At 40.4% G+C, this 142,407-nt stretch overlaps 2 protein-coding genes across 2 annotated transcripts; one reads left to right on the top strand and one right to left on the bottom strand.

Annotated features, from left to right (window-relative positions):
• Window positions 1–15,740: 15,740 nt before the first annotated feature.
• On the top strand, window positions 15,741–19,960 carry GPHB5 (glycoprotein hormone subunit beta 5). The gene is made up of 2 exons (XM_019733298.2): window positions 15,741–16,108; window positions 19,662–19,960. Exons 1-2 carry the CDS (start codon window positions 15,905–15,907, stop codon window positions 19,848–19,850), a joined length of 393 nt encoding a protein of 130 aa, XP_019588857.2. The 5' UTR covers window positions 15,741–15,904; the 3' UTR covers window positions 19,851–19,960.
• Window positions 19,961–32,122: 12,162 nt separating this feature from the next.
• Window positions 32,123–111,629, bottom strand: RHOJ (ras homolog family member J). The gene is made up of 5 exons (XM_019733690.2): window positions 110,998–111,629; window positions 53,962–54,020; window positions 44,210–44,374; window positions 42,270–42,365; window positions 32,123–34,747 (listed from the first exon to the last, which is right to left on the bottom strand). The coding sequence occupies exons 1-5, from the start codon at window positions 111,242–111,244 to the stop codon at window positions 34,601–34,603; spliced, it is 714 nt and encodes a 237-aa protein (XP_019589249.1). The 5' UTR covers window positions 111,245–111,629; the 3' UTR covers window positions 32,123–34,600.
• Between the last annotated feature and the right edge of the window lie 30,778 nt (window positions 111,630–142,407).

Raw genomic sequence — 142,407 nt, forward strand, 5'->3', positions numbered from 1 at the left:
ACAATACATTGTCATCTTGTGACCATGAGGGCCGCCTTCATAGGAGAACAAAGCTGACATGCTAAACAGGAAGAACAGAAGGAACTGCAGAGAAAGAAAAAAGCTTTCTTTTCTCTGGAGCGTGTCCCACCTCGGGGATTTAGCTGTGTGACATAATAAATCTCTTAAGTGTTGTAATCTGTGTGAGTCAGATTTTCTCTGGCTTCCACAACATATTTCACCTTGATCTTCTGACCAGCTACCATGAGCAGGCACTGGCCTGGGCACTGCTGTGCAGCAGTGAGCAATATGTCAGTGTCTCCCCTCATGAAACATTCTTTCTGGTAGCAAGGAAAACAACACACGTATGAATACATAATATGATGTCAGGGAATCAAGCAGGGTCAGGAGGTAGGGGGTGTTAGTGGGGGGATCCGATGTCTGAGAGGCATGCTATTTGAAACAATGTGGTCAGGGAAGTGAATAGAGTGAGGGAGTGCGCCATTAAGACGGTCGAGGAAAGAACTTTTCTGGCAGGGGAACAGCAGTTTCAAGGTCCCGAGGCAGGAATGTGCTTGGTGGGTTTTAGAAAAAACTAGGAGGCTGGTAAAGCTGAGTGAAATGGAGATGGGTGGTGAGAGGGAGGCAGAGGTGAGACGAGTGGGGTCCTAGAGGCTACATAAGGGTTTGAAATTGCCTGGCTCCATGGGATGAGTTATTATGGGAGAATACTGAGAATGGGAGTTATTTGCAGCTCAAAGCATCCTAATGGGTGCAGAGGTAAAGTAACATGGACCTGAAGACACAATCTGCAAAGACCAGGACTCTGATAGCTGGGCTGCCTTTGAGCCTTTGAATGGTTATTACATTCATTTAGTCTTCAAACAACTCATCAGATCAATTAACTGTTGCTTCATTTTTATAGTTTTGAATAACCAAAATTCAGTAGAACTACATACATACAAAGTCAGATAATTAAGTTTGCGAACTCATCCTAGGAAAAGTGCTACCTCATTGCTGAATATCCCTACGGTCACCTTCGAAGTACTTCCCTTGGAAGCTAAGCACCGATACCAGCACCTAGTCCACCCTTCAAAGCAGTTTTGGAACTCTTTTTCTGGAATGGCCATCAGAGCTGTCGTTGTATTATCCTTGATGTCCTGAATGTCATCAAAATGTCTTCCTTTCAGTATTTCCTTTATCTTCGGGTAAAGAAAGAAGTCATTGGGGACCAGATCAGGTGAGTAGGGAGGGTGTTCCAATACAGTTATTTGTTTACTAGCTAAAAACTCCCTCACAAATAGTGCCCTGTGAGCTGGTGCATTGTCGTGATGCAAGAGCCATGAATTGTTGGCGAAAAGTTCAGGTCATCTAACTTTTTCACACAACCTTTTCAGCACTTTCAAATAGTAAACTTGGTTAATTGTTTGTCCAGCTGGTACAAATTCATAATGAATAATCCCTTTGATATATAAAAAAAAAGGTTAGCAACATTGTTGCAACAAGTTCGCAAACTTAATTGTCCGACCTCATATATATATATACACACACACACACATATATATGTATATATATATATATATATGTATATATATATATATGTATGGATATACATATGATATTGAGAAAGTACCTATTTTTTCTGTTTTACTAAGAATTTAAATATTATTCTAAATAAAAAATAACTTGTATTTCTTTAATCACATGCTTTGTTCAGGGTTTAGTCTTTGTAAACAGAATTGGGGTGTTTTATTCTGTGTCTGGGATTATTTAAATAGTGGTAGAATTTTCTTTTCTTGGAGATTGAAACAATTCAATTTTTATGGTTAACACAAGCTACTCACCTTAAAAGAACAATTACATTTCATATGACTTTCCACTTTTTGTCCATATGCTTGCATAATTGTTAAACAGATGTATGCAGGTTTACCATTTATTATGGATAATTCACATTCTAATTTTTTCCTTTAAACTTATTTCAAATGCTTTTGTGCATGCTACGCCTTTATAATAATTTAAATTTATAAATACTACCCCAGTGTGTGGATGGACCGTAATTTAATAAATTCCTACCCTTGAATAGTTAGGATGTTTACTGTTGCTATTTTTGTAAAGTAATGCTACAATAAATGCAGTTTGCATAAGTTGTATTCTCATTTTAGATATTTCTGCTTTAGGATAAATTCCCAGGCAATGGGAAGGTAGAAACCTTTCTATGACTTACTTTTGAGCTGTGTGGGCAAATTATTTCCCAAAAGGAAAATTTATGAGGTCTCCAAAATTTGGGTACCTTATTTGCACAACATCTGTCAGTATTAGGTGTTATTTATATATTTTTTTCTGTTATTAGGTATGAAATGGCATCACAAACATCTAGTCTTCAGTCTTAGGGGTCGGGAATGAGGAGATAACTTTCCATTAAGCACTGACCATCTCACTGACTCCATAATTGATTTAGTTGCTGTCATTTTTCAGGTGTAGTAAGTGTTGGTCCTGAGCTCTGACTGGGACCCCAGCCCCAGCTCTTGGCTGCATTGTACTAACTGAAGTCAAAACTCAGATCTCAGATGTTGTCATCTTTTCGTTTTTATTTATTTTGCTTTTTAGTCAATGTTGAGTAAGCTCTTTCTATATGAGCACATCTTAACTGCATTTGCTTAGTTATTAGGTTGGTGCACAAATAATTGTGGTTTAAAAAGTTAAAAATAATTGCAAAAACTGCAATTACTTTTGCACCAACCTAGGAAGTTACCGAGCAGGACACAATGGTTAGGAACGTGAAGACTTGTACAGGTAGACGGAGTAAGAGCCTGCATCTGGTGGCCTCCTTTCAAAGACAAAAACGCCTTCCATTTTTACTTCTTCTTGGACTCTCTGATTTGGTGACTATAAACACAATTCACTATCTTCTAAGTAGACTGGTAGCTGGCTTATGGATGGAAGAAAAAATCTTGGCTTTTTGATATTGAACTGTGGTTCTTACCTAGTTAATTGAAAACAAAAAACAAAAAAACACCACTTGCCACCTCATCAGAGAAGACATCTTGTTTTTGTGAAATCAAAGTACTTTGTAACCATGACGAATTTCCAATGTCAGTAAACTGTCCCCAGGGAGAGGTTCTGATTACAAAAGCCTCATGTAGAATAACCATGCTCACTTTTCCTGGAGCTGGAATTGTCACTCACGTGATTTCTCCAGGAGGGAGCCTGATCTCACCCCACCTCTGAGGGGCTCAGAGAAGGATTAACTGGAGAGCAGAAGCCAATCAAGACAATTTCTATGGTTTAAAATTTTAGTTTTAAAAGTAAGCCAAGGCAATCCAGAAAAATAAAATACTCCTGTTTTCATGGTGGTAAAAGGAAGCAAATAGTGGAATCTAGAAATAAGACTACTGCTCTTAAGTGAGTAAAGAGAATAATGGGGCAGAGAGAAGAGGCATGTTCTCAGATTAAAATTTATCATCCATGACATGCTAAAGCCTGGTGTTTTCCTGAATTTGAAACACATCAGACTTGCTAATTTTTTTGCCTCTTCCATAAACTATATGAGTATCAATCATTGCTTAGTAAACATTTATTGAACATGTAGAATATTCTTAGTTGTGTTTTTGATCCCAGGAATACTAAATTAAATAAGATTTTGTCTCTACCTTCAAGTTAATTGTATCTAGTGAAGGAAAAAGTAAAGGACATGGACATAAAAATGATGGATGTTAGGTCAAGGTGCTGTGGGAACGCTGAGGAGATAAAGGCTTTGGTCCAGATAAACTGGGTACTCATCTATGAGGCTCCTCATGGTCTTCTTGCCCTTCTCATTCACTATACGTCTTTCCTGGGGGGTGGTGTTCATCCTCAAGGGCTCCTACCACCCCTGTGTGCAGGTGACTCAATTGCCTTCTTTGTTGCCCCGACATTTCTCTGGCCTGCAGACCCACGTGTCTACCTGCCAGATCTACTCAAGTGATCTGGCAGATATTTCAAAGTCAACACAAACTAAGCACACCTGCCTCTAAACTTATTCCCACAGACACCCCTTCTGGCCAGTGGGAGCACCACCTCCTGAGTCAGCAAAGCCAGACACTTGGGCCATCAGAGATGCCTCCCCTCCTTCATCCTTTACAACTAGATCCTGTTGAGTTAACCTGCCAAATAGATTTCCGTTGCTCCTTCTTCTCTATTAGCCACACTTCCATTATCTTAGTCTACACTCTCAGGATTTCTCCCCTTGTTACCTCAATGGTCTTATGTCTGGTCACAGAGTCCCCTTTCTCTACTACACACACATTTCAGTTCTTTGGATCAGAGGGAAACTGGCCCTTGCTCCCATCTGGAGGTGTCCTCCATCTCCCTGTCATTCCCTCCTATATCCAATCAATGTTAGATTCCCTGACTCTTCTGAGTTCCCTCTCACTTGTGAGCATTTTCATGCTCTCTTTCCTCCACCAAGAACGTCCTTTTCCTTTCTCTTTACATGTTTACTCCTAAGTCCTTCACATGCTCAGAGGACATCTCACTCCAGGAAGCCTTCTCTCCGTCCTCCAGGCTGCGTTAAGTGTCTCTCCTAACCTAGAGCTTCCTGTGCATATCTCTATCACAGCCCTTATCACTGTTGAAATTACTGACTTATTTTTCAGTCTGTTCCTCTAGACTAAGAGCTCCTATAGGGCAAGAACTATCAATATGTTTTTCTTCTCTATCCCTAATATCTAAAACGGTGCTGCAAGGATGACTGCAGGATAAATGTTGAAAAGGCAACTGAAAACCCCCATTAGAAAATGTATGGTCAAGTATTTAGGACCCAGTAAATGACATTCTAATAGATCTTACAGAACTGACAGTAAAAGCATTGCTAGTGAACTTTTGGAAGCATGGAGGGCAACAAGAGAGCTAAGATACCAGCAAAATATTGCCTAAATTAACCAACAACAAAAGGTGAATTATTGAAAGTAGACAGGTAAGACTGATAGGTGCATGTATACTTAGGAAGGCAATACTTATTAGCGATCAACATGAGCTCACAAAAATGTCACGCCAAACTCAAAATAAATTTTTGAGAGGTTTATGAAGCCACTAGATAAGGCGGATACTGAGCATATGGATTTTAGAAAAATGCCTACAATGGCTTAGTTTTTGGACAAGATGGAAGAGAGACCCAACATCAGTGGTGGTCACTACTGATATCCTGGGGGCTCTATTCATGGCTCCACCTGCTGTGCCCAGGCTTTTCCCTTCTCCCCTGGAAATTATTCAGGAAGAGGAAGCCATTGACCAGTATTTAAAAAAAGAATTGGATGAAAGAGAAAATCCTCTGCTTTGGGTTCAAAGAAGGTGTCATATTTGTGCACATTTGCCCTGTGCCATTCATCCCTCCTTAACATTTTGAGGCCATTATGAAGTCCTTAGTGGGAACTTTGAGTAGGACAAAGGAAAAGATTGTAAAAACTTCTTTCTTTCTCTCTCCTCTTTATTGAAAAAATATGTCTGAACATTTCTTTATTCTGCTCTCATGCTTGATTAAAAATTTGTCTGGGTATAGAATTTCCTAAAATGAAAATAATTTTCATTAGAATTTTAAAGACATTGTTCCATATTCCTGTGAAGCAGCTATGCTGGAAACAATACTATATATTCACCAAATTTAGTTCATCTTCTTCTTGAGTTCCTTCTTTAGTTCCTCAGCCTTATTTGCAGTGAGGTCAGGGTCATAAGACTGAGTTATATCTAATGGGCTGTGATGAGAAGTGATGTACCCACTTCAGGCTTGCACAGTCCTCCAGGCTCTCTCTTCCCCTTCCACAGTGGTCTCGATAGGCCACACCTATTGCAGATGGTGGCACCTCAAGATGGATATTCTGTCCCTTAATGATTGCAGAGCCCTGCCCTCTGCTTCTGCTGACTGTGAGTGATTTTATTGTGTTAAGCGATTGAAATTTGGGGGTCACTGTTAGCTGTCCCTGACTAATAAGCAAATCCTATGCCATTCTGATTATAATTCCTTCTTATGTGACGTGTTTTCCATGTGACCTATTTTTCTCTCTGAAGATGGATGGGAAGGACACATCAAGGATATAATATCTGAGCACATTTCTGAAGGAGGCGTAGGTGTCTCCTGGGCAGAAGCAACAGTATAAGCTAGGGTACGGTGATGTACTAGAGTATGCTTGAAGAACAGTGAAAAGTGTGCACAGGAAATCATTCATTCATTCATTCATTCATTCATTCAGTATTTATTAAGTGTGTATTATCTGTCAGATACAATATTAGGGGATGGAGAAAAAAATGGTCCTTATGGATTAGTAATAGAAATAGAAATGTAAACAAAAATTTATAAAATAATATTTAAATACTGTCAGAGAAATATAACATAGTGGTTAAGGTCATGGGCTCTGGACACAGACTTTCTATGTTCAAATTCTGGCTCCACCACCTTTAGATGTTTGACTTTGGGCAAGTTACTTAACTTCAGTTCTTCAAGGTAAAATGGAGATAATAGCATTGTAACAATATTTTTGTTGTCAGGGTTAAAATATGAAATGGAAAGTGCTTCATATGTATTGAACACAGAGAAAGACTAAAAATATCAGCTGCTATTATTATTATTATTATTATTATTATTTATTGTTGAATATATGTAGGTGTAGGCTGATGCTTGGCTGGGAAGGACCTTTCATAAGCTATGTCAAGGTGTTTGAACTGTACCCTGTAGACATTAGAGATTATTTTAACACAGAGATGAAGGAGAGGTCCATGTGCAGTGCCTTGTCATTCTACTTGCCTTACAGAAGTCAATTTCAAGGGAGCAGCAATTCTCCTAAAGTCTTGTAAGCCCATTACCTGGCTACCCTCAATAGCATGCCTGGGGCACAGTCACAAGTTCTTATTTTTATTAAACTAACACTGGCTTCACAGTTCATCATTATTTCATCATATACTAGTTCATCATATACTAGTCATGATTTCCCAAGGCCAATGTGAGTCAAATTTCTTCCTTTCATAACATTTCTTAGGCTACTGTGATTTGATTCACTGCTTAGAGACATTTGAATGCACCCTCACAGAGCCGCAGACTGTCAGGGCTGGAAGGAGGCTTTGGAAAGGCTCTCATCTCTTGCTTTCCAGAGAAAGAAACTGAGGTCCAAAGGGGTGGTAGTGATTGATTTTCCTACAGTCAACAGTGCTCCTGGCAGTAATTGTTAGTGTTTGGGGGGTAATAGGTAATCACAACCCTTGCCTTGCTCTGAGCTTGGAAGTAAGAGAAAAATAAGACACAGGAATCTGACAGGAGGAGGCAAAAATGTTGGTTTTCTTACTGAATGAAGTTAAATTAGAGAGCACAACTTGATACATAGTGAAATGGCCTTTGCTCTAAATTTACCAACACATTCGACAGGCACTGGTGGCTGCCCACCCTACAGACAGTCCTTGCCTTCCTCGCTTGCCAGCAGAGCTGGTCTTCCACTGCAGAGGCTGAAAATGCGCCCCTTCCCAGCCTTCCTTACAGCTAGGATATGATCATGTGTCCTCATTGTGGCCAATGTGAGTAAAGAGAAAATGGTCAGGAAACTTCTATAAGAACTTTCCTCTCTTTCCTTTCACAAGATAAATGCTTGTCACAAGGGACTTTCCTCTCCTCTTCTCTCTCTCTCTCTCTCTGCTTTTGGACACTGTTGCTTATGGACTAAGTTTGGGGCAGGGGCAGGTCATGAAGGGAGGCACGCCAACATGTGACCAGAAAACTGGGAAACACCTGGGTGCTTGAGGGCACTGGAGCATCTGCACCAACGCCAGGTCTCCCTCACTCCGGGCTTCCCGGTGCTTACGATTAAGTACATTATGCCACCGTCGTGGTTCACACTTGTTATTTACAGCGCAAACCATCCAAACTGATAAATCTACCTGAACTCTCATGCTCCAGGATATTGATTCATCATGTTTATTTTCCAATCTTATCAAGCAATCAGATAAGACAGTCAGGGAGGGGGTGTGGAGTAGACAGAGAGAGGCCTGAGTGTTCTACCATACTTGTCCATCTTGCCCACTACGGAAACGTCAACATGGGAGAAAAACACCCCTTCTCCCCAACCAACCCTGCTCATAACATTGGAAGGAGAAGATTAGACTAGAGTCTAAAACTAAAAGGATCTTGTAATTTTTTAAATTGAGGAATTAAACCCATAATTTTATGTGATGAACAGAGTTGAATTGAGTGTGTGTGTGTGTGTGTGTGTGTGTGTGTTCTCATTGCACTTTTAAAGCTTCACGCCTTTGGCTCTGTCTGCTGGAGGCCTCATCAATCTTCACGGCAGTTCAGAGAACAGAACAGCAACAAGAGCGTTAGGCAGGCCCGAAATACGCATCTTGTTTCCGAATCCTGGACATGAACAATGCAAAATGGATGAATGTAGCGACTACATCTTTGAGGCACAGTAATTTCATTATGAAGTTTCCTTCTTTACTTTGAGACCCTGAGGGGAGAGGATTATTAAAATTATGTCATTACCCATCAGGCTGTCAGAAAAGCCCAAATTCGTTTTTCCAAAGAGAGCTACAGAATAGCAAAAGTGATTGAAGTGAATAACTGGCTGCCAATCAAACCTAATTTCCACACCCCACATTTCTTTGATGAGATATTTCAAGCCACGAAGAGGGAAAAACGTTTTTTCCCCTCCAAGTAATTGAAGTTAGTCATAAAACCCAACCGGACCAAGGTACCAGGGAGTGCCAAGCTTGTGTGCCCAGCCCAACCACTCACAAGGAGGAATCTCCTCTAATTGGTGGGGAGTGGAAGCCGTCGGGTTTAGTGTCCTGTGCTGGGAAAGACGATACTGAGGAAGTGGGCACTGACCCTGCTCCCTGGGCCTCATGCATCCGGGGTCGCTAGTTGCCCGGGTTAGTCCACACCCCCACACATGGGCCCCATGGCACTAACTTGAAGCTCGAGGCATTTCATGATGATGCCTGCACTGGTCCACTGAGTTCTCACATCGATATGGAAAGGCAGGTCTTAGTGAAAGGACTGTTTGCTTTTCTGGATATATTTGCTAAACTTTAATGGAGACTGGTAAAGTTTTGAGTTGGGAGAAAATGGAAATAGGTGCTATTTGGTGTTCTCCACAATCATTCAGTTGATTACTCACTTACTTCAGTATTTGTTGCCTACAATGTGCAGGCACAGGGGAACAGGAAAGTCACTTGGTGCTGACCTCTAGCAGGGGTTGGAGACAAGTGCGCTGTGACAACATGGACAGAGCTGCAATGGGGGAGGCATGAGGCACGATGAAAGCACGTGTCTTGGGCACCCATCGCGGATCAGAGAAGGCTTCCTGAAGGAAGCAGTAGCTAAACCAAGTCTTAAAGGACGAGTAGGGGGTAAGCGGAGGTAGTGGTTGGGGAGGGGAAAGGGCAAGTGCAAAGATCTGATAGGAGAGAGAATCGTGCTTGGCTCAGGCTGCAAGTACTGAGCTTGGACTGAGAATGGGGTGGGGCAGGAGGAGAGGCAGTGGGGCTAAGAAGGGTGCTTAGTTAAGGAGTTTGGTCTGTGTCTGGGTTCTGGGGGAGCAGTGAGGAGTTTCCATTAGAATGTATAAATCAGGATTAGACTGACATTTACCTTTCCAGGTATAGTGAACAGAGAGGAAGGAGTCAGAGGCATTAGTAGGAAGGGTCTTCAAGGGCTCTGAAGTAGGAAACTGAGTCACAAGGTATTTGGGAGATAAAACTGACAGATTTGTTTGGGGGGGCATGGGATGTGGGACAGGGAGGTGCCTAGAATGAATCTCAAGAGGTTTCATTTACAAAGATGGGAAATGCCAGGTGAAGGGTGGTGGGAAAGAGCCTGGAGATAAAGATAATAAACTTTGTTTGGGACATAATGAGGTTGGGGTGTTTCTGTGACATCCAAATAGAGAGGTCATGTAGATAGTGAGGAAATCACTAAATGGCATTAGATGTTTATCTACTTAATATCACATTGTTTCAGCTTTATGTTCTGGGCCTCGTTTACTTTCTACCCAAGGCTTGTTAACTAAGAATCGTGGGTTTGAGAATTTTGCTTTACTCAGTTCTTAAGTCTCAAACTACCTCTCTCATCCTTGGCCAGCATTTTGCAAGGGTGGGTCACGGGTTCCAAGAAACCCTGGGTTCTCAGAGATACCTACAAGGACCCAGGGACCACAGCTACAGAGAGAAATGCATCACGTGTACTTCATGTGTATCTGACATATGGTAACACTCAAAGAAATATAGAAGGAGAAACAGATGGAAGGAAGAAGAGATAAAGAAAAGAAACGGAAGGAGGAAGGAAATTTATCATTACCATCAGTTGCTAGTTATTCTACCCCCACGTCTCCCAACATCATCTTTTAATTTTTTTTAATGAACCCGGCGACTCCAGTGCTCGGCAGTGTAGCTGCTTAATGAATGTGTGTTAAATTATGGAATGAATCTTCTGGAGAGTAGAACAGTTCTCTGCTTCCCCTCTCCACCCTCCCATCCCTTGCTCCTTCCACTCAAGCACCAGCGCAGGCACACACAGACACACACACGGACTCTGGGCCCATCATCCCAGGCATCTTCTTCTGGAACAAAGCCAATAGCTAACAAATGAGGTGCTGTTGCTTCACAGCTTATCTAACAACGACCTTGGCCTCGTCTGTGTGATGGCCTGGAATGAAGGATTTGGGGACCCAGCAGCTCTGTGGACTCATTCCAATGAGAATACAGGATGCACTTGAAGTAAAGAATGCTTCTTTGTGACTCAGTAAGCTTGTCTCCGTTCCTCTCTGTTAGGCATGTGTTTGCCGTGCCCTGCAAAGTGATGACATGCAAAAGTGGAAGAGTCAGGCGGAAATAAAAACATTCCGCTTCAGCGCTGAAACCATGTGCTCCTTAATCTGAAATAAATCTGTGACAATTGACAGATGCTTCTTTCAGACAGTAGTGGAGAAAGGGCTGGACTTGTCCTAGTACATGAGACACAGGGTTCATTAGTTTTAGTCTCGTTAAAAAAAGTTACCATAGCAACTATACTATCATCTAGGGCAAATGTTCTCTCTTTAAGTCAATAAAATGAGGAGCTGTCCCGCAGAAACCCAGGGCTTCAAAAGGAAGAAATGGCTTTTTAATCAAATTAATTTCTTCCAAGACTTCACCATTCAGCTTCATTCGTAATCCTGTCATGTTCCCCTCTGTAAATAAGGGATACTAAAAGCAACAGACAACTTTGTAAAATCGAAGGCTGACTTTTCTTGTTATCTGCCTGTTTGCAGAAAATCATTAATTCTGTTACTTCCTTGAAACACATGGCTTCATATGTGGCTTTTGCATTCATCCACAGGCGGCGCAATGCTAATTCATTTGACCCTTGGACAGAGCATTGTGTATTCTGAGAGGACAATGGGGAAAAACCCCTGGGAACAGGCACACCTTTTTCTCAGCTCTCCAGAGCATTGTCAGTGTGATGCAGCAAACAGCTTAGCTCTACCAGCCCTCACTCAGTGCCTGTGGAATGGAGTGGGTACTCAGTGCGTGTTGGTTGGCTCAGTTAGCTTGACTCCATTCTTTGTCAGACTGAAATAATTCGGGAGTATTCATGACGATGTATTAAAATATTGAATTTTGGAACTAAGCTAAAGTTTATACCTGCAAAGTATAAAATTCGGAACTTAAAAATTAAATGTGATACCTCAGACATTTTTTTCCTGCTGCCAACTGTGTTGATAGGTTCCATGTCACCTCAAAGCCCCAGAGGCTGGCAGGGGCAGCACGGTTAGTGCCCACCCATGTCTCCTGGTTTCAGAATGCTGCTAGGCTCTCATAGCCCCCAAAGACTTTGCTTCTTCTTTTCTCAGACTCACATTTCCCCCCTACAGTTGATACCTTTGAAACTAGGATATGCCTAATAATTAATGGTATCACATTTTTATTGGCAGCTTTTTATTTCTTAGGGGTACACACACCCTAAGAAAAGAAAAGAAAAAATTATAGCCGCTATCATGTATCAAGCACTGAGATAAGCAATTTATAGACATTATTTTGTAGAATCCACACACAAACACTGTGAAGGAGCCGGTTTCAGTTTTGCGGGAAGCTGAGACTCAGGGGGTATGAGACTTGTCCAAAATCACAAGTTGGCAAGAGTCAGAGATTTGAACACAATTCTGGATGACTTTGTTATAACATGAACCTTCAGATTCTCCATTTGAATTGCCTTTAGCTTGTTCTGTTCATAACATAGTTTGCAAACCTTTAAATGCTGGTGTTAGGAAGGATCTTATGAGTCATAGGGCCCAACCCCATTATGTTACAGATGAAGAAACTGAGGCTGAGAGAAGACTGCCACACCACTGAGAGCCAGCATGGGGGAGCCAGGGAGGAGAGCTTCCAGGCTCTTGCAACGTCTTTATCTCCTGCATACAGGGTGCACTCCCAGGCCCTCCCTGCCTGGGGCTGCCCTTCCTCGGCCAGGCTTCATTTGCTCAGTCACCTCTTTGAGGCACTGACACTACCCCCCCTCCTCTGCTGTCATGCTCCCCCAGACCTCAAGGTGACTGGTCACCTACCTCCCCTCTCCTTACCCCTAGGGAACCTATATCTTGTGACTCATCCTCCAAGGTGACAAGGAAGCCATCTGAAGATGATAATGAAACAAGAGGACAGAAGATTCTCCAGGGCCTATGCTTGGAGACATTGCCCACATTGTCTTTGTTACCTTAAGAGACTGACTTGAATAGTAGGAATGTCGGAGGAGATGGAAGGGAAGGTGACAGATGCACAGGCTACGGGGCTGAGGTACTCTGCACAGATCAGGGCCTTATGTAGCCTTGGAAAGCACACAGCAACCTGTCACTCCACCTACAGAGAGGCGAGTGGCATGGTGTAGTGCAAGGTCTACAAAAAGGGGCATCTACTCCCCATTTGCCCACGATGAAACTAACGGGCCACTGCCCTCTGCATTGGGAATGGATCTAGAGGTCTTCTTAACAGTGTGCCAGGCAGCACCTTCCAAATGGCTGCAGTTGGTTACAGGGATGAAACAAACCTAATTTCCATCCGTAGTGTCGTCAAAGGCATTAGAGGCAGGCGGATTACAAAATAACTGAGCCTCCACTTCTCCCAGTGATAAAAGGAACGAATAATTATTGATTTACAGAATTGTTATAAAATTTAGAGACAACATATATAAGGGCACAGCACATTCCATGGAGCCTGGCATTTAGTAGGTGCTCAATGACTATACATTGTCATTGTCATAAGGTGACTGCTGATGCGGGGAGGCATGATGTCACCGCTCTGCATTATAAGAAAGTTAGATATTATGAAAGAAAGGTACTCTTGGCCTCCCTTTGTTGTCTTTCTTCACCTTATGATATTGTGGACACAAGTATGTATATTTTAAGCCTAATCTGAAAGGATTGAACCGTCCTCTTCAGAAAACACAGCTCAGGATGGCCGCTTACTAATGACTGGCTAGCTTAAGACCCAGCAAGTTTGGAAGATCACACCAGGTAAGCAGGCTGTCCCATAGCACCCCAATTCTGGTTATGCTACTCACAGGCTGAAGGGCTGAAGAAAGTCCTTTATTCCAAGTCTAGTTCAATTTTCTATGAAAACCTGTAAGAATCTGACTCTAGAAATAGGTCTATTGATGGTATAGTGATGGATTCACTCAGGGTTGTTATATGTTTTGAAAAAAAATCATATCCTTAATGAGTAGCATGTTTATGTAATACCTTTTTTTCTTCAGAGAATGGAAATGCTTTAACTTCTTTATTTAGTATCTGTTATCTATTTAATGTGCATCTTAAATGTCTCTGGCTATGTCATTATTTGCTCTGATATATAAACTCCTAAGGTCAAGGATGATACCTGCTTCATTTAGTTTTTGGAGCAACCAGAATAATGCCCTGAGCGTGAGGTTTTTAACCCATTTGTATGCTGTTGTTAAAGCTTGGAATATAAACCATACCCCACACTCAAGAAGAGTACAATTTCATTCGTAGTTTAGACTTTTAAGAACCAGAAATCTAATGAAACATTTCCATTAGAACAGCATTGAATACAATCACGTGCAGCATAAGTGTGCATTTACTGGTTTATTTTAATTTTTAAAGTATCAATATTAATTGACGTTCTAGTATAAAAACCTGCCCAATGTAGAAAATGCGAAAAATCTGCAAACTACATAGAAGACATGAAAAGTTATTTTTAATGTCTTCCATGATGGAAGATAATCACTTTGAACATCCCAGTTTTTTCTTTTTCCTATATGATTCATTTTGAAGTGTTATTAGTATTATCTAATCCTTAACTAATTTTAAGACTTCCAAAATGCTTGTTCTCACTGTGATTTCCATCCTTTCAGTTAGTGAACCCACGTTCTTCCAGGAAGAATTATTGTTTTGTTATTTTTCAATGTATTGAAATGTATTGTGGGTTAAGGGAAAGAGTTTGCCATGAGTTACTTGTGACTAACTCCTGTTTTGAAGGAAAATTGTGGTTACCACGAAGGAAAATTTAATCCATCTTGCCCCAGTGCATTTGTTCTCTTGAGAGCTAGGAGAACTACTTTTGACTGTTTCCCTAGGATTAGGTCACCCACCAAGGTAACTTTCTGTTTCAGTAGGTGATGTTAAGAAACAAAACAACACCCTTTAAGTTAATCAGTTTTGGAAAATAGAGACCTGCTTTATATCCCAAGTCTTTGATGTGTTTAGTGGTTCCTGTAAGGATCTGCCTCTCTTTTGTTTTGATTGACAAGACCTTTCCTATATATTTGGGCAGTCAGGCAGCCCAGTAACACAGGGTAGAGACATTTACCCAGAGCCAACTTCTGCCATTCATTGTGACTTTCAGAAATCTTGGGTGCAAGTGTGAGCTCCAAGAGCAGCATTCGCTCCAACCAGATCAGGTAAGTGCTTCTCCATATTTGTAACTCCATTCTTCCTGAGGGGAAGTCCAAAGGGCCCCTGCTAAGGTGACAGTGCAGAACTAGGAGCTGGGAGATCAGATTAGGAAATAAATAACCTTCCAGTCTGTTTGAAGTGATGATGAACTGGGCGCATTCCATAAACGCAATGTCTGCCCTCACTTCAGCACTCAGGTATGTTCTGTCTAGTGGGCCGAGCACGAAGGGAGAGATTCCTCGTTCCTGAAAAGCACAGGAAATGACCAAGAACCAGAGAGGACAGACATGAGGGTAGGCTAGGATTATGTTTTCAACACCTCATGTGCTTTCCATCATTTGAATGTAAATTGACTCACAGCTAGGTGCCTATTACAGTGGAGGGATAGAGCAGAAGCAATTTGTAGCGAGTAGGACACATTTTTATGAAAGGCCACAGGGTCAGATGCCAAGTTTCACATCTCGTGCAGATGCATCTTTTGAGGAAGGTTGGGGTAGTAACAATACATATGAGCATACAGTTATAACTTATCCATCTCCCCCCTCAATTCCCCATGCACGACACTGGAAATATAATTTTGAACTAACATGTAACAAGGCACCAAACACACTGGATCTGAATAACAGTAAGTAGTGTGTATTCATGTATGATGGTAGGATATGCATTACTTTTCCTATGACTCAGTTTTTGTGTTCATTTTGAAGAGACCATCAGAACAAACATTTTAACATACAAATCAAGTCCAGCAGTCGGGTGACAACAAGGAGAAGCCTGAGGATGCCCTTGGAGGGTGGGGTGTCCAGTGAGCACAGTGGGCCCACAGAATCCATACTAGAGTCAGTCAGAGGAAACTTTGGGCATCTGTGTTGGAGTTTGTGGACATCTGCGATGACTTGGCTCATTTCTTCTGAAATGCTAAGAGTAAGGTCCCTTTGATAGCCACCCACACATTGTTGGCTGCCCCATGGAGGGCAGCTGGATCTGTTAATGAACTCTTTCCTTTCCCTCTTTGGCAGAACAGCATGAAACTGGCATACCTTTTCCTCGGCCCCATGGCCCTCCTCCTCCTGGCTGGCTGCTGCTGTGTTCTCAGCACCTCCGGTGGGAACCTGGGCACCTTTGTAGGCTGTGCTGTGCGGGAGTTCACGTTCGTGGCCAAGAAGCCAGGCTGCAGGGGCCTTCGGATCACCACGGATGCCTGTTGGGGCCGCTGTGAAACCTGGGAGGTGAGTCCCAAGACAGGCCCAGGGGGCAATGCCTTCAGGGCCAGGCCACTTGGCCTGATTCCTAAGTGTGCACTTTTTTTTTTTTTTATGAAATGAGGTAGAGCTGAGGCATTTCCCCTTTTCTGTGGATTTTCTTTTCTTTTTAACAACAATGATTTAGCATGCTCCAAATTATCTAAAAGAAACATGCTCTTGCCCCTCTAACAAAGCATTGATAAATTTAATAATTTTACTTGGATGGTATCTATGTATTTGGGAATAATCTCTGGGAGGTCAAGATGTCCCATTATATGACCCATTTTACAGATGACATGGAGGAATTCAAGGGGTGAGTGACTGCAAAGTCACGTAGAGAGACAGTAGAAAGTTGGGAATAAATTATTGTTTCAAAGGATGGAACCAGAACTCTTCCCTGTATTCCTCCACCTGTGATAAAGCCAATCCTTAACCGAGAGAGGCCTTAAGCTGTATAACAGGTGCAGGTGGGTTCTCAGCTCCTTCAGTGAGTGCCTCTCCCATGGCCCTGCCCTCGCCCCCACCGGAAATTCCTGGGACCCTCATGGATTATCACTCAAAGATCCATTAAGTCCCTTTATATTTAATTATATCCTGCCTTTTTAGACACATTGCTTTTAAAATGGGGATACAAATCTCAAACAAAGTTAGAACCCTGTTGGACTGAGATGAGGAAACGTTTGCTCAAGGTGGGAAGAAAGGGCATTTAGCCCCCATCAAATCACATCACAGAGTGACTGCTGACTCTTCCCACTGGGGCCTGAATTGGCTACTAATGAAGTACCAGCTCTAATCTTGCCGTCCCAGCTCAAAAACCTTTAATGACCACTCACTACTGCAAATTCAATAACCAGTTTTCAAGGTCCTTAGCAATAGGACGTCTGCGTGTTTCCACAGGGACTATCCATATTCTGAGTTCTAGCCTTGTCAGATTGATTTTAAGGCTTTGTTAAATGCCCTTCATAAAATCTCACTTTTGGTTCTTTTCTCATATCCCTTCTCATTTCCATCTGTCATTATCAAATTTATTGTTCCATGCCTGTCTCCATCCCCAAGGGTTTTCTGACTCTCCGGTCAGGCCGTGACTCTAGCCTACCTTTTGTCTTACTTCTCACCCACTGCACAACACGAGATGAGGGCAGATATTCATTCTCCTGCCTTTCACAGCTCTTGTCAAAGTAGTGTATGAAGAAGGCGTTCAATAAATACTTGGTGAGTTGTGCAGGATTGACCTCTACCTGGAGTTACAAAGTACGTCCTCTGGCAAAATTGATGCCAACTTAGAAGCCCTTGAGCACCATGCGAGGACACTGCCGTCAGGAAAAACACCCTTCTGTTCAGGGATGCAGAGAGCAACCTGGTATCACTTAGATAAAATGATGGCCCCACGAATGGAATTGGGTTATGGTGATGTAATCTCCAATTACATGAAACTACTCCACCCAATTAGGTTTTTTTTTTTTTTTTTCATCATTCAGAGGCCAAATGAACATTCAGTTGCTAAGGATACCATGGCTGTGACTTGACATCAAACATACTCCATTCGGCACCTGCTCATATTCAGGGCATGGCCTGGTGGTGCCTCCCTCTGCTCTAAGTTCATTTGGGGGCTATTTGGAGTACTTTCTGGGCCCCAGTCTCAAACCAGCCCATCTTCTGTTATGAATTGATGAACGTCGTTAACTGGATCATGGTCACCCACAGGAGGTGAACACAGGGACTGTGTTCTCACTGGAGAAATGGAAGCAGCAAGATGATTAGAAAGCAAGATTCTCCTCACTGTTAGCCAGCTTTTATTTATGCCTTTACTATACTAAGGAAGGGAGGTTACTGATACCAAAAAAAAAAAAAAAAAAAAAGGAAATAAATGAGGTTTATTTTCCCAGCAATCTGAAAATTTCTGAGATATAAATCAGTTATTTTTGGTAACTGAACTGGGGAGCACATGTGAAGATAAGGACGTTTACAGTGACAAAGTGGTTGCATTTTACTTTGAAGGTGGAACTGCTGCTGTAACTAGCCTTTGCTCATGGCCTGGGTTTAGGGTTGCCAGATTTCACAAAAAGCAAAACCAAACCAAAGCATGATGCCAGTGAAACTTGAATGTTAAATGACCATTTTTTAAAATGTCTGTTCCATGCATATACTTACACTAAAAAAAATGTGTTATTTATTTGAAATTCAAATATTACTGGAAATTCAAAAATACAGGACTGGGTGTCTGTATTTTATCTGGCAACTCTGCCTGGGATTCCAGATTACTGGGGGTAACAGGCTATAAAGCAAACCTTACCTCCACAGTGATGCTGGGAGGTGGGTATTTTGTTGTCTAGAGGAGGGAACTGAAGCATCAAGAGGTTTAGTGGGTTTCCGAAGGTCTCCAGCGAGTGGCAGAACAGGGTCTCAAGCTCAATGGGTCTGACTGCAGGATTTGAAATTTCACCTGTTACTTTGTGCTGATTTCCTGATCGAGATGCTCTGTTTATCAAAATTAATTTTGAATTCAACATTTATAAAAGGTGAAGGGAGGACGTGAATCCTTTGATTATCTGAACAGTATATAGGGCATTCTGGAAACTGCCTTCCTCTGTTGCCTTTCATTAACTCCACAAATAGTTACTGAGAACCTCTGGGGTGCCAGGTAGTCATCTAGGCAGCAGAAGCACAGCAGGGAAAATGGGCAAAAATCCCTGTCCTAATGGAGCCGACTTTCTAGAGTGGGAAAAATACAGCACAGTTAAATGAAATGTATAATATGTCACATGGTACTGATAAGTGCTATCGAGGAAAAGCAAGAAGGAAGAAAGAGGGAGAGGAAATGGAAAGGTGTGGAAAGGCTTAAATATCATGGTCAGGAAAGGCTTCCCTGAAAAGGTGCCGTTTGAACAAAAACCTAATGTTGGTGAAGGAATGAATCTTAAGGGAGAAGAGCATTCTGGCAGCACGAAGAGCAAGCGCCAGAGCCCTGGGGTGGACTGGTCCTGGGTTTGAGGACAGTCAGGAGACTTGTGCCTGGAGCAGAGTGAGGAAGCCCGCAAGACAGGGTCGCGGGAGACACATCAGGAGGTGAAGGAAGGAGTGTGGAAGATGGCAGAGGGGTTGGGGGGTGATCATAAGGGCTTTGGCTTTTACTCTGCTGAGTGAGGTGGGAAATCACTGGGGCTTTGAGCTGAGGGGAGATTGGATCTAACAGATTTTTAAGGGCTCATTTGGGGCTGCTGTGTTCCAAACAGACTGTAGAGGGTAATGGTAGAAAAGAGGAGACCAGTTAGAAGGCTCTGCAATGATCAAGATGATTTATTTGTTAAGTGTTTACTTAGCACTTACTGGGGGCCGTGACTCTTCTGGGAGCTTGGGATATGGTAGTGAACAAAATTAGCTTCCTGCTTTTAGGAGTTTGCTTGCTATTGGGAGGAGACAGGTGAACAAGTAGACAAAAGAATAACAAGTTAATTTCTGATAGTGATAAATGGTACCGAGGAAATGTAGCAGGACGGTATGTTCTAATGGGTTCCTTATTTTCTACCTGTGGGGACAGAAGCCCATTCTGGAACCCCCCTACATCGAAGCCCATCATCACGTCTGTACCTACAATGAGACCAAACAGGTGACAGTCAAGCTGCCCAACTGTGCCGCGGGAGTCGACCCCTTCTACACCTACCCCATGGCTGTCCGCTGTGACTGCGGGCCCTGTTCCACTGCCACCACCGAATGTGACACCATCTGAAGCTGGCGTGGCCTGCAGAACATAGCTGGCAACCATGAGCCTCACAGACCCACCTGCATGGGCAGCACAAGCAGCTGTTACCCCCCTGGATTCGAGAACTGTTTAATTTTGACCACACCTGTGGAGGAGGTTGCCTGTCTCCCTTAGCTCAGGCACAAGGCCCAGAGGCAGCATACCTATGTTTAAAATGCAAAATTATATTTGTGCCTTCACTAAAATAATTTCTCCAGTTTACACATCTGCAAATTAATTTTTCTTCACCTGGAAGCTCAGACCATAATTTGTCTATCACAATCTTCCTCCTATTTGGAATTATACTATGCCAATGGTTTAAATGCCCTGGGCATAATTAGGAAATGGGGCTATAATAAAAAGTCTTATTTGCATAGAAAGTCCTCTTTAATGACTGGTCTCCAACTAGATTTATGACCAAAGGGCCAGAAATGAATAAATGCTTTGGTCCTTATGTCCCTCCATCCAACTGCAAGCTTCCTCAGAGAAAATACTCCATTCTGCTCTTAATTGTTACCTACTGCAAGAATAGAGATTGCTCAGATTTAAAAGAGGAAGGGAGATAGTAGCTCAAATTGAAAGGAGTCTGGATTTGGGTGATTTTATTACCATGCAAAATTCCTCAAGTTCCCTTAAGATCCTTAATAAAGAAGTCCTTTTTAAGCAAAAATCTCAGAAAAAAATATGTCACTAGAGCTATCTATCATTTATGCTTAAAAATTTATGAAATTAAACTCATGTGATGCTCTCCCAAAGCTATGTTCCAAATGATGACTCACAAATATTCTTTCCATTTAGTGTATTTAAAATTTAAATTGTCATTTTTTAAACTCAGAAATTTTACATGCTTGTAAGGGGTAAAACCTCACTGCTGGCTCAGAGGAAAGTCTGTGATGGTCTAGCTTTTGCCCTCTCTAAAACCTTACAGCAGCTGATTCTCTGTGACTTTTTTTTTTTTGAAAACTCTAATGCTATGCAAGTGTCTTTAATTCTGACATTTTGGGGGTTGAAATTAACCTTGTTTCTTCTTCGTAATACGCCAGGAGAATCTTATTAATGCCAATAAAGCATGTCCTCTGTCTTTTGAATTCATGAAAACTTTCAAAAAAGTCTTTTAATTCTTTCCTATTTTTGGAATTACAATAACAAGCACCCTTACAATGAATTACGAGGTTACTTTTACTTCCACATTAATTTAGGATGTCCTGTTTAGTAAGGGACACAGAGAGATGGCTGGGTATCGTGAGGCCCCAAAGTGACTTCATCTGTGTTCCTTCACCCCCCCTCACCCCCCCCCCCAACCCCGCCACGGATCACAGCTGGGAGCCTGGAGTCCTCTTTGAGAGAGGGATCTATGAGTCCCGTGAAAACAGTAAAGCAAAAGTTGGGATTGATGGTCAAGGACTGGGATGCCGAGGTGGACATCTGGGAACAAAGGACAAGAGCAAATCCACCCCAGTCTTTAGTGCAGATCTGCTTGGGTTGGTGAGAAAGTCCCTCTCGCATGAAAAATAGTTGAGTGCCCGGGGTCTCTGTGGGTGGTGATTGGGGATAATCGTGGGTGGCACCACTCAAGTAGTTTCAACCTATCCCCAAATACTTCCCTCAGGAGTTTTTGAGAGAAAGGGCTGCTTCTGGAAACTGCTTCTGGAAACGTAGGGGGAAAAGGCAGAGGCAGTAAGGGGTTGCCAGAATTTGAGAAAAGACCACAGCATCAGGAAGGGTCCTGGCAGGAAACATGATACACTGCCGTGGGATATTGAGGACAGTTTAATGAAGAGACTATTTAAAAATGTGTGTATAGATATTGGGACAGAGTCCCAGAGTCTCTGCATGACAACAGAGTTAGGAAAACGAACAAGGAAGTGAAGGTCAACCTTAGGCTAAAGGAACAAGTAGTGGAAGTGAGTATCAGACCCCAAAGAGAACTGCAGGAGAGAGATGCCTGAGAGGAGCTGCAATTTTTCATAGGAAGAGGCAGCCATCACCAAACAGAGGCCTGGTGGGGAAGGAGGTGGGGGAGCAAATACACCAACCTCACTCTGCTCCCATGCTCATTCTGCTGAATCAAATGGGGAGGCAGAGAGGGAGGGAGCCTATTGATTCAGTCCATAAATGTTGGCCCCTTGGGAAGCAGGTTACAGAAGCGTGGAGAGTGGATCTGAGGGGCCAATGGATGAAATCCAGCATAACTGTCTTTGGGGAAGCTTCGCCAGCATGCCCACGGCAGCACAGTGCGCTGCGAGACCGATAAGGCATGCTACAGCATCGCAATTTCCAAGACTTCTCTGTGATGAGCCGGGATGCGACACACATAAAAGGTAGGTCCTGGCTAATACAAAATCAACACCATTTGAGAGGCATGAGAACAATGGTAATTATCAGGGCTGTAGGATTAGTTAGTTAAGTGCGATCAAAACATTCAGGGTATGATACGAAAGCTGCATCTGAAGAGACTCTTCTGAAGCTGGAGGACAGACTACTGAAGATCAGGCTTCAGACCTAGTTGGGAGAGCAGCTGAATTATATAAAAGACTGGATCGGACACCTTAGCCGTCTCCTCTACGTATGTCCAGGGCCTCATAGGGAAGGAGGGGGACACAGAGACCTGTAATGTAGACCATTCCTGGATGAGCTTGAGCTTCCGGGACCACTCCTCCTTGCTGGAGAAGGTCATCCCCCCTCCTTGGACACCAGGCTGAAGCCCCGTCTGGGGAGGGTGCTTTACATGGTAATACTGGCCCTTCTCAAACACTCCCCACAAACCCTCGCTGGTTTAACTTTGATATTTAGGGTCAAGTCTCAGGCTGGGGAAGGACTTTCCTTGTAGTGGGAGGAAGGAGATTCTCCATCAAAGCTGCCTCACAGCAGGATTAGTATAAACAGGGATCAGTAGAATGTGCTTAGGAATAAATCTTGAGGGTGTCAGACTGGGATGACAGGGCGTGTGGCAGGATAGGAGCTTGGATAAGCTTGGGGACATTCTCCCATGACTCAGGATTTAACAGCGCCAGGACACCCAGATCTGGTCCCAATGTACTGTTGGATGGCTCTTTAAAGCCTGGGGTAAACAGCGGCTTACATTAGTGAAGAGAAGGCTAGAACTGTTCTGGAAGAGTGAGGGCAAAAGGCTCAGAAAGGTGGGCCGTCAGAACGGATTTATTACAGAAGAGCAGAGAACTCACCAGCTGGTGTTTCACCTGGCAGGTTCTGTGGACACGCCCTTCAATAAAGCAATAAGGAATGCACCGGGGCCGGGCTCCTGCATCCTAGTAAAGCTGGAGCTTGGCTGTTCTTTGTAGACTGGGGCTGATGGTGGGAGAAACTGCCATGGAACTGGGCTCCTCGGTGTCAGTGGAAGTGAGAGGGGTCTGGAAGAACAGAGACCAGGTGATGACATGTAGCTGTAAGAGGCCAGGTGAACGGAATGGCCGTAACAGGCAGCAAAGCTGCAGTGACGAGCCAGAGGGCTCTGACCTGCAGGATCGGGGTTCCTCGTCCACGGTATTCAGGAAACGTCTACAATAAATACATACTATAATCAGGAAAGTTATTAATTAAAAAGAGGAAACTATCTCTGTCAGTGCTAAACTTGACTCTTTCAAATCTCTCTCTTCCCATTTCCTTTCTCCTTCTCTGCCCTTCTCTTCCTCCTTCCATCCCTCCCTCTCTCCCTCCTTTCCATAAATATTTATTAGCTCTAATTTTGTGCAAGGCACTGTGTTTGGGAAATAAAGATATAACTATTGCTACCATTTATGGATTTCTGACTATAAGCAGGACATTTTAGAATAATTTTTTTGTAATTCTTGTGTCAACCATGCTTGTAGACATTGTTACTACCATTCTACAGATGATGAAGCCAAGCTCAGAGAGGCCAAGTAACTTGCCCACGATCAGAAAGCTGATCGGCGGCACGTGCCAGGTTTCTCCGACTCAGAACCAAACTCTCTGTTGGAGCACGATGCTTTTCTGGTGTGCTCTTTCCAAGTTATTTCTGCCTGGAGAAGTCCTTGATTTTATTGATGAAAGACTATCTCTCACCACTGAGTAGCATGCTTGTGGTTTCTTCTGGAGGTAGCTCAGTGCACGCTTGGTTATTTTATGGAGGCTGCAATTTTTCTCTAGTTTCCTGTATAGCCTCTAGGAAGATGATCCTTTGCTGTCACTCAAATCAAAGCTTACAACAAGAGAGACTGAGAAAGAAATGGAGAGGAGCCTCAATGGGAGATTCAGAGAGATTGCCATGGAGGTGAAGGTTATGTGCTCTCAAGTCGTTCCCCAGGTAATGTGAAAACTGGGTGCAGGGGAATGATGGTTCAGTGCCTTTTAGGGGAGCTCTGGATGAAACCAACTCTCTTGGAAATATGTTTATTTTGCAATTGTGGGGACAGAGCCAGGAGTGCAGTTTCCCGGGTCTCGGCCTCACGTGGAAAGGTGCTGGCTCAGGTAGTAAATGGCCATCAACTGCGATTGGATGGCCATCAGCTGTGGCTAGTTGGCCGTCAGCTGTAACCAGTGAGCCACTGGCCACTAATATAACGGCTGTGGCTACGCTAGCAGAAAATGGGGGCTAGCAAGAAGATGGTGGCTGAGCCAGCAAGAGCAGATTGCAGCTAGCACGGCGGAGTGCGGGTTGCAGATTGCAGAGAAAAGGATGGCAGGTTGCGGATAGTGTGGCTCCTGCTTCCTGTGTCTCCAACCCAGCTGCCAGCGAGAATATAATGGTATGACTCCCCTATCTATGGCTCTGTGGGTGTTCCTTTTTGGCCTCACTATATCCTGTGTTCTTATGTGGGGAGTGGGACCAGAGACCCCGCATGACACCCTGCATGACAGCAATTTCCTAGATATCCCCACTCTGTGGGAGTGTTTTTTGAATGAAGAATATAGATTCTCACAGCTTGTTCTACTTCTGGGTTTATTAGCTCCATTGATTGGAATGGTAATTCACACTTCCCTTCTTCCATTGGTTAAGAAATGAATGAGGCACCAGGAAAGTACCAAACTCTGCTACAGTTACCCAATTAACTTCTCAAGTTAATTAGATTTTTAATGTAATAAAAAGCATTTCTAAGATAACAAATGAACTGTACATGTAATTGAAAATAGCGTAGCATTGGTAAAACACATTGTATTTTATAAAGTTTTTCAAGAGGAACAGCTTGCCTTCGTCATTCAGGAGACGTTTTCTTAAAAAATAATGTGCACCTGTCCTTCCTGGTTTTCTTCAGAACATTAAAGTGAATTATTATGAAGTAACTTTTAAATCATTCTATGGCAAATTCTGTAAATATTATTTTCTGTTGAAAATTTTTACTAGTGAAACAATTTAATGGACGAGGAGAATTTTGGTCCTCCTTTGCAAGATGAATCTTCTGGCATTTCTGGCATTTCATGATCTCCTTTTGTTTTAATGAATAGGATTGTTTGGAATTGCGTACAGTGAGATCCAGAAGGATTAATGGCTGGTTGTAGTGATCCTGAAGGGGGTGCTAAAGACCTCTGAGGAGGTGATGTGTACAAGAAAGGAACAAAAAGTAGGGAAAGGACTAGAAAAAGAGGAGCAGGGGCCAAGCACCGTATTTGGTAGTGTAAGGCTGAGACTTGTCCCCAACAGTGAGGAACTTAGAGGGATTATTCTACTCTGTGTTCCACGTCCTCATTATCAGGAGTAAAGGAAACATTTCTTAAGCTTTTTTGGCTTTATATTTGCCTCGAAGTTCCTCTGGCTGTACAATTTCTTTTGCATACTGAATAATTGAGTTAACAAAAAAGGCTTCCTAATACATAGGATCATCTGCTTTGAACTTGATTGTTAAAAAATTGGGGCTTCTGGAAAGTCATTCAAACCCTAAATGCAACCACTTCCCAAAACCAACCAACCAAACAAACAACCGTCCCCAAAAGAGAAAAACACATTTTGTTTTAACAAAGAATATCAATATTACCAAGATGAGAATGGTAATTTATTTCTTTTTGTGATGTTGAAGATAGGATTACCAGCAAGGGATAAATGTAAATATCCTGGAGTCACAAATATTATACAACTTAGAATCATTTGAAAGAGCATTTATTCACTTAACAAACTATATACATACACAATAAAGGATATTGATGAATTATTAATAGTTATTATCTCAAGGAAGTATACATGCAAAATTATGCACTTAAAATAGAAATGGAATCCTGCTAGCTTGCAAGTTCTTCCTACAGTAACACAGGAACAGATCACGCTTTCTTAGCCTCACTGTGTTGCAAGTTCCAAAGATGTCTGCAATGTGGTGAGGTGTGCCATCGAAGGCAGGTGATCTGAGATTTGAGGCTGTTTTGAACCTCCATCTTCCATTTTCCTCTTGGAATCTGCATATCGAAAGGAAAATATTTGGGGGTGGGTATCAATGTTACTGAGTGGCAGGAAGACATCCAACATTTAAAAATATGTTGCAATGTATTTAGGAGGAAAATTTTGTTCAGCTTTTGGCTCCTGCTTGAGCAAGTTCAGAGCAAATGCTGAAACATTTCCCCATTGAAACATAAACACCAGTTAATGAAAAACAAAGTCCAATTGAAATCAGCTGCAAATTTCAGCATTAACAAAATCTGAGCCAACTTCAGGGCAAAGCCAAAAGTGACTAATGTACCATCATCAGTCCAGTCATGCCAATCTCTACGCTGTAAGCGCCAGGCAGGTGGAGGAAGAGAAGCAAGTGGGCTCTGATCAGGGGGTCTCTCTTCTTTAGCACTTGATTACTTCGAAATGCTTAATTCAGTAGAAACATTTTTTTATTCAAATGAAGAGAGGCTCTCCGATATCTTGGACTGGGATTTCAAGTTACTGTTGCAATAAAGGGACTGGGAGTCAAATATGTGAAAATTACAAGTAAATGGATTCTTGAAGGGAGATTGGTTGGTCATGCCTGTTTACTTACCCTATTAGTTTCTTATGAAGAAGATAAGATAGACTTGATTCTGGGGCCTGGGGAAGGAAGTGAACGTGTAGGTGCGGAGGACAGGCTGCAGGAGGACAGACAGTCCCTGGTGTAAGCAACACTTTTGGCAGCTTGCACCAGTGGTTATGAGCAAGCAATCAGGGATACATTTGCAATAATGAAAATAATCTTTGGTAAGACTGTTTTTGGATTTGACTAAACCCTTCCAAGAATGCTAGTCGCTTTGGATAGCCAATCGGCTCCCAAATGTAAAAGCTGCCTGAGTTTAAAAGCTTTTCAGTTTAAGGGTATCATGGGTCACAAGTGGGTTCCCGCAGCCTAGAACAGGAAGGAAGACACCTGGTTGAAAGTACCAAAGTCAGAACTCTGTCAACAGCATAAAGGGAAGCCTGCTGCAGGAAGCAATAGGTCCTTCCTGGAGCAGGTGCTCCCTTCATGACTATGTGCACAATGACATCAGGTCCTTCTGCCATTTGCCGGTACAAAGGAAGTGTTAATCCTTCTGCTCTCTTAGCTTGAAGGTAGATATGATTTGCTGTCATAATTTCTTTAGCAACAGTGGGACTTGAATAAGATGATAGGCTTCAGAGTGTGTGTGTGTGTGTGTGTGTGTGTGTGTGTACAATTTTTTAAGGGCTCTTGTACATAAGGTGGGGTGTGGGTAGGAAGGACAAAGCATGGTTCCCTGTGATATTTAATAAAAATGTGTTTAATAAGTGAATACAACTCTGGTTTGTGCTTAGGGCAATCACAATAGAAATCTGTGAAATGCCCTGTTTAGAGGACACGTTGTTTGCAGTCAATCCTTGTTCTGGCATCTAGAGCACTGTATCTTCTTAAGCAATGAAGACAGAAGCTTCACCAAAAGTGTTATGCCTCAGAGATTTGTTTTATCTTCATTTTATGACTTAATGGGCTATGAATCTTTCTTATTTCTTCATGGAAAATAATTTCAGAAGACATTTTTTCCCTCTTCCTTATAAACACCAGAAAGACGTTTTAGAACAGAAGTACTTTAGAATTAGCAGATCTTACAAACCAGATGCTGCTTTTCTCCTTTTGATTCCAAAATATACCCTTTCCTTTACTGCATCTGGGCAGCATATGACAAGAAAAATAAAGGACTTCCGAAAGCCTTTTTATTCATACAGTAAATGTGAACCACTCAAATATTAGTCTAAGGGATACCCAAAAGGTAGCATCCGAGAGACAGGCTGTCGTGCAGGGAGGCCTGCGGGGTCTCTGCTCCCGCTCCCCATACAAGAACGCAGGACATGGTGAGGCCAAAAAGGAACACCCACGGAGCCATAGGTAGGGGAGTCATACCACTATATTCTCTCTGGCGGCACTATACTCTCACTGGAGGCTGGATCCACACTGTCCCCAAACCGCCATCCACGCTTGCCAGCCCAGCCGCCATCTTCTTGCTAGCCCCCATTCTTTCTTCTCTCTCTGCTAGCATAGCCACAGCAGTTATATTAGTGGCCAATGGCTCACTGGTTACAGCTGACAGCCAACTAGCCACAGCTGATGGCCATCCAATCACAGTTGATGGCCATTTACTACCTGAGCCAGCACCTGTCTATGTGAGGCCGAGAGCCTGGAAACTTCTTTCTGGGGCTCTGCCCCCACACAGGCGAAGCTGATGGTTTCTTCATCAGGCAGCTGCATGTCTGGGTATAAAGACTGATGATAAACTTGGTGATCTCATAGATCAGTATTCGCAAATTTTAATGTGCACACAGATCACCTGGGGGTCTTATTAAAATGCAGGTTTGGATTCATTAGATCTGAATTGGGCATGAGATTCACTTCCTAGTCCTAACTAGCTCCCAGGAAATCCATGCTGTTGGTTCCTAGACCACACTTTGAATATCACAGGGCTAGATAAGGGCTGGCCTGGTGGCTCAGGTGGTTTGGAGCACCATGCTCCTAATGCCGAGGTCGCTGGTTTGATTCCCACATGAGCCAGTAAGCTGCGCCCTCTACAGCTAAGATTGTGAACAATGGCTCTCCCTGGAGCTGGGCTGCCCTGAGCAGCTGGAGGTCAGCATAAGCTGCCCCACTAGGAGAAAAAAAATCCAATTGCTTAAAAAATATTGATTGAAAAAATGGCAGGTGGTGATATTTTTAGGTGTGCATTTACAAAGCTGCCCCAAACAAACCATGCTGCCATGAGTTTTTATTACTTCTTCAAAGAATTAACATAAACTCAAAAGACTGGCTTATGCTGGGTCCCTGGGAAGCTAGGGCTGCTAGGAGGCTCCTAGGCAGGACTCAGATATGGGCTTAGGGACCCTCTTCTCAGATTGCCCCAGACATCATATCCCCTAAAACAGATGAACAGAACTTGTTCTGTTTAATGAGCAGCACTTGTTCATTAAATATTACTGCATATTCTGGGAGGCTTGGAGGATGGCTTACAATGCAACAAAATTATTCCAGCTATAGTATCATGAAGTTTTTAAGTTACCGCAGAACTCAGAACAAAATGAAATCACCAGAGTAGAACATGTTTAACACACAACATGCACAAAACGACTCTGGATTGTGATATAATATCCCCCAAGGAGAAAAAAAATAGATGGTGACCAAGATTAATCATGCATCTTTTGCTCTCATTTCCTGTAGTGGAAGTTGAAAGCCAAGAACTGTAGTTGAACTTTCATCCCACAGATTCAGAGATGAGCCAAACCCTTCTTGACTCAATCCTGCCCTAACCCAGAGAGATCTCCAAGGAGCAGGGCCGAACCTCTGACTCCTGAAGTGCCTCTGTGTAGAGCTGGGCGCTTTAATTTTCTTTCTGGCTTTTGTTGACCATGGAAGCGCCATGAATTGTTGCTTCATCTCATATTTTTGTTCTCTGTTATTGCTGTTGTGCATTTTAGTATATGTGCTGCCGAAGCGAGCATGGCTGTCATGCATTTCAAATGCAGTCTTTTTACTTAGAGATATGTCACTGACGATGATTAAATATCATTCATACAAGTAACTGTCTTTACAGATATCCCAAAGTCATCTTGTCAGGTTTTAAGTCATGTTCATTCTCAAGGAACTTTTGAAATAATTCATTCACTCACATTTCTCAGTAAGTTTCCCTTGGCTGCTTGTTTTATATTAACAGAGAAAATGCGAGGGTGATGACCCACATTGCTATTAAAGAATGCCTCCCCTACCCCCAAAGACCCAAAGAGCAGGTCCAGCATTTCATCCATTTTTCATGAATCATGAAATGGAATTATCTAGGATTATCACACAAGTAAGCCTGTTGGCTGACTCTGCTTAGATAGCGAGAAATACGGAATATTCTTCACGTTAACAGTTCTCCTTTTTTCCCTATGCCTCTAGAGACCAGGCAGAACTTAGCAATTTTCTGGGAGAGTTGTCAGGTATGTGTTTTTGTCTTGTGTTTGCTTTTCGTTTTCTCTCCATTCTCTAAATGTTTCCTTTTAAACAGTACCTGACTTCCTTTGTAAGAAACTCGATTTCCCTGACCTTCTCTTTTCTTTTCTGTTACTAATGGTCCTTGAAAGGACAATATTTTGTTGAGTGTCTTGATTTGTTCTTGGGTAGCCTACTCAGTGACTCTTAACAGAAGAGCTGGTGACTTGTGGTTTTCTCTGTTGAGAGAGAATGCACATTTTGCATCCTGGCCTCTAAAAACGGGAAGATTTAAAACCAAAGAAATACATGGTTAGAGAATCATCTCCTGCATGGTGTCAAACACTCCTTTAAAGCAAAACCTCCATTTCTAATCTTCCATCGCTTTGGTCTCACGGATAAGTTTCCCTTTATGAAGGCGATACATCGTTAAAGGCTTACCTCAAGTCAAATATTTCTTTTTGAAGACTCTCCACTTTGTGAGGTTATTGCTCACAAGAACTCTAAATAATGACATGTTTTGGCTTCAAATTCTGGGTTTAACTTTTTATTTTCTCCATTTAAGTTTTATTTCCTTCTTGGTGGGCCTATGAAAATTGTTTATGGTTATATCCACTTCATCTGGCCCTTATGGACCAGAACCTGACAATGGTTCTTTGCATATCATGATCAGACATATTGCTATTGAAGTCTCAGGACCCTTCTTGTGATATGTGTTTGACTTATTTTTTGATTTCTCAGGTTAGAGCTTCCTGGTTTAGGGTTGCTGTAGTTACTGCATTCAGTAACTGTTCTTTCTTTGAGTACAACTTTTCTTGGCAGAAATCAGCCTGGATTTCTTACTGTTGACATGGTTTTGACTTGTGTATTAGTATTTTTGTGTTTCCAAAATAGCCCAGATAGTCCATTAATTCTGACAACCAACCAAGCATCTGACTGAAAAAACATCTGTCAGACTAGTTATTTGATTGAACTATTAGATTGGGATGATATTTCCTTATATTGTGCAATTAGAGTGGGATTATATTACATTGCATGCTGTGGATTCCAGCCATATCACATGTAAATCAAATTCTTATCTCTAGGTTATTACTAGTTTGATGGATTATCTTATTTATAGTGGTCTAAATCATATGTTTGAAGTGTGTCTAGGATTTATAGGAAAACAGATACTAGTGTAGAAATGCACCTCTAAAAGTCCAACTGAATATGTGTGATAATGAATACAGTACTGAGTTGAAGGGTACTGGGTAGGAAGCAGAAAAACAGATCTGTTCTAGCTCTGTCACAAAACATCTTCTTTAACCCATCTGGGCTTAAGTTTCCTCATCTGTACACTGAGGGGATTCGACTATAGTTTCGGAGGCCTCCTCTAGCTTTGAAAAGTTAAGACTCTACCTTCAAATGGAGATCGGCTATCCCTTCTTGACTTTTGAAAATGGTGTAGACCATTAAAGGACTCTTCTTCAGATTTCTATGTCTCTTCTTATCTTTGGTTTCAGGATGTAATTGTATTTGATCTTATGGCAGAAAATACTTTTTAGTGAAATGAACCGCATCTTGCCATGAAATAGGGAATGCATGATTAATTTTGGGGAATGATATTAACTCATTTAGGTTGCTTTGTTTTTCATTATTTTATGCAATACGACCTCTAGGAGCCTGTGCTCCACCCACACACTAACAATCTCTCTCCAGGTTCTGGTTCCAGGAAAGAGAGTGATCTTCCCACTGTGAACAAATTAATTCCTTGGCCCACTAGGGAGGTGATGGCCTGAGGAACCATTTGCCTATTGAGTGTACACATCTGGAAAATTCTCCTTGGTCGAGCAAACATATTGCTTTCAATTTTTCATCCACATCAATGAGAAGTGAGGAATGGCCCTTTAACAAGATGTAACCATGCAATAATGTAACAAAACTGGCTAACAGCACTTCATTTATTACAGGGCTAAATGCTCATTATTGTTTGTAAAGGATCAATTCATAACCTCTGCAGAATTATAGTTTATACATGGTTGATTTACATTTACAAAGGCAGAAAATCCTGTTTTCTCGTCAAGCTTTGACTTACAAAACTTCCGTTTTTCTTTTAGGTTGGTGTGTGTGTGTGTGTGTATTTAAGAGAATGTTTAGCAACGGAAATAGAATTTGAAATGAGGAAGAAGGGAAAACACATTTCAGAAATTCTAAAAAAACCCAAATAAAATCCAAAACACTGAGGGGGTATCATGGAAGGTCTTAACAGAAAGGACCCACACCATATTCTTCTGTTTTTATGTGCTTCCTCCAGGAGCAGAAGAGACTAGAAAGACTAGATTTTTCCAACAAAAGGAGTGTGAATCTGGAAATTCTTAAACTAAAATTGGTGTAATTTCATGCTGCAAAGAGGCACTTTGCTTATGCAATTGAAATAAAAAATAAAGTGCCTACCTGGATGTTTCTAGGATAATTGTAAGCAAATACGACTAATTAGAAGCCTTCATAGTCTCTAATTAAAAGCTAGGAAGTAACTCGGTCTGTGATAAAAGAATCCCTGGATGTTTGGAAGAGTCATACAGAAAGGACGCAGAACCTTACTAGGGGCTTTTACTTCCCCAAGGCCAAAGTCCCTGTTCTATGCAGCACATAATTTTAGAAAGCAGGGGAGAAATGGATCCAGAGTTTGGTACTCACGGATCTAGTCCCTAAATGCATGTTTGGGACAATGAGTATGGGGAATAGGGAGAAGCAATATTTTAGTACCAGTTCTACTTGGAAAATGTCATTTAAATAGAATGGGAGCTTACATGGGGGCAAGCTGAGAAGTACAGCAGTCCCCCCTTATCTGTGGGGGAAGTTCCAAGACCCCAGTGGATGCCTAAAACCACGGATAGTACCAAATCCTATATACTATGGTTTTTTCTATACACACATACCTTTTTACTTAAAGGAAGCTCTTTACAACTTCTCTTTGGCATATCTGAATTGCCAATGTCACTACTCTTGCACTTTGGAGCCATTATTAAGTAAAATAAGGGTAACTTGAGCACAAGCTCTGCAATATCATGACAATTGATCTGATAACTGAGACAGCTACTAAGTGATTAATGGGCAGGTAACATATACAGCATGGATACAGTGGACAAAGGATGATTCACGACCTGGGTGGGATGGAGCTGGATGGCACAAGATTTCATCATGATACTCAGAATGGCGCGAAATTTAAAACTTATGAATTGTTTGTTTCTGGAATTTTCCTTTTAATATTTTCAGACTGCAGTTGACCGTGGTTAACTAAAACCATAGAAAGGGAAACCACAGATAAGAGGGACAACTGTACTTTCAGTTGAAGCAAGAGGAAAATTGAGGCACTTTGCTTAACTTTTGGGGACTTTTAAGCACTTGCTTTTTCATGCCCCAGGGCCAGACTCTTCTTTTAGATTAGGTCATCATTGGGCATGGAGAAAGTGCGAAATCAAGGGAGGAAAAGGGCATGCAATGGGGGAGGGAGGGAGTAGGGAAGTTCACTTTGCTGAAGAAAGAATATTTTAAATGATAGGTCTGCCATATTCTTTCCCCAACCAATCCGATTGAAAAGCAGAAATACTACTTTTTAAAAACACAGTTCATTTGTAATTTGCCATGACGATGTAATATGGAAAAAATAAGGCTACTTATTCATGTAAGCATTTCCAGGGCGAATCTTTGGCAAAAATGTGGACCTGCAACAATGCAGGTCGTGTTTTCTTTCAACCAGCTTCAAAGATCATGGCTCTGAATATTTCCAAAAGTTTTAACCTGTTCTTGTACCTTCTTATAGTCAGGCATTCAGAGGTACATGTTGGTTCTAACAGCATTGGTAGAAACTTGCTGAAAATAGAAATGAATATAAAATACTCTGTCTTTAGGCTAATTTGGTATGGATTTGTAAGGCCTGAGCAAACTGGTAAATTAGTAAATGTCTTAAAACAATACAAATGAACGTAAGACACATAGGTAGAATAGCAGATTCAGAAAAAGAGGTTAGTATTGTATTCCCATGTTTTGTAAAAGACATCAAGTAAGGCCACCAGTACAATGGATAGGAAACTGCAATGGTTTCCTATGAGCTTCACGTTCATGAGATGGGGGAGATGCAAGATGGCTTTGACTTTGTTTCCAACGTGGTCAGCAGTGGCACTCGCTGAAACCCGGGCTCAGCATTCTTGTAGAGTGTGCAACGTGGATGCTTCTGGCTGGTCGGGAGGACGTGGCAGCTGGCTGGCTAGTGTGCTGTGCTGGGGGGCTCACAGGGTGGAGAAGAAGCCTCTGTGTGAAGGGCTTTCCTCTCTGGTCATGCCCTCCTGATTGGCTTGAGCTTGGTCGCAGAGGTTGGCTGCCATTCTCACCCTTAGAGGGGGTGGAGGTGGGTCTCAAGCCACCTCAGATAATTGAACAGCAGCTGTGACACTCGGAGCAGCATTTCTTCTTTTTCTTAGGGTGGAAAATGGTGAGGATTGCTTCATCAAACACTGCTTTGAGACCTTTCTGAGTCAGCGCCGAGCATTCCAAGTAGCACTGTGCTCCGATCTTAAACACAAAAGAGAGAAAGGAATGAGAGGGAAAACAGAGAGAAAAGCACAGTGGTGTCAGCCCTCTGCCCGCCCAGGCCTGTGGCTTCTTGTTCCACAGACAGCCTGGGGGTGGTTTAGATTATGTTGTTTTCTGTTTGTTGCATTGCAGTTTGCATCAGCTATCCTGATTTAAAAAAAAATAAAAAAAATAAAAAAAAATATATATATATATATATATATTTATTTATTTATTTTTTTTTTTTTCACTTTCTGATATTAACAATAAATGATGTGGACCATGTTTGATAAGCAATAAATTTTGAAAGTGATTCATAACCACTTCTTCCTAATAAAAGAATATAAAAATATGAAAATTAAGAGGTGATTCAAAAGCATTGATATGATTTAAATATATTTTGTGAACAACAGGGCTACGTGATGTTGTTTTTAGTACCCTCTACTTTGTATGCAGAAAGTAAATCCGGTACAAGTGAAATCTATCTAGCTCCTCTGTATGTAGTAAGGCAAAGTGTCAGCTTAGTTGATAAAGCGTATAGAAAGAGAGTGGGTGATATGGTTTTATAGGTCATTCTTGAATAAAATGCACTTCTGATAAGGTATCTCTCAGCAAGGTAATATCCAATCGGTGTTATTGTTTGGTTTTAATATATTTTAAAAGACATATTTTTAAGCAGCTAAAAACCCCCAAAGCATATAAAACTAAAAATCATAAAATGCATTTATTGACAGAGACACCTTCCTTGTCAGTATACAGTCTATGCATATTTAAATGATAAAATATTTTGTGCTTGGTTAGGGTTTTATTTCAAAGCTTTTGGTGATTTCATACTGTGGTATATTTCATACTATGGTATAGTTGATAATCACAAAATCCCTATGAGAAATATAGAAATTCAGGCCAGAACTATAGGTTCTCATCAGAGCAGACCATGTTTGGCAGTCAACTTCATAAGATAAGTCACGAGAGGGAAACCTGGGGTTTTAATTGTTCACAAACTCAGTATGAGCCAACAGTTTGATGTGGGCCTTTTAATATTAAAGACATCTGGAGAAGTGCTTCTATTATATGCTTCATATTATTAGAATAACTTTGAAAAATTAAAGTGGATTTAGAAGAGGGAGGCTGGATGATGAGCTCCTGGAAACCACAGCAGATAAATGACTGAATCAGGGTAGCAAAACTATATGCCTATTAGGCCCAGTAGTTATGCGCTGGTGCCAGATAGTAGGGAGAGGGAGGGATAGTGGTAGGCTGTGAAGCACATACTACCTCTACAGCCGGCAGGCTTACTCAGCTTTAGACAGTTCTTGCCATTCAGGAATGTTGGTTCATTGTTGCCCAGGTTTGTATTTTTCCAGAGGAGTTGGACATTTTGATTTCTAGTTTATATTTACCAATTTTTCAAATATTCTGTGGGCCAAGCAAAACACTGGTGTAGGGTCTCTTTGGCAGCAGCCAGCCAGTTTGGAATGTGCGGACTAAATAAACTTGCTGTGGTTTAGCTTAGAATAGAGTGGGGACAGCCCCAGAAGGTAAAACAAATTATTTAAGGACATCCAAACAGAAAGTGAAAGAGCTAGATCCAGAACTGGGTGTCTTAATGTATATGTTTTTCCTTGTTCCATGACCCTTATCACTCAACCCTGCAAGAAGCTGCTCAAGTAGACAATTAATGAAATGAGGTTACCCATGCATTTGAAAGCCCAGAGATATAAAAACTAAGCATGAAGTAAAATTGTTCTGGTTGGGTCCAGATAGTATGCATTTTTGTTGTTGTTGTTGTAAAGAATGGTTACTGCATGACCCAAAGGAAAACACCCAAAGAAAAGATATTAGATGTTGGAAATCTATTTTATGACTTTCATTTTGACTACAGCTTGATCTTTGGATTAGAACATAACTTTTTTTATACATATAATTAAAAAAAGTTGGATACCAGTGAGGAATAAGAAGATAGAGAAAATTTTCCTAATAATGTCATGAAATGTCATCTGTTATATTTTGGAATTGTGTCCAATGCTTGATATGAACACATGTGAAAAACACATTACTCTAATGAATGTGTAATTGAATGACTGCTTGTAATGTGCCAGCTTTTGTCAGTCACCCTGAAAAATTTACCTGGAAAATACTGTGGGTTCATTCTATCTGGAATACCTCTCCATTAATAATCACAAGCCTCAGTTAGTTCTGGAAACTACAGGAGAACTGGGCTGAGCTTGGCTTATACATGGGTTCTGGGCCGTCTGGTCTTGCAAGATGGGCCAGTACACTCTCTCCTTGTCCTCCCTGCAGAGTGCTGCTGACAGCATGTCAGAGTTTGCCTTTCCATGATGCAGGAGGAGCCCAAACTTGTGTTTCCCAATTCTGTTGTTTCTGAATATAATGCAACAGTAGATCAAGGAATTATTGTCTAACTAGGTTAATATAACATTCACTTGTACTCATAGTTCCAGGAAAAGTAGCAAACAGATTTTGGGTGTGATTTGGGAAATATGTGTGAGAAACAGAACACAGTTATGAGGTGTGTATTATTCACTATGTATCAAGTGCTGTGAGGGTCAGAGGGAACAATTCATCCTGGCGCCGGGAACAGGCACCGCCATGATGTAGGGATTGCTAAAAACACAAACAAACAAAAAAACAAACAAATGCATTTGTGCCCTCAAAGATGTGAAATGGAAAACTGTCTCAAGGAAATACGGCTTTTCTTACAGCAGCAACTTCCTCTGCTTCTTGGAGCAAAGTGACCGACACAGCCAAAGATTTAGAACCAATCTGTAAGTGCTCAGGATTTATAGATCCCTGTTTAGGTACACATGTTAGCAATCTGGAACATACTTTACCAAAATGATTTATTTTGAAGAAAAAAATAGAGATTGAGGAATGTAAACTGAAAGAACACTTTTCTAATAACTTTATACCAGCTAAAATGTATTGTCCCAAGCTGAGAAATTTATCAGAGGTGTAGAGAACATACAGGAATCTGACAAGAAGAAATTACCAAACAAACAAACAAACAAACCTACAATGACTAATCAAGTGGAAGAAAACCTAGTACTTCTTCCGGGTTGTCCTCGTAGAGGTGGGACATGTATAGAGTAAAATAGAGTGTGACCAGAAGGAATAGAGGCAAAGAGGTCTTCCCCACTGTAGACATGGCTGAGAGGGCACACAGATTTAACAACAATAATCGTTTGCTGAGCTGGACCTCATGGGACATTAGCTCAGTAAAATGTCACAAGAACTTTGTGAGGTAAGTCTATCACCATCGTCATTTGCAGCTCAGAAAACTGATCCCAGAGAGGTTAAGTAACCTCCCTAAGGCCACACAACTAAGAAAACAGCAGAGATTTGAATTTGTCTCCAGAGCCAGAGTCTTAACTCCTCTGTTGGGCTGTCTAGCAGATGTGAAGCAATGTAGCTGGAAGAGCAAAAGTAATGAACAAAGTCGTCACGGACTTAGTGAGGGCGATGAGAGAAGAAGGGAAGGAAAAGTAAGGCATGTCCTATAAATGGAGAGAAGAGGTTTGTGGAATAAACAGGGTAAGCCGGTCTCTAAAGTAGGACTAATAGCAGAGAAGTTCTTTTTTATTTAATAATTAGGAAAGGTACACAGCAAGGACAATGTGAGAGCCAAGAAAAGGAAAAAGAACCGAATGGCTTGTGAGAGAAATCCCATCTCCACAAATCAGCATTACGATCAAATTGCTGAAAGAGGAAAAGCATTTCTAAGCTAGATGTATTTGCTGTTGAATTTTTCAAGACTATAAAGCAGAGATTGCCAACTCAAGGCTAGATAATGCAAGCACATTGCTTGAATGTAGGTTAACATAGAGTAGCGTGATTGTGGCAAACTGAGGGGTACATATCTTGTCTAAAAGACTGTTTAAAAGTTCCATTTGAAGCAGAAATGCTGGCTAGCATTGCCAGACCATCTGATTTTCTTTTTAGAAGCCAGAAATGTGTATATTTATGTAAAGTTTCCAAATTGTTCAATGTTGGCCACGGAATCACATTTAAAATACCTTTGCATGTACCAGTCTCCCTACTTGGAATTCTTGTCTACCCGACAAATATCCTTATTCTGCAAACCTGGCTCAGATGTCAACGGCTCCAAGAAATTTTTTCTGACTCCTTCACCCTTGAATGTATCTGTCACTCTGTTACTCCCTCCTCTCTGCTACGTCAGTATTTTGCACACAACATGTTGCTGTAGTTATCTTCTAGCCAATGAGCATCCTGTCTCTCCCTCCTCTCTGTGACACAGACCTCAGTGCTGAAGTGACAGGCTTTCATAATCATGCGAGAAAGAAGAAATGGTTAGCACACAAAACAAGGAGAGTATCGGTGCCTTTTGCAGTCAGGAGGAGGGTGTTAAAGACTAAAATTGGTTAACATGGTTAAACATTGATAACAGGATTTCGGCAGCAATTTTGCGATGTTAAACCCCACTGGGACCTCTTATAAACCCGTCAAGAAACAGGTGCTAGAGACAAGAGTGAGAACAGCAATAAATGAGGCCCAGGGGGAAGAAGATGGCAGAAGAGGGCAAAAGAACCCCAAGACTGAAAAAGGAAAAATGGTTAAGTGTTTCATCAAGAAATACCTTAGGAAATCTGAACTTAGGAAATCATGTTTAGGTTGTATCAAATGGAATTGAGAAAGAGAGTACACGAAGAATTATAATCTTAGAGCTAAAGTGTAGCATAACTCCTGGCACATATTGGGTGTTCAATCGATTGTTGAATAAATCTACTAGCAATATGGACATACACAGATGAGCAAAGAGTGGGAAAGGTAGGCTGAAGATTAGAAAACCACAATGATGAAAAGAAGAGGGAGGATCAAACAAGTAAAGGGATGACAATGAATATTATAAATTGATACAAAATATTTATGTAAATGTGGTTGACTTTGGAATGTAAAGAATTATAAATACCATGTTTCCCCAAAAATAAGACCTAGCCGGACCATCAGCTCTAATGCGTCTTTTGGAGCAAAAATTAATATAAGACCCGGTCTTATTTTACTATATTATTATATTAATATAATATAATATAATAACAGGTCATATTAATTTTTGCTCCAAAAGACGCATTAGAGCTGATGGTCTGGCTAGGTCTTATTTTCGGGGAAACACGGTAGGTCTGATATGAAGATGTCCTTTAAAAATAAAATGCCCTTTGAGGCCAAAAATAGATGATAGATGAAAAATACTTTGGAAATAGAAAATTACTGAACAAAAGGAATTGGGTATGAAAAATCTGAACATGCGAAATGTTTAAGTTATGGGGAGACCATGCACATTAAAATATGGACTTTAGCATGTAAAAAAAGAAGCTCCAACCTAAGGGTTTCTTTTCAGATTTATAGGCGGGGCCACAAGAGTTTGGTGGTTAAAGCCCACTTTCATATCTCAGCTCTGCCACTTGCTAGCAGTGTGACTTTAACCTCTCTGAACCTCAGTTTCCTCTAAGAAAGTGGAGATAATAATATACACACTTCAGGGGGTTGCTGTGAGGATTAATTAAGACAAAGCATGTAAAGCGCTTGGCACCAAGCCTAGCATACTGCAAACACTCCATAAATGCCAGCTGTTATTATAAACTACTTGACAGGAAAGTCAGGGAGCAGAGAAACTTAAAGCATCTCTATAATTACACGAATTGTGATGAAACAAGTTAAACTCTTGCTTGATTTTCTTCTAAATTGGATTTTGTAAGCTAAACATGATTCTCTCGGTATCTGAGCACAGTTGCTAGGAGAAACTGGCAAAAAGCAACAAAGTGGTGAACTCAGCCATTGTTCCTAAAATAAGTATGAAATGAGATGGGAGGCTTTGGAAGGACTTCTTTTCAGAGGGGAAAAAAACAACCTCCCAAATGAGAAGGCAGGCTATGATGCTGACAGGAGGATGGTGGGAGATCGGCCAGAAGCAAGTGACACAGAAACCACGCTCCTGTGAAAAGCTGCTGCTGAGCCTCTGGGACCTCCTGGTTGTGAAAAATGTGTACCTGGGAATCACCTACAATTATTTATGGAGGTATATATTTATGCACCTTAGTGAGATCATTTAAGCTGGGTATTTGAGGAAAACCTAGAAGAGACTATAGACATGTACCCATTTTACAGGAGGAAAAATAAAGGGTTGGAGGAGAGAGTTTTCACAATGGTCAGGTACATGGGGGTGATGTGCACAGGGCTGGATTAGAATTGTTTGTGTCACAACAATCAGCTGTGTGAATCAAATATGTTTATCTCCCTAAGACTCTGCTTCCTCCTCTGTAAGATGAGACAAGCACTATCTGCTTATTAGGAAGGTTATCATGAGGCTGAAATGAGACAGAGCTTGTAAAGTGCATAACATCCTAAGAACTCCATGAATAGCTTGAACCAGTGGTTCTGACATTACTATTCACAGATGTAGGAAGCATTCAGAGTATTTGTTAGATGTTCTCATGTATCGCATCCACAGAAACATGATTTTATTGAATTCATTTCTATTCAAGTGTATCATAGTTTGGGTATCTATAAGAAAGTTTTAATAAGAGGAATGTGTATGTTTTTGTTAATGAGGAATTTGTAGTTAATATTATTCTTGATCAGTTTGAAAGGGTGACTTGGGGCATGCAATTTGCAAGGTTAGTTCCTTTAGAAAGTAAAATAAATTTCTGAAGTCTCTGGCCTGTGTCGATGGATTTGTGATTAAATCAACAAGGGGGTGGATTCGGATTATGAAAATATGATTTATAAGCCTTCTCTTGCATAAAGTACTTCATCCTCTGTGTCTATTTTAGTGGCTGCTTTTGCACACATCTTGGTGGTAATCGGGAGACAAAGATTTGATGTCTGACAAATACTTTCTAAAGTATTTCCCCCCTAAAATCACTATTCGTGTTAAGCTCTCAAGAATGAAGAAAGTCTGTGAAAACAATTCCAGCTGTGAGCAAGTTGCTATTATCTGTAACTTGGATTCTCTAACTAGTTACCTTTTGGACTATGTTCCTCTTCTAGAAGCTGTTTGTGACATAAGCCAGCCTCTCTAAATGGCTATGGATTATATGGTGAGAAATACTGAACAAATATAACCCTGTCAGATGCTAACCCAAGTTTCTCCCAAGAAAATCACAAAATGCCTTTTATGGGGTCATTTAAATGAGTTATACCTATAATAAGCAGTGAGATTTACAAATATATACCTAATGACTCTCTTTATTCATACTAAATATGGCAAGTGGATATTCTAGGGGTTGCTAAATCAAATGCTAAGTGCCCCAGCTGTTTGAATTCACCAAGTTTCTTAATGAAAAACAGATAATGCTGGCTGACAAGAACGCTAACCAAATGGTCCCTTCTGGCCTGACTGGAACAGAGGGGAGGCTGTAAAGCAGAGAGAAGATTCTGAACACATCGCACTTTAAAGCAAAAGCAGACATAGCTCACCCATTCCAAAGCACACACCCAAACTCTTCGCTCAGTATACATTTAAAATTAAATTCAAATCTGACTGTACCGCTTTTGCAAGCTTCACACCATGTTCGTAAGTGAGAGGTTTCTCTTTCATATACAGCAAACGTGCCAAGGTTTTCGGGTCGTCGCGGAGATCAATCTGGCAAAAAACACATGTGCTTAACTCATTTATTTTTTTCAGGCATTACCAGGTATTTTAAACTGACGTAATAGAGACATCCCCCTCCCCCCACAGACATCTATGAAGTTGCCAAATTTTCTTTAAGGAAGCTCAGACACAGGCCCATATTATGTGTAGATATTAAAGTGATTTCTTTGGAAACGTATACATCAAGCTTTCCTTGTACTTTCTCGTTCAGAGCCGTTACCCTGGGAGCGGAGGACTTACTCCAATGATTCTGTGGCTGTCTCAGATGTTTTTTGAAATTTTCTATTTATTTCTAGAGCCCTCTGGTAGCACGTACAAGATAATGTCTTACTACCTTACAGCAATGCTCTTTTGATCCTAAATTACATTACTCATTTTTAATAGTTTATTTCCTATAAAAATAGGTAATTTTGGCTTTTCCAAACCAAATCCGCAGGGGTGAAGATTTGCCAACTATGAGGATATTTTACTGAATATGCTGCAGGCTCTGAAGGCAAGTCCTAAAGAGGAATTTCGAAAGGGTTTGCTGGAGGAATAAGCATTAATGTTGTCAGAGGTAGAACTATTTTGAAAATAGCGTGTCTGTTTGAATTAGGTTTTATAATTTAATTAAATACTTTAGTTGCTTTAAAATCTCATTGTGTATGGGAACCCATGCATATATGAATGGGTGTGAACGTGGGCACATACAGGCTTGTGTTTTAAAGAAAAACCAACTTATTCATATATTAGGGTCCCATTTATAAGCACATTGTGCAGCTTTACTAATTTGTGTAGTTTTTTTTTGTTGTTGTTTTTGTTTTTGGCCTTAATTGTTCAACTTAGTGCCCATCTGTTATACATTAGGCTCAAATCACAGAGATGATTGCATATCCCGTCACATATTTTGGCAGCAGGGATCAGGGCTCATCAATATAGTCAAACATTATCATCTGGAATTAAGGCAAAAGACTTCATTTAAACAAACAAACAATCAACTTTCAGAGCAGAAGCAGTAACTGTATTCTGATTTATGGGTGTGTTAATGATATGTCCATATCTTCTCTAGGAGATATTTTTCTTTCTTTTATGTTGTATTTTTAACTTCTCTTTGTTAAACAGAATGTAAAATGAGAAATAGAAAACAACAGAATATGAAATATAACAATAAAACCCTTCAGTATTATTCATTTCTATGTCTCTGGGATAGTAGTTGGGTTTAACATAGCAAAGGGCAAAACCTATTTAAAACTAAAAAGTTGGAACAATGTTTAACACCTTTGTGTAATTACTGTTGGAAATTCAAACTATGAAACTTTATTAGCTTTCAAAACACTTTTAAAGGCTTTTACAATCACAGGTTTGTTTATCTGGTGTGTCTCATTAGGTTTTTTCTAAGATCTGGAAGCCCGAGGGGCTTAAAGGGAATAGAGAAAATTTCTGTCTTCCTTCTCCAGGAGCATTATTAAGGAGTTCCTGTCATAATGGGCCATCCTGATTTCTGGGGTCATTTTGACATTCATACCTATTTGGTGACTTTCAAACAATCATGTAAAAAATATTGGGTAATAGGTGTAATTGACATCCCTGCCTCATTCCTCTGGCTCAGGGCTGGAGAAGGGTGTCTATTTCAAAAAATTTGTTATTTAAAAATAAAAAGCGGAGAGAGTCATTTTTAAAGGTAATTATCAGAACTTCCTCCTTCACATCAAATAGCTCTACTGTTCATAAGATTGATATATCTGAGATACTCTTCTGCAGTGTCTGGTAGAATAGGAGGTTCAAGAGATACCTAAAGGGTCTTCCCTCTTTTGCCACCCCTCTTCCCCTCTTCCCCCCCCCTCCCCCCCATGAACCTGGGTCCCTATGAGGATGTAAGGCACGTGAGGCATGCAGTCCTTCAGCTCCGGGACCCATTCCTCCTGGACATTGTGGTAAGAGGCAGGATTGACGACAGAGAAGCAGATCAAAAACACATCAGTGTTGGGGTAGGAGAGAGGCCTCAGCTGGTTGTAGTCCTCCTGTGGGAAGAGCAAAGTTTGTGCAGCCTGGGTGAGCTGGGTCCTATGTGGTTCCAGGGAGTGACAGGGGCAAGATCCCACTGCAGCGCCCTGTGACCCTGTTCCTTCCCCTGTAATCTGGCACTTCCCTATGTTACTAGAAATAAAGGAGCCATCAGTCAGGAAAACACCCTTTAGTTGTTTATGAAGATTATAAATTGCTCCTTTTTAAGATGAACTTTAAACAAAATATTTTTAACAGCTTTAGTGAGAGAATTTACATACCATAAAGTTCACCCATTAGATGTACATAATTCAATAAGGATTATTGTGATTCTCTTGTCACATTGAAACAGTGTTGTACTGAATATGGATTTAAATTAGTGGGCCATAAGCCAACACACAGAAATTCTCTCCTTATACATTTTTAAAAAACGCATTCAAATTTAATTTAGCATAAGCTAACTAAAATGCAAAGCAAAGAGTTTTTGCCAAATCAGAAACTACAGTAGTTGAGAAATGTGAGGGTTTAGAGCTCAGAATTTGGGATTTGTTCCTAAGTCTACCTAAAGGTCATAGTGTGGTCTGATAAATAAAATGCCAGCTTAATTATTTTCTCCCCAAAGACTTTTCAGAACAGAATATGCTCTGGTTGAAGAGTTCCTGGTTACATGACATTTATGTATCTGCTGTTTTAGTGGGAGATGAGAAAGACAAAGTAAAACAGTGGATCAATGTCAGCAAGTACCTTTTATTGTATGTAAAATGTTTTAGAGGGTTCCAAGGTAAAATCTGCTATTTCAATAGAAGATTTTATATATTTTCATAGAATTTAGTAACATATAAGCCAAAAGTAATTTTATGTGTATGTGTGTATACTTTTACTATAAATGTATATTCTATGTATACCTACATGCTCTTACAGACAGCAATATGACAAGTGTTCATACACACCACACATACTACATATTATACACACTATACATACCTAGGTGCAACCAGACTGAATGTTCATGCTTATCACATACATTTGTACATAGACATGGGCAGCATACGAATCCATTTATTAGGGTCCTGACGACTGTTCTTAACATTTAAAAAATTATAGCACTCATATATGCTCATTGCAAAAATTCAAACATTCCAGAAGTACAAAGAGTAGAAGTGAAACTTCATTTCCATCCCCTATGTGATCTCTAATAGTATTTCCTCTCTTCCCGGAGGGAGCCACTATTTAACAGCATCTTTCCAAATATTTTATATTCATTTACACATATAATATATATGTGTTTAGTTTAAAAAAGATAAATTGATTATATAGTTCATGTTATTGTGCCAGTTGTTTTTTAAAACTTAATATGTCATGGATATTTATGAATATCAACCTCACCATCTTTCTATTGACTCTGTTAATGTCTTTTTAGAACGGGGGTGTACACATACATGTACACATGTGACTGGAAGGAAGTCCCTTAGCATGTTAGGTGTGGTCATCTCTGGTTGGTGGGAACGCATTAACCTATCATTCAGCCACTCCAATACCCAGCACACAGGGGCTCGGTACACATACCTGCTGCTGTTCCTACTGCTAGTGCTAGTACAACCTAAGCAAAAGTTTTTAGCCATCTAAAGAAAATGCAATGCTAGAAGGCAAGGACACTGCAATACCCTAAAACCCTAAAAAACAAGCGAAAAAAAGCAGTTATTGTACTACATTTCTATTAAAGCAAATGCATGGGAGTTGGGTGCATTGCTGAAGCAACACTGGTCATACTGGGTAGCTGAGCCAGGCCTCCTGTTTGCATCTCAGCCGAGTTGTGCCCATGTCTGTCTGTGTCTGTGTGGTAGCAGTGGCAGGGACAAGGTGGGGAAGGGGATAGTTCATTACTTGCTACCACCCTCCTCTTCACATAACTAGCCCTGAAAACCAAACCTTTTCTCCTGTGGTCCCTCACCTCTCTCTGAGTAGCTGTGAGGCCCACACACTAAGAACTCTCCTTCCCAGGCCATAATGTCAAACTGTTCATGACACCACCTGCCCTCTGCCACATCATCCTCTCATCTGGGTGTCATAAATGGAGCTGGGACCATGGTGATTTTTTTTCTCATGCCCCACTTGTACTCTGTCCACAGCAAATATTCCAAAATGCTGTTGACTGATTGGATGATACCAGATCTGCAGTGACCTGCAAATGAGCACATGGCTTTTCTGTGGGTCATTTACTGCAGTAGTTTTATTAGGATCACTTGGGGGAGTTTTAAGAATATCTTGATGCCCTGTTAGCCAACTACCTGCCTCTACCCACCCTCCTACTCTGGGACCAATGAAGTCAGAATCTCTGGGGAATGGACTTGGGCATCTGGGCGTTCTGACTTCATTGGTCTGGAGCTGAGAACAACTGATTTACACCATCGTCATCTTCACTATCATCATTTTCACCACCAACCAAGGACATAGATCAAGAACTTATTGCTAAGGGCCAGGCATTGTTTCAAGCACTTACATGCATTATCCTGTTGGACAAAGATGGTACCATCTACGTCCACAGTTCATAGAACAGGAAGTTAAGCTTAAGAGAAGTTCACTAATGGACAAATGTCACAGAGCTGTTAAATACCAGGATGGATATTTAGCCTGAATCCAGCTCTAGCTCATAATTGTGACCACACTTTTTGCTTCAGCTCAGAATTTTAAGTGACAGATCAAGCACTTTCTTGAAAATTCAGTTATCCAGGAATCTTAATCTAGACTCAATGCTTTATCCAGGGATCTAAGAAAAGAAACGTTAGAACATGGTAGGGTGGGGGTTGGGGGGCGGCAGGTACAGTATCTAGTTCATGGCCTGAATCTATTAGAAATGACCACCAGATGGCAGCAGACACTATATTTAAAACCTTAAAGCCAAGAAACGAAAAACAACACAAAGGGGAGAAATGTCCCAACTAGATAAGGAGCAAGTAATGAAAGGATCATGTTTATTTTGATTCTTTACCCAGAAGCTATCAAAGCAGTTCTGCTTACATTATTAATTTAGGAAAATTTAGGACGACAATGGGTTGCTGGGCTGAACGTAGGAGGGAAGGAGAGAGGAGTTTGGTTTTTTGGTTATTTACCCTCCTGGCAGGGCAGCCAAGGTTGTCCAACTGAGTGACTCTGACAGCGCTCTTCATAGGGCTTCATCCTGCTCTGTATGCTGGGTCTCTTGTGTGTAGAAGCCTTAGGCTTACTGTGTCATTCCATTTAAAAAAACATATTAATTGCCTCCTGAACGTTTAGCATTCTTAAGGATGGTATATGAACTATGTAAGGTGAATAAGAACTGGCAATCCAGTTGGGGGGAAAGAAATGAAAATACGAGAAACAATGCGATTTATGTGGAAGAGCAACAGGTCAAGTTTCTCTTGTTCTTTGTTAGTTCTGTGATAATGACGTAGAATATTTATTTGACTGAATTGGCAAAATATAATTTTAAGGCTGGAGGAGGTCTGACAGATCAGGTAGTACAGTGGCTCCCAAAGTATGGTCCCCAACCGGCAGCGTCAGCCACGTGGGAGCTAGTTAGGCACGCCCACCCTCGGGCCCCGCCCAGGCACCCCGCCCCGCGCAGGTTCTGAGGGAGGGGCCACACCATCTCAGACAATTTTATAGTTTAAGAAACCAAAAAGTCTAGACAGATTAAGTGATTGAATTGGGACTACAGAGCAAACATACCTTTAAAGGAGGCTCACACCTGGGCCTGCGGGCTCATTTCAGCCCACCTTTGCCACTGGCTGCGGCAATGAAACATGGCAGGGGGTTTAGGATCAATAAAAGGAAGTTCCCTCCTTCCCGTGGGACTGAGAACTGAGCAGTGGGAGGTTCAGGGATTTGAATTTGTAACAGCTGATAATTTAAGTGTTTTTTTTGTTGTTGTTGTTTTTGTTTTTTGGTTTTTTTTTGGCGATGGAGCACATTTTGAACTTAGGCTGGAGGACCATTTGTTGAGATGGTGTAAAGGGGCTGTGAGGATTGGTAAGTAGGCTAGCTGGGATTTGAAATTGAAAATGGAAGACCAGTGCTTGAGTGCTTCTTGAAGAGACAATGTTTTTAATCTAAAAGAGGGACTGGACTGAGGCTGTGGAGAGTTACAGAGGAGAAAGAGGCTCAGATGGTACAGGTGGTGAGTAAGTAAAAGCATTGCCCCTTCTCAGACTTTATGTACACTTGAATCCCCTGGGATCTTGTTAACCTGCAGATTCTTATTCAGTAGCAGGTCTGGAATGAAGCCTAAGAATTTGCATTTCTAACAAGTCTCCAGGTCACGCAGACACTGCTGGTCCAGGGACCACACTTTCAGTGTCAAGGAGATTTGCACAGAACACTCCCTCCACCCCTCTCACCCCCACACCCACATTCAATTGGAACAGAATTCTGCTTCCAAGGCTTCTTGGGTTTCCTGACGTTTATACTAGATTTTCAGCGCGTCTCATTTTCATATTCTCCCATAAATACACTCATATTTGTCAGGCTTGGTTTGGAAAATCTGGACAAGCGATATGGGTGGGAATGTGGCATAGTGCTTAAGATCATGGACTAGGAAGGCAAATGCTGTGGGTTCAAATCACAGCCCTGCTGGTAACTACCCTGGGGTCTTGGGTGAGTTTTCTCTGTCTCAGTGTCCTTATTTGTACAATGAGGTTGATAGTGCTGGCCTCATAGGGTTGTTATGAGAATACAATGTGTATTTGTAGGCCACTTAGAACAAAGCAAGTTCTTTAGTGGTCAACAGTCCATCCTCCCATATTAACAACAGCTGCAATGTCTCTACCCTCATTGGATACAAGGGCTGAATCTGAAATGAACTTTTCTATAGTAGTAATGAAACCCGAATGTTTGCATACTCTGACCCTCTGAATCAATGTCCCTACAGCTCCATTTTTCATAATTTTGGGAGAAGATTGTGTCCTAAGGTTACTTTTATAACTTGTCATGTGGGCAGACTTCTTTCTAAACCCCTCCCCCCAATTTGCATACTTCTAAAACCACATTATGATGCGTATGAGCAAGAAAGGTTGAGTTGCTCATTGAGGAAAAACATTTATTTTGAGGTTTTAGGCAAACTTTCCATAGAGGTTTGATGCCAGGTTCTGTGCTCCAGATGGCCCTACCGGGTCAGCCAATGGCAAAGGGGGAAGGCTGGCGTCTTTCCATATGGATCCCGGGTTACCATTAATAAACTCCAGCTGTACTTGCCTCCCTGCTTGGTTGCATGTCTCTTTCTTCAGCCCATTGGGAAAAGAGGGCGTCAGACATCAGGGCCAGTGAAGACATGTGGTGTGCAACCCTGGCTAAGGGTTGCAGCTGATGGCCTTCCTGCTCTCACATTCCCACGGTCACTGGTGACAGCCGAGCTGCTGGGAGCTGTGGTTTCTCAGTGACAGACACCATTCTTTGCTTGGCCACATGCAGGCAGTCCCCGATCCAGTGGGGCTTGTGCACAGAGAACCCAGGGGTTTACCCTGCTGAGAAAGCAGGCTCCTGACATCAGAAGATTCTTGTTGCTCCCTGGCAGTGCCATTTACTGCCACCTTTGCAAATGTTGCCTTTGAGATATGAGTATGACTATCCTTGAATTTGGCCTGAGAGACCGCTATATAAGTAGGGCTTTACCCACACTGCTCCTGGGAGCCAGGACCCACTCAGAGAAGGAGGCAAGATGTCTTAGCACCGTAGCTGGCTCTACTCTAGGTGGCCTGTAAGGGAGTGGGAGGATGCTTGGCTCAGAGCCATGACCTGGGAAAGACCCCTCTCTCGGTCTGGCAGTTCTCAGCTGGCGAATGCCCAGGCTTTGCTGCAGCATCCCCACCCCAGCATCCTGCTCCCCACTTGGTCTCTCATGATGCACTCTAAACAAACTCGCCTGCAAGTACGTCATGGAAACGTTGGCTCTCAGACTCTTTGTAGTCAAGCCAAAGATCTGAACTCTAGAGAACCCTTCAGAGAGACTTTCAGTAATATGCATCCTGTTCAGGGCATGCGCCGAACAGGATGAGTTAGCACGACCTAAAGAGATTTAGCTTACAGGCCTGGCCTTGTTGCCTCCCCAGGGTGAGCTGAGAGATAAGATGCAGAGTCACCCTATGAGAAAGCCCTCACTTCATTGCCTCACCTAGTGTATGGAATTCTACCTAACAGATGAACCAGAGTTCTGAAGACTCTATCTTCAAAAGACTCCACTCAAAGTCCAAATATTAGTTTGTTTCAGGGGTTTGGGTTGGGAGCTAATGTTTAATAGCAGCTGCCATATGCTGGCAGTGTATGCATGCGACTTCATTATAAACTGTCTTCAGCAAATGCTTGGCTGGTTTGTAAAGGGCTGGAAACAGGTCTCAGGCAGGGCTGGTGGGGCTGCAGTTATGCCCAAGGCTGACTAAGTATGGCAAAGTGCTGGGAACCAGGTCAGACGATTTTGTTCAGGGGTGACTTTGAGGGTAGAAATAATGAGTTCATATCACTTTTCTTTTCAGAACATAAGTGCTTCTTGAGGTTGTGAAATCAACTCTGACCCCCAGTTAGCTCAAGACAAAGATGAGGGCCACTGCTCTTTGGTTTATTCATGTTAGAAATCTAATTATTCACAGCAAGATGGAACTCTTTAGCTGGGTTCAGAGACTTATTTCCTTTTCGTGGTTCAAAGATTAATCAATTGGTTTTGTGATCACCTCTATTGTCATTAGTAACTCAGGCTGAAGGAGTTTTTTGAGTTAGTTATAGATGCTCCTTAGCCAGGTGACCTCAGCAACATTTGCTAGTGTGTAACTGAGGAAGGTGGATTATTCTATCTTAGGCAAGGAATGGAAATTTTGAGATGATGCTTCTAAATTAAATTCGCTAACAAAGCCTTATTGGCAGAGTTGTAGAACCATGGGACTCAACTCGGGTAGTGGTTATGTTCCACCGCCTCCTCCTAATGTTGGGAACCTCCCAGGATAGTGCTTCTCAAATTTTAATGTGCATACGAATCACCTGGGGATCTTTTAAAAATAAATTTTCGAATTCAGTAGTCTGGGGTGGGACCTGAGATCTGCATTTCTAATAAGGTCCCTGGTGATACTGACCTTGCTGGTCATTGGGCGACCCTTCGAGCGACAAGGTTCTAGAACAGTGGTTCTCCAAGTATGGTGTACAGACGAGCAGCAGCAGCATCAGGAAACTGTTAGAAATGTAAATTCTTGGGTCTCCCCTGTAGAGTAAGAGACTCTGGGGCTGCTGGGGCACAGTGGCTGGGTTTTACCACGTTGCGTACGGATCACGAGAATTTTCACGAGGGATTTAAACCCCGCCATACGCAACGTGTTAACAAGGCCAGCAAGTGATTCTGACGTACAAGATAAATTTCATGTCATCCTTCACTGTAACAAATTCCAACATTTAATAATCCTTTACTGCTGAAAGGTCTCCCTTAGGTTTAGCCTCAAATCATTCTGCTTAATTACTCTAATTCTTTTAGGCTTCCTTGAAGTCATCTTTCAAAGGTTGTAATCATAGAATTTGAGTCCTAGAAGGAAACTTAAGATGTGTTCTGATTCCTTTTCCCCAGGTTTTATGCTCCCCTAGCAACCCTGTCTACCTCTGGGCTTTCAAAGCAGCTGCTGGAAAGCATTACAGAGAAAGTTAAAGACCTATAACCCATTTGTTATTATAGTTTATCAGTGCTCATCACTTTCTCCTGTGTCAGAGGTATGCGTCATAATGCTTTCTTCAATTTGGAATTTAAATATATTTTTACATAGCCTTAGAGCTTCAACTCCTATACTATTATTATTTTTTAAATTTTTCTAAAAAGGATAGAGCAGTAGGAAAGAAGAATTAAAGTCTACAAGGGCTTTCAAACAGTTTTACTGAGTTTGAAATTAAGTAAAGTCCTGGGGAGGTTGTTCTGGAGGCAATTAATGCACAGAAGCTAACAATTGTCTTGGATTGCTTTAGAGCAAGGGAGAACTAGATGGGCATGAGGGGCACAGAGAGCTTTTTAGAAGGCAAGGGAAACAGATGGAGGTTTCAGAGTCAGGCAATAATTCTTGTTGCATTGAACTTTTCAAACTGGATTATATTTATAAAATCTGACTATAGAGCAGAAGGATATAAACTCTTCTCTCTTTAAGGCTATGAGTTCCTGATGAATGGGGACATCACAATGATTATACGGTTGAATTAGGCAACCCCAGCCCAAAGAACAGTGTGCCCTGATTGCTGGAATGCTTTCTGGTGGAGAAACAGCCAAGTATGAGCCACACTGAGGCCCTTGTAGTTAGTTCAGAGGAGCCAAACTGATTTTCCTATTTGGGCATCTGGGGACATCCTTTCCTAGTCTTGTGTCTTGGTATTAATGTGAGTTCTCCAGTTCCTGAGCATCGCTGGCCCAAAGGCCATCTGCCAATGAGGGGCAACTGGATGATCTTAGGAGCCTTGAGGCTGGTGCTAGATTTTACAGGTTCCCCACTTCCAGGCCTGCCTGACACCAGCCTTTGATGTCCCTCAGACATTTATACAGTGGTCCTGGCAAATGCACACAGAAATCGCAAAGAAAATTCTATTTATTATTATTTTTTCTAGTATAGAGCTTTCAAATTGAGCAAAAGGACATATCTCCAGATATCTGTGAAAGAAGGCCTAAACAAATGTATAACTACAAATAACAATTACCAGGAAACTCACAGTGGGAAAGAGCATAGTCACACATTCACTTCAAAGAACTTCGGATGTATGAATGTGGACAGACTAAACAACCTGCTGATTTTGACCTAAATAAATGACCCAAGACACATGGTAACAAAAGCGCTATCAAAGAAATTGGGCCACAGCTGTCAATTGCTTACCCACTTCCCCTCTGACCCACGAAGTTGTAACATTAGAAACTTCATAATGGTGTGAGGAAGGGAAGATAAGGTGGTATTTTCACCCAAGTAGAGCATGTGCTAACTGATCAGCACGTGTTGAGAGTTCTAGTCATTGCCTCACATTATTGGTTGGGTAGGTTTCCCAACTTGAAGAAACATATCTGACTGAATGAGAATATTTCAAGAATCTTAGAGAATTTAGCATCAACCCCTAGTTATTCAGAGGTTGACCCTTATTTTGGAAAACATCTAGTCCTGGCTTTTATTCCTTCCAACACTTACTCCATCTTCTTCCAACCCCCCTGCCCCACTGCTCCATCCTCCATTTCTTTTTGGACATTTCCATAGCTGTTTGGCAATTCAAATAAAGGTTGAACAAAGAATATAACAGCAAAAAAATGGGTGAAACTCAAATTTATGAAATGGACACAGTAATCCTAGATCTGGAATTGGTAAGGCAGGAAGAAATTGAAAATCTTGACCAAATATATTATTTTGGTTATTGTTAGTCATCAATCAGTGAATGAATCATTATTTGCCTATCAACACCTTGAATCATGCATGTAATGATTTAGTTTTTTTTGTAATTATAAATATTTTTAAGATCTTAAGAATGTGCTTTTGGTTGTCATTTAGATAGACCATAAATTCACCCCAAATGATCAGAGGAGGTAATATCTATTGAATGAATGAAGATAACAAAAATGAATCAAGATAATAAATTGTACCTGTCCTGCGGTGTCATACAGTCCGAGCAAGTGTTGCTTGCCTCCCACTGTCACAGTAACTAGGGGAGAAGAGAAGAGGAGAGTCCATAAATGCAAGCTTCAGTCAGTAGGGTTCACATTTCTCCATGCCAACATTCCCTAGGCAGTGAGGATAAGCATATGCCTCATCCATGTATATTCTAAACCAAGTTGACAGCATGATTTCCAAATGAAAGACCACCTTGGGCTGCACTGAGAGTGGATGGGCTGAGCCAAGTCCAAATTTCTCAAATGAGATGAATATTATTGGTGCCACTAAGGCACTCTGTAGGCTGTTCATTGATTCTTATTAGACCCTAAAATATCAAGTTCCTGAGGGAAAAGAATGCTGGACCCTTTCTTGATTAGGTCATTTTCTTCTTTTGTTTGGTTTGATCCACCTTTTAGGATACAGAATTGGGTAAGCAATTTCTCTGTTAGAAATCTGTTTTGAATATGTCTCTGAAATGTTAATAAAACCCCAAAACAAAGAATATTAACCTACCTGCATATTTTATAATGTATAAGACAAAGCAAATACTGAAACAAGACAGGTTTAATATTTATTTTTAAAAGTTTTTTTTTTTAATTGACTATTCCTTTAGCTCAACTCATTACAATTTTGAACCTTAGTTGCAGGAGAACATGTATAGGTTCGGTTTCACGTACCTAAAAGGTGTACATAGCGTGAAAAGTGGGGAGTTTGATTTACCCAGCTGGCTTCCTGTTCTGCCAAGCAATTGTTGAAAGTGAGAAGTAATAGAGGGATACCAACTACTCTGTACATGTCTGGAAATGAAATAAAGTATTAACTTGAAACTAAACTGAGATTGAACAGATTGAATGCAAGAGTAATACAATTCTCTTGGTGAGTGGAAAGAGCAAATTAAAAAAAATTAATTTCTTTTTGGAAAAAGGAAGCAAAATCTGAAGGAGAATGTGGTCTTTCCTAATTGATTGAAAAATGTGGAAATGCAAAGTAAAGCTGACTTTTGACTCCTCCTACCATTATCTGTGCAGGAAATGAAAGATAAACTGAATAGCAACCTTTTATAACCATATCACCAACATATGCCAGCCAAATTCTCTAGTCTGCTGCTCAGAGTTGCTGATTTGGTACTGATTTTACTTTATTTTGTTTTCAGGTTCATGGGTTACCTGTATGCAAAATATTTCTTATTGGCTCATTCTTTGAAAAGCACTGTTTAAAAGCAATGCCTCCTCAGACTGGGAACAATTTTTCTGTCTCTTCAGATCAACATTTGTTCAGCTTGATAACATGGCTGCAGCCACGCAGATGAGCTTTTAAATGTGCATTTCTAAGTGGTGAACCGGGGTCTATCCAACCCTGGTAACAATGCTAGACACAGTCCTAGAGAGCAGTTTCCAGGCTCTCGGCCTCACATGGAAAGGTGCTGACTCAGGTAGTAGATGGCCATCAGCTGTGGCTAATTGACCATCAGCTGTAACCAGTTAGCCAATTAGCCACTGATATAACAGCCACAGCTGCGTTGGTTGGTCAGTTGGTTGGTTGGCAGGCAGAGAAGTGGACAGCAGGTTGAAGGTCGTGTGGATCCAGCCTCCAGTGAGGCTATAGTGCCACCAGTGAGACTATAGTGGTATGACTCTCCTATCTATGGCTCCGTGGGTGTTCCTTTTTGGCCTAGCCATATCCTGTGTTCTTATGTGGGGAGTGGGACCAGAGACCCTGCAGGCCACCTCGCATGACAAATAGTGCAGCGAGCAGGGTCTCCCCGCACGACAGGCATTTAAACATTTTTACTTCCGTTCAATGTCAGGCTAGGTAGCTAGCAATGGAAATGAAGGTGAGACTGGGAGGCCCAGAGCTCTTTGTCCTGTTTTGTTTTCCTCTTCCTGCATGCTTCTGCTTGAGTCCAGTGAAATGTTCCTGAAATCTGCCAAGTGGTTTCTTTAGTGACCAATTCACTACCTCGTAAGGGATAAGGAATGAAGGGAATAAATCCAGCCATTAAACATGGAATTTCCTGCCTCTTGTGAGCTGAGTGCAGGTTAGGGGCAGTTGTTCCGGAGACCCCCTTGGATGGAGCCACGACCTACAGGCATGGGGCCACCTGTGGAGTGATCACCAGAAGCTGGGTCACCCTCAGGGCTCCACTGGGCACTGCAAATGTTCCTAAGCAATGGTTCTGACCTTTGTCATTGGAGCCCTGAAAGTACTGCTCAGGTTTTCTCAGAGAATAACCATTCCTTCCAGCCTGTTTGTCCTTAGGCCTCACCTTTTTCTCCCTTGGAAGCTTTGACTGCAGAGAACTGCACCAGGCCAGAGGCTGGCCCAGGAAGGGTGGGGGTGTGGTCTGAGAGTCTGGGCACAGCCTTCTCTTCCCTTCATCCTTCCCTTCCTCCAGGGTTTATCGGGGTCCTGGATTGCTCAGTATTAGGAGTAGAAAGACCAGCCACACTTCCTCCTGTTGTGGAGCGTGGAGAGGAGGGGTTTATTAGCAAGGCTTGGGAAGATGCAATGTAGTAAATGCTATGCCAGGGCGGCCTGGAAGGTTGTGGGAGCTGGCACTAGGGGTATTTCTGTGTGTGCGTGAATGTGCGCACGTGTGTGTGCGTGTGCATGCAGGTGGGCTGTGGGAACACGCCGCGGGGCACTACTGCATGTGCACACATGCCCTGCGGCAGCACGGCTAGAGAAGGCTTTCTCGGCCATGTGTTTGAGCTGAGTCCCAAGGATGGTCAAAAGTTCCCCAAGGTACATTGATAGAAGGGACAGGGGTGGTTCACAAGCTGCTTGGGGTACGCTGGCGGTGGGGTAATGATGATTCAAGAGCTACCTGGGGTGGGCTGGGAACCGGACAAGGATGATTCACGAGCTGCCTAGGGCAGGACAAGACGGCTTAGGAGCTGTCTTGTGTGTGCTGGGCTTGGGACAAGGGGTGGTTCATGAGCTGCCGGTTTGCATCGGAGAGATGGGTCAGAAGAGGTGGGCATACAGGGTCGGGCTGCCCTGACTCACTAGTTTAAACTTTATTCTGAAGGCTTTGTTAAGCAATGGAAGTGCCAAATTATTCTTTTTCCCAAAGACAACTGAAAAAGAAGGAATTAAAATAACTTCCTTGGGTTAAGGCAAAATGGTGGGAGGAGGGACAATGACATTGTCGGGGTGGAAGCCATGTGGTTTGCAGCTTTGCTGGGGTAGTGGCTGTCTACTCAGTGTGTTTGCCCAGCTCTGCTGGAGGAATCCGAGAGGAAAGGGGCAGAACTTGTGCCCCTATTTCTGGAAATTACTTTTATTCTCTGCCCTTTTACTTTCCCATTTTGTTGGGAGGAGATAAATGGATCACATAGTTGATGACAGAGAACATCTAGGGACAGCTAGAGACAGACTCAAGCATTAGTCACAAACTGTGGGTTGTACAAATGTCTTTGTGAGTTCTTATCTTGGACTAGCAGTGCCAACTTATTGCTTGCCAACAAGCTGCAAGTCCTGAGTCCTCTCAATTTGGAAATGAGTCATGACAGATGGAAGGCAGGTGTGCCCTAAAGTGCTAATAGTAAATGTAGTGAGGTGGAAAGAGCTGGATCTTTTAAGTCAGATGGTTCTGCGTTTGAATCCTATCTTTTTGCTAGTCACTGTCTGAGTGACCTTGGTAAAGTCACCTAACATCTGTGAGCCCCCCTTTCATTATTTGTGAAGCACAGTACAGAGAATATAGTCAGTAATGTTGCAACAACTACGTATAGTGCCAAGTGGGCACTAGATTAATCACTGTATAAATTATATAAATGTCCAACCACTATGCACTATACCTGAAACTAATATAAAATAATATTGAATGCCAACTGTAACTGAAAAAAAAAGATAATTTAAAAAATGGGGATAACATTACCTACCAAAGTAAGTACTTGTGAGGAGGAAATTAAATTGAGGAAACACCTGGCTCACAGCCTGGCCCGCAGTAGGTGCTGAACAATTGTTACTTTCCCTCCTTCAACAAATACTTATTGAACCTCTTCTAAGGACAGGGCCATTCTGTTTTGCTCGCCACTGTATACCCAGTGCACATTAACTGGCACATAATGGGATCCTAATATTTGTAAATTACTCATCACTTTCTACCCTAAATGATAGCTATTTAGATCTGTGTCTTATATCTCCCATAGGACAGCAAGACCCTTGAGGACAGAATCTTCATATCCCATGTCCCGCAAAGTATGCAGCACAGTTCTTGGCAACCATAGTGGATGCTGAATACACAGTACAGAAATTGAGCACCAGGGGCAACTCAGGCAGAAGAACATTCTTCAAATTGTGTAGAGCTGCAGCTTGAAGTTCCCTGGCAAGACACTAGCCGCTGGGAAGTGCCTGCAGCCAGCAAATCTGCCTGGCAGACAGTGGTCAGGCTAAAATCCCAGATCACCTTCTATTCTCAGAGCTATTAGAGTTGTTTTCTGAGTTTAGAGAGGTTTTAAAGAGAGTGGGTCAAATGACCTACTAATGGCTCAGATGGTTCTCTCAATACAGTGTGAAAAGTTGTCAGTGATCTGTTAAGTATGTAAAACAGGAAGGCTTTCTTTTCCAAATCCATTAAACACTTTGCTTCCTTGTTTCTTCTTTGTGGTTAATTTTGTGAATTGGATTGAGGTGCTAACGAAATCTTCTAAGTCATTGGGTTTGATCTCTTGAAAATCGGTTAGTTTTACCCATAGAGAAAATGTCCCAAGCAGGACATGAGTGTACTCCCTTCAGCATTTCAGTCACCTCACAAAACTGTGTCATTTGCAAATTTGGATGAGAAACTGTTGGTCATTTCCTGTAAGCCAACTCAGCCTATCACTGCAGCCATTGCAGTGCCAGGAACCTGATTCAAAGCCCCTTCCTTGTTGTGTGGTGGGCTGGCCATGTCAGCTGGCAAGAGCGGCCTTTTGAAGTCAATATTATGAATAAATGATGTACCTCAAGAAGTCAAATGGTAGAAATGTTAGTTAGGTCAGTTAGAAGGAAGGCTCCAAGTGTCCTTCCGTTCCCAGCACATAGCCAGCTGTATGCATCACTCATGCCGAGTGTATTCGTACTCTGTTTGGCAGGTAGGATGAGGCAGGCATGACTAGGTGTGTGGATGTAGTACCACAAAGATTCTATTTCAGAAGAAGAAACACTAGATTATAGACATAGCAAGAAATAGAATTTTAAGAAAGTTAAAAACATGGCTCTCATGCAAATATAGGATAAGGCTATGTCAAAGATTTATTAACCAGTAAGATGATAAATCTTGTTCAAAGATCATTTTGAGGAAGTGGGCATTTATAGATACTTAAAAAGCAACATGCTAGAATATGATGGCCAGATTCAATAGAAAACTGATTATTGCCCTATGGAAAAGATAGCCTTTGGTATTTTTAAACTAAACAGCAATTATTTGCATCTCTACCCAATAAGTTTTGCAACTTCAGAAAGCCTAAGCTTTTAGTTAATAGCAGAATCAAAAAAGGTATATTCTTCTAGATTATTAGTCTTTGGGGGAGGGTGTTAAACACTGCCCCAGCATTGAAAGGACAATTGCATGCTTGCTGCCTTATATCCAAGTTTCAGATCATTTTTCTTCATGCCTGAATTCAAGTCCATACTTTGATATTCATTTGATGAGATGTTGGGCAACTCAGTATGTCTCTCTCACCTGGAAAATGAAGCTGTGTTTACCCCAATGGGACATAAAAATTCCTTTTTAAGAAGCTGTTTCAGAAGTCGGGAATAATCATTATAGCTTGCCTATGTCTAGGGGGCTGCAAAAAATGGAGGGTTTAAATAAAAATTCACAGTGCTGGCCATCATCATCCTCATTGCCTGGGTATCTTCAGCAGCATCCACTGACCTTTTCCCTCTCTGAACTGACCCTTACCCCTGCTCTTCTTTCTTTCTGGAAGATCTTGTCTGGGACAGTGACTCACCTAACTCCAATGGGCACTGTTGGGCGCTGCTTGTGTGTGTTTGTGACCTGGTTTACACCTTGCAAATATGCATGCACATTTTATAAGGAACCAACTCAGAAGCATCGGGATGAGACTCTTCTCAAGTTAGAAAACAGTGTGAAACTAGAAATAAACAATATATTTTCATAAGTATGAATGGTGGTGAATTCCTTCCTGGTGAGGTTTCATCTTTCCAACATGTCATCCTTTTAATGTGGCTTGAAACCCTTCTCCCTCATCTATTCGGCTCATCTCAGCCTGCTGGTTACCCTTCTTTGCAAAGAATGCTTCTTGTTTCCTGAGCAGCAGATCGTGTGTGTGTGTGTGTGTGTGTGTGTGTGTGTGTGTGTGAGTGTGTGTAATAAAAGTTGCTCTGGAGGGAAGTCTATTATTTGATGTGCTGGCATGAGGTCCTGTTTCTGTAGAACAAAGACTGAGGAGAAAATTCAGTAGGTTTCCTGAAAATGTGTTAGGACTCTGGGTTGAGGGCTTTCTTTGTGAGGTCTGTGAATGTATACTACCATAAGGAGCATTCATTTGAACAGGGTAGTGTATCTGTTGTGCATCTACCATCCCTGGTCATGTTTCTTTTATTCTTTAGATATGCCTGTTGTGACAGGGGGCTTGGTTTGTAGTTAGTCCAAGGTGTAACTGCCCTGGATTTTAAGACAGAAGAAGTGGTTGGAGTCCTCAACTCACTGTGAAAGAACTTGGACCTTGAGCAAGCCACAGCTTCCCTATGTCTTGATTTGTTTTACTGGCAAAGTGAAGTTTATTTGAGGAGCAAAGGAGATCATGAATATGAACAGTTTGTGCACCTAAGCTTGCATACACATAAAGTGGCATCACTGAGCACAGGGCTTCTTAAATAACAATATTTTTGGGAACAGAGTTTGCTGGAATGAAGTTACACTGGTGCTGGGCGTGGGATGGCTGTTCAGCAAAGGTGTTCCCTTGTCAGTACTTGTTTGACGATTGATGAGGTGGGGTAGAAAGAAGGGGGAGGAGGGGAAAGAGGGGGACAGTGGGGAGAAGAGTGGCAGGAGGAGAGGACTTGCTCAGTTCCAAGACTCTTGAAACTGACTGGGGATGGGGCCAAACAAAAGACAGAGTCATGATTCCGTGACACCCACATCCTGGAATTTCAGTCTTGCTTGGCCTCACCCTTCCTTCCTTAACATTTATTTGGTGCCCACATCTTGCCAATTCTACCTGCAAAGTATCTCTACAGTCTGACTTCTCTTTACGACCCTTGCAGCTTTCTCAGTGCAGCTTCTCACCCGCAACTTGTCTATTGCAAAAGGCTTCTTTCTAATCCACGTCCCTTCTCCAGGCTCCATCTTCTGTGCTGCCTTTTCCTCACTGCAGCCAGTTCATGCAGCTGGGGCTGCAGTCATTTCCAAGATAGACTTCAAATACCTTCCAAGAGTGTACAGACTGCTTGTAATCTGTCCTCTGGTTTACCTTTCTATCGCTTTTATTTTTCACTCTCCTACAACCCAAACTTCTTGCCATCTGTTGTACTCATGATGCTTTTGCTTAAGCGGTTCCCTCTGGAATTCTGGAAAAGAAATTCTAGAATGCTTTCCTGTCAGCCTGGATAACTCCTATTGCGTGGAAAACTCACTTCCATAACTCGTCCTTGATGCTTACCGAATACCTTAAGCCTCTTTCCCATGTTCTCTTGCCCATTGGGTCATATAGTGCGTTGTTTATTCTCACATCCCAGCATCCAGCATGGGCCTGGCACGTAGCCCCATAAATATTGGTTGAGTGATTGAAAAGTGCATTAAATTCCACCCAAGCTGGAGGTTTTCTCTGAGGCACCTGTTTTGTCTAGATGGGTCTTTGGCATTTCCCAAAGGGTCACCATGAGCTTTTCTGGACGCTAAGTGGCAGGATGGGATCACCAGCAATGATATCCTACACTAGATCTGGCCTACCTGTTGTGAGGGGGTGCCATGGAAACATGGCTCCCCTGAGTGGGATTTGTGCTCGAGACATTTCCACTTTTCCAGGCAACTTTCACTAGTTATCGGGCTGCCAGACTCCAGGCCAGTGGGGCAGGGCCACTGCTAAGGTGTCCTGAGGTTCACTGTGGCTGTGCAAGGTATAGTAGCCAGGCTCCCTGGCAGTAGCCACAGCATACAGGGGAGCTGTCTTTTAATTAGGATTTTGGGAAGAAGTGACTGAGTTGCAAATGCACCCTGCACATGGAGGCTTGTGGTCAGCAAACCAGAGTATACTTCTGCAGATCCCCTGTACAAAGAAATACTTTAAAAGTGCCAGCTCTTCAATCATATTTGTACATCGTTAGGCACTCATAGTAATCAAACTGCCACTGAGGTAGGGTGGAATAATACATACTTTAGAGGCAGAAACTTTGAATTTTAGCCTTGCCTTTGATGTGATGACCTAAATGCTTCATGGCAGCCACCAGGGGGAGCTAGTTAAAAACACAGATTCCCTGGTTTCACACCATACCCCTAAGATTCTGGGGAAACATTTGCAGTGGAGCCCACACATCTGCATTTTCAGTAAGCTCTCCAGGCGAGAGATTCAGATTTGAACCTCAGTTCTAATATAAGAACTTTATATTTAATCTTTATATATAAAATATTTATATGAGAATAATCATAACTTGATTACTCTAGAGTATCCCATCCACGTTAGACAGGTTTTGTGAATATTAGATGAAGTGATATCAGGAAAAAACTTAAAATTTATGAAATGCTATACAGATATTATCCTTTTGATAATATCGGGCACACAATACTGGAACAAAGCATTCTGTTTATAACAGCACTCTCTCCATTTCTAGAAACAGTCACTAAGGAAATTCAAACACCTAGGTGATGATAAAAGTGGAATAGTGTGTTCCTGTCAAGAGTTTTCACAGAATTATTAGGCTCATAAAAATTCTATCAGGTACCAGCTATAACTAGTTAGAAAATATGATGGAAAATACCATTTTCACAACAACAAACACTATAATGTGTCTAGTAATGTGTAATACCTTTATGAAAAAAAAGCACAAGAAGTACTTTGCTAAGACATATAAAAGAAAGGAAAACAGCTCATGGTCTTGGGTAGGAAGCTCTATATTGTAAAGATGTTACACTTCCCCAATTTAACAAGTTTAAAGTAATTCCAATAGGGTTTTTGAATTGGGAACATGACAGAGGATTATCTTTGATACATAAGGATGCTTTCTAATGAATAAGAATAATAATTCAAGAGAAAATAAAGAATATACACAATTTATAAATAAAGGGCCAGTGATTATTGGAGTAAAAATCAAATTAAACAAGATGCAATTTTTGGCGTGTCAAATTGACAAAGATAATGCTACCCAGTGTTGGTGAATACGTGATGATGTGGCACTCATACACAGCTGTAGGAAATGTACATTGGTTCAAGTTTTCTGGCAAGCTATTTGGCAGTATATATCAAAAGCCCAAACATGGGTCTACCTCTGATTCAGTAATCCTGTTTCTGCAGTGTATTCCCAGGAATAAACATACAACTACACACCAATATAGACACATCAGACAATTCATCACCAAAATGTTTATGATAGATAACAGTTGGAAACAACCTACATGTTCAGTAGTTGGGGATTGGTTCTCATCAGTTATGGAGCAACCTTACAATGTAAGAGGAATATTGAGGAATGTGGTGAAATACTGAGGCTATAACACTAGATAGTAGGAGATAAAGTTCTGTATTGCATATGTAAACACATTTATAGAAACACTTTTTATTTTTTCCATATTTTGTTAGGGAAAAACCATGACCATGGAAATGAGAAAAAAAGACATTTGGGTGCTCAACAATTGTGGTTATGTTGCTGGTGTTACTATTACTACCAATTGAATTAAATGTCATCTAAGTTGTCTCGACCCATCACATAAATTCTACCATTTCTTCACTCTCTGATTTTGACTTAGGCTTGTCCAGATTATTTTAGGCTGTAGGACCAAGCTTATATTTTTATGAGTAGGAACACGTGATGAGTAGGTCTGCTGCAGTGAAGGTTTATAAACCATATATTGCAGAGTAGCTCATCTTTTTCAGAGAATTATGATGAACCACTAATACTTTACCTATACTTGCTTTTTGAAAGTACCAAGAAAATATTGTGCATTTGAAGATGCTGGAATCTGTCGAAATGTATTTGTTGTAAACCGAACGAAGTATATGAGCCATAAAGACAACAGCTGTAAATTGGTTCTAAACATAGCCCTTTATTGACAGTGTCTAGCATAGTGAGATAAACTAGCCAAGTGATTATTTAGAGTATGTTTCTGTTCTCACTAACTTCTTTTCCGAAGTATTACAAGATAATTTGGAGAACATGAAGCAATTTTTCTGTTTTCTGCTTTTGTGCCTGGTTGTTGTCGTAGATTATATTTACTTGTCTGCCTGATGGTTATTCAGGATCCTAAAATTTAATGTATTTGTGTGTTTTTTTCCTTTATTTCATTTATCTTGCTCTAATATCCCTAACCAGAATAGGGGTTCTTTTCAGGTAACAACTTAATTATTTTACAAATGTCAAGAAATATTAATATTTGCTCATTAATTATGAATAAAGAAGGATGTATGTATGAAATTCAGATAAAACAGTTCTTGGATCCTTTCTGCAATGAATATCTGGAAGCCCATTTTATAACTTTATTAAGTATTTTCTCAGAGTTTGTAATAAGGTAATACCTATCAATTTTATGTCCTGTTCACATATTTTTTCCCCATTGTTTTTCATCAAAACATCTAAATATAAAGGTACAATTTAGAGGATGTGGATCAGTACCGTGGAGTTCATGGCTAGCCAGTCCTGTTAAGGAGAGCCAGTAAAGGGATGGCTACCATCGGAAAGCCTGGTTTGCATTGTCACTCAAAGCTACAAAGAGGCCTGTGCAATGCTGGGCACCGGGTCAGCTGGGTCAATGAATTAGCAATCTGAGGCTTTGACCTCTTATTTTTGGTTTTGCTGATGCGTTTTAGTCAGGTTTTAGGTGAGGTACAATCCATCTAGTAGTTTCTGTGCATATTCAAAGATTTAAAAAATGTAACCAATAAGTGGGGAATCATGAGGTATGGTCTTAATATGGTTTCACATTCAGGGACACACAGCACTAACAACCCGAAGTCCTTAGTAAACATTCTGACTTCGAGTGAAGGATGAAGACCCCAAAAGGGAATTCAAATCATAAACCATCGCACTGCTTCTTAAAATCATCATCTTCTCAGTATTTGTTATAATCCTACCCCAGCCTTGAAACTTTGCTCCTACCCTCCATTCTTCCCCAGCACACCTTCTGTAACTGTTTTGGTCTCTTTTCTGCCAACGCAAGACAGCCCAGGGCTTGAGTGGCCCTCTCCTTCGGGCTTTGGAAGAGAGGGAAGTTGAATAGTTAAAGGCCCTTTGTTTCCACAGCAGACGAGCAAAGGGATACAGGGAGAAGGGAAAGATTATAAACATTTATAATTTAATACCCTTTCTTGTATCCCCGCCACATTTATAATGCAGGCATTTGTTTGACAGGTCAAGGGGTCATTTGCCAAAGTCTCTTAGAATACTAGCATCATGTCTTTCTCCTTGAACCTGTAGGCACTCAGCAGTGTGAACTATTACATGGTCAAGGACATCCTGGGTAGTTGGAATGCAATCCCTGCTAGATCGGAAGGTTAAAGGCTCATGGGTAGAAAAGGGAATTAGAGATATGGCCCTCTTGAATCATCGCTAATTGGTCAGGAACAAAATGAAATTGTACTCGTGGAAATCATGTGGACATAGGATTTGGACGGCATGTGTGGAGGGCTACGAAATCCTCTTCACTGGACCAGCTCTATCCTTGTGAAGTTAGGCTCTCAGGACCTGATATGGCAGTGGAGCTGTGGGGGAGGAGTGTTCAGTGGTTTTGCTAGTAACTACAGAGAAATTACAGTATCAAAGAGGAGAAAAACAGGTCAAATTTGCTGGGGACAAGGATTGGTGGTGGGAATGAGAAGGAAGATGGAGAGAAAAGAAAAGGGACTTGGGGAAGGGTTAGGTTACTTTAATTGGAACCAGTCTTTGGAAGCCCCGTGTGGGCTCCACTCCAGGGCAGATTTCGGGAGCTGGTTCAGTTTAGATAGCTAGGTTGTTTGGGCCTAGCTCGGAGCTTCCATGATATCTCTAGGGTTGCCCTAAACTGGCCTTGTCACCCAGATTGCTCTGACTGTGGCCTCTCTGTACTTCTCTCAGCCTTGATCTATGACCCTCCAACTGGGAAAACCCAATCCGATTCAAAAGGATTATTAAACTCCTGATTTGAGTTAGCTGTGGCAGGAAGGGTATTTGGACCTGGGCCTAGGCTCAGCTCTTGAGTGAATAGCTGTCAGGGGTGTCTGGGACTGGGTGCAGAGAGGGCTGTTAAAGAGACTTGTCACTTTTGTCTGGCCTTTCCTTTTCTGCATGACATTATATGCTGCTGAGCCCTGTCCTCTACGAGGTCACTGGTAAAGGGAGAAGGGTAGAGCAAGGATGTGGCTGAAGACCAAAGCATTGGCGTGGTCAGGAAGGCTGCACCAACACTGGTTCATTACCTGTAGCCCAACTCTGGTGACCCACCTTGTGACACATGTGCTTCTCTGTCTCCTCCCATTATGAATTTCTAATAAGGCTGTGATGGTTAATTTTATGTGTTAACTTCACTAGGCCATGAGGTGTCTAGATATTTGGTCAAATATTATTTTTGGTGTCTCTGTGACAGTGTTTTTGGATAAGATTGACATTGTAATCAGTAGAATAAGGCAGATTCCCCTCCATAATGTGTGTGGGCCTCAACCTATTAGTCGAAGGCCTGAATAGAATCAAAAGACTGACCTCCCCCCCACCCAAGTAATAGGGAATTCTCCAACAGGCTGCTTTTGGGCTGCATCTGTCCCATCAGCTCTCTTGGGTCTTGAGCCTGGTGATCCACACTGCAGATTTTGACCTCTCAGTCTCTGTAACCATGTGAGCCAATTCCTTATAGTAAAAATCTCTCTCTATATATATATATTCACATCCTATTGGGCCCGTTTCTCTGGAATACAAAGGCTAATATGAACTACAAGCTCTTAGCTATATGGATTTAACAAATGGATAATCAATGAAAGGATAGTTTTAGTGATAGCATTTGTTAGGTGAGGACTGATGCCAGCGCCAAGTTGTGTATAGTGTGGTGGGTAAGGGATGCAGGCATGAGCTATAGAAGCATGAGGTTGATGAATAAAGGTGCTAAGATGATTTTCAAATGCCTCGCTCACCAGTGACACAGACCATCCTTCTATTAATAATGCAGTAAAGCCAAGGCAAGAGCCACTTCTTCAGGCACCAAGAAATGTGGCTCCAACGTGGAGGTAGAAAAGATAGCACACAGAACAGTGGCCCTTCAGTTGTGTGTGAGACAGGAGAGAGAGCAGCAGGGCTGGCGCTGTTTCCATCTCCTGCTGCCATTAGCAGGTGCATTTAAGTCACGAGGATGGTGGTGGGTCAGGATTGGAGGTGGGGTTGGGTGGTGATAGTGGTTCTTGTTAAAAGTGCAGATTCTGATTCAGTTGGTCTGGGTGGGGCTTGAGGCTCTACATTTCTAATAAGCTTCTAGGTGATGCCCTTGATACCTGGCTGCGGGCCACACTTAAGTGTCAAGGTGCTCGTCCTTTAAATGTAGCTTCTTTGAATCCCTCAGGTGGGACAGATCGATCTCTCTCTTCTCTCTCTCTCTCTCTCTCTCTCTCTCTCTCTCTCTCTCGATGTATATATGTGTATATATATTTTTCTCTCTCTCTAGCTCTCTCTATATGTGTATATATGAAGTATACTCCACTAAAGAAGTGCAGAAAGGAACAGGGTCTGGACAGCAGCAGAATTGCTTCTCACCAGCCCACTCACTGGTCTTCAGAAATTAAGGGGTGGGGGTGTAATCACGTTCTAAGTCCTCCAAAGAGATGAAGGCATCTGCTCTTGGGGAAGCCTCCGGATGGGGCTGCCAGTTTCCTCAGTGGGGATTTGAGGCCTGGAAGAGATTGCAGCCAAAAAAGAGGACTGTAGAAAGATGAAATTATAAACAAGTCATCTTGAAGCTTGGAAAATGTTGTCTCATTCCCTTGGGTCATCACTGAGGGAAAATTGACCTCAAGATGTGAGAGCATTAGTAAAGGGTGGGAGGCAAGAATGTGGGCAAGTGAGACTATAAAAAGGGCTGATTTTCTCAGTCATTTATTTCGGTATTTCAGTAGATTGTACCCAGCAGCTTGGGGTATAATAAAAACTAATGTACTTTCTTTTATGTGGGGATTTTTGAGTTTCTGAAGTTCTGTGACCTAATTTACAAAAGTTTGCTTCTGGACCTTAGGAAGTACCTGCTATGGCTGGCTGTCCATCTTCCGTAAGGGCCTATGTGGACATGGCTTTAGGAGCCACTGGTGAAGTCAGATTAGTTTGTCTTCTTTAGATGAGCTCCCCTCACCCTGATTTTTCCTTTCTGGCATGGTAATTGGTATCCCCCTCTCTTCTTCTCCCTTATCAAAATCTGTCCTCTTTGCTCTTCCCCACACACGGAGGTTCTACAAATGATTCATAACTGACCAGACTTTGAGCTCCTTACAGAGACAAACTCCGAGGGCCCAGCATAGTATGAAAGTAATGGGTATTCAGTACATGGGTATTTGCTGAATGAGTGGATAGCGTCAAAGGTCTGTTCCCTCTTCAAGGAGGGTATGCATTTTGAAGAGGGCCACACCAGACTGATACAGCTTTGATGGGATCTCGGGAGCGCCTGGCAATCTGGGGGGTTTGTGGAGACTTGCAACTTTCCTAGCACACAGGAAACCGCAACAGGAGGTTCTGGGGATACTTTCTGCTTTTGATGCCAGGAGTCACAATTGTTGACTTGAAAGTGATCAATTCTAGAAAACAAGGAAAGCTTTTGAGCCCAGGGCTTGGGCACCCTCCAAGATAGACAGTGATGGAATGTTTGGCTGGTTCCTGGCTGACAGTTGAGACAACCCCGATCCAGTCTTGAGTGACAATAAGGCAGCCATTGAGGGTGTCAGCTTCAGGGACTGTGGGAGCAGCTCAAGCTCTTGATCCTAACCTCTGCAGGGATGGGCTCCATCATCACACCAAGCGCCATGCTGCCTGGGAGGACTGGAGGACTGTGTGAGAGCTGCAGATTCTGCTTCTAAATCTAACTTCCCAGCCAAGCAGCAGAGAGAAAAATAGCAAAGCATACATACTAATTATGTTTCAGTTTTCTTAAAAAGAATTAGTGAGAATAAATGAACACTAACCACACCTCTTCAGACAAATATAGTTTTGCTTTTTTTTAAAAAAAAATCATCACATTGGCTGACCCTTCAACGATCAGCAAAACATTTCCCTTTAGTACCTTAGGTCCAGAGGATCAGGTCTTCTGGCTCCCCCTGAGGTAGGGCATTTGTAATTAGTTGTTTTGTTACATGATCCCAGGAAGAGTGAGAAGGGAGTAGCCCTACCAATCACTGAGTGCTGACCCACCTCAGTATAGAGTGGCTGGAGGAAAGGAGAGATAGGTGAGAAGGGGGCAGTGGCCTAAACCAGTGAAGGAAAATACTAAACACATGATTTAGAATATCTAAAAACATGTGTGCTTTTGAAATACAGTTGACCATTGAACAACACGGGGGTTAGGGATACTGACAATGACCTTTCCCCCATTCCCCGGCCTCCCCCACGCAGTATAAATTTTGACTCTTCAGTCCACCTTTTGCAGCCATGGATTCACACAACTGCTGGTAGAAAACACTCTTTTTGATCTGCCATTGGGAATCCGAGCTTGGAAATGTGAAAATACTGTTTTCCATTTGTGGTTGTTTGAATCTGCGCATGCAAAACAAAGGGCTCACAGTATGTATTGAAAAAAATCTGCACAGAAGTGAACCCATGCAGTTCAAATTGTTTTGTTCAAAGGTCAACTGTATTCAGGTGAGTGTACCTTTAGAATATAAGGGAATTAGAAATCGGCATTTGCAGGTGAGTAATGGCTGGATGCTCATGATTAATAACAAAAAAGTATCTGCTGAATGTCCCTTTGCATGATACTACCTTGGATTCTGAAAAGCTTTCACCTAGGGAATTAGAGAGGCCTTAGTTTTTGGTCAAGAGGCAGGAAAGGCAAGATGAATAAACTATATATACTGTATGAGCTAGAGCAACTAGCAGCTAAGGCTAGAAAAATTGTCTAAAAATCTAGCCAAATCTTTCTTAAACAGTTGTGGGGAATTTCCTAATTTCTATCAAATATTAATTCATCCTTACCTTCCTGTTCTTAAGAGACGCTTCTTACCTCATCTTCATGACCCTGTTTTGATGCTGCTCTGTCTCTGGGGAGGGGAGTGGAGGCATGAAGGGAAGGTAGGAAGTGCTAGGAGTGTGTGTGGAGGGTGTGGGATGGGCAGGGAGGGTGTGGGGGACCACAGAGCAGGTAGTGAACTCCAGGCAGGAGGAGTAACAAAATAGCTTCTGTCATCGCAGCTGCATGCTAAAGGGCTATTGACTAGGAAGCAGTGATATTTTTCTTAGAGTTAAAACCAACTTTAGAAATATCCCTGGACTACTTTTCCATGGTGACAAAGTATTTTATATCATGTCTTTGGACTGAACTGTTGGAATGCGTGAATTGGCTTGAATGGATGGTATCACATACTGGTGATATGGTTTTAAACACATCCCCCAATTCATACCTTGGCATAACCACAGACACCTAATTATTTAATGTAACAATGGTAGGAAGAATAATGCCCCCCCCCCAAATATCCACCCTCCAATTTCCAAAACCTGTGAATATGTTGCCTTAGATGGCAAAAGGAACTTTGCAGATGTGATTAAGTTGAGGGTTTTGAGTTGGGGAGATTATCCTAGATAATCAGAATGGAAGCAGAGGTTGCAGTGAGGCAAAGGGGGCCATGAGCCAAGGAATGAGGGCAGCCTCTCAAAACTGAAAAAGGCAAGGGATGGATTCTCCCTTAGAGCCTGGAGGAATGCAGCTCTGCTGACTCCTTGATTTTAGCCTAGTGGGATATATTTCTGACCTCCAGAAAAAAACAATAAACTGTGATAATTTTGTACAGCAGCAGTAGGAAGCGAATACAGTAACTTTATGTTATGAAATCTCCGCTAGCTGAAATAAATGCTTTGAAGTCAGTGATGTTTGGGCAGAGGGGACATCCTTTCCCTTGACTCGTTTCCATGTGAAGGGCATCACTTAGTGTTAACACTCTGGGTCGGTCGGCCCCGGGGAGTGAATAGAGAACCATCTGCTTGGTAAATCTGGGAGCAGTAACTGGGCATGCAGTGCTCAGTCCTCCCTGCTTTCCCTTTGGAATCTGTCTGCTAACAGAAGTAAAAGCTCCGCTCTGTCTCACTGGAGACACAGGCCTTGGTTACCAATGATTATCGTGATGGATGGGGAAGCCCCCTGCTCCCCCTGTGCCTAAGCCCATGTGGGTCCTTTTCGGTTTTGACTCTTCTTTCTTTCTCTCAAGCAGGGGAAACAGGCGTTACTTTATTTTTATTCTTAACTTTAAAACTACCATCTACTGCTTTATTGACATGTAAATTGTTCATAAATGTTCTCATGATTCAATAATTACAAAGACTCAGACTTACATTAAAAAAGTAAAAACCAGAACCCCCAGCAGGAGGAAAGAGGTGTTATTTATTGAGTCCCCTGAAGCACAACTCATCACCTAGATGTTCTTTCTCTTTTCCTTAAATAACTTTTCATTGTTTAATTTATTTACTATATCTTGCTTAGTTCCAGAGAGTATTTAAGATGGCTCATAAATGAATTATAATTAAACATGAGGAGCAGAGGGAAAATGAAGGAAGGATTGATTAGATGAAACTGGAGTGAGGTTAGAATGCAAAATACATATCATGAGAGTCTGTTCTGGTACTGGCAGGGGGTGATCTTGGGGAGGGTCACAGATTTGGCTCTGAGCTTCTCATCAGTCAAAGCAAAGAGGGAAGCCTAAATGGCAAATGATTTGCAGAATCATTACAGAATCAGTATCAAGTGATTTATGGAATATAGTGACAAAACACCAACTGGTTACTCAGGAGAAACATAACTATTCCTAGAACTGAGACTGTGAAAACTCTCTCCTCTAGGTCTTTGGAAAGAGAACACTTATGGAATGTAGTGAACAGGATTCTACCTTGTTTCCCTGAAAATAAGACCTAACCAGAAAATAAGCCCTAGTGTGATTTTTCAGAAGGACATCCCCTGAACATAAGCCCTAATACGTCTTTTGGAACAGAACTTAATGTAAGACCTGGTCTTATTTTGGGGGAAACACGGTAAACATCATCTTGAGTAAATATGGCTATATACTTTGTAAGCTGTTTCTTACAATATTCCTCAGTGTAAGTAAATGGTACAATAAAAAAACACTTCTTGTGTTTAAGCTGAGTATTTATGGAGAATCTGCTGTGCGTCGGGCGGGGCAAGGTTCGGTGCTGGACTGTATGCGGGTGAACAAAACAACTGTCCGTTTTCCGAGGGGAAGTCAGATGCCATATAAGTAATGCCACACGAGAAAGATATAAAATTGGGCACTACGAGAGTGTTAAACAGTGGACTCACTTTAGATCAGGGGTTGGGGACAACCTCTGAGGAGGTGACATATAAGCTGAGACCTCAGCAATAACTAAAGTGAGCAAGACAAAGAATGCTTATGTGTGTAGTGGGAAGAGATCTGATGTATGCGTGTGTATAGAACATTCTAGGCAGAAAGAACAACACATGTAGAAGCCCTGAGATGAAAAAGATGTAGAGGAAGTGGAAGGTCATGTGGCTGACATGTAGTGAACGAGGGAAGGTGGGAGTGAGCAGACAGTGGCCTGGAGAGCTTATGTATTTTGTAGCATAAGTTGCGAGAAGCCTTTGAAAGCTTTTGAGGAAGGAAATGACATGTTGTAATTTATATTTTAAGAAGCTCACTCTGGCTGCTGTGTGACAGCAGGCAAGAGAGAACTGGGAGCCTGTTGTGGCCTAGGGAGAAGAAGAAGGTGGCTTAGACCAGCTGGTGGCAGTAGAGGTATGGAGATGTGTCTGTGGTGGTGGCGGCGGAAGCATGCACAGAGAGGTGGTGGCTTGCTGTCGAGCTAGAGAACGTTTCTCCCTATTTCTAAACTTGACTGAATCCTAAATCAGTTTTAACTGTTCCTTAACCGACTATAGCGTTTAAATTAGTTGCATGTGCAAATTGGGCATGTTTTCTAGGAGAGACACATCTTCATGTCTATCAAGTTTCTACTTAGAGCAATGGATCTCCACGTTGGCCACAGCCTGGACAGTGATAAAAGGATCTCTGGGCTGAGACCAGGCAGATGTATCCTAAAGCTCCCCAAGTGATTCCATTGTGTGGCCAAGACTAAGAACCACTGACTGAGAGTATTACTAGATAGTTGATGAGGTGTGCCATGTGAGGTCAGACGTAAATCCAACATTCAAGGTTGTAAACAAGGTGGAGAAGGAATATTTCTACTGATGTGAGGTTTGAATGAAGACAACTATTTGCAGTTTTTTCTAACCAGCTCTACATGGGAAAAATTAAATCATGATTAGTCAAGGAAACGATTTATTTCAGCATCTCTTGTCCAATTTATCTGAAACCTTGAACTTAATAAGTGCGAATTGTTAGGCCCTGCATGAATCAAAATATAGGCTAACTGGACACGAAAGTTTTTATCTCTAAATCACTGCCAGAGGCCAGCAGTTTTGAGCATATGGTGGCAGCTCAGTGGTTGTTTTTAACAGAACAGTCAGCCTGCATCCTATTGCTATGGGAAGATTCCCAGGGCTACACACTTGCTAGCCCTCATGTATCAAATGATTCATGCATCCACTGAGTTGGTGGGTTCCTACCATCCTGCCAATTCTTCAGAGGCTATTAGTGCGGTAAGGACAGGGAGTGTAGTGGATGTATCGTGTTCCTCCCAGCATCAGTTTTGTGCTTTCCTCTGTTTCCTAAAAGTGCCCTGAGCTAGCTTCTCAGCATGATGTACTGAACTCTCACTGGTTGCCAGGGTGAGCTGTGATTATCATATCACATATCCTATCCCTGATCACATTCATTGGTTGGGAGTTGACAGAGATCCAAGTCAGATCAATTGGGGCCAACAAGATTCAGTTCCAGGTCCTTTATTGGAGGTATAGGGGAATGAACCCTCTTTCTGTCTGGAAGTGAATGGGTAAGAGAAACTGCTGGTAGCCATTTTGGAAGTGCAAGAAAATAATCTCTCTGAGAGTGGAGCCAGTTCTGAGATGGCAGGGCCGAACGATGTTGTGTGAGTCATGTTTAAATATTGATCCAAAGCTAGGACTCCCCTGTAACTTGCAGTGACATAGGGACTGTGTCTCCCTTGTTCACTGTGGCTCCAGCATGATATAATGTTTGTTGAGTGAATGGTAAGCACAGGAAACAGAACAATGTTAGGAAATAGAAATCATTATTGAGTTTATGGAATTGCAGACTAAAAGACCATTAAGAGGCGAAACTCCCATCATTTTCTGACTGTGAAATCTACTGAAAATAGCAAAATATGGAATTTCCTTCTGATTATCTCACAGTGACAAAGGCAGCTAAAGTGGAAAAGAGCGGTAATAATAAGTCTGGCCATGGGATGGATGGGAAGCAACAAATCCTTTTTCCATAACACTAGTATCGAGGGAAATCTGACTCAGAGTTAAGGCATGCAAGGCAGTGAGTTCCCAAACTGAAGAATTTGATTATTTCCTTAGCTTTACAAATGGTTCACTTCATTTAATCACCTTTACCTTGACATACATTTTGTCCCTATTTGAATTTTTAGAATCAGTATATGATGAAAGAAAATATGTTCACTTGTTTCAATGCACTAATCAAAAGATAAACATACTTAGTCAATGATCCACATCTTAATTTGTTATATAACACTTTATTGGGGACTACAAAGATAACCTTAGATAAGGAATCTGTCTCATTTGACACATAACAAATGGTTAAGAAGACAGGAAAAGAAAGACGATCTACCATGGTCTCTGATGATTTTCACCCAAGGCCATATTCAAATATGAGAAAGAGACAATTCACTTTTATAAATGGGAAAAGAAGATAGTATACATTTGCCAATAGAAGAGCTTATATAGTCTCTTCCCAGACAATATGCAATGAAAATCCTCATCATTTCTTTTCTTGATTCCCCCCCCCCCTTTTTTTTTGCCTACTCATTATAGCACACTAGATTCTAGGCCTACAGGAAGGAGGGAAGCAGAAACAGAATGATAAAAAGAGGGTAGAGTCTGGTCTACAAAGGGGAAGAAGTTTAATTTCACATTTCATGCTTTTGGAATTCAGATACATTTCGTGAGCAGGTAACCATTGCTGGAGATGGTATTTTACAGCTATGTACTAGCTATATAGAATGTATCCTTCCAAGTTCACTGCTTAAGAGACTTGTTGAGGGTCTACAGAACCAATGTAATCCTGGGTGTCTGCACTGAGAGAACCTCAGTGTATTATTTCAACACAGTTACACAGACTTTTGCTTAGTCTTTGATCTGGCTACTCCATGCTTCACTTCATGTAACACTAAGGACCAGGAGCCATATGTCTCTTGGGAGCCTCTCTGGTTATCTCCACTTTTTCCTGATCCCAGCCTTGTTCTGCATCTCCATTCTGTCTCCAGACTTGTGACCTGGAGCTGGGTAGGAATTCAGGGAATAGTTAAAAGGAATTAATGAGTCTATTTTCACGAAGGGCTGACTCTCTTATAAATGTGTAAACAGATTGTGATCTGAATTTGTCAAGCTGAATTTGCAACTTGGAATATATTCCCCGTCACCCCTCAATGTTTAGGTTTCTAAGATAGTCCATGATAACACATAATAAAGTTGAATTCTTATAAATGTATATATATATATGTAAAAAACAGTAGAAGGTTTTCTTACTCTACTTTAGGGGTGTCAAAACTGCGGCCCGCAATCCATTGTTAATTGGCCCGCAGCAAATTCCAAAAATATATTTAGTTTACTTAAATAAACAAGGTGGGGCAATACGTACTTCACCTCCAGTGAGTGGCCCGGCTGTTTGTGTATTTTACCGCATATGGCCCTTGGTAAAAAACGTTGAAAAAAGTTTGGACACCCCTGCTCTACATAGTTACAGAAAAAAAATGGTTAAAAATGTATCCTGAATCTTAGTGGTGTAAGAAAAGCTAGGTGCTAGAACTAGGAGGACAATAACAGGATTACAACAGCTAACAGTCCCTGCATGCTTGCCACGTAGGCACTGTGCTAAGAGCTTTACCTGAATTATCTCATTTGATTTCTCACTTTAACGGTTAAGGAAAAAAGAGGCTCTGGTTATATGGTTTTTCCAAGAACACACTACGTAGTAGTAAGAGTCAGAGCTGGGAATGGAATGTAGATTGGTCTGATTTCAAAGCTCAGCCTTTACCCGCTGTGTGGTTTTTGCAGAGATTCTGTAGAAACTTCTGGAAACTTACCAGGCTCTTGATGTCACTGGCTTATTATTAAGCCCATTTTTCCTAAACACTCAAGACTCTTTTGATTTTTTAAAAATTGCATGTTGTACTTTTTAGTTTACACATGAAACGGGAGGGGAGAGACTAAAAGAGAAATACTTTGAAGACCAAGGTGAAAGGTGGGGGTTAGAGATGACTGGTGAGAAGTAAGAACATGAGAAGGGAGGAGGGGAAAGTGAGTACTTGAGAAGGTGATGGGAAACAGACATGGGATTGGGCCCTTCCCTGGAGTCCAGCCCAGTTCCCTGTTTGTTGCCAGGAGAGAGCTGGGGGTCCAGGTGGAGGGAAGCGTTGACATACTCCTAAGCAGGGTCTTTGAAACATCGGGAATCCTTGCACTAGCTATAGGGACTCCTATGGGTTTATGAAATGGTTAGAAATCATCTAATAGTCACATTAGCATACACAGTTGATTGATGATAAAACCAGGATTAGAAAGAATCTAGTTCTGTACGAATTCAAAGGCTAGACTCTAACCACTTCCTTCTTTTGATGTCTCTGATGGTCTGAGCTACTGTGTGTGACTGTGGATATCTTCTAAGATGTCCCTGCCATTGGTGGTTATGGATTTTATCAGTTTTCCAGACCCTTCAGTTTGTAAGCATTTACCCATGAAGAGATCATAGTCCCAGATTTATATACTGCTCTATACTTAGGCCAGGTCTGGACATTAAAAAAAATTTATGTTCTATATTAATGTATCCAGTTGAATCTTCTGCCTTTCTTTTCAATAAAGAAAGCAATCTTGAACTTTTCACCATTATCTAGTTCATGCTGTCATGATTTAAAGATAAGGCAAAATAATGCTGAAAAACAACAGCCCTGAAAGAGTCAATTGCTTCAGTACCTTAAAGCAAACAGAGTTCTTTAGAACTAAATGGGGACACTTTGGGTTTAGTATTTCCGCAGATGTGATTGAGGTAATGAGGAAATGTTTTGTTTTCAGTTATTCAGTGTCTTGGCATTGTATTGTGCTGGATCCATACCTATTTATCAATAATTGATACATTATTCGATTTTGTTCTTTATGTGTTCAATATTATACTTTTCCAGAAAGCGTTGAAAGGGGTTTGCTAAAACAAATGCAAGGTTTGTTAAAGTGAGGAAATCAGGGTGAAAATAAAACTTAGGAAGGAAAAATGAAGTGATGGTGAAGAAGAGGCTGTTACACAAAACACGCCACCTGAGCTCCTGTGCACTGACTCACGAGAGGGGCGCATAAATTGGGTCTTGCTGTTTGCACAGCCACGTGACGAGGGTCATCGGATGGCTCACAACGTCCGTACGAGTCCATTTTATCATTAAGGACACTGTGTGCGAAGAGGGTCACACAGCTGGGACATGCTGGACGCTGTTTAAGTTCATGTCTGTCTGACTCCAAGGCTCACGCTGCTTTCAATAAGCTGTGCTGCTTTTGTGTACACACAGGCAGCCTGTGTGAGTGGCCTCGACCAGAGACAAGAATAATGGCATCAAAGATAAGGCTTTGCTGGCCTGAAAACTTCTTTCTTTATTTATTGAAAATCAGTTTTTATGTAGCTTTAGTTTGGGGAAATTAATTGATGTATTTGAGTCTGTTTCCTTGTTTTTGAAATTGGGATCGTAATACCTTTGTGTTACTGTTGCAGGGATTAGAGATAATGTGTGTGTGTATCGTTAATATAACGCTTGAGATTTGACAGGTGTTCAAAAATGGTAGCCAGTATTAAGTTCCAGAGCTGCTCATTTTTAACCAGACAGCTTCCCTTGGTTAGATAATGTCTCTAACAGTTTCACCAATGACAGTAACAATAGCAATAATAGCTAAAACGTGTTACCTTCTTGTAATGTATGAACAGCAAAGGGCTTTTTCTGAGCCTGTTGGCTCTCACATATTCCTCCCAAAAAGCCTATGTCTACCATCCCCATCTTAGAGGTGATGAGACTGAGGAGGAGGAGTCAGAACCATCTGTTTTAGAAGTGAGTGTTGTACGTGCTCTGAGTAGAAATAGGTGCTGTTAATCCATTGATGTCAGTCAGTTGTAGGAGTTTATCTGTAAAATGTGCTGGTTATGATGCTACCCTTTGAGCCTCACATCACAGGTAGAGCCATTTATGCGACTATGCAGATGCAAATGACTGCTGTTGTCTTGAAACAGTTTATGGCTCTCACAGCCGAGAGGATCACCACTCCAGAATAGTTACTGTTCTTGCGTGTCTCATTTTTTAAGGAGTCACGAGTTAAGCCTTCCTCAGTTGCTGGGGAATTGTTTCATGGCAATACTTTTCAGGGTATCTTTGCCATTCAGGCAAAATATGATGTGAGTCACTGGGTCACATCCTTTGCTGGTGGCTCAGACATACCAAGTTCCATGCCAGCATGTCATCCCAACGAGCAGGAGAATAGGAAGAGCTGGCCTTGATCTCATGGGTGGATCACTCCAATTGAGAGACCCGTGAATGGATGCCATCTGCGTGACTTTGAGACATACAGGGAGGAACTACTTTTCTTTCCTTGGCTTTTAGAAGGGCTTGTTCAGACTGGGAATGGGGAGAGACTGAAGGTATATTTTATCACCTTTTTTCCTTGGGAGTTTTTTTAAAATTCGTTTTTAGTATAAATTAAAAATACGAGAAGGTGCAAGCACCATAGTTTTTCATTTGACTACCCTATCATTTTGGATATTTCTGTGCCTGTAATATATATTTCCATGCCCCCTGAAATTTGGTTGGTGCCTTGTGTTTGGTGATGTGGACAATACAGCATATGTCCTTTATTGATTTGAACTGTAAAGCTCAATAGAAAAGGAACCTTTATTTTTGAATTATTGTCAGATTTTTTCATTTATATAAAAATAATGCATGTGGCAAAAATTGTGGTCATTTCATTTTGCATCTCTGAGTTATCTCCCTTGTATAACTAACTGTAACATAACTGCTTGAATGAATCTATTGACAGTTGTATTGGTTTGGATAAGAACTTAGGAATTTTCCTCACAAAATGGGAGTGGGGAATGGCTTTTTTAAAGAGGACTGTAGCAAGGAAACTTATAGTGATTGCTAATGTGTGCCTTTCTGTCAGGACCAGGCTTCTTAAACTGGGTATTAGTAACAAGGCACAGAGAGAAAAGGGGTACTTCTTCCTGTAGCGTCAACTCCCAATAACACTCTCAAATTAACACTTCATTTTCACATCCAAGCAAAGAAGGATGTATGACGGTATAGAATGCCAAATTCATAAGGATATTAGAACTAAAACATGGAATTTCAGAGGAATTTTTTATTTGCCATTGCTGGGACTACTCCCCTACTTTGGGCCCCTCCTCCCCCAATTTCCAAATTGCTCACCTCAACTTTGGGCTTACCACCAAAGGATTTACTTTGTATTCATTTCCACCAAAAGACTACACTAGGTGGAAAAATTTGAGAGGTGCTGGTGATTCTCATGACCCTTTAATTCTCATGAGGGTAATGCGGTCCTTAAAAATGATATTGTTATACCTTTTATTCATTTATCTTGATACCATGGAATCTCCTGGCCTGAATATACCTTAGCTTGACATTTAGCTGCTGGATCAACCAGTGCCGACAGGGGATCTGCTCCTGCAGACACCCGACAGGCCTCAGGCTGACTCCCCACTTGGCCCTGGGTGCCAGCCTGCGCTGTTTTCCTCTCAGGCTCTTAGCAACAAACTAACTGCTCTGCAGAGTTAACTGGGGATTGATGACCCTGTCATCTGCAAAGCTGCAGAAAGCACATAAAGGTAGTTAATGTGAGTGTCTTTTGCTTGTACTTGCTTTTCTTTATGTCAGTCAATCCTAAAACCTCCTTTGGAAGTGACCAAAAGCGACAGGCAAGTCATTCTTCTGAACGTGTGCCCAGAGACAGGGAGAACAAGTATTTGTTTCAAAAGTAAGAATAATGCTGGCATGTGGTTGATGAGATTAGAAACCCCCTCTTCTCTCCCTCTTTCTTGCGAGTATTTATGGCTGCATCAAAGACTTGGGAGGATGCTAACGATTTTTGGGTCCTCGCTTTCCCGGAAAGTTTAGAGGATAGAGGGTCAATACTATTAGGATGGCATTGCATTTTTGACTCACTGTTTAAAATCCACATTTAAAAAAAAATTTCCTAGACATCCAGTGACCGCGGGACAAATGCACATGTGGCATGGCCTCCTGTTGTGCTGGAGCTGTACCTGTGTAGCATTTTGTGAGCCACTCCAGAACTGATAATAATTTCAAAGGAACTTCCCTGGGCAACGTCTTTGATATCTGGAATTTATATATTTAGTCATTATTTCTCATGAACGCTTTGGGAAGAAAGCAAGTGAAATATTGAGCGTGGACTTGCCATGGGTTGAATTGGAAAGAAAAAGCTTTAGATACTTAGTCCACTGTTGAACACATTCTTAAAATATAGTTTCCATCTCATGGAACTAGCATCATAAATGGGGGAACAAATACAGTGAAATCCCATTATAAATTAATTAAATGAGTTGAATAATTTTCCTTGAAAAGTCTAATTTCACGGGGAAAATCCTTCTATAAGTTGATTTCATTATTTTTTTACTTGTTCTGTAAAGTTAGGAGGTAGTTATGAAGTATCCACTGTGAGACATAGTAACACGATTCCGTAGTATAGTCTGTGGTGTTTTTTTCTTGACAGCTTCTGCTGGGCATTGACCATCTGCTCCCTCCCTCACTGCTTCTGCCATGTGTTCAATGTAAATATTCCAGTATCTTTCTATTTACACACTGTTTCTCTTCTGCTGCCTGGAGCCCTCCACACGGGCCAGCCAAATCACTTTTTTCCTTCTGAGATCAGACAACCTGCAAGTATTTGTTATATTGTTGCTGTAGCAAGCTTTGTAGGAATTAAGCTATAATTCTTAGAGGAATGGGGAAGATTTCAGTTCAAATTGCTCCACATAGCAACTGATATAGGAATATTTCATGCCAAAAACTTGGATATAGGAAATATAGGAATATTTCATGCCAAATGGTTTTGATAACAATAATAAATACTGTAGAAAGGATGGGAACTTTACTTTCTTTTAAACACAACCACACTTAAGACTATTCTAGAAAGAAAGTATATTCACATGCTCTTAATATCAAAACACTTTGTGTTTTTGTTTCACCATGAGTCGCCTCCTAGCCTGTTTCTTCCTATTAACAAAATTCAACACCTATAGCGTGTTCTAAATGGCCCTATTTTCAATATTATAAGTTATTCATTTTATTATTCTACCCTACTTTCAGAGTACTTACCATACAGAATAAAATATAAAATTCTGTGACACTTTATAAATAAAGGAAATGCAAATAAGGGCCATTGCCCCTGAGGACTGGAAATAGTGACATTCAGATAGCCACAAAGGTTGCTATTTTAGTTCTGCAGAGTTTCATCCCTGGTTTTTTAGCATAGAGCCCACTTGCTTGATAGCCTCTCCTTCCACTGCCCTTAATTCCAGAAAATCGCACACACAGATAGGCAAAGAGAAAAGGGGTACTTCTTCCTGTAGCATCCATTCCCAGTAAAAGAACCAAGTGAGTACTTCATTTTTGCATTTGTAGACCCACTGCCTTTAATTCCAGAAAATATCACACGTACATTCCCTTCCTCTCCTCATCTTGAGAGAAGTCTGCTTTCATGCATCTCTGTCCTGCAAGGAGATAGCAGTGACCATCTCAGAATTAGAGCTAGCGCACCCTGACCTGACTCTCTTAACCCCTGAAATAGAGGAAAGCCCTCGACAGGGGCAGTGGGTCAGTCAAGTCAAGTTCTGACAACTAAATTGGCGGTTCTGGTCAAAGCAACTTTCCAAAACAACTTGAAGCCATTTTAATTCCCCAAAGGAGTCAGTAAAAGTATTTGGACTGCTGACTGCTAATGTTCTTAAAATGACATGGGAACCACAGAAATTCTGTGAGGCTCCCCCAAAGTTTCTCCAGTAACACGGGTCAAATTTGTTGTATGAACTCTCATTTCTATTTCTACTTTAAAATGATTTGTTAATTCTTCCAAATGAGTAATGATCGGCAGTGTGTAATGACCTAGAAAGACCATTCCCCCAGCACCCAGGCTAGGGTGTGGTAGGCGGTTTTATAGTTCTGAGCGTGGGATGGAGTAGCCGTCCTGCTGCTTGCCCATGTGTCTTGTGACCATGGGCACGTTTCTTCATTGTGTTGTATTGCCCTCATCTCCAGAAATGGAGAAATCACAGCTACCTCCCAGGATCACCGTGAAAACATGTAGTGATACCTGTGAGCATCCTCATTCCAGTTCCTGCAGCAGGAGCGGCGTCCCACAAACTGCAGGCTGACTGTGTTACCATTCTAAGCATGGCCACAAGTACACAACTCAAGACTCTTACTGACCCTGATGTTTGAAAAGCTAATTTTAGACACTGCTGATGATGACTGTGGCTTTAATAATTTCCACAGCTTCCTAAGAGGGGTCTGGTCTGAACTATATTTTTTCCCTATGCCCGAGGGAAACAAGAAAACACAAGCAAATAAACAAGCGTGCAAAATATTAGTATTACCTTTAATAACACATCTAAGGTGGATTTGACTTCAGCTTTTGAAATATACCTGAACTCTGTAATTTTCCCCCCTCATATTTAGGAGTTATCAAGATATTTTTTTCCCCTGCATGGAAAATTTGTTAAGTCATGATCTGCAGCTGTTGGAAATTAAGGCCAAGAGATGAACCCATTAGAGTGAATCTAAAATGTGTTGAATATGGTCTGAAGCTCGGGCAGCTGCAGGACCAGTAGGATGGGGGTACGGGGTGGGGAGCAGCCAGGCTTAAGTGGCAAGGACAATTCCTGTCACACCTAAGTTGTACTTGTTAAAGAATGAGAAGCATGTGAAAAAATTTGTTGATCTCACTGTGCTGTGATAACAAGACCAGGTGTGATGGAGATGGTCTGATGATACTGGTCCAATGATGCACAGCAATTAGTTCAGCCTAACCTTCAAGTACAGTAGAAGTTCATAATAAAATCTGTCTGATAAAATGTGTGCCTACATTTTCAGCAGCACTTCTCAATTATATCTCTTGTTTCCACCATATTTAGATACTGTTTGAAAAACTGAACAAGAAGTTACCCTTTGGAGCCATAATTAAGCTGAAATTTAACAAGTGTGTAATTGGAGTTTCTAACTAACCACTAACAGAATGCCATGTCACGCGCCACTCTCCTGCTGTTGGCCTAAGAGGGGAAACAGGAGAATTTAAGAAATAATGACTCTCAACAACAGATACGTTTTAATGTCTAAAAGTTAAGTTTTTCCAGGAACTGGTGTTGATCTGGAATTCTTACTGTTTTAAGTGTTGTGTAGCGTTCTTTGGAAACTAAAGAAAATTATTCTTTTTAAGTTTTAAAGTTTTTTTTCTCATGAGATAAACTGAGCTGGTTAATGTTTTGTCAGATCATGCTTTTTAGGTTATGTCATCTTATTTCCTGCTAGTGCCAAGCTTTTTCTTAGCAATGGAGAAACTGATGTTTTTCTCTTACTCATATTTTCTCTTTATTTCTATAAGCAACTTAGATCTCATGAAACATCCCCTTCTGTCTATTCAGCGTTCATTGAAATAGTTTCCCACAGTATGTGTGTGTGTGCGTGCGTGCGTGTGCGTTTCAAACTTCTTTCTACAAAGAGAAAATTCTGGACCCTTCATTGCTTTTTGGCCATTAGAAAGCATTCCATACCACATAGGGACTTTGGAAAGAATATTCCATAAGGCATTCATCTGGGTCATCTGCCACCACAGCTGGCTCACATAGCAACTTTTGTTAACAAGGCTTTGTTACAAGCAAAGGCATTATGTGAAGTGATTCATAAAACTTGCATCTTCTGTTAGAACCTGCAGCCTCTCTTGGAACTTGCTGGCTATTTAACAGACTTTCTGGAGTCAGAGTAAGGAGAAAGGATATAGAAGGGGAGATTTGATATATGCAGAAAAATGCAACAACAATTTAAACTCTGTGAGTGCTATGTTTAGCTTTCAAAACATTGAAATAATGAAGAAATGTATTTGTGAAGGAAGATTTCTTCCATGTGTCCCATATGCACATTTTTTCTCCTGGGAACTATTTATCCAAGAAAAGAAAAAAGGGAATTTTTTTTTAAGTCATAAATTTGCTTTTTGATATTTCTGTTATGCGTGAAAATAATTCTAACCTCAAGTCTTTTGATAGGTTCTAGAACAGGATTAGAGAATTTAATCTTTTAATTTAAACATGATTCCAGAGTTAATAATCAGAAACAAGCATGGCCATCTCTGTAGACTTACTTATGTCTAATACCAAATGACCATCTAAGTTTGAAAAAATGTGTGTCAGAGCACAGGGCACAATTATCTTTTTTTTTTTTTTTTTTTTTTTAATATTCCTTCATAAAGGATTTTATACCAATTTTTCACTTTGAAAATTTTGAAACATACTGAAAAGTTGAAAGAATGATATGAACACTCTCTATCCCCACCTAGATTCAGCAATGTTAATATTATGTCACATATGCTTTATCTCCTCCTCTGTGCACACAATTCCTTCCCTCATCCGCTGAACTATTTGAAAGTGAATTGCAGATAGGGTGATATTTTACCCATAAGTATTTCAGCAGCATCACCTAAAAATAAGGACGTTCTCCCAGTAACCACAACACTATCATTATACCCAATTAACATTAATTTCCTAATAGAATCTAAATTACTCTTTACTAAATTACTCCATAGTATTTTTTAAAAGTCAGGATCCAATCAGGTTGAAACATAGCATTTAATCTAGAGTGGTCTGTACCATGTTTCCCCCCCTTCCTATGATGTTGCCTTTTTTGAAGAGTCCAGGCCAGTTTTCTTGTGGAATGTATCACATTGTGGAACTAGTGATAGTTTTGATATGCCTTTTGATAATTTAGAATTACAAAAGTAGCAGCCTAAGGACTTAGTTTAGTATATTAGTGAAGAGATAGTTGCCAAAATGGGTGAATGCTTTCATAATACAGAAACCCCAGGAGGCTCGCAGATAAGAATAAATTTGGCAGGAAACACAATAGTATTTTGGGACCGTGATGTTTCCAAGTTTTCTGGTTTTTAAATATTCTAAAATCAAAAGAAAAGAGACTAATTTCTTTAACAGGTCATCATTCCTCAGTGGATATGTTTAGCAAATAGCAGGAATGCCAGTTTGCAGCCTGCAAGAGAAATTGTGGTTAAAGAAAACAGAGTTACACGTATAGTTGTGCAGATGAAGATCTGTGGGGACAGGGAACGTCACCTTTCTTTCCACACGTACAAATTTATTTATGTATTTTAGGAAAAACATGAAAAGTCAGAAGTGAGAAAAATCATATTAATGGTTTATTTCATCTGTTCTAAACTTGTTCATGTTCAAATATGAAAGTATACATATGTAATTATAGTGTATATGTGTATGTGTGTATATGTTTGTGTGTATTACATATCCAACAAATTTAGATCTGAACAACCATAAAGCTGGCATTACTGTTACTAATACCAATAAAACATATCGTTTTATATCAGCTATTTTATATTGACGCGAAAGGATGGCTTGTAAATAATATTGAAAATATTCAAATAATCTTCTTAGTTCTCCTTTTTTCCCCCACTTTTCCAAAGAATTATTAAGCACCTACAATGTGTCAAGCAATATATTGGGGGTATAGATGCAAAGATATACAATAAAACATGATCTCGCTCCTCGAGGGATCATAGTCTAGTGGGAGGAGACAAATGTCAAAAGTTATAGCTATGTGAGACCTGGTATAATAAAGGGACCTGCAAGGTACTATGTGCTTGACCCATAGTAGACATTCAATAAATATATGTTGAATATATGGATGAAGGAAGGAACAATAGAGTAGGAATCACCTAATAGAACATTTGGGGAAACAGAGACAATTGCAAGAAGAAGGTAGAGTTTAAGCGTGTCTTAAAGTAGGTATGGGAGTTTTCCAAGTGGACAAGGATGGTTGGACATACCAGATGTCTTGTACAATTATGGAAGCAGGATTATGGGGACATTAATTAGTTCAGTTTGACCCAATCTCAGAGTTTACATGGAGTGGTGGTGATGGTGGGGGATATGGTTGAGAAAAAGAGTCACAACTCTATTCTGGAAATGGTTGGACGCCACTGAACGATACCGAGTAGAAGATTGTCATGCTTGGATTTTTTTGTTTGGAAAATCTCTCTGGTGGTGGTAAGGGAGAAGACAGGCTGGTTAAAGGCTCTTATAATAATCCAGGGAAGAGAGAGTGAATAAATCAATGACAGGAGAAACGGAGATGAGGATAGATCCAAGAGTGATTTGGCCTAGTAACCAATTGTTACTCAAGCTCTTAAGTAGAACTCGTACATGCATTCAGAAACTGAGAATTCTGATGACTATTTCTAAGGGTTAGAAACAAAAATCTCCTTCATGTTATTTCAATTATTAGCTATTACCCATTTTCAGCTTGACTTAAAGAAGCAAAGAGATCACATTAATATTTTTACTTTTTTTCTGTTCCCAATTGTTTTTTTATAGCTTTAAACACTCTCTACCCCCACCTAGATTCAACAATGTTATCAGTATGTCTCATATACTTTATCTCTTTCTCCATGTACACAATTTTTTACCCCCCTGAACCATTTGAAAGTCAAGTGCAGATATGGTGACATTTTACCCATAAGCTCTTTAGCAGCATCTCCTAAAAATAAGGACGTTCTTCCGGTAACCACAACACTGTTATTATACCTGAGAAAATTAACATTAATTTCCTAAAAGAACCTAAATTACTCCATATTAAAATGTCTTTATTTTTTTAAAGTCAGGATCCAATCAGGTTAAAACCCGATTAAATTAAATCAGGTTAAAATTGATATATAATTCATATACTGTACAATTCATCCATTTAAAGTATACAATTCTATGGATTTTTAGTGTAATCACAGAGTTGTGCAACCATTACCACAATTCATTTTAGATTATTTGTTTCAACCATAAAGAAACTTTGTTCACTTTTGCAGTCACTACCCATTTACCCCTTTCCCCAGTCCCTGGAAACCACCAATCTACTTTCTGTCCCTATGGATTTGCCTATTTTGGACATTTCCTACCAGCGAAATCATATGATATGTTGTCTTTTGAGACTGGCTACCACCTTCACGTTCACTCATGATTAGAGCCTAGGGGGTTGGGAATGGGTGGAGAAGTGGAGAAATCCTTTGAGATTCTTTCCTCTCTGAATGTTGTAGAATTCCAGAGAAGGTACAGTTGCTTAGAGCTGTATAAGAGGTCAGATAGAGATCAATATTTTTTCAGTAGTGATGCTACTTCTAAATTGTCATAAAAATATGTAATAATGTTTCCATGCATTAAGCACTTGTTAGATGCTTTATTTATATTAGTTCATTTATTTCTTATGACACATCTATGTTGTGTAGGTATTTAACTCTTTTACAAGTGAGGAAACTAAGTATTAGGCAAGAAGTGACTTATATCATATCCCACTTTGCATGAGCTTAAAAGCCATGGTTGTGATTACTGGGAGAGAGCACAAAGCACCCTATTTCTGCTTTTCCCAGGTCACTTTGCGCTTTCTTTTTTCCTATGCCACTTTTCATAATCTTCATAGTTTCCTCGATTTGGAATGGCTTACCTATCCTTTGGCTACTGGCTTCACTGTTTAAAGAATTAAGTCAACTCATGAAAATATGTCTTTCTTAATTCTTGGGAGCACAAATTGATTGTAGGACCAAGAATCTTATTGTTTCCTCGTCCTTTAGATGGGGTTGGGGGTAAACTCCACTGTGAAAGTGGGTTAGGATGATTTTTGTTTAATTACTCAGCCAAATGGGTAAGACTCATTACTTGAAAAGTATAGGCATCTATATAATTATGATTATGGAAATCATGCTTTACTTACTATTCTCTCTCACTGTTAAACAAGAAACATGATGATCTGTCTTAATGTTAAACTATTTTGGTTTATTGAGTCTGGAGATAGACTACAGTGAAGAGGTGCCCACGGGAGGCCAGTTGTGCAGCAGCTATAGGCTCTACATTCTGGCAAACTTCCATAAACAGGTAGGCAGAGAAGTGGCGCTAAGAAATAGACTGTTTTCCTTGTGGCATAACTTCCCAGATACCCTCTTATACCTTCTCCCTTCTGCTGTTGTCTAGATACTTCTTGAGATGATAGTATAGCAAAGTGTTTTTTGGGGAAGTAAGACAGCTTCTCCTATCCTGAATTTAAATTTAATAAGCACTTATGAAAAAATAATCTTTTCAAGTATCAGAAAGGAAGAAAGTACGCCCAAATACCCAAGAATGTAAGAATTTACTTGAGGGTGGCAATAATAATTCTCTAGTTGAATATGATTTGATGAAACCCCCAGTGTGGAAAGGCTTTACCAAGAAAAATAAAATGTAGATCTAGAAGGGACCCCAGGAAGTCCTTTCAGTCATCCACTGCCTCAGGCCTATCAGTGTTCTAACCACCCATGTATCATGACTTTTTGTTCTTGTTGTGAAGAGATCTTCATAAGTGTATACTCCTTAACTCCCTTCCTCATTTCAGTGTCTTATGAGCCAAACCCACTAACATCAATCTATACTGGTTTAATCTATGGACATTTTGTGTTGTGTTCTCTTCCATGGATGTTGGAAACCGATCATAGTCAGGGAAAATACAGTCTATGAGATGAAATGTTACAGAAGGACAAGAGGTTGGATCAAGTATCTCTTCCACATGAACAAAAGCAACCATAGCAAAAGCCACGGACAGTTATTCAACACTGATATGTACATATTATTGGCACATTGGCTCACTTAATCCTCATATGTCCTAGATTAAATAAGTCCATTATATCCTCCTTTACAAATGAAGAAACTATAGCTTACAGAGTTTAAGTGATTTGGCCAAGATCAAACTACCACTGCGTGACAGCTGAGTGCCTAATTTAGGTGTATTTGATCCAAAGTACATCTTCTGGACTGTGTGCGTCCATTCCTAACATGGCTATCAACATAAGTATAAAATGAAATTTTGCAAAAGCATGACTAATTCTTTGCCCACATAACCAGGAAAAACAATAATTCAAGCATGGCATGTTATAAAGAAAATAATTTTGATTTATTTGACTAGCTGTTAATGTCACCCAGCAAGATGGTTGGGTTCACTGAATTATGAAACTGGTCAAATTTTCCGTGCTTATTCATAAGTATGCTCTAATATCCACTCTGAAGGACTCATAAAACCAGGGAAAGGTAGCGATGAATACAAATAATTGTTGGAATTAGGAAAGAACCAAGATATAAAAATAACTAGAAAGTGGAAGCATTGTACACTAGTTAACTTTTATTCAGTCAAGAGATATTTATTGAATGCCAAACATTCTTTCAGATGTTGGAGATATAGGCCCTCATCTTAATAGACAGATGATAAGAAATGTGACGTGTGAATGCACACATATGTATGTGCAGTATAGTAAGTGGTGATAAATTCTATGGAAGAATAAAGCAGTATAAGTGGAGAGTAGTTCATTATAATATAGTGTGATTGGGGAAGACCTCGCTGATAAAGTGACATTTGAATGGATCCTTAAAGGAAGTGAGCAAGCCATTTCTATGGCTCTTGGGAACATAGTGCCAGGCAGTGGGAACAGCAAGAGCAAAATCTCTAAAGGGGAAATTTGCTTACAAGGAACAGCAAAAAGACCAGAATGAGTGAAGGGGAGAGAGTAAACCTTTTTTTTAAATACCTCTAATATTTTTCTCTTATCCAAGTGTGTCATCTTGTACCTCCCACAAAATAATAGTGGTAATATGGGAACCCTTGCCTTATTTCTGACTTTAGTGGAAATATTTCTAGCCTTTGTCCATTAGACATGACCCTGGCGTTCGGACTGAGATAGATGTATAAACAACATACCCAGGTGTTTAAGTGGTCTATTGATGCATAAGAAGCCAACAAAATTTAGTGACTTAAAACAATAATCATTATCTCATGTTTCTGTGGGTTGACTGGGCCTGGCTGGGCAGTTTTTCTCCTTTACAATGTATCAGCTTGGGCTGCAGTTGTCTGGGGGCTTGAGTAGGTTAGAGTTTCCAAGCTGGCTCACTCATATGTGTGGTAGTCGGTGTTGACTTGTCTGGGAGCTCAGCTGGGGCTGTTGACCAGAGTACCTTGGTTCTCATTTTGGTCCTTCCATATGGCTTGGGCTTCACAGCATTGACAAGTTGGTTCTAAGAGGAAGGAACTCTTGGGCTCTCATGTACCAGAAAATCAATTCCTCTTCATTCTCTTGGTCAAGACAGTCATAGGACCAGTCCAGATTCAAGGTTTGGGGAATGAACTCCACCCCTTGATGGTGGAGGGACGTATTTATAGAGGGAAGAGAGAAATTGACAGTGGTCATCTTTGGAGGCTATCATATCATCACTTCCCTATTTTATTATTTAAATAAAATTGTAATGATAAATTATTATAATACTTTTTCACCCTCCATGAAGATGATCATACTGTTTTTGTCCTTAGACCTATCAATCAGGTGGATTTTTAAAATAGATTTTCTAATATTGAACTATCCTTAAATACTTGGAATAAACCTCTCTTGCTCATGACTTTATCTGGTTCATAATGAGGTCCTCACCTTCTGGGATCTGAACCAGGTCTATGGAGGCTTCTAACAACTTCAGACTATTTTCCTATCTGCACTCATTTCTATACGTGAGATGTAGATCTTTCCTCTTCCACGTGTGTCCCTCACCTTCAAAAAGTGTATTTTTGTTGACAGTTTTTGCAACCTGTCATCACTGGGCTCTGTCCCCTCAGTTTCTTTCTACTTCCTTTGTTTCTTCTGTGAATTCTGATATTTTTGGCATTCTTTTCAAAATATTTTGGAGTCTGTGTCCTGATTTTACTGAAAATGTAGTTTGTATTTTTGCTTTACATTTTTTCTTGGATGGTTTTCAGGAAGAAGAGAAAACTGGATTTATGCAATTATGGTCGTATCAGAAGTCCCAATGAAATACTATTATTTTTACAAAAGTAAATATAAAACTATGAAATTGATTTTCTCAAACTCTCAATACTCATTTTAGAATTAAAATTGCTTGAGAAGTGAAAGATTTTAATATTTATAGGTCTAGGGATGAGATTATTACAAACTAATTATCACCTTTTCTTTGGTAGCAAATATTATACAATCCTGTCCTTGAAAGCTGAAAGCTGGAGGCAATTTATATTGCTCCAAGGGAAAATTTTTCTCCTCTATACACTTCAAACTATAGCTTAAAAAATGTATAAATGGTAGTTGTATAAGTGATAAGAGTTGTTTAAGTGGTAATTGGATACAACTGGGGAAAATGCTTTACACTGAAGATTGACCTCAGTCACTTCCAAAATTGTGATGGGATTGAGGGGCTGAGAAAAAAGGCTGGGGGCCCCTAGGGTGGGGGTGTGGGATGAGGGTGATCATTAACTTCAGAACTTAGAGAATGCTAGGGAAATCAGGAAAGAAGCAGATAAAATCTCCCAAACAACCAACTTTCTAGATCTATCCCAGTAGGGACTAATTGCACTTATTAACTGCTCTGAATTGGGTATAAAATAGTCCTGGATTTTTCACTAGACAATAAATTGAGGTATATTACCAACAATGAACAGTTAAATTACAATAATGTCTTTAGAATAGAGTGTTTTAATATCTAAATGTTCTTATTTTGAGTCTTTTTAAGGTCATAAACATGGATTTACACGCTAGATTAGAAATGATTCTTCTGGTACTGCAGCTGGATGATCCGGGCTGTGGAGATGCCCTCACCCTCTTCCCACATCTGCTGCAGAGATAATGCCAACAATTCTGAGGCATTTCCACCCAAAAAGGGAATAAGCAGGCTGCATGCACGAGTTATACAACATGAAGCAGAGACCTCTGGTTCTGAGCCCTGTTTCTGACCCTCACACAACCATGCACATGTGAAGGAACAAATAAGGATCAACTGCATCCTTACCGACGCAGTCCTAGGGAAAGAGGGTATGTTTGGCTTCATGCCTTTGCTGTACCTTGTGGCTAATTACATCTTATGTCGTTCTACACTCAGAGTGCATTTAACAAATACAGTGATTTATTGCTAGGAAGAAACAATAATATTCGATAGTGTTTCCCAGCACACAGAATACTTTCATGTACATTATACAATTTGTAATTTCTTGAGGATGTTTGGCTAATACAGATAGATTATTTGGGGAACCCTACAACATTGTATCAAGAAGAAAGGTTACTTCTAGATATCTGGTTTCAGTGCAAAATTACATGTTAGAGAGAGTTATAGTGGTAATGCATTTGCTCAGCAACATGTTTTTAGAGTCCCTCAAGGTTGAATAATACTGGATTGTGAAATGATACTATAGAAACTTTTAAAGGGTGTTTATTGGATAATAATGTGTTTTCTTCAAAACAAACAAAACATGTTGAAGTCATCTTGTAGGGAGGTGATTGAACCCTAATCTGGAAAAGCAGAGTTGTGTAAGCGCAATCCCGAGGAAAATATTATATATATATCCTTCCTTCTTTTTCCTACCAAGATAGTTGGGGCTTCTCTCTCTCTCTCTCTCTCAAACACACACACACACACACACACACGCACACACACACACGCACACACACACACACACACACCACACGGCGCTCTAAGAATATCCAGTTCTCATGTTATGCGCCTTTTCTGATGGGCCCCCTACAAATCCAGCTTTTGAAACCACACCTCTCTTGGGAAGTGAGCTGGAGGTCCCTAGTCAGGGATTCCAGGGATGAGGCATTTCCTCTGCTAGTCTTCATCCCTAGAATACAAGAATCTTGTTTCTTAGATGATGTTAAAACAAGAAGAAAATAGAAATTTGGAGAGTAATAGAGGATGATCCCTGTCTGTAGCGAAGAAAGGATCCTAGTGGAAAAAAGTATCACGGATTTGGGACTGAAAGAACCTTGTCCTTGCAGAAGCACAAAGAAAAATTGTCCTTAATTTTCTTTTTCCATAGATTTGATAGACATTGCTCAGGGGTAGGCTTGCATTGTTCCTTCTGAATCACTGATTAATTCACCAAGGAAGAAATATTCAGTACTTCCTCATTCTTCTTGTATCACAGGGTAATTTCCATAACTGAATTTCTATGATTCTCACATATACCATTACAATATTTCTTAAGTATTTTTTTTTCCTTAATAAAGGATAACATTTAAATAGTATTAGCAGGCTGGCCCGGTGCCTCAGGTGGTTGGATTGCCATGCTCCTAACGCTGAGGTCGCTGGTTTGATTCCCACATGGGCCAGTGAGCTGCGCCCTCTACAGCTAAGATTGTGAACAATAGCTCTCCCTGGAGCTGGGCTGCCATGAACAGCTGGAGCTCAGTGTGCCACGGGCTAGTACCAGCATGGGCCAGGGGACTGTGTCCTACACAACTAGACTGAGAAACAACGGCTTGAACCAGAGTGGGGGGGGGGGGAGAGGTGGAAGAAGGGGGAAAAAAAGAAGTATTAGCATGACATTTGGCTAATCAGGAGCTGCTTGTCAAGTTAATATACCCCTGCCTTTCTTGTAGAAGATGTGTCTTCCCTTTGATGCAGAATTCACCAGATAAGGGTACTTCAGAGGGAGAGGAAAACTCTTTATGTACGTACCAAAGAAAGTTTAAGCTCCTTTAAAAAACAAGTAGGAGAACATGAAAAGACTAAATAAGAACAAAAACAATCGTGAGGCTCTTTCTTGAGTATGCCATTTATCTTTCAGTAGCAGATTATTAATTTTAGGAACCGTGAAAAGAAAAAAAAAATGCATTAAATTCTCTGAAGTCACCATTTTCAGTTACTTTGTTTAACTGAAAATGGTGCTGCCCATTTACAAAGAAATAGAAAAATGTTAACCATTTTTGCTGCCCATTTACAAAGAAATAGAAAAATGTTAACCATTTTTAATGGACCAAATGGATCGTTCTGTGGGGCTGATGTTTCTCACCTTCAAAATGCTTTACTCAGTTCTCTTTCTCTCTGAGCTTTGAGTTAATTGCAGGGTTTGTGGGAGTAACCAGACAGTGGCTGTAAATGTGGAACTAGGTGTCTGTCAATGGAATAGAAATTCCTTTCCTCATTTCACAGGGAACAGGCTTCTCAATTACTCATGACATGGTAAAAGGTAGGAAAGCTGAAGCAGTAATGATATCAGATAGGAAAACTATGATGGATTTACTAGCCTCTTGTTATACTGAAAGGAAATAAAATGAGTATTTCCAAATGTTGTGTGGAACCTTTGAAAGCTATATATCTATTAATCCATATTCCTGACCCCCTTCCACACCTTCCCCACCCCAGCAAGCTCTAACACGTGAATATCAGTTGAAATTTTGGAAATCATTTGAGGACCCCCATATATAAATAGACATATATAAATAGTATAGTGCAAATTACTATACTTAATGTTATTATGATTGGTAATGTAGTAGGATCCAAATAACTTACGCTCTCTTGTACGTACTTCAGGGTTTGTTTATAGCTTGTCACCTAAGATGTCCTGTGCCCAGAAAAATCCGCTGAGTTCTAGATTACCCTAGAGCAGAATGTGTTCTGTGAAACCGGGATTCAGTCTGTGGTAATTGGTTACTAAATAGGATGTTTGGCTGGTGTACACTATTCTGAAGAAGTTTTCATGTGTTAATTGGTAGGAAGTGAATGAAGCATGAAAGTCAGTCAGGATGGTTTGTAATCTACATACTAAATCCAAGTAACACTAGCGTATCGGTCACAGTGACAGTATTCAATGTTATAAGACACAGTGATCCACGGTAACCACAAGGACCAAAATGTTTCCTATGGTACCAAAACACATGTCAACCTAAGGACGTATTACTTCCCTAATAACAAGGAGGAAAGCACATAAAATTACTTATGTGATCTACAAGATTACTTAGTCTAGATGTCTACATCTTCTTAGGACTGCACTTAACCATGTTAACAAGACACCCATTCATACCCAACAAAATGACAAAAGCTACTACTGTGACAAAAGCTACTACTGTGTGCTGGTTATGGATTCGAAATACAAATCGTTCATGATTAACTTGAAGTGAATTCATGAGAAGCTGCCCTTTAAGAATCGGGAAAGAATAGGCCAAATATTAAAAGGAAGCTGGAAAGATCTGAGTGTATTACCTGAGGATGACAAGGATGAAAATTTCCTTGGTCTTCAAGGACATTAAGACCCATTCCTCTGAGGATGGTAATGAGGATTTCTCCATTTTTACTGAACTTGAGTGAGAGGCAGTGGCTTTGATCTGCAGCCTGATAGATTCAGTTAATTTAAAAGGAAAAGTTATTAGGGTAAATGAATGAAATGAATAGGGTAAAACCTCTACAGCAAAGTTTATGCCTAATATTGACGCTTAAGATTTAACATTCATTCTCTGTCTCTTTTGAAAAGTTTGGTTAAAAACCTGTTTATTATTGAAAATTCTTAAGGCTCTTATTTGCCATCTTGAACTATTGTGGATGTCATATGAAATTCATTTTAATTGAGGAAAGAAGCATTTAGGGCTCAGAGTGTGAGCTTATCCCATATGAGCACAGTGGAGGCTTAAAGAGAGAGAGAACATAGCTGTTTTTCTCCTTACAACTCTTACTTTGACACGTATAAAGTGCCCCATTATTAATATGTATCAACATGTTCACTGAATTTCTTGCAGGCATACCAGCTGAAAATTTGCACACTTTCTAGCAAATGAATGGTTGCATTTTACAAACATCATTCACAATTTTTAAGAGGTTTACATGTGGTATACATTAAAGAAATTATTGACTTATTGTTTTTCCTCTTAATTTCATTATTTGAAAAAAAAGTTATACAGTACATACTTTAAGGAATTAATTTTTTTCTTTTTGCCTCTGGTTTATGGCATCTGAAAAACAGATATAAAATAGAAATCTTTAATATAATTGGGAAAACAACTTTTTGCCTAGTTAAATCACTCAAAACTCACAAATTTGAAATTTGGAAGCAAAACCTCTGGATTTTTTTTCCTAGAAAAATAAAATTGTTTTAAAAGTTTTAAACTAAGCCAGTACAATATTTATGAATGTATGTTCATGATGCTTAGGCTATATCCTTTTAGGGTGTAGGGACGCTCAGAGTTCAACATAGAAAATTATCCTGACTCTTCACACAGGGTGCCAACTTCAGTGTAGTGCACTGGTGTAACTGTGAGATGCTTGGATGTCATTCATTCATTCATTCAGTCAGTCATTTATTCACTAGACATTGCTGGGTGTCTTTTGTGTTGTGGGCTTATTCCCAGGCATTGGGGACATAAGAGTAAATGAGACATCTACACCGTCCATGAAGTGGTCTCGCTAATAAGACAAATGTCCATTGGATACCCTACTAAATTTTTACAACATTATTGATTATATTCCCCAAACTTTCTGACCACTGCAGTGTACACCTGAAACTGAATAATAATGAATGTCAACCGTAATTTAATATATATATATAATCATAGGATGTGGAGTACAGCATAGGGAATAGAGTCAATGGAAGTGTAGTGGCTATATACGATGTCAGAGGGTTAGTAGACTGGGGGGAGGGGGTTATCACTTTGCGAGGGGTGTAAATGTCTAACTATTACATTGTTTTGTGCACCTGAAACTAAAAAAATAAAAAATAAATGAGGCAGAAAGAACCTTGCTTTCCTGAAGTATACATTCTAGGGGGAGACAAGCAGTGGATAAATAAACAAGATAGTAACTATAGAGGAAATACGCAGGTTTTGAAAGGGATCCCACTTTAATCTGCGTGGTCTGGCCTCACCAAGTAGGTACCATGTGAGCTGGGTAGTTTTTTTTTTTTTTAATTATAATTAATCAGCTTTATTAGTCAAACAAAACATAAAAAATGTATGACGGAAATAGAAACATTTTTGGTATTTGATATACATCTAGAGTGAAAGCTTTAATCATGGAAGCAACAGCTAACGTACAGTAATAGAGTAGTTAGGGGAACTGTGCTAGATGTGTTACATGCACTATCTCAGGGATCAATGAACTCTTTCTATAAAGGGGTGTGATAGTAAATATGTTCTCCAGCTTAGTGGGTGACACAATCTTTGTCCTAACTACTCAACTCTGCCCATACAGAGCAAAAGCAACCATAATTGAATAAGTGTGAGCCGGGTAGTTTTGAATGTCAATTCTGTCACTTAGCCAAGTGACGTTAGGCAAGTTACTTCACTGACTTTCAATTTTCTTGTCTATAAAATGACACTATTTATTACCTGGAAATAATGTAAGGCTCTAGGAAGATAGCAAAGGTAACACAGGGCTTGACACATATTTAATACTTAGCTCATTACTTTTTAAATTAATAAACTGTAAATATCGCTGTAGAAGGATCAGGAAGCAGTTTTGTTCATTATGGTGCATTCTGCTTAGGCCACACAGAGCATTGTTTTCCTCTTACTGGCAAGTACTTTCACACTCTGAGTCCTGATTTACTAGTTTGTGTTTAAACGGCTGGAGAGACTCCAAAAGAAGGCTTGGTCTCCACTAGCAAGAGTGCTTGTCAGTTGGTTTTCCAGATAGGGGATGCCTGAGTCCCAGTTGCGATGTTTCTACCTCTCCTGGAGTTTATATGCTATCTCTTTCAGGAACCAGATTCCAGCCCAAGTAGAAACTTTTTGGACTCTGAGAAACTGAATTTTAGGCAACTTTCCATTTTTCCCCCTCCTTTTCCCAAATGTTAGGTCAAAGTATGAAGAAGAACAGAAGGATTTGCAGAAGGGAAACAGATGTTTATGTTCATTTCATAATCATAGGGCTGGATGGATATGGAAGACGAATAATAGCATCCAGGACAGAGCTGCACCAAAACCACTCCAAGGATTCCAGGCTCTTTCCTGTTTTTTAAGACACTTTTGCTTCTTCCCGTGAGAGTAGGTGTTCTCTAACTTCCCTCTGAATGTCTTACCGTCATGCTGATTATTGTTTTACAGACAGCAGGCTCAGTCAACAGCGATTCATGCTTAGGAAGCTTTGCCAGTCATGCCTGAGGCTGTTCTAGCTGTTGGTGCTTGGCTGCACCCAAGTTTGCCTAGTTAGTCTCCTTTCTGCTATGTTTTACAATTCCCACTTATCTCTGTTCTGAGTCTTCCAGCCTTCTCTCCCCACCTCACAGCAGCTCCCTCCCAACACTTTCTGATTCTCAGACTTGTGTATTTTTTCTTCCAGGGTCTCTCTATGTCCCAGCTATGGGAACAGATCTTTTTGGCAAACACTCTGTTTCCTCATTTAGGAATTTGCTAGCTGCTTTTGAGCAACTCTGAAGGCCTCTTCTGGTTTTACACAATATATATATATATATATATATATATATATATATATATATATAAATTGCTTTACTGATTGATGGTTGATTATAGGTTTGTTCCTCTTAATTTGGTTTTAGGGACTTTTATAGTCTAAAGAAGGGTTTTATGAACTTAATAAATTATATAAGATTGAATTATATGAACTTACAATATCCAAATGGTTTTGAACTATAAAATGGGAGTTCCATAGTTTCCATCCAACAAGAAATGCCTAGGATGCTTGTTGAAATTTATTATTTACAACTCTTCCTCTTAGTGGGTCTGGTATAGCAGCCTTGGCATGGACTAAAGAATCTGTATTTTCAATAGGCAGGTTTTTCTGATGACCAGGCAAACATAAGAAATACATGTGTGTCATTTGTAGTTGAATAAACACCTAACTAAATATTATGCTTAGGCAGTTTATATTGTTTACATGGGTCTATTGTGTTTAATGTAAGAAATTCCAACTTAGTAATTGTGGTAAAGATTACTGTTAAAATCCATTAAAATCTGTTCACTCTTTCTTTGGTCATATACCGTGTTTCCCTAAAAATAAGACCGGGTCTTATATTAATTTTTGCTCCAAAAGATGCATTAGAGCTTATGTTCAGGGGATGTCATCCTGAAAAATCATGCTAGGGTTCATTTTCCGATTAGGTCTTGTTTTCAGGGAAACATGGTAGCTAATCTCTCTTACAGTTATGTGTGGCCGAGTGTCTAACTTCTCTCCAGTGAAATGTGAACAGAAGTGATGTATGCCACTTGTGGACCTGGCCCACACCACCACTCCTCTGCATTCTTTCATCTTCTGCTGTCTAGATACAGAGCACTACAAAGCCCTAGGCAATATCAGAGTCACAAGATGGAAAAAAATAGATCCTTGAATGATCACATGGAACAGAACCATCTCATCAATGTGAATACTTGCTCAGGTCTGTTATATGAGCAAGAAATAGAATTCTAATAGTTTAAATCATTCTATATTTGAATCTGTTTGTTACAGCATCCTATCCTATCTCGTGTGCTGCCATCATACAAAAAACCTAGAAAAAATGTTGGCTTAGCTGTTAACTGGTAGGTGGTAAAAAAATAAAATAAAATAAAATAAAATAATATCCAGGCAGGAAAGATAAAGATCTGTGTTGTACTATGGCAAAATATTTTGCAAAACTATTATTTATGAAACCTGGAAGGTAAACCTCATTCCTACAGAGTCTGCAGCACTCACAGAAAAGATTAGGAAATGCCAGAATGTTAGTGTATGCTAATTGTTATTGTGTTTAGCTAGGTGCTACAAGAAAGAAAAGAGCTGAGTTCGTTGTTTTCTAAGCTGAGATTGATAGAACATAGATATTAATGGCCTTCTAGAGTTGGAAAATTTCAAAAATAGGCGATACAATTAAAAAAAGGATTTAAACAACAAATACCATTTCTCCGTTTAAACAGGAGAATCAGCTGTGTCAAAGATAAGATCCAGCATATTGCCCTCCCATCTAAGTGTACTGCTTCATATGGCCTCCAGGTAGCTATTGTTAATTTGAGAGCAAAAGGCATTGGATAGAAGAAGCAGACAAATAAAGCATGTTTAAGGAATATGTCTAGGAAAGACATACTTCAGTCTTGGATGTGGTTGTTGATACATGGAACTTAGCAGAAGCCTGGTAAGTTTTAGAGAGAGCTGTATTTCCAAAGAAACTCCAAGCTTGGACTACGTATACTTAGGACTGTAAAAAAACACTTGAGCCCCCCAAATTGCACAGACAAGTAGCAGGCTCTGAAAGTTATGCTGCTCCCAAGAAAGACATGCTCTCAGGCCCAATTCAGATGTGTGTCCTGGAGGATAATGGATGAGAAAGAAAAGCCTGTGGGAGAGCCTCGCCAGGGAAAGTCAAGAATAATGGCTGCAGGAATTCCTCCCAGAGAACAGCGTTAGGATAAACTTAAGAAACTTCCTCCATTGCCAGGGCCAGTGGTTCCTCCCAATGTTTGCCATCAGGAGTCTGTTTTTGCTGTGTGTCTCCCATTCTTCCCTTTTCTGAAAGGGGGTTTGAAAATTTGGGTGATCCCGTCTCTGTTCTACCATTGTCATAGGGCGGATCATTCGTCTCTGTTGGACGACAAGAAGCCCCATCTCCGTCACACGGAAAGGACTGTACATCACCTGTAGATGTTGGACTTGGACCTGGTTCAGTAACAGAATGGGACTCTGGATGGCTTCTCTTAGGAAAAGGGTGAGTTTTCCTAAGGGTGAGTTTGTTTTACCAGTGGGAAAAAGTGTGCAAGGGTATTTGGTGGCTGGACAGTCTGATGAAGGCAGAGATGGCTAGTTTCCATTAAAATCCATTCTTCTCTCTTTTGATCACATAGGTGAGCTTTATTTTCCAGCCTCTCTCAGAGTGAGGTGTGGCCTGTGACTAAGTTATCTCCCAGGGAGTGTGACTGGAAATGGTGCCTATCCCTTCCCATCCTGGCCTGTAAAGCTTTCCATTCAGGTTTCTCCATGAGCTTTCTCGTTAAGCTGCTTGGATGCAGATAACTGTGAGATCCTAGGGGATAGCAGGGTCACAAGATGGAAGGAGCCCAGGTCCCAAAATGACCATGTGGAGGAAAGCAACCCCACTGACTTGGATACCTGCCCAGGACCATCACATTAGTAAGGAACACCCTGCCATGTGTTAAATTCCATACGTGTTTGGGTCTATTTGTTACAGCACGTTAGTGAACCTTACATTGACCTTTTGATTGAGGTTGTTAGCTACAAACCTGTATGCTGCATATGTTGTTTGTTTACTGTTTCATGGCCTCCACTTACTCCATTATAAGGTATTTAACCTTGGGCAAATTTGTTAATATCTTTGTGCCTTGATTTCCTCATTAGATGCTATTAGGAAAATAATCACATCTCAGGATCATTGTGAGGAGGCAATGATTCCATGCATGAAAATGCTTCAAATATGCCTGAAGAACTATGGGAGTATATAGCTATTGTTATTGTTGTTAAGATATGCTCTTGTGGCATTTGAGTTTCGTAATTAATACGACCACATCCTGAGATTGGGAATGAAGAACATCATACATTAAAGCTGTGTTGTGAACCAAGACAAAATACTGAGTGAATACACATGAATCAGCTCTTTTTGTTTCATGAAAATTGGGCATGTCCAAAATGCTGGTGGACTTCAGAGTATTCAAGAATGATGCCAGGCCCGTCCGTGACTCACAGTCGGTCCCTATTGAGTTCAGGATGGGATTTATCCTGGTTGCATTACACCAGGAAGATTAACTTTTTTGGATTCCACTAACTAACCCAAGGGGTGGCGTGGATTTTGTTTGTGGGAAAGTAAATTTCCTGCCTTATCAGAACCTGAGTCCTGATGCAGAAGGTGGGGCCTCCATAGATCCCTGCAATCTTGCCTGAGGATTGATGAGGGAGATGGATTTGTTGAGTTTCCTTCCCTGTTCTTTCCTGAGAGGCCTTATGTTTGTTGCCCACCTCCCTGCTTCCTTTGCAGAACAGGCCCGCTATACCTAAAAACATAGCTATCCAATGTACTGAGCCATCTTGGAAAAAAATCTGCTCTGTGCCCCACAAGAAGAGAGAGAGAGAGATGGCAGAGTTTGGAAAAGCTAGCCCAGAAACAAAATCCTCTTTACCTGAATCCCAACCCCAATGGGCAGTTAAGTAGTAAAACTAATGAAACCCTTCCTGACCTGGACAGTGAAGGGAGCCAGGCCATGTGGAGCTTAGTCTTGGTTACTGGGAGTCTGTCCATCAAAACCTGAATTGGTGGTAGTTCTTGGTTTGTCACCGGCTAAAGCTGTGATGTAGGAGGGTTATGTACTACAGATGCGGTTTCTAAACCTGGGAGCATGGCTCTTCTTGAGTCACTCTGGTCACAGATACTTAATTTTCTTTTTTCATTTTTTATTCTTATTTCTTACTCCTAAGAGAAGTAGCTCCCAACTTAGCATCTCTGCAGTATGCTTTTGCTTTCTGAGTACAATTTCTATGCCTGGAGCTTCTGAACATGCTTAGTCTCTTAAGCATTGCAGTGTAGACTGTGGAAGGAACTATCCATGTAATTCCTGTCACTGCACCTTTGTTGTAGCTTCCAAGAGTCCAGAAAAAGCATCAGACACACATCACACTGCCTCAAAAAGAGATACTGGGTGTTTGGATACCTGCAAGTTTTTGGGGTTTTGAGCATCATTGCATTTAGAAGGAACAGAATGAGTGATTCCACTGGCCCATTCTTATTTCCTCTTTCACAAAATTGTTTTACATTTTTGTCTAAAGTTAAAAGCCTGGTGATGCATTTCATAGCCCCATGAGAGTTTTAGGTTTCCTTTTGGCTTACAAAAAGTGAATCTCATCCATTCTCCAGAGACTCTCAGGTATCTTCAGAAAGAACAAAAGAGAAACTACTGAGTAAATATTCCCAAATGGGCAGAACTGTGTCACAACACTTTATAGGACTGGAGCTTTGTTTTTATTCACTCTTTATTCTTTTATGTTACTCCCACCCCCCAACCCCTGCCCGCGTGGATAGAACATATTTTCCCCTCTGCTCTGGCCATTAAGGTTGTGATTGAGTCTACCTGGGACTGATCACCATTTAATTAGGTAGAAAAAGTTAGAATTGACATTCAGCTCTCTGTGGAAACAACTTCCTTTTACATATCATTCAATTGATAGAGCAACTAGATTTTCCTCTCCCTTTTCCATGAATTGTATTAATTTCCTGCATAGGCAGCCTGGGTTTGCAAATTGTGACTTAAAATGAGTTTCCAAACACAGGTGGTTTTTTGACAAACTATAGAAGGGATGGGTGATAGAAGAAAGAGTTGCAGACAGAAGCAATTCTGTCTACTGGAAAGATATTCCATGTTCATAGATTGGAAGAATCAACATAGTTAAAATGGCCATATTACTCAAAGCAATCTATAGATTTAATGCAATCCCCATCAAAATTGCAATGGCATTTTTAAAAGAAATAGAATAAAAAATAATCGTATTTTATGGAATCACAAAAGACCCCAAATAACCAAAGCAATCCTGAGGAAAAAAAGAACAAAGTTGGAGGTATCACACTCTCTGACTTGAAATGATACTAGAAAGCAACAGTAATCAAAACAGCATATTATTGGCAGAAAAACATGCACAGAGATCAATGTAACAGATTTGAGAGCCCAGAAATAAACCCACATATATATGGACAGATAATTTTTCACAAAGGAGCCAAAAACATACAACAGAGAAAAGAAAGTGTCTTCAATAAATGGTGCTGGGAAAATTGGGAAGCCACATGCAAAAGAATGAAATTAGACTGCTGTTTGTCACCATGTAAAACAGTTAACTCAAAAATGGATCAAAGAGGGCCGGCCCGGTGGCTCAGGCAGTTAGAGCTCCATGCTCCTAACTCCGAAGGCTGCCGGTTCGATTCCCACATGGGCCAGTGGGCTCTCAACCACAAGGTTGCCAGTCGATTCCTCGAGTCCTGCAAGGGATGGTGGACAGCGCCCCCTGCAACTAAAATTGAACACGGCACCTTGAGCTGAGCTGCCACTGAGCTCCTGGATGGCTCAGTTGGTTGGAGTGCATCCTCTAAACCACAAGGTTGCCAGCTCAATGCCCACAAGGGATGGTGGGCTGTGCCCCCTGCAACTAGAAATGGTAACTGGACTTGGAGCTGAGCTGTGCCCTCCACAACTAAGACTGAAAGGACAACAGCTTGAAGCTGAACGGCACCCTCCACAACTGAGATTGAAAGGACAACAACTTGACTTGGAAAAAAAAAAGAAAAGGTCTGGAAATACACACTGTTCCCCAGTAAAGTCCTGTTCCCCTTCCCCAATAAAATCTTAAAAAAAAAAAAAAATGGATCAAAGACCTAAATATAAGATTGGAAACTAAACTTATAGACCTCGGTCTTAGAGAGAATTTTATGTGTTTGCCCTCAACGGCAAGGGAAGTACAAGCAAAAATAAACAAATGGACTATATCAAACTAAAAAGCTTCTTCACAGCAAAAGAAACCATCAATAAAAAAAGGCAACAACCCAATGGGAGAAGATATTTGCAAATAATGCCTCTGATAAGGGGTTTATATCCAAAATATATAAAGAACCGTGCAATTCAACAACAAAAAAACCAAACAATTCAATTTAGAAAATGGACAGAATACCTGAGCAGACACTTCTCCTAAGAAGACATACAAACAGCCAACAGATATATGAAAAAATGCTCAACTTCACTAGCTATTAGGGAAATGCAAACCAAAACCACAATGAGATACCATCTTACACCTGTTAGAATGGCTACTACCAATTAGACAAGTAATAACAAGTATTAGAGAGGTTGTGGAGAAAAAGGAATGCTTATGCACTGCTGGTGGGAATATAAATTGGTACAGCCACTATGGAAAACAGTATGGAGTTTCCTCAAAAAATTGAAAATAGAGTTACCGTATGACCCAGTAATCCCTCTTCTGGGTATCTACCCCCAAAATTTGAAAATATTGATTCGAAAAGATATATGTCCCCCTGTGTTCATTGCAGCATTATTCGTGATGACCAAAACACGGAAACAACTGAAGTGTCCTTCAATAGGTGATTGGATAAAGAAGATGTGTTACATATATATATATATATATATATACATATATATATACAATGTAATATTACTCGACCATAGAAAAGATGAAACACTGCCATTTGCGACAACATGGATGGATCTTGAGAACATCACGCTAAGAGAAACAAGTCAGATGGAAAAAGTCAAGAACGATATGATTTCACTCATGTGGGATATAAAACTGAAAGCAACAAATGAACAAACAAGACAAACAAACATACAACTCATACACACAGACAACTGTATGGTGGCTATCAGAGGGAAAAGGCAGTGGGGGGAGGTAGAAAAGGGTAAATGAGGTCAAATATATGGTGACAGAAGGAGACTTGACTTTGGGTGGTGAACACACAATGCAATGTACAGATGATGTATTATAGAATTGTACACTTGAAACCTATATAATTTTATTAGCCAGTGTCACCCCAATAAATTTAATAAAATTAAAAAAAATCAGTTCTGATTCAGAGGATGATGGAAGTAGTCATGAGGTACAACATGCATAGGTTTCACCTTGAATGGGTTTATTTTATACACCTATGAATATAAACATACAAACCACAGACGTAATCTAACTCAACATACCATCTAACTAAATCCAAAATGTGTTATCCTATGTCATATGTCATGTGAAACATTAATTGATAGTACTTTTTCAGTGAGGGGTCTGCTACAAACCTCAAAGCTAAAGAATAGGATATAGGATGGGAGAAGAAATATGGTTGTTCCATGGTAAGCTGTTAAAGCTCTAAAGGGTGTTAGGATATCTTGAGTCATCTGGAAGGGAGTAGGAAGCAGGGCCCAGAGATTTTTCTTAGATACATTTGTAAAAAGCATGAGTGACCTTTTCTACCTTCATCCTACTGCCCCCAATTTTTAGTCCTAGCCGTTAGTTGAACTTGAGGCTACTCTGGAACATGCTGTTTATATAATAAATGTTTGAGTGTGCCACCCAAAATTTAGGCAGTCTTTTGGATATAATACAAATGGAGGTATTTGAGTACATCCCATTTATTTCCAAATGAAATTATACATTTAGAGTTACATTGTTTGAACTATGTGCTATTGGCCTCTTAGATCAAGAAAATTCAATGATATAATTACAGTAAAGATAAAATAATTAAGATGTGAACATAGTAGTTCAAAAATATAATAAATTTATTAAATATTTTTGTATGTTCATTCCTAAAGAGATACCCATTGGACGAGCAGTTTGTTCATTTATTCATCAAAGTTTTAATGGACCTGGAATTATCTCAGCACTGGAGGGACTAAGATGATTAAATAATACTACTTCATTCATTCAATTACTATCTATTGAGAGTCTGTTATGTGTTGGTTGTTGGGCTCTGTTTTAGAAGTTGGGGATAGAACAGTGAACAAGACAAAGAAAGTTCTTGCTCTCATGGAGTTTACATTCCAGTGTGGCATAAAAATAGTAAGCAAATAAATATAATGCCAGGTTGTGTTAAATGTTATAAAGAAAGACACAGCAGGAAAAGAGGTTAAAGAGGGACTCTGCATTTTAGTATTTGTGTGTGTGAATATGTTAAATAACGTGGTCAATTGAAGGTGAAGAGAATCTGGAGCATTAGTGTCAGGCTGGAGGAAGAGCAAATACAAAGTCTTCAAGGGACGAAGGAGTTGAGTGTGTTTGAAGAATATCGAGATGGCTGGTGTGGCTGGAGCAGAAATACTGAAGGGGAGAGTTAGGAGATGAGGTTGGAGTGATAACAGGGACCAAGTCATGGAGTGCCTTGTAGACCAAGATACATGGTGAGGTCTGAGTGTGAAGGGATTGGAGGACTTGGGGCTGTGGACAGTCGCCCTGCTACCTGTGTGGAGAACTGACTGTAGGGAACACGATATTAGAAGCAGGGAATCTGGAGGTGATTACAGTAATTTGGATGAAAAATGATGGTGACTTGGACAAGAGTGAAGGAAAATAAGGTGGGGAGAAGTGATCAGGTTTGAAATATATTTTGAATGTTGAGCTGATTGGTAGGAAAGAATAATAGCTAGTGGTTTGGATGGACAGGGAGGGATATTGTCAAAAGAAGGAAGAAGTTAAGGAGAATGCCAAAGTTTTTGTTCTGAGCAACTGGGTAGAAGATCGTGGTCATATACTTCTATGGGGAAGACTAGGGGAGCAGTAGATTGGGGGAATTAAAAAGTTCTCTTTTGGATAGGTTAAGTTTGAGATGCCTGTTTAGACATCCAAATAGACAGTTGGATATATGAGTCTGGGTTTCAGGAGGTTATTGGGGGTAAAGATACACATTTGGGAGTCATCAGTGGTTATTTAGTCATGAGACAAGATACAGTCAAGCAGCGCATGAGCGTAAATAGATAAGAAAGTCAAGGGACTGAGCATTGAGGTATGTATGCCAACCTTCAGTGGTTGGGAAGAGATGGAGAAAGCAGCAGAGGAGATGGAGAGAGATTTGCCAGCGAGGGGAATAAAAACCAGGAGAATATATTATCTCTAAAACCAAGTAAAGAAAGTGTTTCAAGGAGAGTAATAAACCACGAGAAAGCCTCCAAGAGATCAAGTAAACGAGGACTGAGAATTGAACACTGGATGTGGCAAGACATGACGACACTTTCCCTCAGGAGCTCACAGCACAGTGAAAGTTTATCAATTCATGGTAACTATATTATAAGGACAATACACACACTGTCATACCCAATCCACTTGGATGATACTCTTGGAATTGTATTTTTCCTTGTTATAGTCTTTACCTTGTAGTTACATTTTAATTCCCTTTCATAGCTGTGTGTAAGTGTCCAGACCCTATTCTTACACATGATACGTATTAGCTACTATATACCTAACACTTATCACAAGTAAGGCACTGTTCTAAGAACTACATGTATTAAATAATTTTGTTCTCACAAACAATCCTAATAACTTTGTTGTCTTTTTCCCCCCATTTGTGATAATTGAGGCACAGAGTGCTTAAGTAACTTGCTCAAGGCCACATGGTAAGGGCAGAGCCAGTATCAGAACTGGGCTGCCTGGCTTCAGACCTCACCATCTTGAGCAGTAAGCTGTACTTCCATCCTTACTATTATACCTCTATCTTCCTGGAGCTGGCAGCTATTATAGAAACATCTTTAAGGGATAGACTCTCTTTGACTTGAGCTACAATTTCCTGAAGACTCTTAGTAAACCAGTTGTAGGTTGTCATTTCAGAACGGGCTGATCGGACCCAGGGCCTAGATACGGGATACTTCTCCATGTGGAGAAAAAAGCATTTATTTTTCTTCTTCTTTTCTTTTCTTTCTTTTTTTTTTTTTACAATTGATTGTAGATTCTCATGTGATTGTGTAAGGGCTTATGTTTTATTAGCTCATATATTACATGGGGAGGATGATGGTAAAAGGATCTAGAGTCTTTGTGACGGAGGAGATCCCTCTACTAATGGGCGTGCTCACTTCATTACCATCCTAGATGTATGAGGCTCATGTCTTCATTTCCTTTACAACCTAACTGAAAGCACGTGAAAAGATTATGTACTTAAAAAGGTACAAAGTGTAAATCAAAGCAACAATGTTTGGGAATGCCTACTATGTGACAAGTATTGCTTTGGATATAGTGGCTGTGATTTCTTGACAGCTAAAATCATAGAGTAGCCAAAATCTTTAAGATGCTTGGATAGGTAACAATAAATATGTACACAATTGAAATATAAAATAATTTGACCCTCGTGGAATCTCATAGTGCTTCAGCCTTTGATCTTTAATATGTGTTTTTTTTTTAATAGGCTGACTTTAGCTCTAAAGATCGTTTTATTCTCTTTATCCCTCACACTACATTGTAATTGGTTCACCCAATAGATAGGGTGAGATACATAATTTTCAAAAGCACTTGAAACCTCTCCTTTTAGTAGATTTTAGGTTTCATATTTGATCTATTATAAATGTTTTTGAAATTAAGTACCAGCCAAGTTCCCTTTCCTGGAGGAAAGAGGGTGTAGAATAAATAAATTTTGCTAAGATGTTTACAGGTCAAGTAGCCTAGTAATTTTCTTAAGTTGCAGACACCCTAATGTTATAATTTGCTTTTTTTTTTTAAGGTAAAAGTCTACCTATTCTTCTCTTTATTCTGTTCTCATAAAAATTGTCTTCTCTGGGCATAGATACTATATTTTCAGAACAGCTGAAGGGAGCCAACATTCAAATTTGCTCTTAATTTCTACAAATATAGAAAAACCTGCTGGGAAATGGATACTATGATTCTCTCCCTGTCTGCTATGTAATATTATCATAAATCATGTAAATGTAGGAGGAGGAGGGGACTTAGGTGATTGTTTAGCTCTGGAAAAGAAGCTACTTCCTGCAGAAAGAGGATTTCAAAAGGCCACATAACAAAGCCAGCACTCACACAGGTTTCCTGTGGGTCGTTTCCCCTTTGCTGAATCTCACCCGAAGCCAAGGTGACGGAAGAGACATTTTCCTCTTACAAAATCTCAAATCGCAAATAATTTATCAAGCTGATCACTATGTTCAAAAAGTTATAAAATCTAGGCTATTGTGAACTTCTGAAGAATTTCATGAACTTTTAAGAAGTTAATAAGATTTCTTTTGGAAATTAAGAGAAAATGTAACGGTCAAAATGGAAAAATTTAGATAAGCTATCACACTGATACGCTATCGCACTACAAACTTTAGAACACTCAAAACTATATACCTGAAAGAATTAAGTTGTGACTATAGTATCTTAACTGTCATGATTTAAAACACTTTATCCCCAATTTTGTCCTTTTGGGACATACTTGAAAATGTTTCAAATTTGATTTTTAATCTTTATTTTTACTTTTAAAAACCTAAAAATGTTTCTTTTCCTTCAAAATACAGATTGCCTAATAGATATTTAATACCTTTTAATACTTTCCCCCCCATCCACAACCCCAGGAAAATGAAAATGCAGTAGTAATGGTGCAGCACCAATTGATATAGAAGAATGAAGGTTCTAATGTTTATTAATCTTAGCATTTTCATTTATGAATGGCCTGAAATGAATATAGGAAAAGTGGCATGAACTCTTGTTTCGCCAATTATGTGGTTAATGGTGATTTTTTTTTTTTTTTTTGGTAAAAAATTGTGGTACAATTACACTACATTTTAAAATGTTCACAATAAAAAGTTGATAAATATGAGGCAAATGGCCCCAAAGCCCAGAGGACATTTCAGGGTATTTCCCCCATGTTATTCACTTGATTTAAGAAGGGAAAAGTGTTACAGTACAAATTGATGTACACATTGTTCTAATAATTCCAGCAAAGCCCTTGGCTGTATGTTATGCTAAGCTACCTGGCTAGTTCTAGGCCGGTACCCAATAGTGACATTAGACGAGAGCTAGGCCCCCATGAAGTTGGGGTGTCGCCCCCGTATCATTCACCCGGTCTGCAGGGGTAGGTTTTCCGCCTTTTCTTACCTGCATAGTGGTCAAACACGGTGGGCACATACTCCTCTGGGAAGGCGTCATTGGCGTAGCTCATCAGCAGGCAGGTTTTCCCCACAGCACCGTCCCCCACCACCACACACTTCAACATCTTCTTGTCCTCTTCGGTGCCCCCGCAGCTGCAGCTGCTGTCATTTCCCTCCTTGCAGTTCATTCTTGCGGCTCCAGCTGTGGTGACTGAGCTGCTGCTGTTGCCTCTCCTGCTTCTCGCAAAGCCCATGGAGCAGTGGGCAGCCAGCGGCAGGCTTGGGATCACTTTGCCTTACTTTGGGTACCTGGGATCATACAAAGTCGTCCTTGGCAGCTGGCACATGCCCTCTTGCTTATCATACTGGTAAGGAAAGTTAACACACACACTTACGTGGGAGAATTATTCAAAGGGACTGTCCCTTTTCCCTATCAGTTTGAGTTAAGAAACCCTCATTTTCACTGAATTCTGGGGATTTCCTGCCAATCTGGAAATTTCAACAGCTTGAGGGTTTCACTCTGCTCTCCCCCTTTCCAGCCTGGCTGAAGACACGGTGGAACTTTGCTGAATCTTCCCCATTTTCCACTTCACATCTAACATGGAGGAAAGCTGGGCTTTTTAATGGAGTTTTCCCCTTGCTTCCTCCAGCTTGGGTTTCCTGCTGCATTCCATATTAGGATCAGTGGGCTGGGGAAGTCTGCAACAATGGGAGCTCTGTGTGTGTGTGTTTGTACTTCTGGGGAACGCTGCCAGAACATGGAGTGGGAAAACACTAGGGGTCCCAAAGCAGTCTCAAGCTGTCAGGCTTCCTGTTTCGCGTCCACTGCTGGGGGGGCTGTTTGCCTGTGGCTGGCTGGGAAGAGGCTGACGAAAGGATGGAAACTAGGGAGTACTGTCTGCCAGAGAAACGGGAATGGTTTAAGTGAGCAGAGCGAACCACACCAGCCGTTGTAGGATAACATATGACATCATCTCTCACTGAGTCACCAGTTAAAAGCTCTGCAAATTAAAAATGGACAGTTCTTCACATACTTAAATGAAAACCTTAAGCAATTCGTCCCTACAATAAAGAAGAAAACCTTCCAGAGTTACACTGTTTTAAAGGGGAACATTCTTGTAGATTGTAGGTATAATATGTGTGATCAGGATTATAAATTGCCACAGTTGAGCACAACACTCAAACAAACATGTGTCAGGCACAAACATTTTTATGGTTGTAGCACATAAGAAATCAGTCAGATGTGAGATATTTGCATCTTCTTATTAGTGAATAAACACACATGTGCTTGGCTCACCCTTATTCTTGGAAATGAGTGTGGGCGATGGCTTTATTAGTTTGTTTTAGGTCCCCAAATGCTGCTTTCACTTTGACGGTTCCCTTTTTGATTTAGTCCTATCCCCTTGGGTCAGCCTGGCCCTCTTCAATTACAAAGGAGCCACTGGCAGCTAATTTATTTGTCTGTTGGGTCACTCAGAATGAAGCCCCTTTGAAGCTCTGCATTTAATTAATGTACTTGGTCTTAGAAAAGAAGTGGAACTCTGCAAATGATTTTGACAATGGGTCAAGTCCCTTTTTGATGAAGGAGTTCTCTGTTTCTTTGAGATTTTTGAGCAGTGATTTTTAAGAATTCAGATTATCCAATTGATTTGAGGAGGGTTTTTAATATTTTTTGGAGAGGGTGGGAGAGAAGTCTATTTTGATATGTGACTATTGGTAATATACATGTATATGTGTATACATATATATGTTGCTATATATACATATATATGCTACTGTATAATAAATACAGGCCTAAATTTCTTCTGTTTTGAATAATAGTAATATTTACCACAGTGCTTAGTGTCCCAATATTTCTTTCCTAGAACGGGTTGATGTTTCAGTCAGGTTGTGGTATATCTACTAGGAGGTTATGTAACAACTTGTAACAACTCCCAAGGCTCAATGATTTAGAATAGCATGTGTATTTCTTAGTCACACTGTATCTGTATTGTGTATTTTTGTCACCTTCATTCAGAGATCTAGGCTGGTGGAGCAGTCACGTTGAGACCATTGGGAGAGGAAGAAATGAATGTGGTGAAGTGGTATTGGCTCGTAAAGCTTCCTCTGGAGGTGATGCTTCTGCTCTCATTCATTGGCCAAAGCAAGTCATGTACCCATGCTGGATTATTCAACAGGGTCAGAAGTATAATCCTACCATGCTCCGGGAAGGAGAGAACTATATGTTGATGAATAGCCTGAATAGATTAGATATGGCTTAGGTAACCAGAGATCATTTAGTTGAGGTTCAATTAGGAGCTCAAAAATTGAATTGTTTATGATTAGTGCCATTCTGATGCATTTGAAGATACCTGTGACTGCATATGATTTATATAACTTAGTTTCATTTAATCTACCTGAAAATGCCTGGAAAGTAGGCTCAAGTGTGCAAGTGGCAGCCAAACAAATCTGTGCAGGTGAAGAAGTGATTGACAGTGTCAAGAACTCCATCCTGAAGAGGAACAAGACCACTCTGAGCACAATGTGTTTGGCAGAACTTTGAGGGAGTCTGTCTTTGACCTTGTCCCTGAGATCAGACAGTAAATGTGGCATGGAGTTCTCAAACATGGCTGCCCAGCCTGGATTCCTATACCATGAATATGCCCCTGCCCACTGAACCCTGGTCTAGGAAAAAATTGAAAAATTGGATCAGGTGAAATTTTGCTACATCCACATCTAACCTAAACCTTGTGCCATCAGACACAGGTGTTTAAGTTTATGCAGATTGCTATGTGGACCACAATTTCGGAGACGTTTAGGAAACTTGAGGCAGCCAGTTATGGGTCTTTCACCTCTACCTCAAAGGATTGGTACATCTGCTGGATTGGATTGTATGCAGAGGTGGTTTGTGGCTATTGAGAATGTTGGCTATATTTCTCAAAATAAACTTACTTCTTTATTCTTACTGCCCTCCAAATTGAATATTTATAGGGAGAAATGATTGAGACAGCCCAGTGAAAAATGGCAAAAAAAGTTAAAATATTAATAGTCTACTTATTATATAGCTCACCTTGTCTACGTGAGAACAAATCTTTCTAGATATTAAATGATTGACCTGAACCACAGTAACAGAATCTTAGAAAACAATTAAACACAATTCAGTATTGTTCTTCTAGGTCCACGAGTCCATAGAATTGTGACTACTTGTCCAGGTAGAATGATCAAGTATCTACTTTAATTCCAAAGGTTTATAGATATGAATTTAGAAGTGGTTTAAAAAAATTTGCTAAAATATTCTTTACGAGATGCCTGTACTTTTAGGATCTTGGGCCATTTGAATGGTTGAGTGATGGTTTTGTAGCCATTAATTATTTGGTTTACCTCAAGCACCAAGTTTACACAAACTTACCAGTACATGGTGAAATCTTATTGGGTGATATTTCCTGCTTTTTCTAAGAGTTCTTAATTCCATGGCTCCTTGTCCTCTGAGCTTTGGCTTCACATAAATTTTCCCAAATGCCAACAGAACATTTTTTTTTTGCATAAAATTCTGACTCCTCTGATTGCTTCCAGTTTTATTGTGACTTAAAAAAGAGCCCAGACTTCCCTCCCCTATTTTTTTTTCTTTTGTGCTTGAAACTCAAAGTTATACAGGGAAATAATGCTGTTGGATCAAATACTCTTATTCTGGATTAGCCTCTATGTAGGAGATCTAGTTTTAGGAATGTGGGATGGGCTGTGGTTACTATGATTCCGGATACTCGGCTCTGTCACGAGTCACCCTCATTCCAGAGGAACCCCTCTCTGTAGCCTGTAGGGAAGTCAGGCCTTTAGTGGCAGTGGATATGGTGTGAAGCAGGAGGAGCTGCTGGCGTAGGAGTCGTGGCCTAAATCTCCCACTTGGCTGAAACCTCAGGATCAGTTGGGGCACTGCTAAGACTTAACAGGCAGTCCTAGGTCTAGCGAGGATAGGAACTGCCCCTCCCCAGGGGACAGTGAGTCATTGTCATCAGGGACACTCATCCCTGAGCCTTTCCTTCACCTCAGAAATAATTCTACAGTTGATGCTGGTGTAACATAGCTCCTCTCACAGTTATGTTAGAAAAATAAAATGAGCATTTTGAGAAGTAGAGGGTTTTTCTATGAGGCAGTAGGGTAAGCCATCAAATTCAAGATGGTAGATTCTGCTCAGATGCTACCATTCTCCCCTTCAATGCCAGGGTAAATGTCATCATGACACATGTTCTAGCTGAATCAGGACATGGCTGACAAATGCTTCTCAACCCAGTGCTCCAGGCGTCTACCACAATGTGATGGGCATGTAAAGTAAATCCTTTTCCAACCCTACTCAGCCTTCACCAGACAGAGCAAGTAACTCTTCCTGTAATCAAAGAGGAAGGAGAAACAGTCGGTGGGCCATCTAACATTTAATAAACAACATTTTGTTATATGTTAGGCACTGTGCTGAAACATTTTGCACTCTTACTACGTTTAATCCTTTCAGTAATTAGAGTGGTCAGTGTCATGATTTCCATTGTTCTTAAATAGAAACAGTCTCAGACTCCAAGTCTCAGAGCTGGTAGTTTAAGTGATGGAGCAGGGATTCAAGTCCAGCTCTGAATCTGAAGGCCAGATTGCATTTGCTCTTCAAGCCTTCATAGAACCATTGTTAATAATCAATTGTTTATATGATTTTAAATGTATCATATGGGTTTGAGGAAATGGCTGGAAGAGCAAAAGACCTAATGTGAGGGAATCCCTGGAATGTTTGAGCTCCAGTGTGCCTGAAACAGAGTGAGTGAGAGAAAAAGCGATGAGGGAGCAGAGGAACAGGCTGTGAGGCCTTTAAGATCTCTGGCCACGTGTGATGGGAGTCCCTGAGGGGTTGGAGCAGAGGAGTCATGTGATTGGGTGTATTTTAGAAGGATCATTCTGGCTTCTGTGAAGATCACACACTGGGAATGAGGAAAGGATGAAAGCAAACTCAGTTGTAATAATCCAAGTGAAAGATGTTGGTGGCTTGGACCAAAGAGAGAGAGACAGTAGAGAGAAGAGGTCATATTTTGGGTATACCAATGATCTGAAGGATTGGATGTAGATTATGAGAATAAGAGGAGTCATGGATGAACCTTAAAGATTTTGTCCTGAGCAACTGGAAAGATGGAACTTCCATTAATTGACAATGTGAATGGAGATTTGGGAGTAGGGAAGATTAAGATTTCAGTTTTGGGGACAGTATGCTTATTAGGCAAACAGGGACACATATAGTTCTGGACCTCAGGGGAGAGCTAGGGCTGGAGATGTAGATTTGCTTCCCCAGAGACAGGAGAAACCTCTTGAGATAAGAGGATTCAAAGGAGACTGAGGAAGAGAAAGAAGAGTGCTTCAAAGAGGAACCTAAGAGAGTGTGGTGTCCAGGAGGCCAGGTGAGGAAGGTCTTTCCTGGAGGAGGCACTGGAGAATGCTGCCGAGTTCTTGACATTCAAGTAACAGTATGACTGATAACTGACTATGGCATTTTGCTTTGTGAAGGTCACCGGTGGTTTTGGTGGAATTGATGGGGACAAAAACCTGACTGGAGAGGTTTAAGAGAGGGATCAGGATCAAAATGGCGGCGTGAGGTGAGCCTCTGTAAAGCTCCCCTGGAATTTACAACTAATTGAACAACAATAACTCCACAAAGGACTCCCTGCACAGCAGACAGGGAAGACGAAGAGGCTACTACTGAATTCACCTAAAGGTGGGCGTATCGGGCGAGCGGGTGGGGGGGGAGGAGGGAAGGGAGAAGTGCAGAGACTGAGCCGTGGGCGCAGGACGCAGACCTAGCTCAGTGCTCCGAGCTCACTGCTTCCCAGAACTACCGCAGCTGCGGGAGAGGGAAGAACTCGGACTGCTAGGGCTCCGCTTATGGCCCACAGGGCTGAGGGGGCAGCATATAACACGGCTGAACCCAATGCTCACGGCAGAGACCTCGGAGAAAAGACTGAGGGAAGAAGGCTGAAAACGGTGGTTTAAGCCCTCACTACCGAGTGGAGAACGGAAGCCTTAGGCACTGAGACTAGCTGCCCGCTCCCTCCCCTCCCAGAGCTCGCCCCGCCCCCACCTGCCCGGTGCTAGAAGCGGAACAGTAGCAGTGTCAGATCAAAAGAACAGAATATTTGCTGTTCTGAGAACTGTGGACCACAGACACAGATTCGCAGCCCAACTTGTTCTGGCAAAGGGGAGGGAGCTATGGAAGCAGGACTGGCTGTGGTGGTGGTCGCCACCATTGCTCTGGGCCACCTCTCACAACTCACCCTGCCCCTGGCCCCACCTATCTGTGTGGATCCCTGCAGGAGTAAACACAACTACTGAAACATACGGGCTCTGAATCTGGTGCAGGAAGAGCTTTGGAACTTCAAAAGCTCTCCGCCTACCCACACGGACACTGCGCCCTGTGATGCATACAGATGCAAAAATCCTAAACAAAATTCTAGTAAATCGAATACAATAATACATTAAAAAGATTATTCATCACGACCAAGTGGGGTTCATCCCCGGGGCACAAGGATGGTTCAACATCTGCAAATCCATCAATGTGATACATCACATAAACAAACTAAAGGACAAAAATTATATGATTATATCAATTGATGCAGAAAAAGCATTTGACAAGATACAACATCCATTTATGATTAAAACACTTAATAAGTATAGAAAAAAATACCTTAACATAATAAAGGCCATATATGACAAGCCCTCAGCTTATCTCATAATTAATGGTGAAAAACTGAAGCCCTTTGCTCTAAGTTCAGGAACACGACAGGGCTGTCCCCTATCACCTCTGCTCTTCAACATAGTGTTGGAAGTCCTTGCCAGAGCAATCAGGCAAGAGAAAGAAATAAAAGGCATCCAAATTGGGAATGAAGTTAAATTATCACTCTTTGCAGATGACATGATGCTATATATAGAAAACCCTAAGGACTCCACCAAAATGCTATTTAGAAACAATCAACAAATACAGTAAAGTTGCTGGCTACAAAATCAACGTACAAAAGTCCATTGCATTCCTATATACTAACAGTGAAATCTCAGAAAAAGAAATACAGAAAACAGTTCCTTTTGCAATTGCAGCAAAAATAATAAAATCCTAGGAATAAACTTAACCAAGGATGTGAAGGACCTATATGCTAAAAACTATAAGACATTTTTGAAAGAAATTGAAGAAGACACAAAGAAATGGAAAGACAGTCCGTGCTCATGGAGTGGAAGAATCAACATAGTTAAAATGGCCATATCACCCAAAGCAATATGCAGATTTAATGCAATCCCCATCAAAATCCCAATGGCATTTTTTAAAGAAATAGAACAAAAAAATCATCAGATTTGTTTGGAACCACAAAAGACTCCAAATAGCCAAAGCAATCTTAAGAACAAAGAACAATACTGGAGGTATCACACTCCCTGACTTTAGCTTGTACTACAGGGCAACAATAATCAAAACAGCATGGTATTGGCTGAAAAACAGACACATAGACCAATGGAATAGAATTGAGAACGCAGAAATAAAACCACATAAATATGGACAGACAGTTTTTGACAAAGAAGCTAAAAACATACAATGGAGGAAAGACAGCCTCTTCAATAAATGGTGCTGGGAGAATTCGATAGCCAGGTGCAAAATAATGAAACTGGACTGCTATCTGTCACCATGTACCAAAATTAATTCAAAATGTAGCAAAGACTTAAGCATAAGACCTGACACAATAAACTGCATAGAAAAAAACATAGGTACTAAACTTATGGACCTTGGGTTCAAAGAGCATTTTATGAATTTGACTTCAAAGGCTAAAATAAACGAATGGGACTATATCAAACTTAAAAGCTTCTGCACAGCAAAAGAAACCATCAACAAAATAAAGAGGCAACCAACTGAATGGGAGAAGATTTTTGCAAACAGTACCTCTGATAAGGGGCTAATATCCAAAATATACAAGGAACTCATGAAACTCAACAACAAAAAAACAAACAACCCAATTGAAAAATGGGCAAAACACCAGAAGAAGCATTTCTCCAAAGAGGACCTACAAATGGCAAATAGACATATGAAAAAATGCTCAACATCACTAATCATCAGAGAAATGCAAATAAAAACCACAATGAGATATCACCTCACCCCAGTCAGAATGGCTATCATCAACAAGACAAATAGTAACAAGTGTTGGAGAGGCTGTGGAGAAAAAGGAACCCTCATACACTGTTGGTGGGAATGCAGACTGGTGCAGCCGTTATGGAAGGCAGTGTGGAGGTTCCTCAAAAAATTACGAATAGAATTACCATATGACCCAGCAATCCCTCTCCTGGGTATCTACCCCAAAAATCTGAAAACGTTTATACATAAAGACACGTGTGCTCCAATGTTCATTGCAGCTTTGTTTACGGTGGCCAAGACATGGAAACAACCAAAAATGTCCTTCGATAGATGAATGGATAAAGAAGTTGTGGTATATATACACAATGAAATACTATTTGGAGGTAAGAAAAGATGAAATAGGACCATTTGTGACAACATGGATGGATCTTGGGAGTATAATGCTAAGTGAAATAAGTCAGACAGAAAAAGCAGATAACCATATGATTTCACTGATATGTGGTATATAAACCAAAAATAACAAAAGAACAAGACAAACAAATGAGAAACAAAAACTCATAGAGACAGACAACAGTTTAGTGGTTACCAGAGGGTAAGGGGTGTGGGAGGTGGGAGATGAGAGTAAGGGGGATCAAATGTATGGTGATGGAAGGAGAACTGACTCTGGGTGGTGAACACACAACGGGATTTATAGATGATGTAATACAGAATTGTACACCTGAAATCTATGTAATTTCACTAACAATTCTCACCCCAATAAATTAAAAAAAAAAAAAGAGAGAGAGGGATCAGAAAAATTGGAGACTTTTTTAAACCCCAGGAATAACAGCAGTTTTTCTGATGATGGGAATGATCTAACAAAAAGAAAAACTTGATGCGGGAGACAGAGGGAGAATTGTTGGTGAGAGGAAAGGTGTTCACAAGTTTTTGCAATGAGGGAAGAGATAAAAATATTTCTTCATGATGATCTGATAATAACAGCTTTGTGTCATGGAAATATGTTTTCAAGTGGCTTGTTCAAGTGGTGTATTTTAGTGATATCAGAATCTCAAATAGCCTGATCCATTATTAGAAAGCTGGTATATCAAGGTTTTTCATGTTAAGGGTAAAATAACAGGATTTGTTAACAAAAACTGACCTATAGTGAAAAAAGCCTTCATTACTGAGAGTTTGATTTTTTTTCCCAGTACATGATGATGCTCTCTACTGGTCTTGGAAAGACATGATTATGTATTATTGGTGTATATTTGAAAACCATATCTAAATATTATAGAAGAACCTGAAGAAATGTTGTCAGAATTGGATGCTGTCAGAGTGTATTGGGAATTGGTTCAAATCGCTAACCTTTCTGCTTTTATGTGTGATGTGTTCCTTGACTTAGCATCTGACAGAGCTTTGAAAGTGATCTTCATGGAAAAATCTTCCTATAATATTTGAATCTTTTGCTTAATTCAGTTATGAGATCTCTGACAGATCCATTCTAGATTACCATTCCAGATGTCCACAATTGTGACTCAGGATTTGAAGTTTATTAGAAATAAAATATGAGAATATAAACCATCTGTATATGGATGAAAATTGAGCTAACTTGACACAGCTGGATGCGTTGGTAAAAAAATTACAAACAATATTCTATTCACTTATACATAACCATTATAATGTCTATTTCTAAATTATGTTTTTATTATTTAATATTGAGATGAGCCTTTGTATTTTTTTTGTTTTTTGTTTTTTTAACTAAAATTCATAGCACTGTGTCAAGTGACTACCCGTCACGTGGTCAGAATTTGGGGAAACACTAGGCTAGGTAATACAGGGACATATAGCCTTTAGAAAAATATTTGGGCTATATTCAAGGGCAGTGGGAAGCCACTGGAGCACATTCAACAGGGAATAACATGTTGTTGTTTTTTAATCAATGTTTTTAATAAAGATCCTCTGGTTCCTGTACTGGGTAGAGAGGTGCAAATGTGGAATTAGGGAGATCAATAAAAGAATGGTCTACTTGAGAGATACTGGTTACTTGGACTGGAGTGATGGCAAGGGAGACAGCAATATTTAACATTTATTGAGTACTTATTATAGGAATTCTTATGAAATAGGAACCATTGTTGACCCCAGTTTTACAGATTGGGAAATTGAGGCACGGTGAGGCAAAGTAACTTGTCCAAGGTTACATAGCTATGAGACTGGAGCTTGGATTTCAATCCAAGTAATCGGATTCTATAAATCATGACCTTAACCACTACACTAAGTTGCCTCTTTTAGATGGAGATGAGAAAGGTAGATAAAGATATGTTTAGAGATAAGGATCAAGAGGATTTGATAACTGATTGGCTGTGGGTGGTGCGGAAGGTGGAAGATGGAAAGGTGACTCCCATATTTCTCCCTGAATCAACTAGAAGGATTCAATATTTATTGAAACAGAAAGACAGGAGGATACACAGATTTGGAAGGGAAAATCAAGAGTGCGGTTTGGCAGGTTCAGGTTCAGGTGCCTGTGAGACATCAAAGTGAAGATATACCATAGTCTGTGGCCCATGTGGAACTGCAGCTCAGAAGAGCGGTCTGGGCTAGAGATACCCATCCGGGAACTGGCAGTTTATTGGAAATTATGGTTGTGCTTTGAGTTGGCCCATAAGCAATGCAGTACCTGATAAACAATGGGGCCCAGTAATACAGAAGGGATGAATTTGTAGAGGACCCATGGATCTTTGGATTTGGAGTGTGTCGTATGAGGTCGGACAATTAAGTTTGCAAACCTATCCTAGAAAAAGTGCTACATACCTCATTGCTGAATATCACTAAGGTCACCTTTGAAGTACTCCCCTTGGGAAGCTATGAACCAATGCCAGTGCCTAGTCCAACCTTCAAAGCAATTCTGGAACTCTTTCTGGGATGCCCATCAGAGCTATTGTCATATTACCCTTGGTGTCCTGAATGTCATAAAAATGTCTTCCTTTCAATATTTCCTTTATCTTCAGGTAGAGATAGAAGCCATTGGGGGCCAGGTCAGGTGAGTAGGGAGGGTGTTCCAATACAGTTATTTGTTTACTGGCTAAAATCTCCCTCACAGACAGTGCTGTGTGAGTTGGTGCATTGTCATGATGCAAGAGCCATGAATTGTTGGTGAAAAGTTCAGATCATTTAACTTTTTCACTCAGCCTTAACAGCACTACCAAATAGTAAACTTGGTTAACTATTTGCCCAGTTGATACCGATTCATAATGAATAATCCCTCTGATATAAAAAAAGGTTAGCAACATCATTGTAACAAGTTCGCACACTTAATTGTCAGATCATATAGTACAGACTCTTGATGTTCAAAGTTTAGCTTTCTGGTTGTTAGGTGGTTAATGTCCACTCAAACATTCTCACTCCTCAAATACTTCTGATGAAACTACTGTGAAAGAAAAGCACTCTGAAAAATATTCATTTCAAACACATATATGTATGCTTAAAACTGTCTGCTTAATGAATAGTTCTAATGATCTGTATTCTCAGTTTGCTAAGACATAAACATCATTTTTTTAAGTTTTAGAACTCACCAACATTATCAGCCAAGACAGTATTGAAAACGATAACTTCTCTTAATTTTTATGTACTAATAACCTCATGTTTTAAAAGGTTACATTTAAGCATTTTTAATTTAAAATAACTTTAAAGACTTACAAGAATAGTACAAAGAACTCCTGTATTCTCAATTATTAACATTTTGTCACATTTGCTTTCTTATACTTTCTCTCTTTGTATATACATAGTATTTCCTGAACCTGTGTTGCAGATATTATATTCTACTACTTCTAAATACTTAAGAATGTATTTCCTAAGAATGAGCTCATTCTCATATATAGCCACAGTGCAATTATTAAATTCAGGAAATATAACATCTCGATAATTTGCAGTCCATATTCAAATTTCTTCGTAACAATTTCCCCCTCAATAGAGGATCTAACCGAAGATTGTGCATTTCATTTAGTGATCATGTCTCTTTAAATCTCCTTTAAGTTAGACAGTTTCTCAGCCTTAATTTGTCTTTGAAGATATAATTTTTTGAAGACTATAGGCTATCGTTTTGTAAAATGCTCCTCACTTTAGGTTTATCTGATGTTTGTTTCCTCAGGATTAGATTATGCATTTTTGGTAGGAATGCTTATCAAAGTTAAGGTTGTGTGATTTTCAGAGTACCTTGTCAGGGGGCACATGATGCCAGTATACCTGATTATTGGTGATGTTACCTTTGGTCATGTGGTTAAACTAGTACTTGCCAGGCTTAGTGATAATCAAGTTATAATTTGTCCCTTTATAACATTAAGCAATCTGAAAGAGTTAAATTTTCAGGTAAAACTTTCTTTCCCCCTAAAAGCTACATCTACAACTCAGAACCTGGTTGGCTAATTTCCAGATCCCTGAGGAAGATGCATTAGGAATTCAGGAGCCAGCTAACAGAATGGGGACCACTGTTAATTTGTTCAGCTTCTAATATGCATTTGTTTATTTCTCTCTGTTACACCACTGGGCTAATTGGAAGGGTGGTGGTACGAGATCATATTCATGGTGTGGTTCCAGCCCATTCTGGTAGACAGAAGAAAACATCTGGTTTCTGTACCACCCCTGCTTTCCCTCACAACCCAATTCTAAAGAGAGTTTGCCTGATTATAATTCAGTATGCATCCAGATTTTACATAAATTACCGTTGCCTTATTTCCCCCCTTTACATGGATTCTAATATTCTTAATGCGCTGGAATTAGGTATTGGCTGTTTTCCTTGTCTCTTAATCCCTACATTTATCAATCTTAGAATGCCAAAACAGGCCTTAAAACATCAAGAATCTACCAATATAAATATGAAGAAATGTATAACTAAGCTTGTTTTCACTTTATTCTTGAATTAAATGTTTATTTTCTCAGGCCAGTTGTCAGTTTTAACACAAATTCTGTAACAAGCATAAAAACATAAAAAGAAACATACTTGTGTAAGGCCTTTTGCATATTTCATCCATTTTTATTTTATAAACTTCTAATGAGTCATCTAGTATGAATTTTGGCAGACTAGTGTAAAATAGTACAGTTCTGTGATTTTTCAGACTTTGATAACATTGGGACACATTTTGCTTTGTTCCACATCTGCTCAAAGCTTGCAACAAGTTTTCTAAAATTCTTGCTGTATAAGGACTGTTCTAAATGAGAGATTTCAGACAGAATTCCTTTTAAGCATGAATATTTAAATAAAGCATTTGTGCTTAATTCCCTTTCCTAAAAATTGACTTCCTAGTCCTGTGTTTCCAGTTATTTCATTCTCAAGTGAACTTCATTGGGTCAAAAACAATAAGGGAAAATTTATTCCATTCAATCACGTTGTCTCTATAGTGACCCTCAAGGTAATGGAATGAACCACAAAATAGAAAGTACGTCTTATGCTGTTAAGCAGTGTATCAAATTTGGTAAAAATCAGTTGCCTCATTTACTATTAATAAATTAAGAAATATTGAATATCCATGTTGAAACAGAAACCTCACCTCATTTGGTCAAGTATTAAGACTGGACATTTCAAAAATACACATTGCTAACACTAGCAACTAATCTTAGCCTAATAGTAGCTTGAATACTTTCAGTGCTCTTAGAATACCTTTCAACTAAAGTCAAAATTGCAGAAATTGTTTTTTTCAATTGCCTTGACTACATTGTGCTTTAGAATAAATTATAAGAAATTCTGTAGCACAACATTGCTTTAAACTATCTTATAGTTTCAGCTGCAGCAAGACACTTTTTCTGTAGGGGAATATTGAAAGACCCTAATAATTTTATAATGTTTTTATTATTTCCCCTTTATGAAAAGAATATCAATTAATTTCAGAGTGACCTCAAGCATTATTTAAAACTCAGGCACAGAGGATCTATTGGGATAAAGACTTAGATACTATAACAAAGAACTGAAATAATACTGTAGCTTAAAGAGGGTAGAAGCATCTTTCTCTCATAGCCTAGTGAGTCTCGGCTGGTGGGCAGGGTGGCTCCATGTAGTCAATTAGGAAACCATGATCCTTTCATGCTGTTTCTCCACTATTTTCTAGGATGTGCTTTGTCTTTGCTTGGTTGAAGCTAGGTTTTGGGCACATCCATGTACTAGTCCTTCAGAGAAGGAAGAGAGCATGAAGAAATGCATGTCCAATGTCTTTAAGTTCCAGACCAAGAAATATTTATTCTGCTCATGTTCCTTAGTCACGTGGTTACTAAATGTAAAGGAGGCTGGGAAATGTAGTCTAGCTGGGCAGTCGTGTACCAGTGAAAACTGTATCACTGTGGAAGAGGTGGACATCTAGCTCCACAGAGAGGGTAGATAACTTGCCTAAGGTCACATATATAGTAAGTAGAAGAGCAAGTGGGATTCAAACCCAGACAGTCTTGTTCTCTAAATATTGGCCTTAAATATTGTTTTAGTTTTCATTGCTGTGTAACAACCATCCTAAAATATAATTATTTTTTATGATTCTGTAGGTCAGCTGTTGCCAGGAGTCACTCACATGGCTACATTCAGGTAGCAGGTTGGTTTAAGACTGGGTTCACCTGTGGCGTACCTTAAGTCTTCTTCTTGTGATTTCTCCACATGACTAGCTTGGATTTTCTAATAGCATGGTATTCAAGGAAGCATTGCAACAGGGAGTGTTCTAGGAGCATGGAAATAGAAGCTACAAGGTCTCTGAAAACCTGGCATTGGAAGCCACATACCCTCACTTCTACTGCATTCTCTTGCCAACGGGTATATGGCATAGGAGCTGCTGTCATGTCTAAACAGTTTACCACAAATACTAGGCAATTCCACCTTTCAAAATCTAATTCTGGAGAGCACCTAGGAAAATTATAGTCTGAGGGATCCTCTGATTTAGGTCTGAAATTCACCTAAGAGCTATATGGGACCTGTGGTCTTCCCATTTTATTCTGACCTCAGGGAATGTCATGACAGAAAGCATGCAAAAAAAAAAAAAAGAAAAAAGAAAAAGAAAGAAAGAAAAAAGAAAAAGTCAAAACAAAACAAAAATATTCAGTCTAGAATAGAATAAAAAATTGAGATATGAAAAAAGTAGGAATATTTGACCCATAATTAAGAAAAAAACAGAGCCACTAGACATAGACTCATATATGACTTAGTTATTAAAATTAGCAGGCAAAGACATCAAAGCGTGTACTATAAATGCTATGTTAAAATAATTTACAGGAAAGGATGAATGTAATGTTGTGAAGAGAGGATATTTTAAGAGAGAAATAGAAATTCTAAAAAAGAAAATGAAAATAATCAAGTTTAAAAATAAGATTTCTGAAATAAATTTAAAAATCCCACCCAAACAGTATGGGGTTAAACTAGATTGGGCATGCAGAAGAAAAGATCAGTGAATTTAAAATCATATCAATAAAAATTACTCAAATGAAGCAGAGAGATTAAAAAAGGTCTCAAAAAAGTGACCTACAGGATAGTATTAAGCAGTCCACAATAGTGATGTATTGTGTATTGGAGTATAAGAGGAGAGAAGAGAGAAAATGGGGCCAAGAATTTTCCACATATGATGACAATTATCAACTCATGAATCCATGAGGCTTTAACAACAAAAAATGTTATTAATAATTTCAGATACATCCATGAAGGAAACTGTGACTGGGAGAAGGGGAAGGAGATATTTTAGGTCAGGTGGTGAAAGACCACTTCTTTGAGAAGGTGATACTTGAGCTGAATCTTAAATGATAAGAAGGAGCCCCCATGCGAAGATCTGCGGGAAGAGTATTCCAGGCAGAGGGAACAGCCAGTGTCCAGGCCCTACAGTGACAGTAAGCATGGCATGCTGACAGAACTGCAGTGGGTGTGTGTGACGAGCACAGCAGGTAAAGGGAGAGGAGTGGACCTTGTGTCTGCTACTTACGCTTTGTGGATTCTCATTGATTATTTTGAATATAAACATTCCTGGCTAGTGTCCAGATCATTTAATGCTTATAGAGTTTGCATGAGAATATGCTTTGCAAACTGAAAATAACTAAATGCTATTTATTATTACTATGACTTTTAATTATTAAATATTTGTGTGTTTTGTCAGTAAACCCTACTTGTAATGACTCTGCTTTTTTATTACTTAGTAATCCACATTATGGTGGAACAATTAGAAAACCACAAACAAAGTCAAAAGAATTAAAAAAAAGATAGTCAATAGTATTGTAGCAGCTATATACAATATCAGAGGGGTAGTAGTTTGGGAGAAAGGGGTTATCACTTTGGGAGGGGTATAAATGTATAACTATTATGTTGCTTTGTACACTTGAAAATAAAAAAAAAGCCCTGAGGTTATCTTATTATATAATTCTGGACATAATCATGTATGTTAGCCAACCATGTTGTAGTGTTCTGACAATTGATGTCACTACTCTAGTCACTTAACATATACTACAATAGTACTTTAAAGGCCACATAGTGAACTACTACTCAAACGTGATAATTCAACCCTGTAATCTTGAATATTTAGGTTGTTCTCTACTCATCATTAAAAACAAACACACATCTTTGTTCTCATCCCTAAGTATTTTTAGGGTAGACTTTTGGAACTTAAGTTCCTTTTGATGTGAACTCATTGACCTTCCCAGTGTCTGTACCAATATAATGAACTGGTTTCATTGTTTTCCTTTATAAAAGTTACCTGGAAAAAATGATAGTCTTGCTATTGTTTTGTAAGCACATTCTGAACCAGGAAATGTGGTGTTTTGGATTTTAGAAAATCAAATCCAAGACAAAAGCTTTGTTTGAAAAAAAGAAGAAAGGTTATGCTCCAGTGGAAAAGTCACAGCTCAGGGGTTGACCCATTATGCTTTCTTCTTCCTGTTTGACTGATGTGTTACTGGAATTATTACGTGGTCGCATTATGAGGGGAAAGAATGAGAAGGAGATAGTGGGGAATAGGATGAAGGGAATAGATGGAGACAGAGTCTAGGAACGGGCAAGGAAGATTGAACGAGCCTGCTATGGTAGGAAGAATAAAGGCCCCGAAAGACGTGCACATCCTAATCCCCCGAACCTGTGAATATGTTATTATACTACACGTGGCAAAGGGGACGTCAGAGATGTGACTCAGTTATGGATCGAGATATAGGGAAATTATCCTTGATTATCTGGGGGGCTCAGCATAATCATAGGCATCCTGATCCGTGCAAGAGGAAGACAGGAGAATCGGAGTTGGAGAAGATGTGACCATAGAAGTAGAGGTCAGGGAGATGCGACAACTGGCTAGAAGGGGGCAGCGTCTCCCCTAGAGCCTCCCAGAGGAACACAGACCTGCCAACACCCTGATCCGAGCCGGGAGAGCCATTGGGGACTTCTTACCTCCAGAACTTTAAGGCAACCAATGTGTTTTGTTTTGATCCACTAAGATTTGTAATTAGTTATACCTGCATATTAAAGTAATAGAGATGCCGAATTTAATGGGGGAGTTAGGAAGTTATGTGATTTGGAAGAATGTGAATATTTGCAAAATGAGTTTGATGTTTGGGTAGAGGGATAGTGATGGAAGAAGGTAAAGTACATGTGAAATCGCAGGGAAGGGGTCACGCAGAATAAGATTGACTCCAAGATGAGGTCACGGCCCATTGTTTTTTCTCAGCTCTGTGATGTTCCTTCATACTAGCACTACTTGAAGTTAAATATGTATTTGTGTAATTACTTATTTAATGTCTTTCTCTCTAGACTGCAAACTCTATGAGGGCAGAGACTGTCTGTTTTGATCATCATAACCTCCTGAGCAGTGTCGTGACAGCTACTAAAGAACAAACAGGCACGATAAAGATTAAAGTGAATGAGTGAATTGGGAGAAGGCACCAATGGGTTAAATAAAAAAATAATAGGAACTACAATAAGCAGGGAAGCCTAACATTCTTGTAGATGTAAAACTCCTTACATTGTCTATGGTGATCCTCAGCCAGCAGGATGTACTGTTTTCTTCTGCACTTCTGGCATTGTGATCGACTGAGTGGGTGGGGGCTTTGGAACTGGACTTCTTTGGTTCAAATCCATATAGTTACACACACTGTCCCAGCATAAATAAATGTGATACTTGTCAGATAAGCTTGGTTAAAATACAGCAGAAGCTTACATTCGTGCATCCATCCATCCATTCAGTTCAGTGGTTAGGAACACAGTGGATCCAGGGTTCTTCTCTGCCAGTTACCCTGTGATCTGAGGCAAGTTACTTAAAGCTTTTTTTCAGGTTTTTTTTTTATTTGTAAAATAGGGACTCTAATAGGGTTGTTGTGAGGATTAGATATAAAGCAATTAGAATAATTCCCAGCACAGTCATTGATTAATATTATCCACTATTGTTATTCGTTGAATAAGATAAATTTTGGCTTGGTAGAAAGAAGCAGAGACCAGGTCTGCCACTTTATAGCTGAGTGACTGTGGCCAGTCTTTACCGCTCTGGTTAGGGGGAGGGAGTGTTTTAAACCTGTGATTCTCTAGTCTTTAATGTGCTTGTGAACTTCCCAAAGGTCTTTTGAAAATGCAGATTCTGGTTGAGGAGGTCTAGGTGAGATTCTGCATTTCTAACAGCCTCCCAGGTGATGCTGGGGCTGGTGGTTCATGGATCACACTTTGAAGGATCATGAGCCAGACAACTTGTAAGGCTCCGCTCGTGTCAGTATTTCTGCTGTTGATGTCACCATCCTACTAGCTTCCCAGGCTGTTTATATCTCGCAGTTTACATCAACTCTTCTGCCTTCTCATTATGTAAATCCCCCCTTTTCCCCCACTGATTCTATTTCCTCTTTGAAAATGTCTGCTTAGTATCTACTGAATCTAAATTATGTTAGAATGATTGAGAAAATTGATAAAACTGCTTGATGATGTAGCCATTAAAAATTGTAAAGAGGTTAACATGGCAAAATTTGTAAATTCAACATCATGGATCTAAAAAGATATGTCATTTATGATTAAATCTAGAGGGGAGCTGCCCTTCCCCCAACATTCTATACACAGGGAAAGAAAAGGGTAGGAAGGAAATGTCCCAAACGGGCTGAGTTTGGATGGTAGAAATATAGTTCTCCCTAGGTATGTATTATTTCTTTCCTTTTCTATAGTTTATTTAATGAATATATATGATTTGGAAAATGAAAATACTATTTTCAAAAAAATTACCAGACTGCATCCTTCCCATTCAGAGGTATTTCTGGAACCCTTAGGGACTGTTTGTTGCCCTCCTTTCTCATGTATCTTTATAGGTTCCTCTCCTCATTCTTTATCTTTAGGCTTCGCTGACAGAAAAGTCCCTACTCTCCAGAAAGATTTTTCACTTCATCTCCCATGTGAACGGAAACTCATTCCCTCCTCCCCCTTCCCCCTCCCCCCAGGTCCTGCCTGACGGAAGGGATTAACCTCTTTCCTAAACTGTCACACGCTACAGAACGCTGGTCCCTGCAGAGCCAGTTCTCACATCCAGTGGCTACGGAAGGCCCAGGGCCAAAGAGCTGACACCATCCAGAATCTTGCCCTGGCTCCTTTGGGGTCTGCCTCCCGTAAAAGGGGAGGGGGGGATGTGGAAGAATGAAGTCAGATGTTGTCCAGCAGCCGCTTATGCCAGAAGTGACTCAGGACATAGCTCCACAGCTGCGAAGCCAGCCAAGCAGCCAGCCACGTCCACAGCCGCTGAATCTCCAAGGGGAACAGAGCTACAGAGCCAGATGCTGCTCCTAGAACAAACATTGCTGTGCAAAACTTGGCCTCTGACTCGTGCATCTGTCCTACTTATCTCCTACTTGGTCATAGGTAATGTAAAATGCTAGGAAGGCCTGGAAAAAACAAAGAAGGAACTGAACTGGACAATGAAAAGAAAGTCATGAAATATATGCTTTTTGCCAAAGAATTTGTTTTGGAGTTTCTCAGATTTCTTCGCTTGAATTCATACTGAAATGTCCTTTCTGGGAGGAAAAAGTCTGTTGATCAACTGCTGACACACGTTCTGCTTGATTCTATTTTTTGTGTCCCATAGGTTATGTCCCATAGGAGGAGGAGGCTTGGTTAAACCTTAGAGGAGGAAAGGAAAACCCTTCCCTTGCCAATTCTAGACCTTTCCAAGACAAGGCTGTTCCTACTGTTAAGCCACTGTACTTCCCAGGTCTGCTGGATATAGTCGAACAGGTTGTGTACTGCCCAAAGGTGGCTGATTAAGGAATAAGAAGGAGGCTAGAAACTTGCCTATGTTCCACGCGCTAGGCTGTTCCCTGCACAGGTCTGTGTTCAACTGGGAGAGGCATCTTTTTATAAAGAACACAAAGATGCTGTCCTCTTGACAAGTGCTGTGCCCATAGGTTTACCTCTGTGAAGACAGGATGTCTTTTCCTAAGTTAGTGTTATAAAGTGTTCTGTGGGCTTAGAGTCCAACCTGGCCCAGTCTCAGGCTTCCAGACTGGAACCGCTGCTCTCTCAGTTGCTGGGCCAGCAGCACCCAAGTCTCCAGGATGGTTCCATCCTGACTGCAAACCAGCGAGTTTGTAGGACTCTGTCCAGTGGTCAGAGCACCAGGTCTGGCCCTGAATTTATTTCTCCATTCTGATGATAGAGATTTTGTCCTGAGACCCAGACTCCCCACTTATACTTAAGAGATAGATGCTTGTCTCATTTCCTGAGCCAAATTTATATCTCAGATACATGCCTAATGTCTTGGTCCCTTTAGAGCTGGGGAACTTTCTTGATCTGGCCATCCGCATGCCATGGATTCAAACAGAGCTCCTGCTCCTCAGCCTGGCTGCAGCCTCTGGTTTCCCCAATGGCCCTTTTCTGCTTGGATCTCGGGATGTGATCCACTCCAGGGCGAATCTTCTCCTTATGCCACTTGCCTTTCTAGATGTTCCTGCCAATTTGTGTTATGTTCTGGAAGTCATTAGCTGCCTGGGCCACTTCCTTTCTCTGTTGCCTTAAATCCTCTGGATACTGGATTCTGTTTCTTGGGCTGAGCTTGTCCTTGAGGCCTGGCTCTCTGCATTGGGTAGATCTGGTTCAATGCCTGTTCTTTCCTAGGCTGCCTCAAACTGCTCAAGAAGAGGGCACATACCTGGCCGTCCTCTAAGAAGTAACACTTAGCTCCGGGAGGGGACAAATGATGTGAACAAATAACCACCTCAATGTTATAATGAATAGTCCCTCCTTCCTAAATATCTTTCTGTCAGGTGTGCGGTGTCTGAATTTCTACCAAAGGCATTGCTCCTTCCAGAGGTCATCTGTGAGAGTAAGGGACAGTGACCAGTCAGCCATAAATACTTATGGCCATTAGATAGTAATATCGTTATCTTTCCCCACTATAGGAATCCAGGATAACAGGTGGACATGGGAGGCCCTGGGAGAACAGGATGGAAGAGACCTGCACAGGGAACAAGCAGAGGTAAGCACTGAGGACAACTTTTCCCATTTTTCTGCCTTTGCCTGGTCCCTATCCTGGGCTATCAACTCACATAACTTTAGGCTTTTGTGGTTTGTCACTTCATGGGAGTAGAGAAAATACAGGACAAAAACTCCTGGAGGGTCATTGGAGAAAGAAACAAACAGGATTTGGGTTTACTTAGAAGTGGGCAGACAAGCTGAGGAATGAGCTGTAACTGTACCGATTTAATAGATTATATAATGTAAAACAGGGATCAAAAAAAATGGCTAGTGTCAGAAATGAGTTAAGAATAAAGGTTGGGGAAAGGATGCAGGGTCACAGCAGTTAGTCCTCATGTCACTAACATTAAAGTTTGAGTGTCATGTATGCGCTCAGACCTTCACAAACTGCTTGCCTTTCTGGGACAGGCTGGAGTGCCTCCCTTCCTCCATGTTAATGAGGGCAGTACAGGCTGATGGGTAGAGCTTAATATGTGATTGACAGGTCACTAACTGGGAATTGAAGACCTGGTGATTTTCCTGAGGCATTCGTGTTGCTTCGTGGAAATTAAGCAATCCTGGGAGGTGGTGATCCAGAATGGCTGGAACGTGGCGTTGTTGTCAGCCAGGACTGGATTCTCTCTAGCCAATCTGGCTCACTTACAAATTTTATGTGCTTGAGCACTTAACGTATGCCTTACTTTCTTTATCTGTGAGCTGGATACGATAGTACCTATGTCAGAGGGTATTTTGAGGATTGCATGAAATTGTATTACTACATGATATGATACTACAAACCTCCAAATAGAACATCCAGAAGGTTTATGAATGGTACCTCTGTTTTGGAGGAATTTCCTGTTTTTCCACAAAACAACCTAGTATTCCTGTCAGAGTTTCTTAGAGGTCCAAAGAGGTCAGAGCACTTTCATTTCTTAATCTTATGATATATGAAGATGTGAAATACAAAAGTAGATATATTGTGTCTATGATAGCATCTGACAAATCAATCCTGTTAACACGCATGTGTACACACACACACACACACACACACACACACACACACACAGAACATCGCGTAACAGGAGTCTGTTACGTACACGGTCCTGGTGCTCTCCAGGGTGGTCTGGAAGGGACCCAAGTTTAAAGTTGTGTGGTGAATGTCTTTCAGTTCTGTTTGTGTCTTTCTATAACTGAATGTTTCACCTTATTTGGAGATAAGGTGAAGAGTCTACATTTGAGGCTTGGCCTAATGGTTCTCCTTGGCCCTCATGTGAGAAGCCCCAACTGTCAGAGAAATCTGGGCTGCACAGATCACTATTTTGTTTCTGCTGGTAGCATTCAGAGAGTGTCTGTTGTCCTCCTATGTGAGTAAAAAACACAGTTCAGTTTAGGCTGAACTTGTTCTTCCTTCAGGAAAATCATAATGTGATACAAGCCCTGGACTAGGAATGGGGAGCACTGCCTTAAGGTTTGAATCCATGGGCCAGTTTTAGGAGATGTGAGGAGGTACTTCTATCTCCAGGCTTCGGTGCCCTGTCGTTTGAATGACAGGGCTATGATTAGATCTTCCTAAGCTCAGGAGCCCAGGGTTCTAGTGCAGGGGAGAGAAGTCCCCATAACTTCTGGCTGTGCAAACCAGCAGAGACTGTGGCTGAGTGAGATGGAGGGCGGCTATAGTCCTCTTAAAGGGCCCGTGCACAGACTTATTCGCTGTCAGATTCACTTGCTCTGAGCTCCAGTGCTGAGGCAGCAGCTTGAAAAGTACCAGGGACGTACAGGGAGGAAATGAATTGTCTGGCAGAAGTGCTGGCAGAGTCTTTTGTTTCTTTGTTGAGACATTCCCCACACCCTGCGTGCAGACAGGGGCGGCCACAATATCTGAGTCTCCATCCAACTGGCTAACACCATTCATTTGCCCCACCCAGCTTGTGGGCCCACCCCAGTGCTTCCAATGGCTTTACCATACAAACTGTTTCAGCTCATGCTGTAGACTTTCCTAAAATCTCTCAAAGGTTCACAAACCCCAAACAAATAGCATCTGGCCTCAGCATGCCCTGTACCTCTTGCTAAGCATCCCCAAGCTTGGTACTAGCAGCAGCTGGTCTTGGTTTGTAGCTTAGCCTCTCCCAGGCACCTCCAAGTGCAGCACAAGGGGCAACCATCTGCAGATCACTTTGTAGCTCATACCAGTTTGCCCTGGGCCAGGCATAGACAGTGGCTGACCTTGGCCTGCACCAGAGCCCCTCGCAAGAGGCCCCAGAATCAATACACCCCGTGGCCAGCTTCACATCACACCAGAGCACCACCCAACAACCTCCACTAATGACACACCCACAGGGTAGACTGGGCAGGCACCAGAGCTGCTAAAGCAAATCCTGCTCTGCAGGGTCACCCTTGCCGACAGCTCCCCCACTATAGTCACAGCCAGGCCTCACAACCAATTAGCCTGAGGGTCAATCCCTCCCTTTGATGTGCCAACAGCAGTCAAGGCTCAACTACAACAGAAGGGTACACGACCCACACTAGGGACACGCCTGGAGCACCTGTCTCAGGTGACCAGGGAGACTGTGCCACTGGGCCCCACAGGACACCTACTTCATAAGGCTACTCTGTCAAGATCAGGTGACATATCAGCTCTACCCAATACACAGAAACAAACACAGGGAGTCAGCCAAAATGAGGAAACAAATAAGCATGTCACAAATGACAGAACAGAGCAAAGCTCCAGAAAGGCACTAAACAAAATGGAGACAAGCAATCTACCAGATACAGAATTCAAAACACTGGTTATAAGGATGGTCAATGAACTTAGGGGAAGAGTAGATGACCTCAGTGAGAACTTTAACCAAGTGATGGGAAACAAAAAAGAACCAGTCAGAAATGAAGAATACATTAGAGGGAATCAACAGATTAGACGAAGTAGAAAATCGAATTAGCCATTTAGAAGAAGCATTTAAGGCAGCAGAAAACACCCAAATGAAACAGCAAAAAGAAAATAATAATAATAAAAAAAAAGAGAATAGTTTAAGTGGCCTCTGGGACAACATCAAGCATACCAACATTCGCATTATAGGGGTACCAGAAGGAGAAGAGAGAGAGCAAGGAATTGAAAAACCTATTTGAAGAAATAATGACAGGAAACTTCCTTAACCTGGTGAAGAAAATAAATATACAAGCCCAGGAAGCATAGAGAGTCCCAAACAAGATGAACCCAAAGATGCCAACACCAAGACACAGCATAATCAAAATGCTAAAAGTTAAAGGCAAAGAGAATATCTTAAAAGCAGCAAGAGAAAAGCAGTCAGTTACCTACAAGGGAGCTCCAATAAGACTGTCAGCTGATTTCTCAACAGCAACTTTGTAGGCAAGAAGGGAGTGGCAGGAAATATTCCAAGTGATGAAAAACAAGGACCTACAACTAAGATTGCTCTACCCAGCAAAGTTAGGACAGAGAACAGGTAAAGACCTTCCCAGAGAAGAGAAAACTGAAGGAGTTCATCACCACTCAATCAGAAACGAGAGACTTCTTGAAGAAGAAGGAGGAGGAGGAGGAGGAGGAGAAGAAGAAGAAGAAACACCTAAAAATATGAATAATAAAATGGCAATAACTACATTTCTATCAATCATTACTTTAAAAGCAAATGGATTAAATGCTCCAAAAGGCATAGAGTGGCTGAATGGATAAGAAAACGAGACCCACACATAATGCTGTTTACAAGAGACCCACTTCACGTTGACAGACACACACAGACTGAAAGTAAAGGGATGGAAAAAGATATTTCATGCAAATGGAAATGTAAAAAAAGCTGAGGTAGCAATCTTTATATCAGACAAAATAGACTTTAAAACAAAATCTATAGAGAGGGCAAAAATGAGGGAGGGAAAGAATATGTGAGATTATGGATATGTTAATTAGCTTAATTGTGGTCATTTCACAATGTATACAATATATCAAAATACCAAATTGTGTACCTTAAATATAAACAATTCTTACTTGTCAATTATACCTCAAAAAAGCTGAAAATTAAAAAAATAAAGCCTGTAACAAGGGAAAAAGAAGGACCCAGCAATTCTACTTCTGGGTATTTATCTGAAGAAATCCAGAACACTAATTTGAAAAGACATATGCATCCCTATGTTCTTTGCAGCATTGTTTACAATGGCCAAGATGTGGAAGTACCCTAAGTGTCCATCGATAGATGAATGGATAAAGAAGATTTGGTATATATATACAATAGAATATTTCTCAGCCATAAGAAAGAATGAAATTTTGCTATTTGCAACAATATGGATGGACCTAGAGAGTGTTATGTTAAGTAAAATAAGTCAGAGAAAGACAAATACTATATGATTTCACTTATGTATGGAATCTAAAAAATAAAATAAATAAAACAGAAACAAAGTCATAGATATATATATAACACTTCATGGTTGCCAGATGGGAGGGGGTTAGGAGATGGGTGAAAAAAGGGAAGGGCTTAAGATGTGCAAATTGCCAGTTATAAAAAATGGTCATGGAGATATAAAGTACAGCATAGAGAATACAGTCAATAATATTGTAATAATTATGCATGGTGTTAGACGGGTACTAGACTTCTTGGGGTGATCACTTTGTGAGTCATATAAATGTCTAATCACTAAGTTGTACACCTGAAATTAATATAATATTGTGTGTCAACTGTAATTGAAAAATAAAAATTATTAAAAAACAGTCTGAGAGATTAAGAATATAGCAAAGGCATTTAATACAGTTAATTTCTTTAGTTTACTTGAATAAAAATGTCTTTTGGCTGGAGGAACAGATTTCTTTCTAAAATGCTATTCACATAAGTTATTCAGAGATAATGAGAAATTTATTATGATTCCAGAATTAAGACAGAAATTTATTATGGGTGTTTCAGTCATGATTCTCAAATGAGTTTTATTCCTATAGCTCCTAAAGATCTTCTGTTTTTCTGAGGTTCCCAGTTAAAATGCAAATATTTCTGGAGGCTATTGTTGTTCCTTTCTATTTTTTGAGGGCGGGGCAGGGACTGGAGGAGGACACAAAGGGACATAATCCCCTCTATGTCACAGACGTAGTTGGAGAGCTGTGTCACCAGGAGCTGTGAAGACGGCTGAAGGCAGGGAGGCAGAACAATGACTCCTTAATTCAAATTCTGAACGTTATCTTGATCAAAAGGGCAGGGAACTAATTCTTGGAGAGTGAATGCATAGATTCCAGGGAGAAGAGCAATGACCCCAAGTGCATGGCATACTGGGCATCACCATCCATAGAGATTTCCTTTGTTCAGAACTGAATCCAACCTACTGTCTAGAGAAGTCTCTAAGTGAATCCGGGCAACTAAAAATTCCGTCCATGCCTTTGCCTAGCGGGTCACTTGGTATCTTTCTCCACCTAGTGGTCAATGCCTCCCAACCACAAAGCTAAAATACCGTGATTACGGCAGTGAAACAAGTGAGGTTTTTGTTTTGCAATACTCGGCTATCAAATCCTAGAACGAGAAGATATTTAACCATATGTTTGGAAAAACCAGTGGGTGTATTAATAATTAGGATGGTTTGCATAGCTCGCATTGTTCAGATGACATGCTCTGCATTCTAGTGGAGCACACGCAGTCAGGAATGCTTGCTGATCTGATCAGGTAATACAAATGGAATGAAAGCTTGAGGCCAATTTCATAATATCAGATGTTCACATCATAGAACCCACTTTTTAATGACGGAGAAAGATGAGAAGAGATTTAAAGGATCTTTATTAGTTTTATGTGAATTTTTGGATAATTGGTCTCAATTATACTCTAAGTACACTATAAGTGCTCAATAAAAGCACTTATTGAATTGAATTTGATAGATCTTTCTGTGGCTCAATTTTTAAATTGCTCTTGTTGTTTCTACTTTTCCTAACTAAAATCACATTTCATTAAACACAAAGACATCTTTTAAAAATATGCGTGTAATGTGCATGTTTTCAGTTGTTTTCATGTTGGTCTTGGCTGGATTTGACACTATTGAATACTCCCTCCTGGAAACTTCTCTTCCTCTCTGCTCTGGTTTCCATGACACCACCCTCTCCTTGGCTCCTGCTTCCCTGGCCAGACAAATTTTTGTATGCTTTCCAGTGACACTCTGCTTTCCTGGTCTCTTAAATATTGTTGTGGCCTGAGGTCCTACTCCTAGCCTTCTTCTTTACTCTATTCAACTTGCCTTCCTCCAGGATCAAACATCAATATTTGAACTCCAGTGTAAATACTGGTGGTTCCCAAGTCTCCATCTCCAGCCCTCACCCATTCTCTCCTGCATTACAGACCCAAATTCCTGTTTGTCTGTTAGATGTCTCCACCACAGTATCCTGTAGCACCCAGAACCCTGGGAAATGCTAACTGAGCTCATTTTTCTGTGCCCTTCTGCTACTTGTGCGTGTGCCTGCATTTCCAATCTGAGTATGTGTCATTATTATTCAGTATTCAGGAACCAAAGAATGAATAGTGTTTGTCTTCCTACAGCACAGAGTAGATTCTGATAACACAGTTAATTAATAAGAACTATGATGTATTAAGCAGTTACTATTTCCATACACTGTGCTTGGTGTTTCCTACATTGTACCAGATAATTTCTGAACCCATGTCATATTGCTGACATCAGCTTGATTTTAGTGCAGCTATAGCGAAGACTCTCATCCTTCAGAGGCACAATTTTAAGGGCTATTCTGTAAGGTACCTCAGAAGGCCTCCTGCAGGACTGAGCCCTGTTGCCCAGAGTAGTAACCAGTCAACACCGTGTCCTTAGTTAGCTTTGTGTTTCTCCCTCTCTTTGCCTCACTCTCCCTGGTCCCTGGGAGCACCTCCTAAACAAGGTTCCTGAACCGGAGTCCAGTCTCAGGCTCCACTTTCGGGAGAACCCAAATTGATAAACACATTTAATACTCACAGTAGGCCTTCCTCTGAAATAATGCTGCCCTTAGCCCCATTTTATAGATGAGGAAACTGAGGCATATAGGTTACTAAACTTGCCCAGGGTTATTCTACCTATTAGTTGAAGCACTGAGCATAGGCAGTTGACTTCTATCTGCCAAAACAGTGATCTGAGGGGCAAGTGAGAGTCTAGCTAGATAAGTGTAACTGATTGGCTATGATGTCCATATATCACTGTCCCTTCAATGTCAAGAGTTTTTTTTTTTTTTCCTTAGCTATTTCCAGTCTGATGATGAGAATTCTCAGCAGATTTTTGGTTTGATGTCTAGGATGGAAAGATTCACAAATTTAAAGAGTTGTACATCTAAAAAGAAAACAGCAGACTTAGGTTTTTTGACAAGTTTAAAGGATATCAATGTTTTACAAGAAAAGTATGCAAGATTTCTGAAATGTTCTGATACTTTGTATGCTTGAAGTTAATGCTTGAATGTTCTTGTGAATCTCTGCTTTTTAAAAAAAGGCATCCCAAATGTTTCCATAAAATGAATACACAGCTTCATTATTAAAAGGGATTTTTAAATGTAGATAAAATATGATAATTTGTTCTAATGCCTGATAAGAATTTAGAAACATTAGTGGTTCCTCCTGTGATCATACTGATTCAGACAAAAGTAGAAATAAAAGATGCGAATTCATTTTACTTTAAAGTAGCAGATGGGTTTTGCAATATTTTTTGAAATTGGAAATAGAATGAGGAAAAGGAACTGTGTGTCGCCCTAGGTGCTTTAGATACGTGATTTCCTTCTGCTTTCCAAAAACCCTGAGAATGTTCTTGTCATTTTTCTCACTTTACAAATGAGGAATTAGGTTTAAAGGATTTGACAAACTCCCTTTAAGTCATAAAGTTATTACATGGGAAAGCTGGGATTTAAACCTGATTGAGTGGCTCTCTATTGCCTGAGAAATAGAATATATGATCAGGATGCAAGGATTTTGTAGATGCAAATTTATAATGAGAAATCAAAATATACAAGTCTTTCCAGGTTATATGCTAATGCTACCTGAAGGCAGACAATATAATAGAGGATATGCACAAGTACCGTTTTGGTAGGCACTCAATTAACATAGACAGTGACCTCTCTTGGAATAGCTACCTCCAAGTTTTCTCTGACAATGTTTCCAGCTTATAGCTGTCTTTATAGCACAACGTCTGAGTTGAGTAGTTGCGAAAAAGATCATATGGTGCCCAAAGCCTAAAATATTTCCTATCTGGTACTTAACAGAAAAAGTTTGCTGACCCTTGGTCTATACTATTTGGTGGCTGGGGGTGAGACTTGGAGCATTGGTTTCTTATGGCTTTGTTTTTTAGAGATCGTTAAAATGTTCAATGCAAATACAGTATACCCCCAAATACTAATATGGTTGTACGTTTTGTTTATACATGCTGCATTTCCTTCTCCTCTTTTGAGATAACACTGTCTTGAAACTTTTATTTTCAGCGTCAATAATAGAGACATAGGAATGTGAGAACTGACTTCATACCAGGACTGAGTCATTCTTTGAAAGCAATTTGCATGGTAGGAGTCATACCGTGTTTCCCTGAAAATAAGACCTAGCCAGACCATCAGCTCTAATGCATCTTTTGGAGCAAAAATTAATATAATACCTGGCATTATATTGTATTATATTATATTATATTATATTATATTATATTATATTATATCCGGTCTTATATTAAAATAAGACCATGTCTTATATTAATTTTTGCTCCAAAAGACACATTAAAGCTGATGGTCCAGCTAGGTCTTATTTTCAGGGAAACACTGTATTAACAGTGGTAATACTGGTGAGCTAGGACTTGACAAATAATGGTGAGCTAGGACTTAACAGTTTAGAAATCATTTTTGTATACTAAGTCACATTTCTCATATTGGACTCTGTGACATCACGTTATTATTACTTTCTCTTTTGTTTATTGATACGGAAACTGAGGCTTTGTGAGATTATCTGACTTGTCCAAGTTCCTCAAATCAGTATGTGTCAGAGCCCAGACATACACACATTAGTTTTTTTTCTTTCTTTTTTTTTTTTTGGTGGGGGTGAGGAGAGACTTTATTGTTCAAAGGAAACTTGCATGTTTTTACATCTATAAGCAATAAGAGTGTTTTGTTATCACAAAAGTGATGGGAATTTACTTAAAGAAACAGCTTTTAGAATTTTGAATTTATGTTTGTAGGGCTTTACTGTTTACAGTGTTCTTCAAGGCAGCATTTTTTTTCTCACCAAAGTTGCCAGTATTTGTTTTATGCCAGTTAAATTTTCAGCACTGAAATATATTTTACAAGTAGTGACATGTGTGAGTGTATTCTTAAATTATTTTTACTTATATGAGGAAATATGTTAATTTTATTATAGAAAATTCTCATTTCAGTATTTTTCTGAATGAAAACTAGTATTTTAAATAAATAAAATACATTAAAAAAAACCCAAATCAGTGTCCCAAGGCATATAGATGATGAACAGGATCCTAATAAATGGTTTATTTGGCTTTGTATTTACTGTAAATCTTACAAAATTATTTTATTTTTTACATATTTAAAAATATTAATTTTAAGCACTATGTCAGGTATTAGTGATAGGGAGGTCATTCTGTGCCTTTATTAAATTCATGTCCTTTGAAGAGTTTAGCACATGAACCAATAATTACAATATGTGTTATCATGGAAATCTATATAAAAGTGTTATGAGTAGTAATTCATTCTGACTGGAAAATGAGAATATTACCAGAGAATGGGTTGAAAAATTGGGTGAATAGATAGTTCCATCTACATAGAGAATAAACTATAGAAGAAGGGAAATTTGGGTGATGGAGAGTGAATGCCTGGATGAGTGGGGTTGGGGTGAGGAGAAGTTGTTGAGTTGTTTTGGACTTGTTGAACCACTAAGAGTTTAGTGGTTTAGAAGAAAACAGATCATTGCAATATTTTGTGAAAAGAGCTGTGATCAACAGAA

This window comes from Rhinolophus sinicus, linkage group LG03, assembly GCF_036562045.2.
Source record: "Rhinolophus sinicus isolate RSC01 linkage group LG03, ASM3656204v1, whole genome shotgun sequence".
Classification (NCBI taxonomy): Eukaryota; Metazoa; Chordata; class Mammalia; order Chiroptera; family Rhinolophidae; genus Rhinolophus; species Rhinolophus sinicus.

Excerpts from the sequence above, each read along its gene's own strand:
- RHOJ (XM_019733690.2), bottom strand. The coding sequence starts at position 111,244 with ATGGGCTTTGCGAGAAGCAGGAGAGGCAACAGCAGCAGCTCAGTCACC. Across the intron at positions 54,021-110,997 it reads CGTGTTTGACCACTATGCAG|TTACTGTGACAGTGGGAGGC; the intron begins GTAAGAAAAGGC and ends CTTCTCCCCTAG. Across the intron at positions 34,748-42,269 it reads GTGTGAAGCTTGCAAAAGCG|ATCGGAGCACAGTGCTACTT; the intron begins GTACAGTCAGAT and ends TTTGTGTTTAAG.
- GPHB5 (XM_019733298.2), top strand. The coding sequence starts at position 15,905 with ATGAAACTGGCATACCTTTTCCTCGGCCCCATGGCCCTCCTCCTCCTG. Across the intron at positions 16,109-19,661 it reads GCCGCTGTGAAACCTGGGAG|AAGCCCATTCTGGAACCCCC; the intron begins GTGAGTCCCAAG and ends CTGTGGGGACAG.